The sequence below is a fragment of the Bos indicus genome, chromosome 10, assembly GCF_029378745.1.
Source record: "Bos indicus isolate NIAB-ARS_2022 breed Sahiwal x Tharparkar chromosome 10, NIAB-ARS_B.indTharparkar_mat_pri_1.0, whole genome shotgun sequence".
Lineage (NCBI taxonomy): Eukaryota > Metazoa > Chordata > Mammalia > Artiodactyla > Bovidae > Bos > Bos indicus.
The window spans coordinates 84723179-84866406 of record NC_091769.1 but is presented as its reverse complement, the minus strand read 5'-3'; the positions used below and the strand labels follow the sequence as shown (position 1 = coordinate 84866406).

The window sequence follows — 143228 nt, the reverse complement described above, 5'->3', positions numbered from 1 at the left end:
GACTTTTTCTTTCTTATCAGGAGGACAAATGCTTTTAGAAGTAATTTTATCCAGGATCATTAGTTGTTTACAGTGGGAAAATTAATTCAGATACCTCACATGGAAAAAAAAAAGCCCACACATTTTAATCTATCAGTATTTAATGTAGTCTGTTACGTCAAAATTCATGGTGGATTTTAATGTAAAGTCAGCATTTATTCTGTTACATCCCAGTTTTTTGTTATCACTCATCTTTTAGTTTCCTGATTGTCGATTCTCACATTTATATTTCCAGCTCTCATGTCTCCTCTGAGATTCAAGCTTGTTGGTCTAATTTCGTATTTGGCATCTTCAGTTGGATGTCCAATAGGAAAAGATAACAGAAATAGAAATCTTGGCTTTTTTCTCCAGACTGTTCTTTCCTCAGGGTTCTGTTTCAGTAAATGGCATCAGTGTTCATCCATTGGCTTCCCAGATGGCTCAGTGGTAAAGGATCTGCCTGCAATGCAGGAGATATGGGTTCGACCCCTGGGTTGGAAAGATCTTCTGGAGAAGGGAGTAATCCCACTCCAGTTTTCTTGCCTGGGAAACAGAAGAGCCTGGAGGGCTACAGTCCATGGGGTTGCAAAAGACTCAGACAGGATTTAGCAACTCAATAACAAACAAACAACAATTCATCCATTAGTTTAAGGAATCCAAAAAAAAAAAAAAAGACAGCTTGGAGTCATTCTTGTGTTCTCTTTTTCCATCCCATCATCAAACTCTGTTGCTGTACTTTGGAATGTATCCTGCATCTGACCACTTTTCATCACCTGCATTGTTAGCACCCTACTCTGAGGTGATATCTCACTGTGGTTTTGATTTGCATTGATGAGCAGTGTTGAGTATCTTTTCATATGCCTGTTAGCCATCTATACACCATCTTTGGAAAAATACCTATTCAGGTCTTCTGCCCATTTTTTAATTGTTCTGTTCTTTTTGATATTTAGTTGTATGAGTTGTTATTTTGGATATAATCCCCTTGTTGGTCATATCATTTGCAAATATTTTACCCAGTTCAGTAGGTTGTCTTTTTGTTTTGTTGATGGTTTCCTTTGTGCAAAATCTGTTAAGTTTACTTAGGTGCCATTTGCTTTTTTTTTGCTCATATTTCTTTTGCCTTACGGGACTGATAAAAAAAAATGTTGCTATGATTCATGTCAAAGAGTGTTTTGCCTATATTTTCTTGTAGGAGTTTTATGGCTTTAAGTCCTACATTTAGGTCTTTAATCTATCTTTGGTTTATTTTTGTATATGGTATGAGAAAATATTCTAATTCCATTGTTTTACATGTAGCTATCCAGTTTTTCCAGCACAGCTTGTTGAAGAGACTATGATTTTGCCATTGCATATTCTTTGTCATAGGTTAACTGACCAAAGGTGTATGGATTTATTTCTGGGCTCCCTATTCAGTTCCGTTGACCTATGTACTTGTTTTGGTGCCAGTACCATGCTGCTTTGATGACTATAACTTGGTAATATAGTCTGAAGATAGAGTACATAATACCTCCAACTTTGTTCTCTCTCTTTTTTTTTTTTTTTCTCAAGATTGTTTTGGCAGTTTAGGACCTGTTGTATTTCCATATAAATTTTAGGATTTATTTTACTTCTGTGAAAAATGTCATGGGTATTTTAATAGGGATTGCAGTACATCTCTAGATTGCTTTGGGTTCTATGGCCATTTTAACTATTAATTCTTTCAATCCAAGAACTCAAGGTATCTTTCCTTTTTTTTGTAGTCTTCAGTTTTCTTCATCAATGTTTTTACAGTTTTTAGAGTACAGGTGCTTCATTTCCTTGGTTAAATGTTAAAGGATCCTCTCTAAGTGGAAAAGAAGATTCATTAGGAAAGGGAAAATTGCACTAAGAAAGGAAAATGTGTAGTAAGGGTTGAAGATTAATCACTTAAAGAAGCTAGTAAGAAGATTCAAAGACAAAAAAGCAACTATAACAACAATAAACAGTTAAGGGTAAACATGAAAATGTAAAATCTGACATCGAAAACACAAAATGTAGGTGAGGGGAATAAAAAATGCAGATCTTTTAGAATGTGTTTGAACTTAAACGACTAAATGATTACTAGTTCAAAACAAGTAGATATAGATATAGGTCATCATATATGAAACCTGTGGTAACCAGAAATAAAAAACCTACAATAGACACACAAAAACTAAAAGCAACACAGGCACACTACTAAAGAACATCATCAGCTATGCTTCTCCTTGCTAACTATGACAAAATGGAAGAGGAAGAGGTGAGCTAAAGAACGAACTGCTAAATAGGAAGCAACCAGGGCTTGCCAGATATAACAGTAATACTGTTTCTTCTTACAAGTTCTCCAGATGGTAAATTACTCCATAACTAAGACAGGAATTCAGAACAAACTCAAACCCAGGGTGGATCTGTGTGAGAGACTTTGTGAAGAAAAGATTCAAGGTAGTGCTTCATAAAACATTTCAGAATGGCAAAAGGTCCTCTAAAGATTTTAAGGTGTACCTAGCATATCCTGTCTATTAAATAATAGAATTTATGGGAACCTTAAGGATGCTTGCCTGCAGCATCATTCCAAGGACCCCCAGATAGAGAAGTTACTATCTCAAACAGATTTGCAGTGGTGTATTATCTAAGAAAGTGAAACCCACTAATAATTTTCAGAAAACCTGCATAATTCTTAAGAGAATTGTTCTGGTGGAAGCAGAGTCTGAACTAAAAAAGAGAGTATATGAAGTATACTAAAAGAGAGAATATAAGAAGAGCCGAATCATTGGAAGAGACCCTGAGTAGGGAAAGATTGAGGGCAGGAGGAGAAGGGGGCAACAGAGGATGAGATGGTTGGATGGCATCACCAACTCAATGGACATGAATTTGAGCACACTCTGGGAGATGGTGAAGGACAGGGAAAACTGGTGTGTGCAGTCCATGGCTTCACCAAAAGTCAGACATGACTTAGCAACTGAACAAAAGACAGAGCGAAATAAAAAGAGACGGATGTCTCATCCATTTTGTCCAGGAAACAGATCCAGGAGGGTTTTTTCGCTCATTTAGGAGCTACAGAGAACAATTCAGAGTATAAACTGAGCAGCAATGGAAGAATTGGCAACATGTTCTCAGCTGGATTTCAGGGCTGCCGTCTTTGGGGTCGCACAGAGTCGGACACGACTGAAGCGACTTAGCAGCAGCAGCAGGGGCTGTTATGTGCCTCCCACATTCCCCATTTTTGAACAGGAATGTCTAAGAATTATACTACCACCACCATATCCTGATGTATGTGTACGTACAGTTAACTTCCTTATTTAGTTCACAGGTCTTAAGATTGAGAAGATGCCTAAGGAGCTATACCCAAGGAACTATACCTGAGGAGCTTCATCTGTACCTGAACTTGATATAATTGATGCAGTCTTGGACTTGGAGCCTGAGCATTGCTATTCTAGAATGAAACTCTGGTGGGGAGAAAGAAAGTGAAAGAAAGAAGGAAAGTGAAGTCGCTCAGTCGTGCCCGACTCTTTGCGACCGCATGGATAGTAGCCTGCACCAAGCTCCTCCGTCCATGGGATTTTCAAGGCAAGAGTACTGGAGTGGGTTGCCATTTCCTTCTCCAGGGAATCTTCCCAACCCAGGGATCGAACCCAGGTCTCTCACATTGTAGACAGACACTTTACCATCTGAGCCACCAGGGAAGTCCAGGCTGGCTTGTCAGGAGTGGGGAGGGGGGCCTCAAAGGAGGGATGGGTGTATTTTACATGTGGGAGGAATATGAATAGTGTGGCTTAGAAGGCAGATTTTAAAAGGTGATTACAGGGTTTCCCATTCCACATGCTTTTCTAGAGACTCTGCACTCTCCTTTTGAGAGGTAGACTACTATGTTCTCCTTAAAGTCTGTGGGTCTTTGTGATTGTCTTGATCAGTGAAAGTGTTAGTCACTCAGTCGTGTCTGACTCTTTGTGACCCCATGGACAGTAGCCCGCCAGGCTCCTCTGTCCATAGAATTCTCCAGGCAAGAATACTGGAGTGGGTAGCCATTCCCTTTTCCAGGGGATCTTCCCAACCCAGAGATTGAACCCGGGTCTACTCCATTGCAGGCAGATACTTTACCATCTGAGCCACCAGGGAAGCCCAGCTTGACCAATAGTGTATGGCAGGAGTGATACACTATGTAGCTTCCAAGACTATGTCAAAGATAAGGCCATGCAATTCGGCCTTGATATGCTGGGATGCTCACTCTTGGAAGCCAGCCAAATTAGCCACTGTAAAGGCCCACATGGAGAGAACTGAGACCCTGTGAACCCACAGCCCTGCCCGAGATCTTAGCTGATAGCCAATACCAACTTCCCTGCTCGGTGAGTGACAAAAATAGAATGGTCAATGTTTTAAGCTACTATGTTTTAGGGTAGTTTGTTACATAGCAATAGATAACTGAAATACACCCCAAATATAGTCACATAAAACAATATTTTGTTCATAGATCCACAGTTTGGACAGCGCTTGACTGGGACAACTCTTTTCTGTTTCAGGATATCTAAGACCTTCACTGGGAAGATTCAATGGCTAGGGCTAGGATCATCTAGAGGTTTGTTCACTCATGTATCTAGTACCTGAGCTGAGATGACTCACAGGCTGAGTTCATTTGGGACGATCACAGGAAGTGCTTACAGTTGGCTTCTCCGTGTATTTGGGGCTTCCTCACAGCATCACAGCCTCAAGTTTGTCAAGCTTCATCAGGTGGCTCAGCCCTCCAAGAGCAAGTGTTCCCAGCAAACAAGGCAGAATCATCATGGCCTTTATGACCAAAGTCACAAAGCATCAGTTCAGCCCTCCTGTACTAACTGAAGCAGTCAGAAATCCATCCATATTGAGGGGAGAGGGCATAGACCTCGTGCCTCTTGGTGCCAGAAGTATTAATGTTACGAACAATTTTTCTGGGACTTCCCTGGTGATCCAGTCCTTAAGAGAATACCTTCCAGTGCAGGGAATGCAGGTTTGATCCCTGGTCAGGGAACTAGGATCCCATACGCCATGGGGCCTCTAAGCCCATGTACTGCAACTTACTGAGCCTACACGCCACAACTAGAGAGAAGCCCACATGGTACAAGAAAGAGCCTGCACGCTGCAACTAAGACCCAACATAGCCAAATAAATAAATGTTTTTTAAGAACCAACTTTTCTCTGATATGTTAAATATGATTTTCTTTGTTTTAACTGACTTGAAGTTTATGGGTGTTAAGTCCCCTCAAAACTCAAATGTTGACATCTGAAACCTCAGTGTAATGGTATTTGCAGGTAGGGCTTTTAGGAGTTTGTCAGGTTCAAATGAGGCCCCCATGAAGGGATTAGTGTCCTTATGAACCCAGGAAGAGAAACCAGAGGTGGTTTCTCCTCTCCCTGCCAGGTGAGGAGACAGGGAGAAGGCAGCTGTCTCTAGGCCAGAAAATGCCCCCACCAGGAACTGAATCTGCCAGAACCTTGATCTTGGACTTCTCTGACTCCACAACTGTGAGAAATGTGTGTTGTTTAAGCCACTCTATCTGTGGTATTTTGTTAGAGAAGCCTGAGCTAAGACATAGTCCTTCCGGACTATGTGGTTGATGTCTTTGTCAGTTTTCTTCAAATATACCTACATAATGCTTTGTAGCTTTGCTGTTAGGGAAGAAGATGATGCCTCTAGGAATGTCCCAATATGAGTTTCCAAAGTTTGTTCTTAGAACCAGGAAGCAAGAAGGAAAATAGGTCATAGTCACGCTCCTTTGTATCAGTTTTGACTAAACTGTTCTAGAGCCAGACGCTCCCCTTCTTACCATCACTCCTCCTCCCAGGGGATTCTTCTCTAATCTCTATGAGAAAAAGGTCAGTCTGGCTATCCTTCTATCAACACCTCTGTATATTTTAGCCAATGAGAATTCTTCTGTCAGTAGTAGTTGAACCAGTAGCAAATGCTGAATGGTCATTCTCTCCCAATGATGGAAAAAGTAACCTAGTATTTGTTCAGCTTTAAATTTCATCTGTGCCTCCAAGTGTTAAGTAAAAACACCTAGATGAAAACACAAATTTTAACAGTGGGGATACTTTTTACTATTTTGTATTGTATACTTTTAATCCAATCTTCTACAAGAGGTATATGTTACATTAGAAAAATTCATTACAAAATAAAACTCCAAAAAGTTTCCTACAATAAATCATTAATAACAATGACATGAATTTAATGTTACCCAGGGTACAAATGATTCACATAAGATTATTAAACACTAAAATCCAACCTTGAATCTCTCTCTCCTGTCAGTAGCAGAGCAGTGCATTACAATTTGGGGGAAGGTCCAAGGTGTTTGGTGAAGAAGGTTAGAATTTTCTTCCACGCATCTACCTGGGCCTTAGAATGAGCCCTGGGCTCCCCACCCCACATCACGGGTTTGTCCAATAATTTGTGCAAAGAAGCTGGGCACATGGGAAAATAAGGGGGCTCAATGTAGTGCCCGGTCCCAGGATAAGAGATGATCTGGGGTTTTTCCTTTCCATGGGCCTGTAACCGTTCAGAGGCTATCTGGGCACAAAACTCACTCCTCCAGTTATGGTCATCCTGACCAACAATGAAGAGGATGGGCCCCTGGGCCTTCTCTATTGGAATCATGCAGGGGTTCTCACATCCCCCTATAATATCATTCCTTACATCCACAATGTCTACGAGGCCAGAGAAAGCTACCTTCACTCGCCTCAGGTCATGGCCCAGTGGTGGAATGCAGTTCTCTTTGTAGTACATAGCTTTGTTTCCATTGAATCCAGATCCATTGATGGTCACTGTGGCTGATACATTCTTCAAAAATGAGGCCATGGAGAGACAAATATCAGCCCCTAAAGAAATGCCCAGAAGGCCAATGCCTGGGCCTTTTATCTGCAAGAAAAGAAGAGACAAAAGTCAAAAACCTACTCCAGAGAAAAGCATTTTTCTAAATGCAACTAGAGATGCTGCTAGCTTTGACTTGTGAACTGCTCACAAGACATTCAACCTCAGCTGACAGGAGATTCTTTCCTTGTAAAGATTATCTTCCTGGACACGTGGCAAACAAATCTTAAAAACTCACCTCACTGGTAAATTTGGGAACTGGTTGCAAACTTCCAGAGAGTCATGCACTAGAGAATGCTGAGCCATGGAGCCTGTTGAGTTCAGAGCCTCACTCAGGTGGAATTATAGCATCAATGTTCTTGGTATCTAACTTGTGAAAGGAAAGTCTGTCCCAAGAAGTGAATCATTATCAGACCACATCTAAATATATACTGAAAAATGCTTAGCTTTATAGAAACAAAGTAAGACTTCAGAGTCCAATTAAGTAGTTCTTAGCTTCTGAAATGGGTGGGCAAGTTTCGATCAAGTCTGAGAACATATTCTGCTACAGAAATATAAAGATTAAAAAGCATGCAAAGCTAAAAAAATTTAAAAACTCCACTTGAAGAAATTTTAATATTACTACATAATTCCCTGAAATAAAATCTCACATGAATTTTACAATGAAGTCGGCAATTTTAACCCATCTGACAGAGAAAGTATACCTAAAGGTACCTAAAACCAAGGAAGTCTTCAAAAGAAATGTCTGTGAAGGAAGAGTAGAGCAGCATCAGTGCACTTGGCGTAGGTGAGTGCAAAGTGACACCCTCTCTGCAGGTTCTAGAGAGAATGATAAAGGACATTAGGAGAACCTGGGCGTGTTGAAGCATGTAGCACAGGGCTTCTTCAAAGTAGTCCAGGTCTATGGTATCAAATTTCTTGGGGAGATCTTCAAAGCTATAATAAGCTAGAGCCAATGTGGCAAAGCCATGGCCAGCCAGAAGGCTGGCCCGATATTCCAACAGGCCTCCTCCAATACCGTAGATGTCAATGATCCCTGGGAAAGGTCCAGATCCTAAAGAAGGCAATATTATAAAGAGAATGTATTATATAATTTATTAAAGAATTTTATTTCCTTTTAGAAATCTTTCTAAAGTATTTAGTGGGTGCCTGTGAATCAGAGGAAAGAAAAGAGCTCTCTGAGTCATTATTGAACAAGGGATACAAATTCCAAATTATTTCCAAGGTATACTTGGAGAATCTTTAGTTGTGAAGGAGTCTAATACTATATCATGGAAGGAGGATTTTAGACAGTTGATTTGCAGTGTTCTTTTATAGGACTGGGCACAGAATTGAGAATCAAAACGAAGCTTTCAAAAGCAAATCAAAATCCTTGGTGATACCTTTGGTTCAGATGTCTGCTTAGAGGGAAAAAAAGAGAGATCCTGTGAGGCTTTAGGTGAGGAAGGCCGTGAAGTCTGAAAAGTGATCTGTGGTAGAGAGGAGCATGAAAAAGTAGGTAAGGGGCCCAGTGTACGCAGGACACTCGAGAAGAGTGACGAGGCACTAGATTCCTCTGCTGTCATCATATTGTGTAAGGCCATCATACTGTGTCGCAATGGCACCCCACTCTAGTACTCTTGCCTGGAAAATCCCATGGATGGAGGAGCCTGGTAGGCTGCAGTCCATGGGGTCGCTAAGAGTCGGACACGACTGAGCGACTTCACTTTCACTTTTCACTTTCATGCATTGGAGAAGGAAATGGCAACCCACTCCAGTGTTCTTGCCTGGAGAATCCCAGGGACGCGGAAGCCTGGTGGGCTGCCGTCTCTGGGGTCGCACAGAGTCAGACACGACTGAAGCGACTTAGCAGCATCATACTGTGTCAGAGCTGAAGTTATTCATAGCAAAGTGAACCTACAGACCCCATCCAGTCCTTTTTTTTTTTTTTTTTTAATATTCATAACAACAGTATCCACCTCTTTGGGATACAGAGGTTAAATGAGATAATGCAAGCAAACCGCGTAACAGAGTGCAGAACAAATCAAAAGCCTCCATTGTGGCTGTGAGGTCACTGATTTAGTCAACATCCTCTTCTCTGACTCTGATCCCAAGCCACCCTTCCCGGGAAGCGGTATCACAAACCGAGACGGCCTAGAGAACACGCTCGCCAGGCCCCAGCACCCCGGGCTCACCTGGCGGCAGGAAGAGCGTGGCGCGCACCCGGCCCGCGCGCACCGGCTCGCGCCGCACCCCGGGCGCCAGGAAGTCGCGCTCGTGCACCGCCCGGCCCAGGAGCCGCTGGGTTTCGGGCTCGTGACCGTCGAGCACCTCCAGCTCCACGGCGAAGGGCGTCTGTACATCCCGCTTCAGAAATCGCCAAAAAGGCTTCTCGGGCTCCAGAGCCCAAAAGAGCCCCATGGGCTCGAGCCCTGCGAAGCTCCCGCCCAGCGCGAGCGCGCGCTCCAGGTCCAGCAGGCCGGTGGCGTCCGCGCAGTAGCGCGCGTGGGCCCTGAAGAGCGCGCCCTTCTCGTCGCGCAGGGACGCGCGCAGCGTGACCGGCTGCCCCGGCGCCAGGCCGCGCACAGTGATGCGCATGGGCTCGTCCCAGCGGCAGCGGCCCGCGGGCTCCAGCGTCACTGTCGCCACCATCCCGGGCCCACAGCCGCAGTCTGGACCCTGAGCGTGAAAGCGCGGGCGGCTACTGGAGTTTTCGCCTCAGGCCGGGTGGAGGGCGCTCGGACGTCCGAGGGTGTCAGGCGTCGCCTGGAGCCGAGAGAGATCTGTAGCTGAGCCGCCTCTGGAGGCGTCCCTTTAGGTCTCGGACCCCTGCTCGTTGGAGGTTAAAGCACCGGGTCTTTCTTCTGGCCCAGGGTGGGGCGCACAGGGATTTTCTGCTGTCTATAATGTGGAGCGGAACCCGCCCCGCCCACGCCTCTTTTCTGCCTCAAACATCCCTCGCTAGTTGGGAGTGAAGCGTGTTGGATATGGATTCGTGGTGAAACCGGAGCTGAATGCCTTTAGGCAGAATTCCGAGAATTCTAGCCTCTCCCAACTTTTTTTTCTGAAACGTTAAATGAGTTATAGATAAATACGCACACACACACAAGTTCAGTCGCTCAGTCGTGTCCGACTCTTCGCGACTCCATGAATCGCAGCACGCCAGGCCTCCCTGTCCATCACCAACTCCCGGAGTTCACTCAGACTCAACGTCCATCGAGTCGGTGTTGCTATCCGGCCATCTCATCCTCTGTCGTCCCCTTCTCCTGCCCCCAATCCCTCCCAGCATGAGTCTTTTCCAATGAGTCAGCTCTTCGCATGAGGTGGCCAAAGTACTCTGGAGTTTCAGCTTTAGCATAATTCCTTCCAAAGAAATCCCAGGGCTGATCTTCAGAATGGACTAGTTGGATCTCCTTGCAGTCCAAGGGACTCTCAAGAGTCTTCTCCAACACCACACACAACACACACAAAACCCTGCCCTAAGTGTGTATTTCGTAACCCGAACGTACTTGGGCATCCGAGCTCTAGGGTCTAGAAACATCATTGCCAGCACCCCAGTAGCACGTTCCCTTGCCCAACGTACTCTATCCTGAGTCCAACAAAACGGGTTCAGTTCAGTTCAGTCGCTCAGTCGTGTCCGACTTTTTGCGACCCCATGGACTGCACCACGCCAGTCCTCCCTGTCCATCACCGACTCCCGGAGTTTACCCAAACTCATGTCCATTGAGTCGATGATGCCATCCAGCCATCTCATCCTCTGTCGTCCCCTTCTCCTCCTCCCCTCAATCCCTCTCAGCATCAGGGTCTTTTCCAGTGAATCAACTCTTCGCATGAGGTGGCCAAAGTATTGGAGTTTCAGCTTTAGCATCAGTCCTTCCAATGAACAAAACAGGTTAGCTTTTCCCAACTCTGTATTTTACGGTGATGAATCCTCCAATGTGCCGTTTTTATTGTCTACTTTGGCTCAACATTACACTTGTGAGCTTCATTGCTGTTTTTAGTGTAGTTGTAGATTGTTCTTTATCTCTGCCAAATAGTATTTTATTCTGTGATCATTAAAGTATTGGTCGAATATTACTGACTATAGGCTTTTGTTAGTTCCCAGTTTGGGACTCCTAGGTATAGTGCTCTGAATATTCAAGACTATATCTTTTGACTGACATATATGTGCCTTTCAGTGAAGTGAATACCTGGGAGTGGAATTGCTGTATCATAGAGAATGAGACTTCCCTCGTGGCTCAGATGGTAAAGCGTCTGTCTACAATGCGGGAGACCTGGGTTCGATCCCTGGGTCTGGAAGATCCGCTGGACAAGGAAATGGCAATCCACTCCAGTACTATTGCCTGGAAAATCCCATGGACAGAGGAACCTGGTAGGCTACAGTCCATGGGGCCACAAAGAGTCGGACACGACTGAGCGACTTCACTTCACTTAGAGAATGAGAATGTTCAGCCTTTGTAGATACTAAATGTCAGCCTTTTGAATGTGATCCTAGAAGCAATGTAGGTATAATGTTTAAGGATACCCAGCATTTTGCATATAGTATAGTAATAGCTACTCTTTAGCGATGTCCCATCTATTATACATACACAATTTAACAAGTCCATAAAACACTGGGAATAATTTTCAAATATTGGAAAGGAGAAACGTGAGGCTTGGCAAATATAAAACTGCTAAGGATTAGCCTCTAATAACTGTCAGAGCCTTGACCAGCTCCAATGTGGAACTCAACAGTGAGCCGCAGCATTGCAGTGAAATGTAATTAAAGTTCTAGCTCTGGCTCCATCACTGACTAGTTCTGTAGGCTCAAATAAGTTTATATCTTTTGAGGTTTAAGAGTTCTTGTGTGTAGCGTGATGGAAGTCTGCTATAAGGGGATCCAAGGTGACAGTGTGTGTGAAACTCTTAGAAGACTAGGAAGCAAAATTCATGCTTCATTTTGTAATAGAGATTGAGCCTGTGTGTGTGTGTGTGTTTTTTTCTCATGGTCTCCAGATATTTGCTATAGGTTTGCATACTGCTTTTCAAATTCTTCTTAAAGGAAAAAAAAATTTTTTTCCAAAGCATACATAAGCAAGGGCTTCCCCAGTGGCTCAGCTGGTAAAGAATCTGCCTGCAATGCAGGAGACCCCGATTGGATTCCTGGGTCGGGAAGTAACCCTGGAGAAGGGATAGACTACTCACTCCAGTATTCTTCAGCTTCCCTGCTGGCTCAGACCTTAAAGAATCCACCAGCAATGCAGGAGACATGGGTTAGATCTCTGGTTTGGGTAGCTTCCCTGGAGGAAGGCATGACAACCCACTCCAGTATTCTTGCCTGGAGAATCCCCATGGACAGAGAAGCCTGGCGGGCTACAGTCCATGGGGTTGCAAAGAGTTGGACATGAGTCAGTGACTAAGCACATACATAAGCAATAATGACAAGTTTACAGTGGTAAATTATGAGTCTCTTCTCTGTCCTTTTGCCACTTTCTCTCAAAGATGAATACATCCGTCTAGATTTTGATTAATATGTAAAGTAGTAAACACACTATGGTACTAGTCTTTTTTGTTCTTTGGTTTTTAAAATTAAAAACATGTTACATATTTTTTGTATTATTTTCTCTCTTCAACCACTTTGTTTAATATAAATTTTAATTTTTAAAATATTTGTAGGCTTTATTTTTAAATATATTTGATACATTTATTTTTGCTTCAGTTTTCTTTTATTTTCTATTTGTATGGCATGCCTTTTTCATCTCCTCACTTTCAGTCTGTGTGTCTCTTTAGATCTGAGGTTGACCTCTTGTCGGCAACCTCTAGATGGGTCTTATTTATTGACCCATTCAGCTACTCTGTGTCTTCTGATTGAAGTATTTAATCTGCTTACATTTAAAGTAATTATTGAGGGAATTCCCTGGCAGTGCTGTGGTTAGGATTTGGGGCTTTTTAACCCGTGTGGCCCCGGGTTTGATCCGTGATAAGGAAAGTAAGGTCCTGCAAATCTCATAGTGCTGCCAGGAAAACAAAAGTGAAGTAATGTTGATAGGTGTGTACTTATTGCCATTTTTTTGGCCATATTCTGGTTGTCTTTGTAGTTCTTTTCTGTTTCTTCTTTGTTTCTTTCTTCCCTTGTGACTTGATGACTATATTTAGTCTAATATTTAGATTCCTTTCTTTCCTGTTTGTCTGTTATGTAATTCTGTTTGTGCTGGCCAGGAGGTTTATTTATGGATATATATTTGATTATTTTAAGTTTCTGATCTCTTAATGTCAGACACATTTTAACCACCCTGCATTTCTACCCTCACCACCCCACCCCACCATTTACTGTTTGTGGTGTTTTACGTACATACATCCTTTTATGTATATCTTAACCTATTTATTGTGGATATAGATGATTTGATTACTTTGTCTTTTAACCTTGCTTTGTAAATGGTTGAACTATACTACCTTTTTTGTGCCTTTAACCAATGAGATTTTTTTTCATACTTTTAATATTTCTAGTTGTGGCCTATTCTTTTCTACTTAGAGAATTTTTTAAAGCGTTTCTTCTCAGGTAGTTTAGTGATACTGAACTTTTTTCAGTTTTTGCTTATCTTTAAAATTCTTTATTTGTCCTTCAAATCTGAGTGATAGCCTTCCTGAGTACAGTGTTGTTGGTCGTAGATTTTTTCCTTTCATCATTTAAAATATATCATGCTGTTCCCCTCTTATCTGCTGTGCTTAGTCATTCAGTCCTGTTGGCTCTTTGCAACTTTGTAGCCCACCAGGCTCCTCTGCCCATGGGATTTCCCAGATAATAATACTGGAATGCGTTGTTGCCATTCCCTTCTCCAGGAGATCTTCACAACCCAGGGATCAAACCCACATCTACCTGGGTCTCCTGCATTTCGGGTGTTCTTTACTGTCTGAGCTACCAGGTAAGCCATTTCTGCTGCAAGTCAGCTGGCAGTTAAAAAAAATAATTTTTGTATCTTTATTTTTGTCTGCTCCGGATCTTCTGTTGCTGCTTGTGTGGGCTTTTTCAGTTGTGGTGTGCAGGCTTCTTATTGTGGTGGCTTCTCTTGTTGGGGAGCACAGGTTCTAGGGAACATAGGCTTCAGTAGCTGTGCCTCAGGGGCTTAATTACCCCTTGGCATGTGACATCTTCCTGAACCAGGGATCCAAGTCATGTCCCCTGCATTGGTAGGTGGATTCTTTACCACTGGACCACCAGGGAAGTTCCTCAGCTGAAATTTTTAGGGAATTCTTATGTATGTTTCTAGTTGCTTTTCTCTTGCTGCTTTTTACCATTGAATTGAAAGAGTTCTTTATATGTTCTTGGCCCAAGTCTCTAACATATATGTGATTTGGAAATATTTCTTACCACTGTGTGAGATGTCTTTACAGTTTTTTAATGGTATTGTCAGGGGAGTGTGTCATTTCCTCGGTGCTGTCTCGTCACAACAAAAATTTGAAGTGACGGACGTTAAAGCCCTCGGACAGAACATATCTCAGCTCTCGGACAGACTGTGTCACAGCTCTCAGACAGATCATTGTTACAGTTCTGTGTTACAGGTCAGTTTTATTTAGAAAATAAAAGGAAAATACATCCTCGAGGCGTGAGGGCATGCCGACCCAAAAGACGTGAAGAGAGAGAGAGAGTGCGTGCACGCGGGAGAGAGAGCCCCGGCACTTTGGCTCCTCTTTTTATGTGTTTTTCCCTCCCCCTGGCCTGCCCTATGTAAATTGGGCTAGCCAGGAGTGCTGTTTGTTCTACCTGAGGTCCTCACTCTGGTCCTCTCCTCGGACCTCCCTTTATTTTATTTTCGTGGGCTTTTCCCTCCCTTGTCTTTTAGCCACCATCATTCTGGACTCCTTTTTCATATTCTCACTACCTAACAGTATCCTTTGGTGCATAAATTTGATGTCCAATTCATTTATTTTTTCTGTTTTTGCTTATGCTTTGATGTCAAACCATTATCTAATCCAGAGTTACAAAGATTTGCATCTATATCTCTTACATTTACACTTGTAATCAATTTTGAGTTCATTCTTGTGTTTGCTGTGAGGTAGGATTGAAATTCATTCTTTTCATATGGATATTCTATTGTGTCAACACAATTTGTTGAAAAGACCATTCTTTCTCCCTTGAATTTTCTTGTCAAAAATCAATTGACTGTAAGTGTGGTAAATGTCAGGATTTATTTCTGGAATCTCATTTCTATTCCATTGATCTTTTTGTCTATTCTTTTGCATGTACTGCATTGTTTTAATTAGTGTTGCTTTCTAGCAAGTTTTAAAATTGGTCATTGTGAGTTTTCCAGTTTTATTATTCTTTGTCAAGATTATGGGTTTCTTGAGTTTCCATAGGAATTTTAAGATCAACATACCAGTCTCTGCAAAGAAACTTGCTGGAATTTTGATGGAGGTTAGATTGAATCTGTAGATCAATTTGCTCTATGTTAGTTTGCCAGGGCTGCTCAGTCGTGCCTGACTCTTTGCGACCCCATGGACTCTAACCTGCCAGGATCCTCTGTCCCTGGGTTTTCCCAGCAAGAACACTGGAGTGAGTTGCTATGCCTTCCTCCAGGAGATCTTCCTGATCCACTATTGAACCGGAGTCTCCTACACTGACGGGCAGATTCTTTACCATTGAGCCATCGGGAAGCCTTCTGGTGGCCAAGGGTAAAAGCCAGGCTCTTGTTTGTTAGTATTAATTCTTCAGTACACCGTTGGAAATTTTTAACGACTTTCTATTCACTTCTGTATAGAGCCTTTTAATCTGAAGCCAAAAGTTGTCTACACAATATTCAGCCTCATCTTGTGTGAGCACATGCTTCCTGAGAGCATGATGACTTTATACTGTGGTTGTGTTTTCTCTTGTCCTGAATTTTTAAATCTAAGTAAACTTGGTGCTTGGTGAAGCCTATTCTGTTATTTGTTAATTCAAAACCAAGACCATTGCTGCTAGTAGAACAGATTGTGGTTTACAGTCTTCTATGCCTTAATTTTTTTCTCATACATATCCTACCTCTTATTTCTGGAAATTGTGAGAGATTTCTTAAGTCTTCTTATGAATCCTAATTTGACTGCTAGCCATGTCTGTTTTGTTTCTGAGCTCATCAACTGAATTGTGTATCTCAGCAATCATTTCCACTTCCTAAAATGTCTTGTGTATATTAGGGAAAACCTACTGTTCTCCTCCTGTGTCTCTTTTCTGTGTGACTCCTTTACTACTCAGAACACTGCATTTCTGACACTTCCGGTCACCATATGTGTGGTGTAAATCTTTGAGACAACCATCTGATGTCCTAGAATTTAATTCAGTTCTAACACTGTCTACCTGGAGATGGTGTCAGTTCCCTGAGGTTAAGGTCTCAGTCCCACATCACTGCTCTCACCCCACCCTAGGTGCCAATTGCAAGTAGTAGGTCCTCAGGGTACCCACAATCTCTGTGTAATTAGGCTATAAATCTGAGGTCTCTACAACCCCTTCTTCAGGTTCTACTGATTTGCCAGAGCAGCTTGCCAAACTCAGGGAAACCCATACATCAACTACCTTATTGAAGAATATGATAAAGGATACAGAGGAACAGCCAGATGAAGAGTTCCATTGGGCGAGGTCTGAGAGAGTCCCAGTGCAGGAGCTTTTGTCCCTGTGGAGCTGAGGTATGTCTCCCTAGCAGTGTGGATGTGTTCACCAAACTGAAAGCTCTCCAAACCCTGTACTATTGGGATTTTTGTGGAGGCTTCCTCACATATGCTTAGTTGCTAAATCATGTCCAACTCTTTGCGACCCCATGGACTGTGGCTTGCCAGGCCCCTCTGTCCATGGAGATTCTTCAGGCAAGAATACTGAACTGGGTTGCCATGCCCTTTTCCAGGGGATCTTCCCAAACCAGGGATCTTACTCAGGTCTCCCACATTGGGGTCAGATTATTTATTGTCTGAGCCACCTTGGAAATCCAAGAATACTGGAGTGGGTAGCCTATCCCTTCTCCAGGAGCACTTCTCGACCCAGGAATCAAACCAGGGTCTCCTGCATTGCAGGAGGATTCTTTTTTTTTTTTTTTTTTTTTAAGAATGAATATTTTTGATTTATTCAAAGTTTCAATCTAAAACCTCAATGAAATCTACCACCTTTATTACAAGGGAACTGATGGTTCCTGAACAGAAAGAAATAAAGGTCAAGAAAGATGGCACCGGACATTGGAGAGTGACCCAAACAGGCCAAGGGTGCAGAAGGTTTGGTCCGATAGATCATGGACAGGCTAAAAGCCACATTTTGTTGAGAAATGATGTCAGAACTGGCTAAAGAGTATAAACCTCTGTAAGAAAATTAAACATGGCAAACTCGATTGGGACTCTGTTTACTTCAAGTCAATCATGTCTTCATCCGAGAAAGCGGTGAGCTGAAAGGGGCAGCTGCCCCAGACAGGGCTGCCTTCTTGCTCGGCCACAGGGTCTGGGTCGGAGCTGGTCGACTGGTAACGCCCATTGGGATTAGCTTCGGAAGTGGAAGGACTTTCTAGGGAGCTCGATGTGATCCTGTCACTGCTAGTGGACCGCACCGTCCCTGGCTTGGGGCCTCCTTGGTTTTCTTCCAGCCGCTTCCGGGCCTTTGACTTGGGCTTTGGTGCTCCTTCTGACCTGGATCCACCGTCATCAGAGAGGCCCAGCAGCTCCCTGCGGGTCCTGCTTGCTATTTCTTTGATCTCCATGCGGGACAGGGACAAGGAGTGAGTGACAGGAATGGCCGCGATGCCAATGCCGATGGAGGTGGGTGGGGTGATGACCTTGGAGACTAAGGGTGATTTCAGAGGCCGCTCGATGCTTCTGCCCACCAGGTTTCTGAGTGGAATCTTGTACAGATTTTTGGACTGAATTTCACCTTCCCCCAGGGAAGAAGGAAACACTGGAGTATCGCGGCTTGGGGGTGTCTGAGGAGAATTGTGGGCACTGGCCCCCTTGGAGCTGCCTCCGGATGAGACCTCCTTCGCTGATGCAGTTGCTGTGAAGTAGATATCCGACCTGGAGGCCACGAGCTGTAGCTGAGGCACGACGGCCGTGTGGACCAGGTTCCCGTTCACCACCAGGCGGATCTCCATGGAGTCGGTGGTGAAGGCCAGCAGGTAGGGGAACGCACAGACTGCAAGGCAGCGGGGTGTCAGCGCCCAGCCCGGGCTGCGGCTGGGGAGCTGCTGGGGCCCTCTCACACCCAGCTTGCTTCTCTGGCGGCGCCCAGCTCTCCCCTTCCTCCTCTGTGTCTGTTCCTTCGGGGGCGCGTGTCCCCTTGTTCTAGGAGAGCCTCCCTCAGCCACTGAGCACCTGCCCGTGGAGGAGTGCACTGTCCCGGCTTCCCCCACTGCAGTTCTCCACCTCATCTTCTGGGCATACTGCCCATCCGGGTCCCCAGGACCTTCCCTCTGTGGTCCAGACATGCCCTCTGCCCACGTGCCTTCTGTCCAGGAACCTGGCCTTTACTCCTTCATTCCCTGTCCCTGAGTCACCCTCCCCTACGCGCTCCTCCTGTGTGTGTCTGGGCGGGGGCTGCGTCTTGTTCCTGCTCGCCTGGTTTCATCTGTGACTCTTCCTACTGCTCCCACGCCTCTAGCCTTGATCTGTCCAGTGGGTCCCCAGTGCTGTCGCAGGAGGATTCTTTACTAGCTGAGCTACCAGGGAAGCCCTTTCCTCACATAGGCATGCTCAATTATTAACTCAGTTTCTGGCCCCTTGTCTCTCTGGAAAATTGGGAGAGACAGCTGAAAATTCCAAGCTTCTAATCATGGATTGGTCTTTCTGGTTACTAGTGCCCATGCAGTCCCCCTCCAGGAGCCCACTTAGAGTCACCTCAATAGAACAGAAGATGCGACTAGTGCTGCTATCACTTAGGTATTTATAAGAGTTTTAGGAACTCTGTGCTGGAAGTTGGGAGAAAGGTGCAGGCAGGTACATATTTCTTATCATTTCCACCTTCCATCATCAACTCATCTTGCAAAATTTAACACATACATATATTAACACACGCACACATAATTTAAATGGCAGCTAACAAGATGATGTATGTGGTCAACATATATGAGAATTATTTACTTCTGTAATACATAATCAAATGCTGCTGTAGGTCATAAAGAAATAGGAGAACATTCTGAAGGAATGGGAAATGTAGTTTAAAAGGAATACAGATATTTTCCCAATAAGAGGGGGAGATATTCAACTTTACTAATAGCAACAACAAAAAAAGTACAGTAATACGAGATTATCTTTTCAAACCATAAAATTAATAAAGTTATAAAGGATTAGACACAAAGGCACACATACACACATATTGCACCAATGTTGGCAACACGGCTGTTTCATACAGTGTCCTTGATGGTGCAGTTGGTCATTTCTGGTATGCATAATAATTTCCTTTCAAAGAATCTCTCTTAAAGAAATACTCAGTGACACACAAAGACTTATACATGTGTATGTCCCTTCACCTCAGAACAGACTGTATAAAGAAAAACTATCAACAATGTCAAGGGCTAACAACAGAGGATTGATTAAATGAAGGGTAGTAGCACCAATCAGTAGAATACACATCACTGTTTTTAAAAAGTCATGTGTTTGAAGAATATAATACTAACATGGTAAAATAATCACCATATGATATTAAAGTAAAAAGGATGCACACTTGAGTAAAAACTCAATACATACAACAAAAAGCCTAGAGGAAAATGGAAATATTCTGACATGTTAAGTATGTTAGTTTCTAGCGAATGGATTATATGCAATTCCTTTTCTGCTGAATAATTTTCTCTATTTTCCAAGTTTTCTATGAATTTTTATTACTTTAGATTTAGAAAAAGAGAGATCCTATCTGTTAAGACCCATATCAAAGGCCACTATCTGAATTCTTTTCTAATCTTCACATCATAGTATTTCACATCTCCCTCCAGAACATAAGCCTATGGCATCTCTAGTCCCCTTTTGTTAGATTCTCCTACTAACAAGAATTTAAAGAGGAAATCATCTTTGTGTCTTTTGAAACATATGGTTTGCATTTTCACTTGGTCATTTATTGGCCCCCAAATTTCTGCTGCTGCTGCCTTTTATCCCTCAAGATCAGCCCCAGAATCTCTAGAGAAGCCTGACTCTCCAGCTTGATTAATGGGAGATTCCTTCAACTATTTACAGAAAGTGGTGGAAAGAGAAACATGGAAAGAGGAAGGGAGGAGGGCAAATCACATACACATTGTTAATAATCAAGGGAAGGGGGTGTAGGCATTTTAAGTTGCCTGTCAGCTCCAGCAAAACCATACTACTAGGTAAAGGCAAGGATTTAAACAAGGTTCCAGAACTATACTTTTAACATTAGTGCCCTGAAACCACCCCTACCCTCACACTACAAGTTCAGGAAATCCACTGAAAACTTAGGTAGAAGAAGAGCCACTTCCTTTCCCTGTGGCTGGGGCTGTTACCCTGCAGAGAGCATGGATGAGCTTAACAAAGAGAGAAGAAACTGGATGTGGGGAGACTGAGCCCCTGCTCTACAGGTACCATGCAAAAATTTTTCTGAGTCTTGGTTTCTTCATCTGTAAAATGGAGATGACACCTGCCTCACAGTGGGACCGAAGAAAAATCTGACTAAGCAAAAGGAGCACTGTTTTTGAGTTTCAAGAGAAAACATCTGTCAGAAGATGCTTTATTGAAAAAGAAAGTTGAGAAACCAAAATACCATGATCATAAATTAAAGTATCTTTTATTTTAAACACATTCAGCTTTAGAAAAGTTTAGTAAGTTTAATGTGTATTTATATCAAGTAATACAAAACTAAATCATTCATTTGTATGCTAATCAATATTAAAGTCACTTATGAAATTCATCTAAATGATGTTATACCAGCTTTCAAAACAACTAAATCACAAAGTCCATATGTGAAAATGAAAAAAGTAATTAAAATACATTTGCACTAGGAGACTTCTTCCTCATTCAAGAAGATTCAAGAACTAAAAACATATTTGCTTTGAAAATTTTTAGTAGTTTTCATCTAAGTAGTTATCTAACTAGTATACTAATTTACAGCTATGATGTTCACTTCCATTCTTAAATTAGAAACTCAAATCTGATAACGTTTTTGATATTTGTATTCTTTTTTCCACAATAGGTAATCATTTATTAATTAAAAACTAAATTATAATAATAAATAATTCAAATAATTATGGAGCACTAATTGTGTACTAGGTACTATTAACTGGGTATTATAGCTTTTCCTTTCAGAGTTAAAGCCTTGTCAATTATGTTTTTTTGGCCATTTGTTTCATTTTCTGTAGAATCACTCTCCACTCAAACAACTGAAAATGTATGTAATTTATAAAAATCTAAAAAGCTTCTTGGTAACTTCACTTTAACACTGAAGAGGAAAAACTCTAGTAATTATTGAACAGAAGAAACCTACACTGGTATACACTAACTGTGGCAGCTGTTCCTAGCTGTTCTGTCCTTCCCTTGATCACAGCTTGGCTGGAATTGTCCCCTTTTCCCCACTCAGGTGTTTATGGAAGAAAGTCTGGAGCTGCTGCCACGCATCTACCTGGGCCCTGGCATGAGCCATGGGCTCCCCTCCCCAGATGACAGGAGTGCCCACGAAGGTGTGCAGGGAAGCCGGGCACAGGGGGAAGTAAGGAGGCTCAATGTAGTGCCCCGTGCCTGGGTAACAGATGACCCGGGGTTTTGCCTTCCCATGGGCCTGCAAGCGTTTAGAGGCCTCGTTAGCATAGAATTCACTCTTCCAGTTGTGGTCATCCTGACCCACAAGAAACAGGAAGGGGCACTCAGCCCTTTCCACAGGAATGAAGCTCTTCTGGTCAGGTCCTTCCAAAGAGCTGTTCAGGACTTCCACAATGTCTACAAAGCCATCTTTAGTCATCTTGATTCGATTTTGGTTGAAACCCGCAGGCGGCAGAGTCTCACCTTTGTAGTGTAAGGTTCCCCAGACATTGTGCACAGAGCCGTTGATTATGACGGCTGCAGAGATGCCCTTCAGGAAGGAAGCCATGGAGAGGCAGAGCTCGCCTCCTTTTGAAATCCCAAGCAGCCCAACTCCTGGACCCTTCACCTGAGAAAAGGTCAAAGGGAAAAGGAGAATGAGTCCATGAACAGTGCAGTGTGGCCAGTAGTGTCTGGACTTGAGAGTCGGGGAACTGTGCCTGAATCTGGGCTCTCCCAGTTATCAAGGTCTGCAGCCTTGGGATATTGACTTAACCTTTCGTTGTACCTTGCTTTCCACAATTGCTCCATCACCATTCCTAGTGTCTTCAACAGCCAAGTGGAGGACAACGAAATACTCTAGCCTTGAAGTTCCTTGACCACCAAACCTCCAATGGTCTTTTCCTCTCTCCCTGTCCATGGGACTCTCCAGCCAAGAATACTGGAGTGGGTAGCCATGTCCTCCTCCAGGGGATCTTCCCGACCCAGGAACTGAGCCCCCCCCCCCCACCCCCGCCCCGTCTCGTATCTCCTGCATTGGCAGGCAGGTTCTTTACCAAAAGCACCACCTGGGAAGCCCTTAATAACAATCCCTTGACCTCAAATCCACTCTGCCCTAGTTTGTACTCCTTTTCACAGCAAAACTTGTGGGAAATTTTGTCTGTAGTTATTCACTTTCTTGTCTTAATTCTCTGCTCAGTCCCCTCCAGTGTAGTTTGAGTTTGCCCTATTCCAGAAAGATTGTTCTCATCAATTACCAAATTTTTCTGCTATAAATGGCCTTTTGATTGACCTATCAACAGCTATTTTTTTTGGATCATGGTTTCTACAATAGCACTTTTGACTGATTTCAACTATTTATTCCTTATAAAGGTACTAGGAATGGGATATTATAGTGATCCCAATTTTGGAGAGTATGATACAGAAGCCCCAAGGTCAAGAAGCTAGCAACTGGCAAAATCAAACCTCAAATTTAACTTTTCTCTATCAAATACACTATTATACTGGTTCCACTACACCCCATCACCTTCTCTAGGAGCTCCAAGGCTTTCATCTACCTTGAGCTCTGATTGAATTATAAAATAAACAATCCTATTAATCCTCTAATATCCTGAGCAAGGTATGTGTTCTAATCCTCTGATATACTGAACCCTTAAACATTTCTTACTACCCAGGTCCTTTACCACTAGGTGATTTGTTAAAAGTGAGTACTCTGCTCTCAGATGGTCACATGGAAGAGAGGATTGTAAAACACAAACATTTAAATGAGACAGCCTTCTGGAGAGAGTGATCACTTCCCCTTCCCCTCTTACTTCCTGGGTCAAACCGAGGGTTCTCAATGTGTTGAGCTCTTAATGAAATATGATAAAATACTGGAGTTTAAAATTCCATAATTTCAACTAGGACACTTTTACCAGCAGGAAATCTAACAATAACATCTAATTGCATGGAAACTGTCTGGGAGAAGTGACTATGAAAGGTAGTGTGTGTTGGGGGCAAATAGTGGCTGTCATGAATTTGTCAAGTTCTGTGAAAACCAAGAGCCTTTCAGAGAAGGAGAACTGATATGTAGAACATGAAACTAGAGAAGTTCCAACCTGAGGGTGATTAAGCAGGTAGTTCACAGCTTCTTCAAAGTACTCCAGGTGGACATGTCGTAGGCTTTTGGGGAGGTCTTCATAGTTATAATAAGCCAGCGCCAACACAGCAAAACCCTTCCCAGCCAGCAGACTAGCTCGATATTCCAGAAATCCACCTCCAGCTGCAGAAATGTCCACAATCCCAGGAAAGGGCGCAGGTTCTTGGGAAGAAAAAACAGAGTTAAACTATACTTGAAACTCTTTGCTGTGGTGTCAAAAGCCATTTTTGCCTCTTTGGTGATGTCACAGTTTTCTGTTGATGATCAGAAATGCTAAACAACTCTGGTCTTCAAAGGTCCAGACTGTGGCATAGTTTAAACCCACATTCCCCTCTACACCCAGGGCCTCAAAGCCCCACAGATTTTTGCAAAGAATATGTACTACTTTTATGAGTACCACTCCACATCAATTATAGGAAGAATTTTCAATTACAAATCACAACAGAAGAATCAACAGGAAAGAATCATCAATCACAGGCCTCAACAACAACAACAAAAAGGATGTACATTGCATCCCTTCCAAGAAATTGACTACCCCAGGAATTCAGCCAATGAGAAACCATCATCGCCCTAAACTGTCACTTACCTCCTATAGACTTCTACTGGAAGCAACCCCTCCCACCTTCCTCCTTTTTCTCTATAAAGTAACATTCCCTTCTTTGATTTGTTGAACTTGCCTATGGTTTTTGCCATGGCTTGCTTGTCCTGAATTGCACTTCTCTGGTGTTCTAGAAATAACCCATTTTTGCTGGTGAAACAACCGTTTTAAGGTCAACATTACTTGGTGCTCGGAAGTGGGATCCTAAGAGATCTCCCCCAAACTCCCAGGTTGGTGAGGACACAGGTGCTCATCCCCACAGAGTCCATGTGCTCACTGCCTTCTAGCCAAGCCTGGAGTTTGAGGGTAAGTCTGTCCTGGATTTCAAGCTCCACTGTCTGCATTTTGAGTTCTCCAATCTTTATTTGCGATCTATTTAAAGGCTTTGTCCTTTCTGAGAGTATTCCTTTGGTCTTTGGTCTGATTTCTTTAGGTACTGGGCTGTGCCTGTTGGAACTCTGCTGTCTAGGAATTTTTCTTTTTGCTCTAGAGAAAAATCTTTAAGAAATGGGATCCCTGTCATCAAAATGCTTTGACAATGCCCCCCTCCTTTCTGGGACCCCGGCTGGTTTTACATCTAAAAACTTTGGTCCCTCCTCATGTGCATTTCTTTTTTTTTTCCCTCATGTGCATTTCTAATTAAATGGACTGAAAAATATTTGAGAACACCAATCAACATTATGAGGAACATTTGAGCTCCCCAAACTTACTTTTCTTAAAATTGAATTAGACATCTGTTTAATTGGCATTCTGAGGCTTCCAGTCATTACTGGCAATCTTGAATTACTTCTCTGCAAATTACAATTTCAAAATTAACTGAGGTAAACGAACAATGAAGGAGTCAAAATGCTTCTGAGGCCTCTCTTTCCCGCTCCCTTCAGCCACTTGCTGTACTCGGGCACCCCGTCCAGTGCCACCGCCTCCTCCCTTGCTGCACTGCCTCGGTCTCCTCTATACCCTCAGTTTCCCCAGTCCAATGCTCTCACTGACTTTCTGTTTCTCTTGGCACTTCTCTCCACTCCCTCCTCCTCTGAACTTGTCAGAACCTGCCTTTCTAAAATTATGTCTTCTGAGCACCCAGATAAACCTGTTCTTTCTTATGTTCCCTAGACTAAGGCTGAATTGGGAGTCATAGTTGAAGAGTTTCCTAAAGTACCCGAGAACCCTCACAGGTTTGCTGAAGAGTCTAACATTTTATTCAAACTTCCCAACCTGGTTGCTTAGATTTTTATCAGTTAGCCCACCTGCTTATTGGTGAGGGTCAACCCAAATATGTGATTAAGGCTGTCTGATGGGAACAGCCCAAACAGAATTTAGAAAAACCCCTAACTTTTGGCCAAATGCTAGAATATTTTCTGGAAACCTCTACTGAGCAGTTACAGTAGCTTTTCCTAAAACTACTGATTGAAACAAAATTCAAACTTGTACACAAAAATCTGATGAACCTGTTCATGACAATTAGAATTGTTCTCGGAATGTTTGCAAAGCAGACAAATTCTCATTTGTTTGCAAAGGAAGTTCCTGTTTTCCCTCAGGTGGTGAATCCACTCAGGTAACCTTTAACTCTGTTTTTGTGCTGAGCCAGGAGGTTCCTCTTTATTTGAAATAAGAAGGGTGGAATGAGAAAACTGTATCCACTCCAGATTTAATTTGGCACATCAGTTCACTTGCAAGGTAGATGAGTCAACTGATAAGAAAGATCACTAGATTTCTTAACTTCCAATTCTGGCAAATGAAGGTATAGAGCCCCAAACCCTCTAGTTGCTCCTATTATTGGGAAGACACGGGACACTGAAGAATTTTAGCACTCAAGGTGCCTTCAGCCTTCTAGCCAGCCTTTCCAGTGTCCTCTTAATTTCGAATGATGGAGCTTCAAGGAACTACAGGGGCTCTTCCCAATCCTCCATCTTGATCCACCTGCGGAAACATTTCTCCAGATTAAGGATGAAGCTCTTTCTATCCTTAATGACACCAGAGCTACACTCCTAGTACTTCTGTAAAGCAGCCCCTGCTTTGGAGTTCTAAAATAGTTCAATTAGTTGGAATCTCTAATGAATCTCAAGAAGTTCCTGTCTCTGAACCTATTTCCTTTTGTTTCCTTGACAGAATACACCCTTTTCTCCTGAGTTCCTCTGCCCCTATTCATTTATTAGACTGAGACTTAGAAAAATATCATGCTGGAATTTTTCTCTCCCCAAACAGAGAGATAATTCTGGAATCTGACAGTAGCAATCAGAATAGCCAACCAAGTAAATTAAGTGACCCTTTGACATCTTTTACTGACTCCATTTCTGATGGTTTTCCTGGTGGCTCTGACAGTAAAGAATCTGCCTGCAATGCGGGTTTGACCCCTGGGTTGGGAAGATCCCCTAGAGAAGGGAATGGCAACCCACTCCAGTATTCTTGCCTGAAGAAGTCCATGGACAGAGGAGCCTGGTGAGCTATAGTCCATGAAGTCACAAAGAGTTGGACATGACTGAGCAACTAATAGTTTCACTTTGACATATTTTATTAGCTCCATTTTTGATGGCACTGTAGCTGAATCTGGAGAACACTGATAATTGTCCCTGTTTGATAGCTACCATCATCCTCTTTACAGGTAAAATCTGCAGCTGATATTAGAGGAATCCACAATGCAACTTCTATCAACATTCAAACAGATGTTGAATGTTGAATTCAAACAACGTTCAAACTTCTCCCTGAGTCAATCAGTATCCTAGAAATAAAGAATTCCTGCAAGGCATCAAACCTATAATAGAGGATTAAAATTCTCAGGGCCTCATTATCCCCTGTGCTAGTCCCTGGAACACTGCTATTTAGATTGTGTGTGCTCAGTTGCTTCTGACTCTTTGCAGCCTCATGGACTGCAGCCTGCCAGGCTCCTCTGTCCATGGGATTTCCCAGGCAAGAACACTGGAGTGGGTTGCCATCTCCTTCTCCAGGGGATCTTCCTGACCCAGGGATTGAACTCAGGTCTCCTGCATTGGCAGGCAGGTTCCTTACCACTGTGCCACCTGAGAAGCCCATTTACGCTATAAGAAAACCCAATACATCGGGCGAGAAGTTGGTCCAAGAGTTATGAGCAAAAAAACATGGTTATCCCTTGTCGCCTTGTTGTTCCTAAGCCCCAAACACTACTGATATCTAGTCCCAATGAAAGCAACTTTTTCACCATAACTGATTTATACAGTGTGTTCTTTAGTGTTTTAATTGATGAGGTGAGTGAATGCATGTTTGCTTTCATGTAGGAAAAAAGGCAATTCACCTGGACAGCAATGTCCCAGGCTTTCACAGACAGTTCCTCTTACTTTTTACAAGTCTTAAAAGCTGATTTGGGTGATATAAACCTTTCTGCAGGCTTTACTTTGTCACAGTAGATGAATGATTTGCTTCTCTGCTCTCTGTAAAACTCTTCATGGCAACAGAGCATCCACCTTTTTCAGTCTTCAAAGGACAGAAAGTCTCTAAAAAAAACTACAGGTTCCTCCAATGCAAGTTGGATATTTAGGGCACCTGATTATGGAAAACAGATTCCTTTTGGTTCTAGGTAGATCTGGGGCATCCTGTACATCTGGAAATCTACAATTAAGTGCCAATTATGAGGTTTTCTTGAGCTAGCTGCCCACTGTCAAAAATGGATTCCAAATACTTCTCTTATGGCCCAGTCCCTACATACTTTACTTTAAAAAAAGCCAACAATCTGGTCTTACCAGAAATTCAAAAATTCCCACTACTTACCTCTGTGCACACATTAAACCATTAGTCTACTGACAAAATGATAGCATTCACAAGCAAATATCAGTGGGGAAAAATAAGGCCACAAAAAGTGCCTGCACCTCACTTGTCCAACCTGTTCAAGCTAGAATCCAGGAAAACCTGTTTGCACAACTCCTGGCCACTGAATTATCTGATGGAACATGGGAGTTTTGCAAATGGATTTCATTCAGCTTCCTCTGTCTCACAAAACTAAATATGTTTTAGTCATGGTTTCTATTTTTCTCACTGGAGTGAAACCTTCCCCTGTAGACAGGTCACTGTTTCTTCTATAGCTAAAATTCTGTTCAGTTCAGTCATTCAGTCATGTCCAACTGTTTGCGACCCCATGGACTGCAGCACGCCAGGCTTCCCTACCCATCACCAACTCCCAGAATTTGCTCAAACTCATGTCCATCGAGTCAGTGATGCCATCCAACCATCTCATCCTCTGTTGTCCCTTCTCCTGCCTTCAATCTTTCCCAGCATCAAGGTCTTTTCTAATGAGTCAGTTCTTCCCATCAGGTGGCCAAAGTATTGGAGTTTCAGCTTTAGCATCAGTCCTTCTAATGAATATTCCAGATTGGTTTCCTTTAGAATTGACTGGTTTGATCTCCTTGCAGCCCAAGGGACTCTCAAGACTCTTCTCCAACACCACGGTTCAAAGGCATCAATTCTTCGGTGCTCAGCTTTCTTTATAGTCCAACTCTCACATCCATACATGACTACTGGAAAAACCATAGCTTTGACTAGATGGACCTTTGTTGGAAAATTCCTAAAATTCTGTTAGTAAAAGATTATCCCTTCCTGAGGAAGCCCTCTTGAACTGCCTAGAGATCAGGGCAACCAGTTAACCTGTTTAACCAGTTAACCTGTTTAACTGGTCAAGTACTTCAATAAGTCTGTGCTGTTTGGCTGGTTTCACAACACTTTCACTGTGCTTATTCTCAATCCTCAGGGTAAGTCAAACAAACTAAGGGCACTTTAAGACTCAATTGGCAAAATTTGTAAAACCCTCCAAATACCTTGGCCAAAGCATTGCTGTTGGTCCTTCTAAATCTCAGTTCCATCCCCTTTGGAACTCAAAAACTCTCACCCTTTGAGAAAGTCACAAGACATCCAATATACCTGACCCCTGCATCTTTTGATTCACAGCTGATAAAAAAAGTATACATCGTAGTGTAAAGGCCTAGTTGCTTCCATTAAAAATAAACATGCTTTGATAGAGCAGTCTTGTCACAGAACCCTCCCAGGAGATGAAGACCTTAAGCATCATATCTTGTACTTTAGAGATTTCATTTGCTGGAAAAGATACCTCCAAAAAGTCTCATTTAATCTCACTGGAAAGGGCACTTTCAGGTTCTGCTAACCAACTCTTGTGCTGCCAAACTCCGGGGAACAGGCTCTTCATTTCACATGACACGTCTCAAGAGGGCACCAAACCCTGACTGAACCTCACACCAGAGGATGACCTGAAAGCAAAGACTTCCCAGAACCAAAGCAGATACCATCTGACCAGACATCTTTGCCAAAATGTCAGGGACAAGACTATTAGAAAGTTCAAGATTCACATGTCTTTTTTTTTATTTGGACTGATAACTGACTGGATTCTTATCCGAATTCAGGATAACTGAACTTGCAACCTTACATACCATGCTACTTACTGATAACATATTTGTTTCCAAAGAGTTCTTTTGAGATTACACTACTGTTTTTAAAATATCTTTGAAGTTTTGCTGTCTTCATGAAGAGTTCATTAGCTATTGCTTTGTGTTTATACCTGCAGTATATCTTCCCAAATGCACTGGATTAATTCTTTTCGATTTTGTGTGCTCTTATTGTATTCACTATTCTATTTTGCTCTCATGGCTGTTTTAAATGGGGACTTCCAGGAGACATCTGTGATTCTAGGTTTAAATGGGGACTTCCAGGAGACATCTGTGATTCTAGGTTCACTTCCATAGGGAGAACTTTACGCCTCGAAATCAGAATAAGTGCCTGGGGCTTCCCTAGCGGCTCAGTGGTAAAGAACCCACTTGCGAATCAATGCAAGAGACCCGGGTGTGATCCCTGGGTTGGAAGATTCCCCTGGAGAAAGAAATGGCAACTGACTCCAGTACTCTTGCCTGAGAAATCCCATAAATGGAGGAGCCTATCAGGCTATAGTTCATGGGGTTGCAAAAGAGTCAGACATGATTTAGTAACTGAACAAAGACAAGTATTTGTTCAGCTGGCTACCTTCAGCCTACAGTTTGGAATTGTCCTGTTATTTTTGATTCTGTACTTGTTGCCCACTAGACCTTTGTAAAAACAATGTACCCCAAATGGTGTATGTACCCTATTACTTAGGGTCTTGATAAATATGGACTATAGATGCAAAGTGCTGGAAAGTTCTCCCTCCTACCCCTCCTTGTTACTCAAATGTGACCTCAGTAAGTTTCTAATTTGTGCAGTTTCTAACAAGGGACATGACAGCTAGGAAAGGTTCTTCCAGACATTGAAGGACAAAAGACCACTGACTCTTGATTGGTGGTGTTTTGGGAGAAAAATCTTAATTAAAAGGGAGAAATGTGAAAATTAATAAAAGGAAACCTCACCAAAATGGAGTCAGGAGGACAGAACTGGAGAACTGCCATGCAGTACCACTCCACATCAATTGTAGGAATAATTGTCCCTTATAGATCACAACAGAAGGATCATCAACAGGAAAGAATCATCAATTACAGGCCCCAACAGAAAAAGATGTATATTGCCTCCCCTCCAAGAAATTGACTACCCCAGCAATTCAGCAATGAAAAATTGTCGACACCCCAAACTCTTTTCTTTGATGGATTTTTGTTCAAAACAACAGCTCCCGACTTCCTTCTTTTTCTCTGTAAAATAGCATTCCTCTCCTTGTTCTGTTGGACTTGCCTACAGTTTTTGCCATAGCATGCTTCTGCCAAATTACAATTCTCTGTTATTCCCAAGTTAACCCAGTTTTTGCTAGTCCAGTAACTAACTTTTATTTTTAAGGGCAACAGTGAGGATGCAAAATGAAACAATCACCCTGGAAAACAACTGACCAAGTTCTTATAAATTTAAACATACACTTAGGTTATGACCCAGTATAACCTCACTTCCAGGTATTTACCCCAAAAAATGAAAGCTTATGTTCACACAGAAACATGGATTCAAGTGTTTGCAGTGACTTTATTCATAATCTCCAAAGACTCAAAACTCAAATGTCCTGCACCTGGCTAATGAATTAACAAACTGTGGCACATCCATATAATGGAAACGTGTAAGATACAAGAAGGAACTAGCAAACGCATGGAGCAACACAAACGAATCTCAAGTGTGTTATGCTAGACTCAAAAAGCTACCTACGTGTATGCTTCTAGTTATTTCACATTTTAATTATTTACATAAAAGTTTGTATGTAATGTGCAATTTTTAAGGAATAATTATAAAGCAAGTAGTTTATACCCAGAACTTTAAGAAATAATTCAGTTCTAACCATCAAAGCCCTGTGAGTTCCCATTTCTCTTCCCTCACTTTCCACTATTCTAAATTTATCAGTCTCTTGATTTTTTTACATTCTTACCACTTGGAAGCACATTTTAAGTGGCAGTTTGTTTGGTTTGCCCTTTTAAAAAATTGTATCTGAATGTAATGCTACTGAATGTGTTCTTCAGGAACTTGACATTTCATTCAGCACTGTTTTTGAGGTTCATCCTGTTGGTTCCTGTGACTCTAGTTCAGTCACTTTTGTGCTGTAAATATATCTCAATTTATGCATCAGTTTTATTATTGTTGGACATTTGGGCTGTTTCTGTTGAATTTGCTCTTAGAAACATAAATCCCTACTGGTGTACCAAGAGTAGAATGACATAGTCAACTTACTAAGTAAAAGCAATTTTTTTCCAGAGTAGATGAGTAACTGTATTTCTCTTACCACTACATGGAAGTTCCTTTTCCTCCACATACTGGTCAAATATTGGCAATGTTAGACTTCTAAATTATGAGGGTGTGAAATGTAGTGTGTAGTTCTGAGGAAGGAGACAGAGGGTCTCTGGACTGGACACCTGGTGTTTGTCAAGTGGAGTAAAATTTGAGCTTTGTTCTCACCAGACACTCCACAGACAAAGCAAGTGGCAGAAGCTGAGCTCTACTAAAGCGAAGAGACAATTGACCAAAGGGAAACAACGAACAGGAAGGACTGTCTTACGTAAGTGATTTACATCAGCTCTATCCTATGCTCCTCACTCAGGATGCCCATACCCTTTTTTCTTTGGGTGTACATCTCTACCTGAATTCTAACTTACCGTGCTTCTCCTTACTCAGGACGTCTACATTCCTCTCCTGGTGTGTATCTCTGCTGAGCTTCTGACTTCTGACTCACTGCGTGCTTCCTCTTTAGAGAGGACGCCTATACGGATTCCCTCCAGGTGTACATTTCTGCCTAGTTTTTGACTTCGTGTGCACCTCACTCAGGATGCCCACACTCCTCTTCGAGTGTGCATTTCTGCCTTGATTCTGTCTTAAATAAACAATCTGTTTCTGCCTATGCTCTCCCATACTTTGGGCTGTGTCTCTAATAACCTTTATACCCGTTTTTACAGTTTTTGTCTCCTTGAAACATTCTTGCTTTCAAACAGTGGCAAGAGCCAGGGAGGGCCACTTTGCCTCTAGCCCCTGGTGGTCTAGTGGTTAGGACTCTTGGTTTTCATCCAAGTTACCCAGGTTCAGCTCCTGGACAGGGAACTAAGATCTCTCTTCAGGAAAGCTCACTGCCCTCCCATTGAGATCAGTTTTATTTTGCATTTGCCTGATTCTTAATGAAGATAACCATCTTTTAACAGTTTCACTGGTTGTTTTTATGTAATGGTCAAATTAAACAATATCAAAAGATCTCCAGTGGATAACAAGAGGCTTTCCTCCTTCATGCTAATTTTCTTAAATTTTTTTTTTTTTGGACTGTGCTGGGTCCTTGTTGCTGGGTGGGTTTTTCTTTAGTTGTGGTGAGTGGGGTCTAATCTCTCTAGTACGCTGGCCCCTCATTGCGGTAGCCTCTCTTGTGAAACACAGGCTCAATAGATGTAGTACACAGAACCAGCTGCTCTGGAGGCATATGGAATCTTCCCCCATCAGGGATCGAACTTGTGCCCCAGGTGGATTCTTTACCACTGAGCCACCAGGAAAGGCCCCTAATTTTCTTAAATCTTTTAATATATGGTGGGAGTTAAGAAGCAAAGTTGTAAAATTGAGAGATTTGGAAAGAAAACTTTAAAAACTGGGAATTACGTATAAAAAAAATTTTTTTTTTCATCACAACTATCTTTTCTCCCTTTCCTTGTGATCTCTTTCCTGACCTCTGTTCCGTAACAGAGTAATCACCTCCACAGCGAACGAACGGTCCAGTCCTGTCTCCTGCAAAGTTTCAAGCCCCACGTACTTTTGGAATGCTGGGAGCTACCTACTTATTGCCTTCCTCTCGCACAGGGACAGATCAACAGTTAGGGATACTGACGGCTCACCTGGCGGCAGGAAGAGCGTGGCGCGCACCCGGCCCGCGCTCACCGGCTCGCGCCGCACTCCGGGCGCCAGGAAGTCACGCTCGTGCACCACCCGGCCCAGGAGCCTTCCGACCCGGGGTTCGTGGTTGTCGAGCACCTCCAGCTCCACGGCGAAGGGCGTCTGCACGTCCCGCTTCACCAGGCGCAGCAAAGGCTTCTCGGGCTCCATAGCCCAGAAGAGCCCCATGGGCTCGAGCCCCGTGAAGCTGCCGCCCAGCGCGGGCGCGCGCTCCAGGTCCAGCAGGCCGGCGGCGTCGGCGCAGTAGCGCGCGTGGGCCCTGAAGAGCGCGCCCTTCTCGTCGCGCAGGGACGAGCGCAGCGTGACCGGCTGCTGCGGCGCCAGGCCGCTCACGGTGATATGCACGCGCTCGTCCCAGCGGCAGCGGCCGGCCGGCTCCAGCATCACGGTCACTGTCATTCCAGACGCACAGCCTCCGTCCGTACTCTAAATGAGGAAGCGCGGACGGCTGCTGGAGTTTTGTCTCAGGGCGACTGGGGCGCGCCCGGAGACACGACGAGATCAGGCGTGGTCTGGAGCCAAGATAAGTTTCGTGACTGAGCCGCCTTTGGAACGTCCCGGGGCTTCAGGTCTGTGGACCTTGTGCGCCCAAGTCGTCTGAGGTTAAAACCACCAGATTGTTCACCCGGGCCAGGACAGGACGCACAGGAATGTCTTGCTGTCCAGAACACGAATCTGCCCGCCCACCGACGCCTCTTCTCTGCCTTAAACTGGTTCCTTTGTGAAATCAGAGATTAGTGGATTTAGGCAAAATTCCAACAAAAGGGAAAGGACAGCTTTAAAAAACAATCAGTCATTGAATTAAATTGAAGAAAGTAGGGAAAACCACTAGACCATTCAGGTATGACCTAAATCAAATCTTTTACAAATAGATTCCAGGGATTAGAGCTGACTTTAGTTCATAGTTCTGCCTAAAGAACTATGGATGGAGGTTCCTGACATTGTACAGGAGGCAGTGATCAAGACCATCCCCAAGAAAAGAAATGCAAAAAGGCAAAATAGTTGTCTGAGAAGGCCTTACAAATAGCTGAGAAAAGAAGATAAGCTAAAGGCAAAAGAGAAAAGGAAAAATATACCCATTTGAACACAGAGTTCCAAAGAATAGCAAGAAGAGCTAAGAAAGTCTTCCTCAGTGATCAATGCAAAGAAATAGAGGAAAACAATAGGATGGGAAAGACTAGAGATCTCTTCAAGAAAATTAGAGATACCAAGGGAACATTTCATGCAAAGATGGGCACAATAAAGGACAGAAATGGTATGGACCTAATAGAAGCAGAATATATTAAGAAGAGGTGGCAAGAATACAGAGAAGAACTGTACAAAAAAGATCTTCATGACCCAGATAATCACGATGCTGTGATCACTCACCTAAAGCCAGACATCCTGGAATGGAAAGTCAAGTGGGCCTTAGGAAGCATCACTACGAACAAAGCTAGTGGAGGTGATGGAATTCCAGTTGAGCTATTTTAAATCCTAAAAGATGATGCTGTTAAGGTGCTGTACTCAATATGCCAGCAAATTTGGAAAACTCAGCAGTGGCCACAGGACTGAAAAAGGTCAGTTTTCATTCTAATCCCAAAGAAAGACAATGCCAAAGAATGCTCAAACTACCGCACAATTGCACTCATCTCACACACTAGCAAAGTAATGCTCAAAATTCTCCTAGCCAGACTTCAGTAGTACAAGAACTGTGAAATTCCAGATGTTCAAGTTGGATTTAGAAAAGCCAGTGCAACCAGAGATCAAATTGCCAACATCTGTTGGATCATCAAAAAAGCAAGAGAGTTCCAGAAAAACATCTACTTCTGCTTTATTGACTACGCCAAAGTCTTTGACTATGTTCAGTTCAGTCTCTCAGTCGTGTCTGACTCTTTGCGACCCCATGAATCGCAGCACACCAGGCCTCCCTGTCCATCACCAACTCCCGGAGTTTACCCAGACTTATGTCCATCAAGTCGGTGATGCCATCCAGCCATCTCATCCTCTGCCATCCCCTTCTCCTCCTGCCCCCAATCCCTCCCAGCATCAGGGTCTTTTCCAATGAGTCAACTCTTCACATGAGGTGGCCAAAGTATTAGAGTTTCAGCTTCAGCATCAGTCCTTCCATTGAACACCCAGGACTGATCTCCTTTAGGATGGACTGGTTGGATCTTCTTGCAGTCCAAGGGACTCTCAAGTCTTCTCCAACACCACAGTTTAAAAGCATCAATTCTTCGGCGCTCAGCTTTCTTCACAGTCCAACTCTCACATCCATACATGACCACTGGAAAAACCATAGCCTTGACTAGACGGACCTTTGTTGGCAAAGTAATGTCTCTACTTTTGAATATGCTGTCTAGGTTGGTCATAACTTTCCTTCCAAGGAGTAAGCGTCATTTAATTTCATAGCTGCAATCCCCATCTGCAGTGATTTTTGAGCCCCCAAAAATAAAGTCTGACATTGTTTCCACTGTTTCCCCATCTATTTCCCATGAAGTGATGGGACGAGATGCCATGATCTTCGTTTTCTGAATGTTGAACTTTAAGCCCACTTTTTCACTCTCCTCTTTCACTTTCATCAAGAGGCTTTTTCGTTCCTCTTCACTTTCTGCCATAAGGGTGGTGTCATCTTTATATCTGAGGTTATTGATATTTCTCCCAGCAATCTTGATTCCAGCTTGTGCTTCTTCCAGCCCAGCGTTTCTCATGATATACTCTGCATATAAGTTAAATAAACTGGATCACAACAAACTGTGGAAAATTCTTCAAGAGATGGGAAAACCAGACCACCTCACCTGCTTCCTGAGAAATCTGTATTCAGGTCAGGAAGCAACAGCTAGAACTGGACATGAAACAACAGACTGGTTCCAAATCAGAAAAGGAGTATATCAAGGGTGTATATTGTTACCCTGCTTATTTAACTTCTATGAAGAGTAAGTCATGAGAAACACTGGGCTGGATGAAGCACAAACTGGAATCAAGATTGCCAGGAGAAATATCAATAACCTCAGATACGCAGGTGACACCACCCTTATGGGAGAAAGTGAAGAACTAAAGAGCCTTTGAATGAAAGTGAAAGAGGAGAGTGAAAAAGTTGGCTTAAAGTTCCAACATTCAGAAAACTAAGATAATGGCATCCGGTCCCATCACTTCATTACAAATAGATAGGGAAACATTGGAAACAGTGAGAGACTTTATTTTTGGGGAGCTTCAAAATCACTGCAGATGGTAACTGCGGCCATGGAATTAAAAGACATTTGCTCCTTGGAAAAAAAGCTATGACCAACCTAGATGGCATATTAAAAAGAAGAGATATTACTTTGCCAACAAAGGCCCATCTAGTCAAAGCTGCAATCTCCATCTGCAGTGATTTTGGTTTTTCCAGTTGGGGGCCAGAGTGAGGTACTCCGCCCATGGCAAAGGTCATGAGGAAGGAGGCTCGACATACGCAAAGGCGGGATCGAGCCTCAGGAGTCCCCCTGGAAATCCTCGAGCGTCTACCCCCATAACCAGAGCCTGCCTACTTTACTACTTTGTGCTCTCACCTACATCTCTGACTTTACGGGGGGCTGTCCCCCACCACCTCTTTCGGAGAAGGAGTTAACCTAGAGCTCCAGTTAATAATAATTCTTGGGCGTGATAAGAGTGTTTTAACCTACAAACTCCTCTGAAGGTTCTCTAGCCTGCCTGACAGGCTCGTCCAGCCACATGTGATTGCTCACAGCCTCCCAACCGTGAGAGGAACAAGATGCTTTAAACCCTCTAAAAACAGGTTCTTTAGAGAAGTTAGAAAACTATTAGTATAAGTATAATGGGCTAATTAGAAATTGTGTTGGTGAAGGGTTTTTCATTTGTTGAGCCAATGTTTGTTGCTAAGTCTCCATATCCCCTGCCCTTATACACATTAATGAATATATAGAATTAACCTTTGATATTAATCACGTTAGACCTTAGGCTAAGTAAATTCTTTCCTTAACTAAAACCCACTACACCCTCACCCTGTAGGAATGTAACTTTATTTGGGTGGCGTCTGTTTTGAGAATAATCAGCCCTGGAGAAATAAGTGTCCTGATTGACTGACCGCTGTCACAAGGAGAGGGTCGTAAATTGTCAGCAGGCCCCCCTGGCCAGAAGATGATGTAACACCCCTAAGACCTCTGTATACATTTGTGTGAAGCACCTGACTTTAATAAAAGTCAGGACTGCTGTCCCCACGTGACTTTTGTATAACATCTCAGTGTATAAAAACAGACTCTGGAAAATAAAGAATTGGGATCAGTTTCTCGAAATACTGGTCTCCCCATGTCGCTCTCTCTCTCACTCTGGCTGAGTCTCCATCTGGAGCGCGGAACCCACCATGCTTACTAATTATGCCTGGGCTTCTAAGATCCGACCGGGGAGGCCTCAGTGTCTCCTCTCCTTCGGGAGAACGGAAGGACGCCTGCGGCCTACGTAAGTGGTGCAAACTTCTTGTCTTGAAGTTTTATTGGTCTCCCGCGTAAACCAAGCTACTCAGCCTCTTTTCTCCACTGAATTTTCCTACTGAGCTATCCTTATTCTATTACTCTTTATATCTTTAATTAATATCTAATTGAAGCTATTGTATCCTGATCCTCGCCTATGCCGTCTCTCCTTCGAATACCCTGGATCAGCTGGGGCTGGTCCCCGGCAACGTATGGATTTTAGAGTTGGACCAATCCAAAGCTGAGTGCCGAAGAATGATGCTTTTGAACTGTGGTGTTGGAGGAGACTCTTGAAAGTCCCTTGGACAGCAAGGAGATCCAACCAGTCCATCCTAAAGGAAATCAGTCCTGAATATTCATTGGAAGGACTGATGCTGAAGCTGAAACTCCAATACTTTGACCACCTGATGCACAGAACTGACTCATTGGAAAAGACCCTGATGCTGAAAGATTGAAGGTGGGAGGAGAAGGGGATGACAGAGGGATAAGATGGTTGGCATCACTGACTCATTGGACATGAGTTTGAGTAAGCTCCAGAAGTCGGTGATGGACAGGGAGCCTGGCATGCTGCAGTCCATGGGGTCACCAAGAGTCAGACATGACTGAGCAATTGAGCTGAACTGAATGTGTATACAAAAAAGTGGCTTCTCTGGTGGTCCAATATTAAGACTTTACCTTCTAATGAGGGGGGTGCAGGTTTGATCCCTTATTGGGAGAGGTAAGATCCCATATGCCTTGGGGCCAAAAAAACCAAAAACATAAAAAGAGAAACTATATTGTAATGGATTCAATAAAGACTTTAAAAATGGTCCACACTAAAAAAAATCTTCTTAAAATATTGCATACATCTTATGTATATATAGTTTGATGAATTTCACAGCCAGAACATACAGGTTGGAAATTCATCTAAGTATACACTTGAGCAGAGGAATGCAGAAACATCATTACTAGCATTCTGGAAGCCGTGCTCATTCCAGTTCCAAATGAATGAAGTGAAGCAGTGGCCCAATAGTATTAACAGAATGTGATGGCTAGCAGGAGTTCTTGAGTTTATCTCATAGAGCAAGAGATTGGGGAACAGCTTGTTAAAACCAGTGTACTTGTAAACTGCCTTCACTAATTAAGCTGCTCTAGTTGTTTTTTCTTTTTTCTGCCACTCTAATTGCATATCTTCCCAGGTCTAGTTGTTTCATAGGAACTTGAAGGCAGCTTTTGTCCAGTGGGGGATGGCTCAGGCTGGTTGGGACCATCACCCCTAAAACTGAGCCTGCACAGGTGTCTGATGAATAGATGTTTGAGGTCAGTTCAGTTCAGTTCAGTCACTCATATCGACTCTTTGGGAACCCATGGACTGCAGCAGGCCAGCCTCCCTATCCATCACCAATTCCCGGAGTTTACACAAGCTCATGTCCATTGAGTCAGTGATGCCATCCAACCATCTCTTCCTCTGTTGTCCCCTTCTCCTCCCGCCTTCAATCTTTTCCAGCATCAGGGTTTTTTCAAATGAATCAGTTCTTCATATCAGGTCGTCAAAGTATTGGAGTTTCAACTTCAACATCAGTCCTTCCAATAAATATTCAGGACTGATTTCCTTTAGGATGGACTGCTTGGATCCTTGCTGTCCAAGCGACTCTCAAGAGTCTTCTCCAACACCACAGTTTAAAAGCATCAATTGTTTGGTGCTCAGCTTTGGATTGGTCCAACTCTCACATCCATACATGACTACTGGAAAAACCATAGCCTTGACTAGACGGACCTTTGTCGGCAAAGTAACATCTCTGCTTTTGAATCTGCTATCTAGGTTGGTCATAACTTTCCTTCCAAGGAGTAATCGTCTTTTAATTTCATGGCTGCAATCACCATCTGCAGTGATTTTGGAGCCCCCAAAAATAAAATCTGACACTGTTTCCACTGTTTCTCCATCTATTTGCCATGAAGTGATGGAACCAGATGCCATGATCTTAGCTTTCTGAATGTTGAGCTTTAAGCCAACTTTTTCACTCTCCTCTTTCACTTTCATCAAGAGGCTGTGTAGTTCTTTGCTTTCTAGCATAAGAATGGTGTCATCTGCATATCTGAGGTTATTGATATTTCTCCTGGCAATCTTGATTCCAGCTTGTGCTTCTTCCAGCCCAGCGTTTCTCATGATTTACCCTGCATATAAGTTAAATAAGCAGGGTGACAATATGCAGCCTTGACGTACTCCTTTTCCTATTTGGAAGCAGTCTGTTGTTCCATGTCCAGTTCTAACTGTTGCTTCCTGACCTGCATATAGGTTTCTCAAGAGGCAGGTCAGGTGGTCTGGTATTCCCATCTCTTTCAGAATTTTCCACAGTTTGTGGTGATCCACACAGTCAAAGGATTTGGCATAATCAATACAGCAGAAATAGATGTTTTTCTGGAAGTCTCTTGCTTTTTCGATGATCCAACAGATGTTGACAATTTGATGTCTGGTTCCTCTGCCTTTTCTAAAACCAGCTCGAACATCTGGAAGTTCACGGTTCATGTACTGTTGAAGCCTGGCTTGGAGAATTTTAAGCATTACTTTGCTAGCATGTGAAATGAGTGCAATTGTGCGGTAGTTTGAGCATTTTTTGGCATTGCCTTTCTTTGGGATTGGAATGAAAACTGACCTTTTCCAGTCCTTTTTGATGTCAGAGGGCCAGGAAAATCCAAACTCAGCTTATCCTAAGGGCCTCCACTTTTGAATATGCAGAAGCATGTAATCCAGGTATGGTTGCAGAGAGCATCCATTACCTCACCTTTTCCCTGTCTCCAATCACCTTGCACCACTGCTATCCCAATGCCCTCATCTATGGGAAGACCGATCTGAGACTTGCTCTCCAGTCTCCTCATTTGGTTGCTTTGTTAATGAACAATTTCTCAGCCGCAAACCTAGGTCTCTCAGTGATTGGGTGGCTGCCCACAGGGCAAACAACCTTTGTTTGGTTTCACAGGCACTTTTCCCTTCCTTAAGATACTCCATTCTTATTCCATTAAAATGAGTTAGTTTTTCCCAACTCTGCATTTTATGGTGATGAATCATCGCTGTGCCTTCTAAAGAAGGCAAACTAAAGTGTCTGTTTGATTTTTCTCATTGCTATTGTTGGGAGTAGTTGTAGAGTTCTCATTATCACTGCCAAATAGTATTCCATTTTGTGATCATAGAAGTATTTGTCAAATTTTACTGAGTCTGGGCATTTTGTAGTTCCCAGTTTGGGACTCTTAGGTTTAGTGCTCTGAAAATTCAATAAACTAATGTCCATTTTGATGGATATATATGTGTGTTTCGGTGGAGTGAATGCCTGGGAGTGGAATTGCTGTGTCATAAGGAATCGGTAAAGAATCTGCCTGCAATGCAGGAGACCCAGGTTCCATCCCTGGGTTGAGAAGAAGGGACCTCTCATCCCTGGAGAAGGGAATGGCAACACACTCCGGTATTCTTGCCTGGAGAATTCCGTGGACAGAGCAGCCTGGCGGGTTACACAGTTCATAGGGTCGCAAAGAGTTGGACACGACTGAGCAATTAACCCTTTCACCTCACTTTCAGGAAATGAGAATGTTCAGCCTTAGTAGATACTAAATGTCAACCTTTTGAATGTGATCCTGAGAGCAATGTTAATGTATAATGTCAGGGATGTCTAGCATTTTATTAGATATATAGTATAGTAACAGCTACTGTTTAGCAATGTCCCATCTGTGTTACATACACTATTTAACAAGTTCATAAAACACTGGCAATATTTTTCAAATATTGAAAAGGAGAATCCTGAGATGTTGTAAATGGTAAGCTGCTGAAGATCAACCCCTACCTGTCAGAACCCTGACTAACTCCAAATGTGGAACTCAACCGTGAGCAGCCACACTGTGGTGAACCATAATTAGAGTTCTAGTTCTGGCCTCAGCGCTAAGTAGTTCTATAGCCTTAAGAAAGTTAATTCCCTGGCTATAAACAGTTCTTGTGCATAACATGACAGAAGACCCCCATATAGGGATCAAATATGATAGTGTATCTGGAAGTCTTAGAAAAATACTGGAAAGCAAAATGTAATGATTGATTTCATAATAGAGAGTGAGCTGATATGTTTTGTTTCTCATGGTCTCCAGGTATGCATATTGCTTTTTAGATTTCTTTATAAGGAAAAATCATAGGTTCCTTAAAGGAAAAATAGGTATTTTCCAAAAACAGATGTAAGCAATACTTAAAAGTTTACGATGTGATGTGATAGAATTTATATTCCCTCCAGTGACCACTTTCCCCCAAGGATGGGAGCATCCAACTAAATTTTTCTTTTGAATGTTTACAGTAGGTAAGTATATACCAGTATGAACGAGCTATACTGCTAATCTTTGATTTTCTTAAGTTTAAAAACATGTCATATGTTTTTGTACTGTTTTCAGTTTCAACCACTTAAAACTTTTTAACTTTTTTAAATGAATTTTTAAGATCCATCTGTGTTCTCACAAGTGGCAATATTTCACTTTTTTTATATATGAGTAACACTCCATTGTAGGGCTTCCCTCGTAGCTCAGTTGGTAAGGACTCTGCCTGCAATTCAGGAGACCTGAATTCAATCCCTGGGCCAGGAAGATCTCCTGGAGAAGGAAATGGCAACCCACTCCAATATTCTTACCTGGAGAATCCCATGGACAGAGGAGGCTGGCAGGCTACAGTTCATGGGGTCGCGAGAGTCGGACATGACTGAGTGACTAAGCACACAATACTCTACTGTACATATGTAACACATCTTCTTTAGCCATTCACTTATTAATGGACATTTAGGTTGCTTCCATATTTTGGCTGTTGTAAATAATGCTGCTATGAATGTTGGGGTGCATATATCTTTTTGAATTAGTGTTTTTGTTTTCTTTGGAAAAGTACCCAGAAGTAGAATTACTGGATCATATGAGTGTTCTATATTTAAGTTTTTGAAAAACCTCCGCATGGTTTTCCAAGAGTGGCTACACCAATTTACATTCACACCAGCAGTACAAGAGGGTTTCCTTTTCTCCACATTTTCCCAAACACTTGTTATTTGTTGTCTTTTTGATAATAGCCATTCTGACAAATGTGAGATGCTATCTCATTGTGGCTTCGACTTTTGTTTCCCTAATGATTAGTAATGTTAAGCATCTTTTCATGTGCCGGTTAGCCATCTATTATGTCTTCTTTGGGAAAATATCTATTCAGTTCCTCTGCCTAATTTTTATTCTGTTGTTTATTTATTTTTTTGATGTTGAGTTTTATGTTGTTCAGTCAACAAGTCCTGTCCAACTCTATCTGACCCCATGGACAGCAGCATGCCAGGCTCCTCTGTCCTCCACTATCTCCTGGAACTTGCTCAAATTCATGTGCATTGAGTTGGTGATGTCATCTAACCATCTCATCCTCTATTGCACCCTTCTCCTTTTGCCTTCAATCTTTCCCAGCATCAGGGTCTTTTCTAATGAGTCCGCTCTTTGCCTCAGGTGGCCAAAGTATTGGAGCTTCAGCTTCAGTCCTTCCAATGAATATTCAGGGTTGATCCATTAGGATTGATGGGCTTGATCTACTTGCAGTCCATGGGACTCTCAGGAGCCTTTTCCAACACCACAGTTTGAAGGCATCAATTCTTCAGCACTCAGCCTTCTTTATGATCCAACTCTCACATCCATATATGACTACTGGAAAAATTGTAGCTTTGAGTAGACAGACCTTTGTTGGCAAAGTGATGTTTCTGCTTTTTAATACACTGTTTAGGTTTGTCATAGCTTTCCTTCCAAGGAGCAAGCATCTTTTAATTTCATGGCTGCAGTCACCATTTGCAGTGATTTGGGAGGCCAAGAAAATAAAATCTGTCACTGCTTCCACTTTTCCCCCTTCTGTTCACCATGAAGTGATGGGACTGGATGCCATGATCTTAGTTTTTTGAATGTTGAGTTTTAAGCCAGCTATTTCACTCTTCTCTTTCACCCTCATCTAGAGGCTCTTTAGGTCCTCTTCACTTTCTGCCATTCAGTTCAGTTCAGTCGCTCAGTCGTGTCTGACTCTTTGAGACCCCATGAATCACAGCACGCCAGGCCTCCCTGTCCATCACCAACTCCCGGAGTTCACTCAGACTCACGTCCATCGAGTCAGTGATGCCATCCAGCCATCTCATCCTCTGTCATCCCCTTCTCCTCCTGCCCCCAATCCCTCCCAGCATCAGAGTCTTTTCCAATGAGTCAACTCTTCGTGTGAGGTGGCCAAAATACTGGAGTTTCAGCTTTAGCATCATTCCCTCCAAAGAAACCCCAGGGCAGATCTCCTTCAGAATGGACTGGTTGGATCTCCTTGCAGTCCAAGGGACTCTCAAGAGTCTTCTCCAACACCACAGTTCAAAAGCATCAATTCTTTGGCGCTCAGCCTTCTTCACAGTCCAACTCTCACATCCATACATGACCACAGGAAAAATCATAGCCTTGACTAGACGCACCTCTGTTGGCAAAGTGATGTCTCTGCTTTTGAATATGCTATCTAGGTTGGTCATAACTTTCCTTCCAAGGAGTAAGCATCTTTTAATTTCATGGCTGCACTCACCATCTGCAGTGATTCTGGAGCTCCCAAAAATAAAGTCTGACACTGTTTCCACTGTTTCCCCATCTATTTCCCATGAAGTGATGGGACCGGATGCCATGATCTTCGTTTTCTGAAGGTTGAGCTTTAAGCCAACTTTTTCACTCTCCACTTTCACTTTCATCAAGAGGCTTTTTAGTTCCTCTTCACTTTCTGCCATAAGGGTGGTGTCATCTGCATATCTGAGGTTATTGATGTTTCTCCCGGAAATCTTGATTCCAGCTTGTGTTTCTTCCAGTCCAGCGTTTCTCATGATGTACTTTGCATATATGTTGAATAAGCAGGGTGATGCATATCTGAAGTTTGATATTTTTCCTGACAGTCTTGATTCCAGCTTGTGATTCATCCAGTCTAGCATTTCACATGATATACTTTGCATGTACGCTAAATAAGCAGAGTGATAATATACAGCCTTGACATATCCCTTTCCCAATTTTGAACCAGTTGTTCCATGTCTGGTTCTAAGCGTTGCTTCTTGACTCAAATACAGGTTTCTCAGGAGACAGGTAAGGTGGTCTGGTACTCCTATCTCTTTAAGAGTTTTCCACAGTTTGTTGTGATACACACAGTCAAAGGCTTTAGCATAGTCAGTGAAGTAAATGTTTTATTCTGGAATTTCCTTGCTTTCTCTATGATTCAACAAATGTTGGCAATTTGATCTCTGGTTCCTCTACCTTTTCTAAGCCCAGCTTGTACGTCTGAAGTCTCCATTCATATACCACTGAAGTCTAGCCTGAAGGACTTTGAACATAACCTTACTAGCATGTGAAATGAGTGCAATTGTATGGTAGTTTGAACATTCTTGGGCATCGCCCTTCTTTGGGACTGGAATGAAAACTGACCTTTTCTAGTCCTATGGCCACTGCTGAGTTTTCCAGAATGGCTGACCTTGCACTTTAACAGCATCATCTTTTAGGATTTAACAGCATCATCTTTTAGGATTTGAAATAGCTCAGCTGGAATTTCATCACCTCTTCTGGCTTTGTTCGTAGTAATGCTTCCTAAGGCCCACTTGACTTCATACTCCAGGATGTCTGGCTCTAAGTGAGTGACCACGCCATCATTGTTATCTGGGTCATAAGACCTTTTTTGTATAGTTCTTCTGTGTATTCTTGCTACCTCTTCTAAGTCTCTCCTGCTCTATTAGGTCCTTACCGTTTATATCCTTTATTTCTATCCTTTATTCTATCTTGTGCTTATCCTTGCATGAAATGTTCTCTGGTATCTCCAGTTTTCTTGAAGAGATCTCTAGTCTTTCCCATTCTATTGTTTTCCTCTATTTCTTTGCATTGTTCGTTTAAGAAGACCTTGTTATCTCTCCTTGCTACTCTGTGGAACTCTGTATTGAGTTGGGTATATCTTACTCTTTCTCCCTTGTCTTCTTTTCTTCTTTCCTCAGGTATTTGTAAAGCCTCATTAGACAACCACTTTATACCTCCTTGCGTTTCTTTTTCTTGAGGATGGTTTTGGCCACTGCCTCCTGTACAATGTTACAAACTTCCATCCAGAGTTCTTCAGGTACTCTGTCTACCAGATCTAATCCCTTGAATCTATTTGTCACCTCCACTGTATAATCATAAGGGAGTTTTGAGTTCTTTGTATATATTGGATGTTAACCACTATCAGACATACGGATTGCAGATATCTTCTCCATTCAATAGGCTGCCTTTTCATTTTGTCGATAGTTTCCTTTATCATTAATAAGCTTTTTAGTTTGATGTACTTAGACTTTTTTATTTTTGGTTTTGTTTTCCCTTGCCTGATGAGTCATATCCAAAAATACATTGCTCAGACCATGTCAAAGAGCATACTATCTAGGTTTTCTTCCAGGAGTTTTATGGTTTCAGGTCTTTTAGTTAAGTCTTTACTCCATTTTGAGTTTATTTTTGTATATGGTGTGAGAAAGTAACCCATTTTGATTCTTTTGCATGTTGCTGACCAGTTTTCTCAACACCATTTATTGAGGAGACTATCTTTTCCTCCTTGCATATTTTTGCATCTTTTATCATAAATCAGTAGACCACATAAGCATGGGATTATTCCTGGACTGTATGTTATGTTCCATTGATCTATATATCTGTTTTTATACTAGTACCATACTGTTTTAATGACTGCAGCTTTGTAGTATAGTTTGAAATCAGGGAGCGTGATACCTCCAGTTTTGTTCTACTTGTTCAGGAATGCTATGGATATATAAGGTCCTTTGGGCTTCCATATAAACTTCAGGATTATTTATTCTAGTTATGTGAACATGCAATTGGATTTTGACAGGGATTGTACCAAATCAGTAGATTTCCTTTGGTTGTACATTCATTTTAATAATATTAAATATTCTAACCCATGAGCATGGCATATCGTTTCATTTGTTTTTTTGTCTTTAGTTTCTTTCACCAATGGTTTATAGTTTTCAGAGTGCAGATATTGACCTCCTTAGTTATATTTATTCCTAGATATTTTATTCTATTTGATGCATTGTAAATGGAATTGTTTTCTTCATTTCTCTTTCTGATAGTTTGTATGTAGAGAAGAAGCAGATTTCTCTGTATTACTTTTGTATCCTGAAACTTTACTGAATTCATTTATTAGTTCTAATAATTTCTTGGCAGAGTCATTCAGTTCAGTTGAGTGACTCAGTCATGTCTGACTCTTTGCAACCCCATGGACTGTAGCATGCCAGTCCATCACCAACTCCCAGAGCTTTTATGGGAGTCATTCAGTTCAGTTCAGTTCAGTTCAGTCGCTCAGTTGTGTCTGACTCTTTGCGACCCCATGAATACCTATATATAGTATCATGTCACCTACACTGAGTTGTATTTCTACCTTTCCAGTTTGGATGCATTTTTAAATTTTTCTTGTCTGATTGCTATGGCTAGGACTTCCAATACGTGGTTGAATAAAAGTGGAGAGAGTGGGAATCCTTGTCTTATTCCTGATCTTAAAGGAAATGCACACAGCTTTTGACCATTGAGTATGATGCTAGCTATAGGCTTGTTATATGTGCTTGTTAGTATGTTGAGGTCTATTTCTTCTCTTCTCACTTCGTTGAGAGTACTTATTATAAATGGATGTCAAATTTGTTAAAAGTTTTTTGTGCATCTGTTGAGATGATCATGTTTTTATTCTTCAGTTAATTAATCACATTGATTTCTGAATATTGAACTATCCTTGCATCCTGGGGATAAACCCTTCTTAATCATGGTGTATTTTCCTTTTAATGTATTATTAAACTGAGTTTGTTAGTATTTTGTTGAGGATTTTTATATCTACTTTCATCAATGAAGTTGGTTTTATGTATTTTTTGTTTGTTTGGTATTTTTGTAGCGTCTTTGCCAGATTTTGGTATTAGGGTGATGCTGTTCTTATAGAATGAGTTCACAAGCCTTCACTTTGTACTTCTCAAATTTTGGGGATAGTTTGAAAAGGTGAGGTGTTAACTCTTTAAATGTTTGGTAGAATTTTTACTACTGATTCATTTCATTATGGTAATCTGTTTTCCTATTTCTATTTCTTCTTGATTCAGCCTTGGTAGATTGTATGTTTCTAATAATTTACCAGTTCTTCTAGGTTGTACATTTTATTGACATTAATTATTTGTAGTAGTTGCTTATGATCTTTGTATTTTTGTGGTGCCAGTATAACTTCTTTATTTTTTATTTTCTGATTTTTTGGGGTCATTTAAATTATTTTTCTTGAAAAGTCTGACTTATCAATTTTATTTATTTTTCAAAGAAGCAGCTCTGAGTTTCACTGACCCCCCCCCCCCCTTTTTTTTTCTGGTCTCTTTTAAATTTATTTCTGTTGTGATCTTTATTATGTCTTTCCTTCTACTAACTTTCAGTTTTGTTTCGCCTTTAAAAAAAATTTCCTTTAGGTGAAAGGTTTAGGTTATTTATTTAGATTTTTCTTGTTTCTTGAGGTAGGCTTATATCCAGCTGAACCTGCCTCATAAAACTGCTTTTGCTGCGTTCTATAGATTTTGGGTTGTTGTTTCCATTTTTACTTGTATCCAGGTATTTATTTTTATATCGCCTTTGATTTTTTTCCATGACCCATTGGTTGCTTAGTAGCATATTGTTTAGATTTCATGTGTTTGTGTTTTTTTTGTAAATTTTTTTCCTTGTAATTGAATTCTAGTCTCACAACATTGTAGTAAAAAAATGCTTGGTATGATTTCAGTAATCTTAAATTAACAAACTTGTTTTGTGACCTTCTAACCTGAAAGCTCTACAAACCCCATTCTATTGGGATTTTTATGGAGGCTTCCTCACATAGGCATGATGAATTATTCACTAGTTTCTGGCCCCTCTCTCCTCTGGAGAATAGTGCAAGCAGGCTGACAATTCCAAGCTTCTACTCATGGATTGGTCTTTCTGGTTACTAGTCCCCATCCAAGGAGCCCACTCAGAGTCACCTCAATAGAACAAAAGATGCTACTAGTGCTTGTATATTAGGAATGTATAAACTTAGGAATTTAGGGTTTTAGGAGCTCTGCGCTGGAAGTTAGGAGAAAGATACAGGCAGAGATCAATATACATATTTCTTATCATTTCCACCATCCATCATCACCTCATCTTGCAAAACTAACACATACATATATTCACACACATACACATAGTTTACATGGCAAATAACAAGCTGATATAATGTGGTCAAAATATATTAGAATTATTTACTTCTTTAATACATAATCAAATGCTGCTATAGGTCATGAAGACATAGATGAACATTCTGAAAGAATGGGAAATGTAGTTTAAAAGGAAACAAATATTTTCCTGATAAGAGAGGAAAATATTCAACCTCAGTAACAAGAACAGAAAAGCACAATATGAGATTCTCTTTTCAAACCATAAAATTTATAAAATTATAAAAATTAGATACACGGGCACACATGCATGCCCACATTGCACCAGTGTTAGCGATGCAGCATGGCTGGCTGGCTCACAGCGTCCTTGATGGTGTAATTGACAGTTTCTGGTATGTATAGTAAAGAATCCTGTTTACAAGTTTGACCCCATAATTTCTTTTCAAAGAATCTCTCTTAAAGACATAACCAGGGAACTTTTCTGGTGGTCCAGTGGTTAAGACTCTGTGCTCCCAATGCAGGGAGCCTGGGTTTGATCCTTGTTTAGGTAACTAGACCCTGCATGCGACAATAAAAATCTCTTATGCGACACTGAAGATCCCATTGCCTCAGCTAAGACCTAGCACAGCCAAATTTAAAAATTAAGAAGAAAATCAGTGACACACAGACTTAATACATGTACATGTCCCATTACCCCAGCACCAGACTTCATAATGAAAAATCATCAGGGATTGTTTAGATGAAGGATAGTAGCACCAATAGAGTATAAGCTACTGTTTTTAAAAATCATGCATTTGAAGAATGTAAATATGGTAAAATAATCATCATATAATGTTAAGGTAAAAAGGATGTACACTTAATTGATTAAAATCTCAGTACACACAAAAATCCCAGTTTCCTAAAATAGTCATACGTAAATAGAATATCAAAGCCTGAAGGAAAAGAGATATATACTAAAATGTTAAGAGTGCTAGTTTCTGGACTTCCCTAGTGGTAGAGTGGATAAGAAGCCACCTGCCAATTCAGAGTTGATGAGTTCAATCCCTGGTCCAGGAAGATTCCACATGCCATGGGTCAACTAAGCCCATATACAACAACTACTAAGCCCTTACTCTGGCTGGGACCCACATCTACTGAGCTCACGTGCTACCACTACTGAAGCCCTTGTGCCTTGAGCCTGTGCTGCACAATAAGAGAAACACCACAGTCAGAAGCCTGTGCGCCACAACACAGAGTAGTCCCCAGTTGTAGCAACAAAGACCCAGCACAATCAAAACTAAAATAAATAATTTTTTTTAAATCATGTTAAAAAAGTGAATGGATTATATGAAACTCATTTTTAATGAATAATTTTCTGTTTTCCAAATTTTCTATGAATTTATATTATTTTAGATTCATAAAAAAGAAATCCTATCAGTTAAGACACATATCAAAAAAAAGACACATATCAAAAGCCACTACCTCTCTGAATTCGGTCTTTAGAATTAATTTTGACATACACATATATTTTCTTTATTGAGGTACAGTTGATTTACAATATTATGAATTTCAAGTACATAATACACTGATACAAAATTTGAAAAGACTATATTCCATATGAAATTATTATAGTATATTGGAGGGACTTTCTGGTAGTCCAGTGGTTAAGACTCCATGCTTCCACTGCAGGGGGCATGGGTTTGATCCCTGGTCCAAGGGAACTAAGATACCGTATGCTGCACAGCACAGCCAAAAAAAGAAAAGAAAATACTGCATGTATTTCTCTGGCTGTAAATAAATTCTTATACTTTATTCATAGTACTTTATACCTCTTAATCTCCTACCTCTATCTTGCCCCTCTCCCATACCCTTTCCCCACTGGTAACCACTAGTTTGTTCTCGGCATCTGTGAGTCTGTTTTTGTTTTGTTATATTTATTTTTTTGTATTCCACAGATAAGTGGTAACATATAGTATTTGTCTTTCTGTCTGACTTATTTTACTAAGTGTAATATCCTCCAGGTTCATCCATGGTGTTGCAAATGGCAAAATTTGATTCTTTTTAGAATCGAGTAGTATTCCTTTATAAATATATACCACCCTCTTCTTTATCCATTTGTCTATTGATGGAAAACTGAGTTGCTTCAGTATCTTGGCTATTGTAAATAATACTGCTGTGGACATTAGGGTGCATGTATCTTTTCAAATCAGTGTTTTTGTTTTTTCAGATATGTATCCCAGAGAGTAATTGCTGAATCATCTAGTAGAACTAGTTTTAATTTTTTGATGAGCCTCCATACTGTTTTCTATAGAGGCTACACCAATTTACATTCCCACCAACATTGGACAAGGGTTAAAATCCACAAATTCAGTATATCTTTTGGTCTGTTTGTATCATCTTCAATTTCTCTCATCAGCTTTCTGTTGTTGTTTTTTAAGATTCCACAACTAAGCAATATATTTGTCTTTCTCTGTCTGACTTACTTCAGTCAGTATGACAATTTCTAGGTCCATCCACGTTGCTGCAAATGGCATTATTTCGTTTTTCTTTTATGGCTGAGTGAGGAGGAACTCAAAAGCCTCTTGATGAAAGTGAAAGTGGAGAGTGAAAAAGTTGGCTTAAAGCTCAACATTCAGAAAACTAAGATATCCAGTCCCATCACTTCATGGCAAATAGATGGGGAAACAGTGGAAACAGTGTCAGACTTTATTTTGGGGGGCTCCAAAATCACTGCAGATGGTGACTGCAGCCATGAAGTTAAAAGACGCTTACTCCTTGGAAGGAAAGTTATGTCCAACCTTGATAGCATATTCAAAAGCAGAGACATTTCTTTGCCAACAAAGGTCTGTCTAGTCAAGGTTATGGTTTTTCCTGTGGTCATGTATGGATGTGAGTTGGACTGTGAAGAAGGCTGAGCGCCGAAGAATTGATGCTTTTGAACTGTGGTGTTGGAGAAGACTCTTGAGAGTCCCTTGGACTGCAAGGAGATCCAACCAGTCCATTCTGAAGGAGATCAGCCCTGGGATTTCTTTGAAAGGACTGATGCTAAAGCTGAAACTCCAATACTTTGGCCACCTCACACGAAGAGTTGACACATTGGAAAAGACTCTGATGCTGGGAGGGATTGGGGGCAGGAGGAGAAGGGGACGACAGAGGATGAGATGGCTGGATGGCATCACTGACTCGATGGACATGAGTCTGAGTGAACTCCGGGAGTTGGTGATGGACAGGGAGGCCTGGCGTGCTGTGATTCATGGGGTGGCAAAGAGTCAGACGCGACTGAGTGACTGAATTGAACTCACTATGGTGACGGAATTCCAGCTGAGCTATTTAAAATCCTAAAAGATGAAGCTATTAAAGTGCTGCACTCAACACGTCAGCAGATTTGGAAAACTCAGCAGTGGCCACAGGACTGGAAAAGGTCAGTTTTCATTCCAATCCCAAAGAAGGGCAATGCCAAAGGACGTTGAAACTACCATATAATTGCACTCATTTCACATGCTAGCAAGGTTATGCTCAAAATCCTTCAAGCTAGGCTTCAGCAGTACATGAACAAAGAACTTCCAGATGTACAAGCTGTGTTTTGAAGAGGTACAGGAACCACAGACCAAATTGTCAACATTTGTTGGGTCATGGAGAAGGCAAGGGAGTTCCAGAAAAACATCTACTTCTGCATCACTGACTACACTAAAGCCTTTGACTGTGTGGATCACAACAAACTGTGGAAGATTATTAAAAAGATGGGGATATCAGACCACTTTTCCTGCCTCCTGGGAAACCTATATGTAGGTCAAGAAGCAACAGTTAGAACTGGACATGGAAAAATGGACTGGTTCCAAATCGGGAAAGGAGTATGTCAAGGCTGTATATTGTCACCTTGCCAGAGTACATCATGCAAAATGCTGTGCCAGATGACTCACAAACTAGAATCAAGATTGCCTGGCGAAATATGAACAACCTCAGATTTGTAGATGATGCCACTCTAATGGCAGAAAGTGAAGAGGAACTAAAGAGCCTCTAGATGAGGGTGAAAGAGCAGAGTGAAAAAGTTGGCTTGAAACTCAACATTAAAAAAAAATCAAAACTATGATCATAGCATCCGGTCCCATCACTTCATGGCAAATAGAAGAGGAAAAAGTGGAAGCAGCAGCAGATTTTATTTTCCTGGGCTCCAAACTCACTGCAAACTGTGCCTGCAGCCATGAAATTAAAAGATGCTTGCTCCCTGGAAGGAAAGCTATGACAAACATAGACAGCATATTAAAAAGTAGACACATCACTTTGCCAACAAAGGTCTGTGTAGTCAAAGCTACGGTTTTTCCAGTAGTCATGTATGGATGTGAGAGTTGGATCATAAAGAAGGCTGAGTGCTGAAGAATTGGTGCCTTCAAACCGTGGTGTTGGATAAGACTCCTGAGAGTCCCGTGGACTGCAATTAGATCAAGCCAATCAATCCTAAAGGAAATCGACTCTGAAATTTCATTGGAAGGAGTGTTGGCTGAAGCTGAAGCTCCAATACTTTGGCCATCTGATGTGAAGAGCAGACTTATTGGAAGAGACCCTGATGCTGGGAAAGGCTGTAGGAAATAGGAGAAGGGGGCAACAGAGGATGAGATGGTAACTCAGTAGACATGAATTTGAGCAAAATTCGGGAGACAGTGGACAGAGGAGCCTGGCATGCTACAGTCCATAGGGTTGCAAAGAGTTGGACAGAACTTAGTAACTGAACAACAGCAATATTTCATTATGTGTACGTACCACATCTTTATCCATTCTTCTGTTGATAGACATTTAGTTCGCTTCCGTGTCCTGGCTATTGTAAACAGTGGTGCAAGGAATATTGGGGTGCATGTATCTTTTTAAATTTTGGTTTTTCTCCAGATATATGCCCAGGAGTGGGATTGCTGGATTATATGGTAACTCTATTTTCAGTTCTCTTAGGAACCTCTCCATACCAATTTACATTCTCATCAACCGTGTAGGAAGGTTCCCTTCTCCAGTATTTATTATCTGTGGGTTTCTCTTTTCTGGCTGTGCTAGATCTTCATTGTCGCTTGAGCTTTTTTCTAGTTGTAATGAGTAGGAACTACTCTCCACTTACGGTGTGAGGCTTATTTTTGCAGTGGCCTCTCTGGTTGCAGAATACATGCTCTAGGTGGGCTTCAGTAGCTGTAGCATATAGGCTCAGTAGTTGCAGCTCCTGGACTATAGAGGCCAGGTTCAATAGTTGTGGTGAACAGTCTTAGTTGCTCCATGGCTCATGGAATCTGCCTGGATCAGGGGTCAAACCTGTGTCTCCTGCATTGGCAAGTGGATTCTTTACCACTGAGCGACAAAGGAAGCCCATCTGTGGATTTTCTGATGATAGGAATTCTGACTGATATGATATTTCATTGTAGTTTTGATTTGCATTTCTCTATTAGCAATACTGAACATCTTTTTATGTGCCTCTGGGCCATATTGGAATTCCCTGATAGATCAGTTGGTAAAGAATCTGCCTGCAATGCAGGAGACCAATTCAATTCCTGGATTGGGAAGATCTGCTGGAGAAGGGATAGGCTACCCACTCAAATATTCTTGGGCTTCCCACGTGGCTCAACTGGTAATGAATCCACCTGCAGTGCAGGAGACCTGGGTTCAATCCCTGGTTGGGAAGATACCCTGGAGAAGGGAACAGCTACCCACTCCAGTATTCTTGCCTAGAGAATTCACTATACAGTCCATGCGGTCACAAAGAGTTGGGCATGACTGAGCGACTTTCACTTTTTCACTCACTGGCCATGTGTTTGTCATCTTTAGAGAAATGTCTATTGAGGTTTTCTGCCTGTTTACTTATTGGGTTGTTTGTTTGATGATATTAAGCCATACAAGCTGTTGGTACATTTTGGAGCCCAATCTTTGCCAGTCACATCATTTGCAAATATTTTCTCCCATTCAATGGGTTGTCTTTTTGTTTTGTTTATGGTTTCCTCTGCTGTGCAAAAGCTTTTGAGTTTAATTAGGTCTCATTTGTTTATTTTTGTTTTTATTTCCATTACTCTGGAAGACAGATTGAAAAGGTTAATGCTGTGATTTATGTCAGAGAGTGTTCTGCCTATGTTTTCCTCTAATAGTTTTGTAGGGTCTGGTCTCACATTTTTGAAATCCATATATCACACTGTGAGGAAGCTCAGCAGTCCATGCAGAAATTCACGTGCATGAGAATCACAACTGGCTTTAGGACTGAATGGCAGGTGGAAGCTGGAAGGGCTCTGGGGAGACCATTAGTGAAAGTCAAAGAGACTTATGAAGGCCTAAAGGAAAGCAAAATAAATTCACTGGAAGCCAGAGGAAACACTGACATCTGTAATAATGTGAAAAGGGGAAAATATACCTAATTAATTCAATCCTCTAGCTAAAATGATTTCCCGGCAGAGTACTGATAGTGCCATCTGGCTTCTTCTTGCTGCCTATTATAAAACATACAAGAAGAGAAGGTCAACTAAAGAATCAGCTGTTTCAACAAGGACCTACTGAGCAGTACAGAGAACCTACTCAATATTCTGTGATAACCTGTATGGGAAAGAATATGAAAAAGAATAGATGTGTGTATAACTGAACTGCTTTGCTGTACACCTGAAATAACACAACTGTACTCCAATATAAAATAATTTTTAAATGAACTTCTAAATAGAAAGCAACCAGGACTTGCCAAGTTTGACAGTAATACTGTTTCTCCTTTCCACGTTCTCCAGATGGTAAATTATTCTATAAGTAAGATAGAATCTCAGAGCAAAGTCAAGCCCAGAGTGAGTCTATGGAAGATCCTTTGTAAAGACCTCAAAGATTCAAGGTAGTGCTTCACAGAATATTTCAGGATGACAAAAGTCCCTCTAAACATTTTAAGGTGTGCCTAATAAATCCTATTAAATAAGAGAATTTATGAGAATCTTAAGGATGTTTTCCTGCAGCATTCTCCCAGAAAGCCCCAGATAGAGACATTCTTATCTCAAACAGGTTTATAGTGGTGTATTGCCTAATACAGTGAACTCCACTAATATTTTTAGAAAACCCACATAGTTTTTAAAATGGTTCTGGTGGAAGCACAGTAAGTTTAAAAGAGAAAGAGTGCAAAACAAAAAAAGACCTTTATTTATTTATTTATTTTTTAAAGTGCATCTCTATGTATTTTCACAGTGAACACACCAATATCATAAAACAAAAACAAAACTCCTGCCTTGTAGACCATCCACTACACTACTCTGACTTCTATTTCCATATATTACTTTTGCCTGTTTTTATTTTTTTTAACTAATTTATTTTAATTGGAGGCTAATTACAATATTATAGTGGTTTTTGCCATAGATTCGCATGAATCAGCCATGGTTATACATGTGTTCCCCATCCTGAACCCTCCTCCTACCTCCCTCCCCACCCTATCCCTCAGGGTCATCCAAGTGCACTGGCCCTGAGCACCCTGTCTCATGCATCAAGCCTGGACTGCTGATCTGTTTCACATATGGTAATATACATGTTTCAGTGCTATTCTCTCAAATCATTCACCCTCACCTTTTCCCCCTCAGAGTCCAAAAGTCTGTTCTTTACATTTGTGTCTAAAAACAGACCTTTCAGTTCAGTTCAGTCGCTCAGTCCTATCCGACTCTTTGCGACCCCATGAACCGCAGCACGCCAGGCCTCCTTGTCCATCACCAACTCCCGGAGTCCACCCAAACCCATGTCCATTGTGTCGGTGATGCCATCCAACCATCTCATTTTCCGTCATCCCCTTCTCCTCCTGCCCTCAATCTTTCCCAGCATCAGGGTCTTTTCAAATGAGTCAGCTCTCTGCATCAGGTGGCCAAAGTATTGCAGTTTCAGCTTCAACATCAGTCCCTCCAATGAACACCCAGGACTGATCTCCTTTAGAATGGACTGGTTGGATCTCCTTGCAGTCCAAGGGGCTCTCAAGAGTCTTCTCCAACACCACAGTTCAAAAGCATCAATTCTTCCGTGCTCAGCTTTCTTTATAGTCCAACTCTCCCAGAGACCTTTAGATGTTTCATATATTTTGCCCAGAAAACAGACCGTGGAGGCTTTTTTCCTAATTTAATTATTTTTATGGGAAACACAGGTTTCAACTCAGAGGATAGAACCAAGAGATACAGAGAACAACTCAGAGGGTAAACTGAGCAGCAATGAAAGAATTGGCAACACATTCTCAGTTGGATTTCAGAAGAGGTAGGTGGGGCCAGCAATTGTTGTGTGTCTCAGACGCCACGTTTTGAACGGGAATGTCTAAGAATTGGGGCTTCACAAGTGGCACTAGTGGTAAAGAAACTGCTTGCCAATGCAGGAGACCTAAGAGACAAGGGTTTGATCCCTGGTTCAGGAAGATCGCTGGAGAAGGGCATGGTAACCCACTCCAGTAGGCTTGCCTGAAGAATCCCCTGGATAGAGAAAATCGGTGACTACAGTCCATAGGAAGGCAGAGGAACCAGAGATCAAATTGCCAACATCCGCTGGATCATGGAAAAAGGAAGAGAGAGTTCCAGAAAAACATCTATTTCTGCTTTATTGACTATGCCATAGCCTTTGACTGTGTGGATCACAATAAGCTGTGGAAAATTCTGAAAGAGATGGGAATACCAGACCACCTGACCTGCCTATTGAGAAACCTATATGCAGGTCAGGAAGCAACAGTTAGAACTGAACATGAAACAACAGACTGGTTCCAAATAGGAAAAGGAGTACGTCAAGGCCGTATATTGTCACCCTGCTTATTTAACTTCTTTGCAGAGTACATCATGAGAAACACTGGGCTGGAAGAAGCACAGGCTGGAATCAAGATTGCCAGGAAAAATATCAATAACCTCAGATATGCAGATGACAACACCATCCTTATGGCAGAAAGTGAAGAGGAGCTAAGAAGCCTCTTGATGAAAGTGAAAGAGGAGAGTGAAAAAGTTGGCTTAAAGCTCAACATTCAGAAAACTAAGATCATGGCATCTGGTCCCATCACTTCATGGCAAATAGATGGGGAAACAGTGGAAACAGTGTCAGACTTTATTTTGGGGGGCTCAAAAATCACTGCAGATGGAGATTGCAGCTATGAAATTAAATGACGCTTACTCCTTGGAAGGAAAGTTATGACCAACCTAGATAGCATATTCAAAAGCAGAGACATTACTTTGCCAACAAAGGTCTGTCTAGTCAAGGCTATGGTTTTTCCTGTGGTCATGTATGGATGTGAGAGTTGGACTGTGAAGAAAGTTGAGTGCCGAAGAATTGATGCTTTTGAACTGTGGTGTTGGAGAAGACTCTTGAGAGTCCCTTGGACTGCAAGGAGATCCAACCAGTCCATTCTGAAGGAGATCAGTCCTGGGTATCCTTTGGAAGGAATGATGCTAAAGCTGAAACTCCAGTACTTTGGCTACCTCATGCGAAGAGTTGACTCATTGGAAAAGACTGATTGGGGAGGGATTGGGGGCAGAGGAGAAGGGGACGACAGAGAATGAGATGGCTGGATGGCATCATTGACTCAATGGACATGAGTTTGGGTGAACTCCGGGAGTTGGTGATGGACAGGGAGGCCTGGTGTGCTGTGATTCATCGGGTCGCAAAGAGTCGGACACGACTGAGCGACTGAACTGAACCGAACAGTCCATAGGTCGCAAAGAGTTGGAAATGACTGAAGCAACTTAGCATATACACACGATAGCATCACAGCCTCAAGTTTGTCAAGCTTCATAGGGGGCTCAGCACTTTAAGAGCAAGTGTTCCCAGCAAACAAGGTGGATACTTCATGGCCTTTATGACCTACGTTCTGAAGTCACAAAGCATCAGTTCAGTACTAACTGAAGCAGTCAGAAATCCATAAGTATTGAGGGGAGCGGGCAAGATCTCCCGCCTCTTTGTGCCAGAAGTGGCAATGAATTTTGTTATAAATTCTATGCTATAAATTCTACCTGCACAGGGTAGTTTTTTTTTTAAACCTGCACAGGGCTTCCCTGGTGGCTTAGTGGTAAAGAAACCGACTGCCAATGCAGGAGACATGGGTTCGATCCTTGGTCTGGGCAGATCACACATGCCTCAGAGTGGCTAAGCCTGTGTTCCACAGCTATTTAGCCTGTGCTCTAGAGCCTGGGAGCAGCAACTACTGAGCCCACATGCTGCAACTACTGACGCCCATGTGCCCAAGAGCCCATGCTCTTCAATGAGAGAAGCCACCACAGTGAGAAGCCATGTAGCACAACTAGAGCATATAGAACCCCAGTTTGCTGCAACTAGAGAAAAGCCACAGCCATGGAGACCCAGCACAGCCAAGAATAATGATATATAAACAAACAAATTATTTAAAACCTGCTCAAACAATTTTTCTATCATGTGTTAAATACAGCTTTCTTTGTATTTAACTAGCTTGAGGTTTATAGGTGTCATGAACTGAATGTGTGCCCTCAGAACTCAGTGTTGCAATCTGAAACTCCAGTGTGATGGTATTGGAAGGTGGGCCTTTGCAAAGTTGTTAGGTTTAAATAGGGTCAGGAGAGTGAGGCCTCCATGATGGGATTAGTGTCCTTACGAAATGAGGAAGTGAAACTGGAGCTCCACCTTTCTCTCCCCGCCAGTTGAAGACACAGGGAGAAGGCAGCTGTCTCTCGGCCAGAAGAGGCCCCCACCAGGAACTGAATCTGCCAGAACCTTGATCTTGGACTTCCCAGCCTCCAGAACTGTGAGAAATGTCTGTTGTTTAAGCCATTCCATCTATGGTATTTTGTTAGAGAAGGCTGAACCAAGATATAGTGCTTCTGGACTATGTGGTTGATGTCTTCAATTTTTGAAAATTCTCAACCATTGTCTCTTCAAATAAACCTACATAACACTTTGTAGCTTTGTTGTCAGGGAAAGTGATGATGCCTCTAGGAATGTCACAATATGAGTTTCCAAAGTTTGTTCTTAGAACCAGGAAGCAAGAAGGAAAATAGGTTATAGTCACTCACCTTTGGACTGATGACTTTGGAAAGATTGATGCTGAAGCTGAAGCTCCAATACTCTGTCCACCTGATGCAAAGAGCTGACTTACTGGAAAAGACCCTGATGCTAGGAGAGACTGAAGGCAGGAGGAGAAGGGGATGACAGAGGATGAGATGGTTGGATGGCATCACTGACTCGATAGACATGAATCTGAGCATCCTTCAGGAGTTGGTGATGGACAGGGAAGCATGGCATGCTGCAGTCCATGGGGTCGCAAAGATTCGGACACAACTGAGCAACTGAACTGAACTGAATGACTCACCTTTGGAACAGAGTTTGACTAAACTATTCTAGAGTCAGATATTCCCCTTATTTTTTTATTTTTATTATTTTTTGGTTGCGCTGGGTCTTTGCTGCTGGGCATGGGCTTTCTATAGTTGGGGTGAGCGAGGGCTACTCTCTGTTTGCAGTATGTGGACTTCTCATTGCAGTAGCCTCTCCTGTTATGGATCAAGAGCTCTAGGTTTGCAGGCTTCAGTAGTTGTGGCACATGGACTAGCTGCCCCAGGCATGTGGGATCTTCCTGGACCAGGGATCAAAATGGTGTTCCTTCCATTGAAAGGTGGATTCTTAACCACTGACCACGAAGGAAGCCCCTGGTGCTCCTTCTTACCGTAACTCCCCCTCCCAGGGAATTCCTCTTTAATCTCCATGAGGAAAAAGTCAGGTCAGTCTGGCTTTCCTTCTATCAACACCTCTGTGTATACTTTAGCCAATGAAAATTCTACTGTTATCAGTAATTGAACCACTGGCAAACACTGAATGGCCATTCTCTCCCAGTGATGGAAAAAGTAACCCAGTAGTTCTGTGACTAAAAATGTTAAGTAAAAAAAAATTTAGATGGAAACACAAATCTTAAAAGTACAGATACTTTTTACTATTTTGTATTATATACCTCTATTGAATCTTCAACAATAGGCATGCATTACATTAGAAAAATTTATAATGAAATAAAAATCCACAAAGTTACCTAAAATATCTCATTAATACCAATGACATGAATTTAGTGTTGTTCAGGGGACAGATAAGATTATTAAACACTAAAATCCAACCTTGAATCTCTCTCTCCTATCAGTAACAGAGCAGTACATTACAATTTGGGGGAAGGTCCAAGGTGTTTGGTGAAGAAGGTTAGAATTTCCTTCCACGCATCTACCTGGGCCTTAGAATGAGCCCTGGGCTCCCCACCCCACATCACGGGTTTGTCCAATAATTTGTGCAAAGAAGCTGGGCACATGGGAAAATAAGGAGGCTCAATGTAGTGCCCGGTCCCAGGATAAGAGATGATCTGGGGTTTTTCCTTTCCATGGGCCTGTAACCGTTCAGAGGCTATCTGGGCATAAAGCTCACTCCTCCAGTTATGGTCATCCTGACCAACAATGAAGAGGATGGGCCCCTGGGCCTTCTCTATTGGAATCATGCAGGGGTTCTCACATCCCCGTATAATATCATTCCTTATATCCACAATGTCTAGGAGGCCTGAGAAAGCTACCTTCACTCGCCTCAGGTCATGGCCCAGTGGTGGAATGTTGCTGTCCTTGTAGTGTATGACTCTGTGTCCACTGAACCCAGATCCATTGATGGAAACTGTGGCTGAGATGTTCTTCAAAAATGAGGCCATGGAGAGACAAATATCAGCCCCTAAAGAAATGCCCAGAAGCCCAATGCGTGTGCCCTTTATCTGGAAGAAAAGAAGAGACAAGAGTCAAGAACTTACCCAAGGGAAAAATGTTTTTCTAAATGCAACTAGAGATGCTGCTAGCTTTAATTTGTAAACTGGCCACAAGACACTCAACCTCAGTTTACAGAGGAGTTTCTTCCCATATAAAGACTATCTTGCTGGACACATGGCAAACAAATTCAATGGTAAATTTGGGATGATGGCTTAGTTGCTAAGAACTGTAGCCTGCCAGGCTCCTCTGTCCATTGGACTCTCCAGGCAAGAATACTGGAGAGGGTGGCCACTTCCAGGGAATTTCCCCCACTCAGGGGTCAAATCTGCATTCCAGACAGATTCTTTACTTGACTGAGCCATGAGGATGGTTTGCAAACTTCCAGAGAGTCAGACACTAGAGAATGCTGAGTCATGGAGCCTGGCAAGTTCAGAGCCTTATGTTCTTCGGTATCTAAGTCTGTTACAAGAAGTGAATCATTATCAGACCACTTCTAAATATATACTAAAAAATGGTTAACTTAACAGAAGCAAAGTACGACTGCAGAGTCCAATTAAGGAGTTCCTATCTTCTGAAATGGGTGGACAAGTTTCAATCATCTGAGAACATACCCTCCTATCAGAAAAATATTAAAAAGCATTCAAAGTGAAAAAATTAGAAACTCCACTTTCTCTCAAAAGAAATTTTCGTATCACTACCTAATATGTTGAAATAAAACTTCACATGAATTTTACAATGAATTCTGCACTATTAACCCATCTGACAAAGAAAGGGAATGGTACTTTAGGCGCTAAAACCAAGGAAGTCTCTGAAAGAAATCTCTGTGAAAGAAGCGAAGAGCAGCACCAGTGCACTCAGCAGGTGAGTGCAAAGGGACAGCTCTCTGGGGGTGGTCCTGAAGAGAATGATGAAGGACATCAGGAGAACCTGGCTGTGTTGAAGCATGTAGCACAGGGCTTCTTCAAAATACTCCAGGTGTATCATGTCAAATTTCTTGGGAAGATCATCAAAGTCATAATAAGCTAGAGCCAATGTGGCAAAGCCGTGGCCAGCCAAAAGACTGGCCCGATATTCCAATAGGCCTCCTCCAATACCGAAGATGTCAATGATCCCTGGGAAAGGTCCAGATCCTAGAGACAATAATATTACAAAGGGAAAATATTATATAATTTAATGAATTTGCTTTCCATGCTAAACATCACTAATTATTAGAGAAATGCACATCAAAACTACAATGAGATACTCACCTCACACGAGTCAGAATGACCATCATTAGAAAGTCTACAGATAAGTGCTGGAGACGGTGTGGACAAAAGGGAACCCTCCTACACTGTTGGTGGGAATATAAGTTGGTGTAGCCACTATAGAAAATAGTATGCTGCTGCTGCTGCTGCTGCTAAGTCGCTTCAGTCATGTCCGACTCTGTGCGACCCCAGAGATGGCAGCCCACCAGGCTCCCCCGTCCCTGGGATTCTTCAGGCAAGAACACTGGAGTGGGTTGCCATTTCCTTCTCCAATGCATGACAGTGAAAAGTGAAAGTGAAATCTCTCAGTCATGTCTGACCCCTAGCGACCCCATGGACTGCAGCCTACCAGGCTCCTCCATCCATGGGATTTTCCAGGCAAGAGTACTGGAGTGGGGTGCCATCGCCTTCTCCGATGGAAAATAGTATGGAGGTTCTCAAAAAACTAAAAATAGAGTTGCCATATGATCCAACAAGGAGAAGGCAATGGCAGCCCACTCCAGTACTCTTGCCTGGCCACCACAAGTCTGTTCTCTGCATCTGTGAGTCTGTTTCTGTTTTGTTGATAAGTTCATTTGTGTCGTATTTTAGATTCTACATATAAGTGTATCATAAGAGGGAGGGTGTGTTGCAAAGCAAAGAAGTGGGAGTTTGGGGTTAGCAAACTAGTATATAGAAAATGTATAAATAACAAGGTCTTACCATAGAGCACAGGGAACTATATTCAATACCCTGTGAAAAACTATAATGGAAAAGTATATATATATATATGTATAACTGAATCACTTTGCAGTACAGCAGAAATGAATACATTGTAAATCAACTACACTTCAATTTTTTAAAAAGAGCCTGCTTTGCTTTTAGAGATCTTTCTAAACTATTAGTTCCTGTGAATCAAAGGAAAGATAACAGTTCCCTGAGTCATTATTGAATACAAGTTCCTTTTAGGGAAGGGAGTCCAAGGAAAATATATACGGTAACTTATCGATGCGTTTACCCCCCATATTATTATACAACAAATTATCTCAAAGGTTCTAAGAATCTGTAGTTGTAGGCAAGAATAACCAAGTTAATAATCTTGCAAGAAAACTTTCGTATTGTGTTGCATCAACACGACTCTGTGTGTATGTGTACTTATATTTCAAATGTCACTTGACCAGAGGAAAGAAAAAGAGATACCCAGTGAGGCTTTAGGTAGGGAAGGCAGTGAAGTCTGAAAAGTGATCTGTGGTAGAGAGGAGCATGAAAAAGTAGGTAAGGGGCCCAGTGTACGCAGGACACTAGAGAAGAGTGTCCTGGCAATAGGTTCCATCATATTGTGTAAGATCTAGATCTGTAGATTAATTATTAATGGCAAAATGAACCTACGGACCCCATCCAGTCCTTTTTTTTTTTTTTTTAAATTTTCATAACAGTATCCACCTCTTTGGGATACAGAGGTTAAATGAGATAATGCAAGCAAACCGCGTAACAGAGTGCAGAACAAACCAAAAGCCTCCATTGTGGCTGTGAGGTCACTGATTTAGTCAACATTCTCTTCTCTGACCCTGATCCCAAGCCACCCTTCCCGGGAAGCGGTATCACAAACCGAGACGGCCTAGAGAACACGATCGCCAGGCCCCAGCACCCCAGGCCCACCTGGCGGCAGGAAGAGCGTGGCGCGCACCCGGCCCGCGCGCACAGGCTCGCGCCGCACCCCGGGCGCCAGGAAGTCGCGCTCGTGCACCGCCCGGCCCAGAAGCCGCTGGGCCTTGGGCTCGTGACCGTCGAGCACCTCCAGCTCCACGACGAAGGGCGTCTGCACATCCCTCTTCAGAAATCGCCAAAAAGGCTTCTCGGGCTCCAGAGCCCAAAAGAGCCCCATGGGCTCGAGCCCCGCGAAGCTGCCGCCCAGCGCGGGCGCGCGCTCCAGGTCCAGCAGGCCGGTGGCGTCGGCGCAGTAGCGCGCGTGGGCCCTGAAGAGCGCGCCCTTCTCGTCGCGCAGGGACGCGCGCAGCGTGACCGGCTGCCCCGGGGCCAGGCCGCGCACAGCGATGCGCACGGGCTCGTCCCAGCGGCAGCGGCCCGCGGGCTCCAGCGTCACTGTCACTGTCATTCCAGACGCACAGTCGCAGCCCATACCCTGAATGTGAAAGCTTAGGTCGCTTCCGGTGTCCCTTCCCAGGCCGGGTGTGCGCTCCCAGTGGACCGACGAGGTCAGGCGTCGCCTTGGCGCCGGGGAGCGGTCAAAGGCTGAGGCGCCTCCGGAGGCGTCCTGGCGCTTCCGGTCCGTGTACCTCCTCTAGCCGGCAACTTGCCTGACTAAAAGTCGTTTTCCTGGCGGGACGCGCAGGGATGTCCTGGTGTCCTGTGGGGTGCCAAACCCGCCCGCGGAAGCCTCTTTTCAGCCTCAAACCTCCCGCACTCGTGGGGGTAATTGATTCATGGTGAAACCAGAGCTGAGTGACTTTAGACAGAATTCCAAGACTTGTAGCCCCTCCATAGAAAAGGACAACTTAAAACTTTCCATGAATTATAACGTACATACCAAAAACGTGCATAAATCTTAAGCGTACAGTTCAATGAATTCCCAAAACCCGGACGTACTTAGTTGGGTATCCAAGCACAGGGATTCAGAAACATCACTACCAGCATTCCAGAAGCCACGCTCCTTTCTACTCCAGTCGCTTTCCCATCCCCAAGGTACTCTGAGTCCAATAAAACGGGTTGGTTTTTCCCAACTCTATTTTATGGTGATGAATCCTTCAGTTTGCCTTCTTTAGCGTCTGATTTTATTCTCACATTATGTATTTGAGATTCATCAATACTGTTGGGAGCAGTTGTAGATTTTCCATGATCACTGCCAAATAGTATTGCATTTTGTAATCATAAAAGTATTTGTCAAATTTTACTGACTATAGACATTTGATAATTCCCAACTTGGGATTCTTAGATATAGTGCTTCATTTTGGTGAAGTGAATACCAAAGATTGAAATTGCTGTATCATAGAGATTGAGAACATTCAGTCTTCGTAGACACTAAACATCAACGTTTTGAATGTGACCCTGGCAGCAATACAGATATGATGTCCAAGGATGTATTTTATATTTACTACAATTTATATATAGTATAGTAATGACTGTGTGCGCTGTGTGTGTGCTCAGTTGCTTCAGTCACGTCTGATTCCTTGCAACTGTACAGACTGTCCTTGGGATTCTCCAGGCAAGAATCTTGGAGTAGGTTGCCCTTTCCTTCTCCAGGGTACTCCATTGCTAAGGAGTAATGGCTACTCTTGTTAAATTGATCCATCTTGTTAAATTGTGTGTTTTACATTCACAATTTAACAAGTCTGTAAAACACTGGGAGTATTTTTCACATATTCGAGAGGAGGAACCTGAGGCTTGGAGAATGTTAAGCTACTGAGGATTAACGTCTAACTGTCAGAGCCTTGACAGACTCCAAATGTGGAACTCAACAGTGAGCAGCAGCATTGGGGTGAAATATATTAGAATTCTAGCCCTGACTTCATCACTGACTAGTTCTATAATCTCAAGTAAGTTTATATCTTTTGGGGTTTAAGAGTTCTTGTATTTAACATGATGAAATTCTCCTATATGGGGATCAAAGATGACAGTGTATGTGAAAGGCTTTGAAGAATACTAGGAAGCAAAATATCATGTTTAATTTCATAGTACCCAGAGATTGAGCACATCTGTGTTTTGTTTCTCATGCTCAGTCACTCAGTCATGTCGGACTCTTTGTGACCCCATGAACTGTAGCCTGCCAGGCTCCTCTGTCCTTCGAATTTTCCAGGCAAGAATACTGGAGTGGGTTGCCATTTCCTTCTCCAACTGTTTCTCACGGTCTCCGGATAATTGTCATAGGTTTGCACAGTGCTTCTAAATTGCTCTGTAAGGAAAAATCAATTTTTTATGAAGGACAAAAATATGTACTTTGAAAAACAGATGTAAGCAATGTTGAAAAGATTACAATGTGAAATGATAGTCTACTGTCCCTCCAGCTGCCACTTTCCCCCAAATCTGAGTGCTTCCAACTAGGTTTTATTTCCAGATGTTGAAGAATGTATGTAAGTGGGCATGTGAACCTATTCATTTTTAAAATATTTCTTTTCGGCTGTGCTGAGTCTTTACTGCTGCTTGCTGGCTTCCTCTAGTTGTCGCAAGCGGCGGCTACTCTCTCGTTGCAGTGTGCAGGCTTCTCCTTGTGGTGGCTTCTCTTATTGTGGAACCTGGGCTGTAGATGCACGTGCTTGAGCAGTTGTTGTGCACAGGCTTAGATCCCCACCAAGGATCAGAGCTGTGTCCCCAGCACTGGAAAGGTTAAGCACCGGACCACCAGGGAAGTCCCTTGCCTCCTCTTCTGGATTTAGTAAGTTTTTCCTTTTTTTCTTGTGTTCTCTTCATTTGTGAATTACATATTATTTATTTTAGTAGTTACTCTTGAATTTTTGAAAAGAATCGTTACTCTTGAAATGTTAACAGTGTGGACAATTTCTTTACCTTTCTCTCAATATGAAAGACACCTTAGAATACAGTTTTACCTCACTATCCGATTTGTTTTAGGACCCCAGACAATACCAAAATCTACAGATACTTAAGTCCCTTATATAAAATGGAGCAGTGTTTGCATCAGATCAGATCAGATCAGTCGCTCAGTCGTGTCCGACTCTTCGCGACCCCATGAATCGCAGAACGCCAGGCCTCCTGTCCATCACCAACTCCTGGAGTTCACTGAGACTCACGTCCATCAAGTCAGTGATGCCATCCAGCCATCTCATCCTCTGTCGTCCCCTTCTCCTCCTGCCCCCAATCCCTCCCAGCTATCTCTAGATTACTTATAATACCTAGTATTATGTGAAAGAAAGTGTTAGTTGCTCAGTCGTGTCCGACTCTTTGCGACCCCATGTGGAGAACTATTGACCTTGAACACTTCAGGGGCCGGGGCACTGACTCTGCATGCAGTTAAAGTCCAAGTATAACTATAGTTATCCCTTTGTACCTGTGTTCCCTTCCATGTATTCAAGCAACAGCAGCTGGTGAAGTACTGTAGTACATGTTTTTTTTTATTTTTTTTTTTAAGTTCAAAAAAAGCAAAAAAAGAAAGAAAAAAGTTCACATGTAGGCAGACCTGTGCAGTTCACACTGTGTTGCTCAAGGGTCAGATGTGTTTTCCATATTATTTCATCATAACCTCTTAATAGTTTTTAATTTCTATGACTCCTTTTTAATCTAAGTTGTTTGGAAACAACTTTTGTATAAATTGAAAATTTTCACTTTTTCCCCAGATAGGCCTTCTTGGTGGTGCTAGTGGTTAACAACCTACCTGCCAATGCAGGAGACATAAGATGCAGGTTCGATCTCTGGGGTCAGGAAGATCCTCAATAGGAGGGCATGGCAACCCACCCAAGTATTCATGCCTGGAGAATCCCATGAACAGAGGAGCCAAGCAGGTTACGGTCCATAGTGTCACAGACTCAGACATGACTGAAGCAATTTAGCATGCAATTTCTGCACAGTAATAAGTATCAGTTCAGTTCAGTTCAGTCACTCAGTCGTGTCCGACTCTTTGCGACCCCATGAATCGCAGCACACCAGGCCTCTCTGTCCATCACCATCTCCCAGAGTTCACTCAAACTCACGTCCATTGAGTCAGTGATGCCACCCAGCCATCTCATCCTCTGTCGTCCCCTTCTCCTCCTGCCCCCAATCCCTCCCAGCATCAGAGTCTTTTCCAATGAGTCAACTCTTTGCATGAGGTGGCCAAAGTACTGGAGTTTCAGCTTTAGCATCATTCCTTCCAAAGAACACCCAGGGCTGATCTCCTTTAGAATGGACTGGTTGGATCTCCTTGCAGTCCAATAAGGGTGGGAAAAAACTTAAAATGCAAATCAGCAGTCCTGTTTTTCACCACTGCCCTATAAAAAAGTCCCATGTTCTTCAAGCAGCCTCTTTTAACTATCTCTATTTTCACTTGTTTTTATGGTTACCTTCATTGTATTAAATATTATGCATGTTTCTCTATTTCATAATTTTTGCATTTTATAGTTATTTACTGACTCATGAACATTCAACCTACTCTTTCTTCTTCCTCCAGGTGTTTGATAGATGTAGTATTATTTTTTGTTATTCTGTTGGTTAATTTTGTAATTTTAAATACCATATTTGTGTTTATTTCTTGCCCCATCAAATTTCAACTAAATCTATGACTTTGAAAGATAGAGATATTATTAACCCTATGTTTTCCAATGTGTTTAAATTCCACTTTTACTCTCTCTGGTAAACCTCTTATTAATTCCCATTTTTCTCCAACTGTATTTAAAAAATATAGTCTGAATCATTTCTACTGTGAATGAAAAATATTGCCTGCCATATCAGTAAACAAAGGATGTTCCAGGCATCAGGCCAGTACAGCCACCCCTAAAAGTGACACTGAGGGAACTCAGAATGGAGACAGACAGGCTTCCCCTGAGGTGCATCCTGGGGAGACAGACTGGGAAAAAAACAGGATACTGGCCCTACATTGCTTACATCTCTTTTATACTTTAATAAAACTAAGATATATATCAAAGGAATTATTTCAATACGCCCAGACTCATGTATCTTCCTAAACATAAAATAGAACTTAATTTATTAACTTGAGACACCTAGTTTTCTTTAACAGTAATCTTTTGATGTTCCCAACTGCCCAGTCACTGTTGCAAAAACCCTACATAACCTGAAAGAAAGAAAGTGAAAATGTTAGTTGATCAGTCGTGTCCAGCTCTTTGTGACCCCCATGGACTGTAGCCCACCAGGCTCTGCTGTCCATGGAATTCTCCAGACAAGAATACTAGAATGGGTTGCCATTCCGTTCTCCAGGGGATCTTCCCAACCCAGGAATTAAACCCACGTCTCCTTCATTGCAGGCAGATTCTTTACCAACTGAGCCACTAGGGAAACCCTATATAACCTGGCTCCTCCCTTACCTCTTTGGAACAGTCTCAGAGTTGAGAGGCTGTGTCCCAGGCTGAAGTCCTCAGTTTTGTCCACCAAATAAAACATAATTCTCAACTTTCAGGTTTGGATTTTTCAGTCAACACTACTCTTGGTACTTTATTACTTCTTAATGTTCTGAACATTGTCAACTTTTGTAAATATTTAAGAGTACTTGAAAAGGAGATGGAAACAGTGGAAACAGTGTCAGATTTTATTTTGGGGGGCTCCAAAATCACTGCAGATGGTGACTGCAGCCATGAAATTAAAAGACACTTACTCCTTGGAAGGAAAGTTATGACCAACCTAGACAGCATATTAAAAAGCAGAGACATTACTTTGCCAGCAAAGGTCCATCTAGTCAAGGCTATGGTTTTTCCAGTAGTCATGTATGGATGTGAGAGTTGGACTATAAAGAAAGCTGAGTGCTGAAGAATTAATGCTTTTAAACAGTGGTGTTGGAGAAGAGTCTTGAGAGTCCCTTGGACTGCAAGGAGATCCAACCAGTCCATCCTAAAGGAGATCAGTCCTGGGTGTTCATTGGAAGGACTAATGCTGAAGCTGAAATTCTAATACTTTGGCCACCTGATATGAAGAGCTGACTCATTGGAAAAGACCCTGATGCTGGGAAAGATTGAGGGCAGGAGGAGAAGGGGACAACAGAGGATGAGATAGTTGGATGGCATCACTGACTCAATGGACATGAGTTTGAGTAAACTCTGGGAGTTGGCAATGGACAGGGAGGCCTGGCGTGCTGCAGTCCATGGGATCACAAAGAGTCAGACATGACTGAGTGACTGAACTGAACTGAAAAAAAGATGTACTATCTGTCTATTGGAAACAAAGCTTCCTACTCTCTTTCTCTCTCTGACTCTATCTAATCAAGTTAATTATATAGTTCATATCTTCTATATCTTCACTTATTGTTTATCTTACTTCTGTCAGTTTCTGAGTAGTTTAAATACATACATCATTGTAGGAAATCTCTAAGTTATTTCTTCAGTTCAGTTCAGTCACTCAGTCATGTCTGACTCTTTGTAACCCCATGGACTGCAGCACTCCAGGCCTCCCTGTCCATCACCAATTCCCGTAGCTTGCCCAAACTCATGTCCATTGAGTCAGTGATGCCATCCAACCATCTCATTCTCTGTTGTCCCCTTCTCCTCCTTAGAGGGTAACAGGCAGGAAGGCCAGGGGTCTCTAAATGGAGGAGATAGGCTGCAAGTGTCAGAATTTTTTCTCTCTCTTAAGCAGCAGGAGGAAACAAACTAGTGTTATATTTTTCCCCCTCTCTATACAAATTTAAAAAGAGGTTTCTCTTAAAATTCTGTGTTGCCATAATGACACCTGGTTCCACCTGAACTTTTCTCAAACCTTGAGCTAACCAATGCATTTTTCTTATGGAAATGTTTGTCTTGAGCTATGTTAATGTACTCTGCATTTACTCTAGACTCTATCTTCAAGTTGGTTCCACCTAAAGGCTCAGATTTAGGCTCAGAACCGACTTGACAAACCAGTATGTTATACTCATACATTGCTCTCCCAGTCTGTGTTAATGAAACTATATATTTGTATGGTAATCTGCCTTTCTTCAAGATTCATGTCAATCATTTTATGGCCCGGGATGACTCACCTGGTGCCATTCTCTGAGTTTTGATTTCTTTAATTAGCAGACTGCTAGTAGCTATATAACATCCAGCTAAAGACTAGCAAGAGGGTACTCTTTCTGCCCTCTTCTGATGTCCACGTCAGAAGCTTTCTCTATCTCTTTTATACTTTAATAAAACTTTATTACACAAAAGCTCTGAGAGATCAAGCCTCATCTCTGGTCCCAGATTGAATTCTTCTCTGGAGGCCAAGAATCCCGGCATCTTTTGTGGTTCAGCAACAACCTTTCATTCCTGCCTTCAATCTTTCCCAGCATCAGGGTCTTTTCAAATGAGTCAGCTTTTTGCATGAAGTGGCCAAAGTATTGGAGTTTCAGCTTCAGCATCAGTCATTCCAATGAATATTCAGGACTAATTTCCTTTAGGATGGACTGATTGGATCTCCTTGCAGTCCATGGGACTCTCAAGAGTCTTCTCCAGGAGCACAGTTCAAAAGCATCAATTCTTCGGTGCTCAGCTTTCTCTTTGGTCCAACACTCACATCCATACATGACTACTGGAAAAACCATGGCTTTGACTAGAGGGACCTTTGTTGTCAAAGTAATGTCTCTGATTTTTAATATGCTGTCTAGGTTTGTCATAGCTTTTCTTCCAAAGAGCAAGCATCTTTTATTTCATGGCTGCAGTCACCATCTGCAGTGATTTTGGAGCCTAAAATAAAGTCTCTCACTGTTTCCATTGCTCCCCACTATTTGCCATGAAGTTATGGGACCAGATGCCGTGATCTTAGTTTTCTGAATGTTGAGTTTTAAGCCAACTTTTTCACTCTCCTCTTTCACTTTCATCAAGAAACTCTTCAGTTCCTCTTCACTTTCTGCCATAAGGGTGGTGTCATCTGCATATCTGAGGTTATTGATATTTCTCCCAGCAATCTTGATTCCAGGTTGTGCTTCATCCAGCCCAGCATTTCACATGATGTACTCTGCATAGAAGTTAAATAAGCAGGGTAACAGTATACAGCTTTGATGTACTCCTTTCCCAATTTGGAACCAGTCTGTTGTTCCATGTCTGGTTGTTGCTTCTTGACCTGCACACAGGTTTCTCAGGAGGCAGGTAAGGTGGTCTGGTATTCCTATCTCTTTAAGAATTTTCCACAGTTTGTTGTGATCCACACAGTCAAAGGCTTTAGCACATTCAATAAAGCAGATGTTTTTCTGGAATTCTACTTGCTTTATCTATGATCCAGTGGATGTTGGCAATTTGATCTCTGGTTCCTCTGCCTTTTCTAAATCCAGCTTGAACATCTGGAATTTCTTGGTTCACATACAGTTGAAGCCTAGCTTGGAGAATTTTGAGCATTACTTTGCCAGCATGTGAGATAAGTGCAATTGTGTGGTAGTCTGAACATTCTTTGGCATTGCCTTTCTTTGGGATTGGAAGGAAAACTGACCTTTTCAAGTTCTGTGGCCACTACTGAGTTTTCCAAAGTGCACTGCTGCTGCTAAGTCACTTCAGTCATGTCCGACTCTGTGCCACCCCATAGACGGCAGTCCACCAGGCTCCACCATCCCTGGGATTCTCCAGACAAGAACACTGGAGTGGGTTGCCATTTCCTTCTCCAATGCATGAAAGTGAAAAGTGAAAGTGAAGTCTCTCAGTTGTGTCTGACTCTTAGCGACCCCGTGGTCTGCAGCCTACCAGGCTCCTCCGTCCATGGGATTTTCCAGGCAAGAGTACTGGAGTGGGGTGCCACTGCCTTCTCCCCAAAGTGCACTATCTGCTAGTAAACAGATTATATGGAACTCCTTTTCTACTGAATAACCGTCTCTATTTTCCAAGTTTCCTAGGAATTTTTATTACTTTAGATTCAGAAAAACTAAAGAAATCCTATCAGTTAAGACACATATCAGAAGCCATATCTCTCTGAATTCTTTTCTAATTTTCTACTCAATAGTTGGTAGTTTCACTGGTCCCCTACATAAGACATGCCTGTGGCATCTCTATTCCCCCTTTTCTTACCTCCTCCATTGCAAAATAATTTGAAGAGGAAGCCATCTTTGTGTCATTTGAAACACATGGTCTACAGATTTGACTTGGTCATTCATTAGCTGCCAAGTCTCTGATGCTTTTGCTTTTCATCACTCATGTCAGCCCCAGAATTTCTAGAGAAGCTGGATTCTCCAGCTTGGTTAACTAGAGATTTCTTCAATTGTCATGGAACATGCTATTTACAGAAAGTGGTGGAAAGAGAGATATAAAGATAGGAAAGAGGAAGGGGGAGAGCAAATCACACACATATTGTTAACAAACAAGGGAAGGGGTGTAGGCATTTTGAGTTGCCTGTCAGCTCCTGCAAATCTATACCACTATGTTAAAGCCACAGTTTAAACATGGTTCCAGATCTACACTTTCAACATTAGTGCCCTGAAACCACCCCTACCCTCACACTACAAGTTCATGAAATCCACTGAAAACTTAGGTAGAAGAAAGAAGAGCCACTTCCTTTCCCTGTGGCTGGGGTTGTTACCCTGCAGAAAGCATGGATGAGCTTAACAAAGAGAGAAGAAACTGGATGTGGGGAGACTGAGTCCCAGCTCTACAAGTACCATGCAAAAATTTTTCTGAGTCTTGGTTTCTTCATCTGTAAAATGGAGATGACACCTGCCTCACAGTGGGACAGAAGAAAAACTACTACTAAGTAGTAATCTAGCTAGTAATTTACAGCTAAAATGTTCACTTTCATTCTTAAAGGAGACAGTCTGATAATATTTTTGATATTTTATATGATTTATAAACATATATAGCAAAAGCACTTATTAACAAATTATACAAATTCAAGTATAACTGATTCAAGAAACTACTGAGCAGCAATTGTACACCAGGTATTATTCTTCGTTTCAGAACTAAAGCCTTGTCAGTTATGTGTTGTTAGGTATTAAAGGGCATGCTTTCTCCACCTGCTGTGGTGTCTCTGTAGAATCATTCTCTTCCCAAACAAGTGAAAAAGTATGGAATTTATAAAAATCTTGAAAAATTCTCAATGAGTTCACTTTAATATTGAAGGGGGAAAATGTAATTATAGAAAAAAAACTACACATATACACTCATTGTGGCAGCTGTTCCCAGGATAGATTAGCATAAAAGATCACAGCTTTGCTGGAATTCTCCCCTTTTCCCCACCCAGGTGTTTATGGAAGAAAGTCTGGAGCTGCTGCCAAGCATCTACCTGGGCCCTGGCATGAGCCCTGGGCTCCCCTCCCCAGATGACAGGAGCGCCCACTATGGTGTGCAGGGAAGCCGGGCACAGGGGGAAGTAAGGAGGCTCAATGTAGTGCCCCGTGCCTGGGTAACAGATGACCTGGGGTTTTGCCTTCCCATGGGCCTGCAAGCGTTTAGAGGCCTCGTTAGCATAGAATTCACTCTTCCAGTTGTGGTCATCCTGACCCACAAGAAACAGGAAGGGGCACTCAGCCCTTTCCACAGGAATGAAGCTCTTCTGGTCAGGTCCTTCCAAAGGGCTGTTCAGGACTTCCACAATGTCTACAAAGCCATCTTTGGTCATCTTGATTCGATTTTGGTTGAAACCCACAGGCGGCATAATCTCACCTTTGTAGTGTAAGTTTCCACCTACATAGGCCACAGAGCCGTTGATTATGACGGCTGCAGAGATGCCCTTCAGGAAGGAAGCCATGGAGAGGCAGAGCTCGCCTCCTTTTGAAATCCCAAGCAGCCCAACTCCTGGACCCTTCACCTGAGAAAAGGTCAAAGGGAAAAGGAGAATGAGTCCATGAACAGTGCAGTGTGGCCAATAGTGTCTGGACTTGAGAGTCAGGGGAACTGAGCCTGAATCTGGGCTCTCCCAGTTATCAAGGTCTGCAGCCTTAGGATACTGGCCTATCCTTCCTCTGTACTTGCTTTCCACAATTTCTCCATCACCAATCCTGGTGTCTTCAACAACCAAGTGGAGGACAACTGAATACTTTGGCCTCATAGTCCCTTGACCTCCAAACTTCCAGTGATCTTTTTCTCTCTCCCACCGAAGATACATACTCTCATTGTCATAACCTAAACTGAGTCATCAGTAAGTATATCATCTCCAAGATCTCAGCTTCAAGCATTCTACTCTCTAATCACCCTCCTATTTACCTCCAGTTTAGCCATTCTAGTAGTGCCCACTGCTATCTCTTTGAGACCCTGACCACCATTTCTTCACCATCAGTACCTCTCTCATGTTCTCACTTCCCACCTCATCCAGCTTAGATTTCAAGCTTCATCATTATTTTTACTCTCCTGCAAACACTGTTAACTACTTTAATTGGTCATACTTGCTTGAAAAAGTTCTAACCTCAGTTAAGTGCACTTATAATTCACATCCTCAGGGCCTGCATTTGTGCAAATGAACACTGCTACAGAAAAAAAACACCGCTTGTGGTGACACAACTTATGTTCATGTCATGACCACAAATTTCCAATAAACATCCATGCTGCCCCTTAGTCCTGCCACGCATCACTGATGTTTGCTTTCCACTTCTCTTAAAGACTGTTTCACCTTGTCTCTTCCCTTTGTAAGCCCCTTTAACCCTTATTCCCCATCACTTTCATCCCATCCTACTTTATGGAGAAAATAGAAGCTATCAGGTAGGAACTTGTCCTCATTTCCCCTTCCAAGTGTGCTTAGTTCCACATGAAGCAAGCTCACTGCTTCCCTCCTGTTTCCTAAGTAGCTCTCTTCTTCTCCAAGGCCATCCCTCTGCTTGTCCTTGGGATCTCATCTACTCTCATCCTCAGTGACTTTGCTCCTGCAATGACTTCCTCTCTTTCCTTTGTAACTTTCTTCTCTACTGGCTCATCCCCATCAGTGTACCTCTTACATTTTAACTCTAGGTAAATTTTAGCTCTAGTACCTCTTGCATTTTAACAGTCCCTTGACCTCAAATCCACTCTGACCTAGTTTCTACTCCCTTCACAGCAAAACTTGTGGGAATCTTTGTAGTTATTTTATTTCTTCATTCACTACTCAGTCCTCTCCAGGGTAATTTGCCCTATTCCATAAGCACTACTCTTGTCAATCACCAAACACTTCTATTATAAATGGCCTTTTGATTAGCCTTTGAACAGCAGTCTTTTTTTTTTTTTGTCATGGTTTCTACAAGAGCACCCTTAACTGATTTCAACCATTCATTTCTCATAAAAACACTGGAAATGAGATATTATTGTCATCTCAGTTTTTGAGAGGAAGAAACAGGCCCCAAGGTCATAAAGCTAGTTAAGTGGCAAAATTAAATCTCAAATTTAACTTTTCTCTATCAAACATATTGTGCGGGTTCCACTACACCCCGCCACCTTTTCTAAGAGCTCCAGTGGTTCTATTCATCTTGAAGATGGATTGAATTATAAAATAAGCAAGGTTCATCTTCTATTCCTCTGATATCCTAAACCTCTATTTCCTACTAGCCAGGTTCTTTGCCACCAGGTACCTCTTTAAAACTGAATACTGTGCTCTCAGATGGGCACATTAAGGAGAGGTTTGTTAAACACAAATATTTAAACTGGAGACAGTGATTTCCTTCCCCTTTTCCTCAACTTCCTGGGTCAAACCCAGGGTTCTCAATGTGTCTGGGCTTGTAATGAAATACTACAAAATACTGGAATACAAAATTCCATAATTTCAACCAGGACAACTTTACCAGCAGGAAATCTAGCAGTAATATCTAATCGCATGGAAACTCTCTGGGGAAAGTGACTATGAAAGGTAGTGTGGGTTGGGGGCAGGGAATGGTTGTCAAGAATTTGGTCAAGTTCTATGAAAACCAAGAGCCTTTCAGAGAAGGAGAACTGGTATGTAGAACATGAAACTAGAGAAGTTCCAACCTGAGGGTGATTAAGCAGGTAGTTCACAGCTTCTTCAAAGTACTCCAGGTGGAGGTTCTCCAGGCCCTTGGGGAGGTCTTCATAGTTATAATAAGCCAGCGCCATCACAGCAAAACCCTTCCCAGCCAGCAGACTAGCTCGATATTCCAGAAGGCCACCTCCAGCTCCCAAAATGTCCACAATCCCAGGAAAGGGCCCAGGTTCTTGGAAAGAAACAAAACACAAAACTAAACGATACTTGAAACTCTTTTCAGTGGTGGCAAAAGCCATTTTTGCCTATTTGGAGTTGTCAGAGTTTTCTGTTGACAATCAGAAATGCTAAACAACTCAGGTCTTCAAAGGTCCAGACTGTGGCACAGAATGTGGCTAAACCCACATTCCCCTCTATACCCAGTGCCTCAAAGCCGCACAGAGCTTTTCAAAGAGCATGTACTATTTTTGTGAGTAAAAATCAGTTACAGGACTTCCCTGGTGGTATAGTGGATAAGAATCCGCCTGCCAGTGCCAATGCTGGTTCCATCCCTGGTCCAGGAAGATCTCACAGGCTGCAGAGCAGCTAAGCCCCTGTGCTACAGCTACTAAGCCTGCCCCCTAGGGCCCGAGTGCTGCAACTACCGAAGTCTTCCTACCCTAAAGCCTGCATGCCGCTACAACTACTAAGCCCGAGTGCTGCAACTACTGAAGCCCAAGCACCCTCGAGCTCGTGCTCCACAAGAGAAGCCTCCACAAGGAGAAGTCCGAGCACCTCAACGAAGGGTAGCCCCCGCTGAACGCAACTAGAGAAAGCAACAAACCAGCAGGGAAGACCCAGTACAACCAATAAAACAAAAACAAAAATAATTAAAAAATAAGTTACAGATGGGACTTCCCTGGTGGTGCAGTGGCGAAGAATCTGCCTTGCATGCAGGGGACAGGGTTCCATCATGGGTCGAGGAACTATGATCACACATGCTGAGGAGCAAGTAAGCCCCTGCACCACAACTACTGAGCCCATGTGCTGCAAGTACTGAGCCCAAGAGCCACAACTAGAGAGTCCACGCACCTTAAGGAAAGATCCCGAATGATGCAATGAAGATCCCATGTGCTGCAACTAAGATCTAATGTAGTGAAATAAATATTTTTAAAAACTAGTTACAGACAATGGAAACAGCAAAATCACTGCCCTCTCCTGCACCCCCTCCCAAACTGACAATGCCAAATGCTAGTGAGGATGTGGAACAACTGGATGCTTTACACATTGCTGGTAGTGTGAAAATTAGTGAAGGGGAACCTCACAATGGATCTGGAGGACAGAAAGGGAGCTCTCAGCAGTACCACTCCACATCAATTTTAGGAAGGATTGTCGATTACAAATCACAACAGAAGAATCATTAACAGGAAAGAATCATCAGTCACAGGTCCCAACAAAAAAAGATGTACATTGCATCCCTTCCAAGAAACTGACTACCCCAAGAACTCAGCCAGTGAGAAACCACTATCACCCTAAACTGTCACTTTTTGCCAATGGACTTTTGTTCAAAACAACTCCTCCCACCTTCCTCCTTTTTCTCTATTAAATAACTTTCCTCTTCTTGGCTTGTTGGGTTTGCCTATGGTTTTTGTCCTGTCTTGCTTATCTCAAATTGTAATTCTCTGTTATTTCCAAATTAACCCATTTTTTACTAGCCAAGTAACTACCTTTTATTTTTAAGGGCAACAGTGGGGATACACATTGATACATCACTTTGGGGAAAAACTGAGCAATTTCTTATAGAGTTAAACATACTTTATATAGTCAAACATAACTTAGGTTATAACCCAGCAATCTCACTTCCAGGTATTTGCCCAGGAAAAATGAAAATTTGTGGTCACACAAAAACTTAGATGCGTGTTTGCAGTGACTCCAAAGTCTTGGAACTCAAATATCCTCCAAAAGGCAAATGAAATAACAAACTGGCACATCTATTTAATGGGAAACTTCTAAGACACAAGAAGAAGGAGCTACCAACATCTGGAGCAAGAAGAATGAATCTCAAATGTATTGTGCTGGGCCCAAAAAGCTACCTACTGTGTATAATTCTAGTTATTTCACCTTTTCACTATTTACATAAAAAATTTGTAATTACAAATTTTAAGAAATAATTATAAGGCAAGTACTTTATTTTTTATATATATAATTTTATTTATTGACTAGGCTGGGCCTTTGTTTCTGCTCCAACTTTTCTCTAGTTGTGGCGAGCCAGGGCTCCTCTCTGGCTGTGGTGCGAGGGCTTCTCATTTCAGCGCCTTCTCGTTGCTGAGCATGACTCTACAGTGTGTGGGCTTCAGTAGTAGTAGTTCCCAGTCTCTACAGCACAGGCTCAATAGTTGTGGTGCACAGGCGCAGTTGCTCTGCAGCACGTGGGATCTTCCCAAACTAGGGGTCAAACCCATGTCTCCTGCATTGGCAGGCAGATTCTTGAACCTTAAACTTTTCTTCCTAATGTTTTTCAGTTTTACAACTTTGCTTCTAACTTTCACAGTATATTAAGATTTAAGAAAGAGTAGATGAATAGCTGTGTTTCTTTTTTAGCAGTATATGCGAGTTCCTTTTCTTCCACATATTGGTCAAACACTGGTAATGTTAGACCTCTAAATTTTGAGAATGTTTAATGTCGTGTGTAGTCTTATTTTGCATTTCCTTCATTCCTAATGAGGATAAGTTTTTTTTTTTTACTTTTTCATTGGCCAGCTGCTTTTTATGAAATGGTAAAATTAACTGATAGTTCAGAAGATCTCCAGTGGATAGCAAGAGACCCTCCTTCATGCTGTTTTTGTTGTTTGGTTGTTAAGCGTGTCTGGCTCTTTGTGACCCCATGGACTGTAGCCCGCCAGGCTCCTCTGTCCATGGGAATTCTCCAGGCAAGATGACTGCCATGACCTCCTCCAGGGGATCTTCCCAACCCAGGAATCAAACCCGCATCTCTCAGGCTCCTGCATTGGCAGGCAAGCTCTTTACCACTAGCGCCACCTGGGAAACCCACCGTATCCCGGAGTTCGCTCAACTTCATATCCATTTAGTTGGTGACGCTATCTAACCATCCCATCCTCTGCTGCCTCCTTCTTTTGCCTTCAATCCTTCACTGCTGGTCTTTTCCATCTGGTCTTTCCAGCTGGTCTTTTTCTTTGCATCCTTCACGCTAATTTTCTTAAATCTTAATATACCATGGAAGTTAGAAGCAACGTTCCAAAATTGAGAAATTTTAGAAAGAAAATGTTAAAAACTGGAAACTGCCTATAGTTGTTGTTTTCTCCCATTACAACTGTCTTCCCTTTCCTTGAGATGTCATTTCCCTGACCTCTGTTTTGGAGCGAATCACCTTCCCAGCCAGCCTTACGGTCCAGTCCTGTCTCGGGTCCGATCCTGTTTCAGGCCCCACGGACCTTCCGAATGTTATGAGCTACCTACTTATTACCTTCCTCTCTCACAAAGATAGATTAACAAGGAAGCTGGAGGCTCACCTGGTGGCAGGAAGAGCGTGGCGCGCACCCGGCCCGCGCGCACCGGCTCGCGCCGCACTCCGGGCGCCAGGAAGTCACGCTCGTGCACCACCCGGCCCAGGAGCCTTCCGACCCGGGGTTCGTGGTTGTCGAGCACCTCCAGCTCCACGGCGAAGGGCGTCTGCACGTCCCGCTTCACCAGGCGCAGCAAAGGCTTCTCGGGCTCCATAGCCCAGAAGAGCCCCATGGGCTCGAGCCCCGTGAAGCTGCCGCCCAGCGCGGGCGCGCGCTCCAGGTCCAGCAGGCCGGCGGCGTCGGCGCAGTAGCGCGCGTGGGCCCTGAAGAGCGCGCCTTTCTCGTCGCGCAGGGACGCGCGCAGCGTGACCGGCTGCCCCGGCGCCAGGCCGCGCACAATGATGCGCACGGGCTCGTCCCAGCGGCAGCGGCCGGCCGGCTCCAGCGTCACGGTCGTCACCAACCGAACAGTGGTCCAAGAGACTGGGTTACCAGTTCTCAGCTTTAGAGATCCTGCCAACTGCACCCAGGGCGTCGGGCCCCATCGGCAGAATCCAAAGTGCCTCAGGAGAGCCTGAGAGGAGGCCACCATTTTGCGCCTTCCTCAGATTTGGAATCAACTGAAGACGGCTGTGAAGAAAGTTAGAAACAGGTTAGAGATTGGAGAAGGCAATGGCACCCCACTCCAGTACTCTTGCCTGGAAAATCCCATGGATGGAGGAGCCTGGTAGGCTGCAGTCCATGGGGTCGCTAAGAGTAGGACACGACCGAGCGACTTCACTTTCACTTTTCACTTTCATGCATTGGAGAAGGAAATGGCAACCCACTCCAGTGTTCTTGCCTGGAGAATCCGAGGGACGCGGGAGCCTGGTGGGCTGCCGGTCTATGGGGTCGCACAGAGTCGGACACGACTGAAGCGACTTAGCAGCAGCAGTAGCAGAGATTCTCTAGCGGAAGCCTGCTTATTGGCAGGCTAAGCGCCCAATGCGGCGGAGCGGCTGCTGTGTCGTTTGGAGGGCCTCGGAGTCGTGCCAATCAGTGGCCTGCATTTGAAAGCAAGACCGAAAACAGACTCACAGGAACTTTATGCCGCGAAAGAATTCCCTAGCTCTGCGTCTCAGGAGCTGTTTGGCTTGGGCTGCGTGGGCTGTACGAGTGTTGCCCTTGCAGGCACCTGGCACTTAACTCAGTCAGACATGAATGAGCGACTGAACAACAACAAATCTATGGTGCAACATAGACTGAACAACAAAAACACTATGGTGTTTTGCTTGTATATTATTTGTGTATATACTTATTTTTCCACACCATTCCACAACTAACGGGCCTGGTGTCTTACTAGCTGTGTGATCTTACTTTCATTCCTTCAGTTCAGTTCAGTCGCTCAGTCATGTCCAACTCTTTGCGACCCCATGGACTGCAGCAGGCCAGGCCTCCCTGTCCATCACCAACTCCCGGACTACTCAAACTCATGTCCATTGAGTCGGTGATGCCATCCAACCATCTCATCCTCTGTCGTCCCCTTCTCCCCCTGCCCTCAATCTTTCCCAGTATCAGGGTCTTTTCAAATGAGATATGAGTGTAAAAATAGCCCAATGAGGTGATAGTTGTTATTTTGTTTTCTTGAGTCTCATGTTGCTCCTTTTAGGGAAGCATTATCTCCCTCTCACCCTGGACTTCTCACCTTTTCCCACTTTTTCTTAAGCTGTCGATTCCATCCAGTGGTGAATTTTTTAGGAAATTTAACTGCAGACCCCTTCTAAGGTCTCCTACCTGATTTTGCATTCATGAATGTACATGCTTTCTATTAGAGAAAACTTGGAAGTTGTATAAGCTTCAAGGTCACAAAACCTGTTTGCCTCTGTTCCTAATAAAAGCCACCTCCATGAACTTCCCAGACAAGACTTTTTGCCTAGTTTCAAATATTCACAACTCCCGTTTGCTCTAATTACTTTTGTAATAGTTCTGTAGGATACTTCGCAGTATATTTTGTGCACAAGAGTCTCAGAAACAAGAAACTTATGAGCAAATTAAGTCCCCAGAGAAATGAACTGATTTGCTGAAGGTCACACAGCTAGAAAGTGGAAATTCTGAGATTTATACCTTTGCAGTCCAATTCCATCTGAACCATCATTCTTTGCTTCTCACATGATGTTCTAGTTGAGAAGATGTGAGAAACAGAGGCTCATATACTGTTGGTGGATGCATATACTGGTATGATCTTTTCAGAGCAACCTAATTAAAAATATTTAAAGGATACATTCTCTGATTCACAATTCCACCTCTGGACATTTCACACATTTATAAATGTAAATATTTGGCTATAACAATACTTACCATATCATTGTTTTAATAGAGGAAAAAGAAAATAACAATATAAATTTGGTTTAGTCAGTTTAATTGTGATGCAGTCATATAACAGAAGAGATGTAGCCATTAAAAATAATATAGAATATGAGGAGAAATTTTTCATGACATTGAAAGCAGGTAGAGAACACTTTGTAGACATTATATATATTAAAACATTAAAAAAAAAAAAGACTAGTAGAAAACTACCCTAAACTGTTAGGCTTTGGGGTATTATGGGTAGTTTTTTTTAGTACTTATTTATTTGGCTGAATTGGGTTTTAGTTGCAGCACATGGGATCTAGTTTCCTGACAAGGGACTGAACGCAGGCACCCTGCATTGGGAGAGGCGAGTCTTACCACTGGACCACCAGAGAAGTCCCATATGGGTAGTTTTAATTTTCTTCTTTGTGCAGAATTTCACACACGGCTTTTATAATTAAACAGGTTTTTTTTTTTTTCCACTGTGGTAATATACAAAGATAAAATTTACCATTTTAAAATGCACAGTTACCTGAGTGTGTTCACATTGTTGTGCAGCCTTAACACTATCTCCTTTTTCATCTCCTAAACTGAAATTCTATACCTATTAACTCATCATTCCTCCTTCTCCACCACAGCCCCTGGAAATCACCATTCCACTTTCTGTAGCTATGGTTTGACTGGTCTAAGCACCTCTTAGATAAGTGGAATCGTAAAGTATTTGTCCTTTTGTGTCTGGCTTATTTCACTTTACATGATGTCTTCCAGGTTCATCCATATATGTAGCGTATTTCTGTATTTTATTCCTTTTGAAGGCTGAATAATATTCTATTATATATGTATACCACATTTTGGTTATCCATCCATCCACTGATGGACGTTTGGGTTGCTTCCACCTTTCGGCTGTTGTGAATATACTATGAACATGGGTGTGCAAACGTCTGTATGAGCCTCTGCTTTCAATTTTTGGGGTATATACTCAAGAGGTGGAATTGCTGGATCACATGGGTATTTTAATTTTTTGAGAAAACTTGACCAGGGTTTTAATACTTAATTTTAAAAATTCTTTCAGTCGTTTCATCTCAGGGAACACATCCATTCACTCTTTTGTGAGGGTGCCAGTGTCTGAGCACAAATTGAGTTGTGGCACTAAAGTCAGTGCTCAGGTTGGTCAGCAAGAGAAGGTGATCACTTGAATAGCACTGCCCCAGGTCAACTGGGCAGAACTTGATGGCCAAAAATTTTCTTTACTCTAAGGACAAATTCTTTTCACAAGGGGAATCCTGAAGACCAGTATTCTATAGGCCTGGAATTTTATTATTAGAAATATAGGACTTGAAGAATCTCCTTGTAAAAACAGTGTTATTGGCTGATAACCCAGCCAGAATTTGGGAAGCAGAGGAGATGGAACTGAACTGTGTGAAGGAAGGAGATTAAACAGGAGCAGAATAGAAAGAGAATGGGAAAGGCCCCCAAAACACTCATTCTGCTTTACCATTTGTTTCATTAGGCTGCTGGTCTGAAGCATGCCAGAGCTGGGTGTTCATGTGTTCCCCTGCTTTGTCTCTTTCTCAGTAGGACTTTTGAACCGATGTGGAGGGGATAATATTGAGCTGCATAGACCTAGACATTATTTTTCAAAGGAGGACCGAGAAATCCATTTTGCCACCGATCAGTGAGTACAGTATAATTTCCCAAAGCTCAATTTACAAAGAAAGAAATTTAATAAATAGCTGAAGATACTCCTGGTTGAACCTGTAGGTTCTGTGTGTAGACTTGTGGAATCCTAAAGAGGTGGTTGCCTAGTAACCAATATAAGCAGCTTTGGAATCTAAAACTAAGTCAGGTTTAAGATGGCAAAACCTTGTTTCCTGTTGAAGATTGTGTGTGGGAAGCCACTTTGAAGGTAATTTCAAAATACTGCTGCTGCTTCGTCAGTATGTGAAAGGAGCTTATTAGCATTAGATAAATTATGAGAAGCAGTCAGAAGTAGTTGAAAAGATTTTGGATTAGGTGTCAAAGTGTCAGTTTTGCTAGGTACTAACTAGTACTGTGATCTTAGTTACATGTCTTCTCTCTGGACCTCAGTTTTGGCACCGATTAATAAAACAGTTGTGACGGATTGGCTCTGTGCCAGAGTTTCCACAATAATCTTATGAGACAACCCTCTTGGTTTAGTCATTAAGACTTGGCACTTTCACTGCCATGGCTGGGGTTCAGTCCCTGGTTGGGGAACTAAGATCCTGTAAGCCATGCAGCACAGCCGAAAAAAAAAAAAAGAAACGGGGGGAAATGTAAGGAACTTTCTGTTAAGAAAGAGGCAGCAGAGAGAGGGTATTTGAAATAAGCCTGGTTAAGTGTTCCCTGATCCCACTCTTCTCACTAACTAAGCTTCTTTCATAAATCCCATTGATACCTCCTGGAGCTATAGTTTCTCTAAATTTAATGTGTATAAAAACCTCTGAGATGTTGTTAAAATGCAGATTTCTAGGCTTCACTTGCAGCCTCCTGAGTCAATATTCTAGAGTGTGGGACACAGGAGTCTGCATTTTAATGAACTCCTCAGGTGATCTTGATGCAGAAAGTCTTTTAGCCATATCTAACAAGCACTGTCCCAGAAGCTGAGTGTCCCCTCTTGGGCCCTACCTCAGAACTTCAGAATCTGGAGGTGGAAATGAGAGTGTACTACTTTTTTAAAACTCTCAGAAGATATGGTGCTACGGCTTATAGCATTTCCTTCTGTCGCAGTTTCTACTGCTTTAGTAACAGAGGTAAAAAACAAGATATTATTCTTTTTGTTGCTGTTTAGTTGCTCAGTCATATCCAACTCTGCGACCCCATGGACTGTCGTCTGCCCAGCTCTGCTTGTCCATGGAATTCTCCAGGCAAGAATACTGGAGTGGGTTGCCATTTCCTTCTCCAGGGGATCTTCCAGATCCGGAATTAAACACGTGTCTCCAGCATCAGCAGTGAGCCACTAGGGAAGCTCAGTTACTCCTTTTAGCTTGCATTAATTAGCCTACTTCAACTATTTCTGCAGAATAAAGGCTAGACCAGGGGGTGAGGGTATAGGACTGGAAAGATGAAAAGAAGAATGGAACTAAATTTGGAACCTCTCAGCACCCATTTTGAGTCTGGATTCTTCTATCAGGTTTTAACTGGAGGCATAAACCTTCTAGCCCCACTCCTGCCTATCCAGTCAGCTTCCTAGAAGTGCAAGAGATGATGATGGTCGTTGCTGTTTACCAGATTACAGGGCCTTGGTCTGCAGTCATGCCAGGTTTGAGTAATTGTATGATGCCATTTATTCAGTTTTTTATGCTGTCCTCGCACAAAAGCACCTGGGACCTGCCACTCTGCTTTTGCTTCTTAAGGTCTATTTGTTGGGAGGGGACCCTGCCTCCGTGTTGGTCCAGGTAACGTTTAAGTTTGGATAATATGGAGCTTCCAAACTCCATTTGTAGGTCTTTTTTTCCCCCTCTTAACTACCTAGAGCCCTAGTATTCCTAAACTTTTCCTTTAATGCCCAGTGCATCTAACTGTGGGGTCCCAGAGACTTGCCTTCTAAAGGATAGTACTCTATGTTCTAAATCAATAATAACAGTTTCTCTCAGTTACGTAATACTTTGCAGCTTGCAAAGAACTTTCATACATGTTCCCCTAATTTTTACCTTCATATCAACACTAAATTAGAACAGGTGTCAGACTCTATTTTCAGATTGGTAAACTCAGGCAAACCTTAGAAGACGAGATAGTTGGATGGCATCACTGACTCAATGGACATGAGTTTGAGCAAGCTCTGGGAGATGGTAAAGGACAGAGAGGCCTGGCGTGCTGCAGTCCATGGGGTCCCAAAAAGGAGGACATGACTGAGCGACTGAACAACAAGGCAAACCAGGGTTATTAAATCATTTGCCACGAGTAACCTGGCTGGGAGTTGCAGAATCTGCCTGACAAACCTCTTTTGACCAAATCTTAGAACATTTTGTCCTGTCCCAATTCCTTTACAAAGACATGTCCACATGTGTTTCCTTCTTTTTCAACAAGCCATCATCTTAGATGATGGTAACTATTCCTTGAGAATTTATAATAACTGATAATGATAATATCGTGTTCTTTCTGGGATGATAACATTGTGACCAAAGACTGTATATGTCACAGGCTAAAGGGCTTATATCTGGGGACACCCCAAATCATTCCATATTGGGGCAAAACCAGTCCTCATTCGGTTTTGCAAGTGTTTGGGCTCAAAATGCCCCCTGACTTAGAAGCAAGATACAAACACATTGATAGGTTAAGAATGATGAGATGTTGTATTAGGCAGTACAAAAGGCAGGAGTGCACTAATACTGTTTTCATCTAAGCAGTTCATTTTCCACCAGGCAGAACAGACACTGTGCAAAGAAAAATACCGCCTTGTGAACACGCTTTAGCCTTGCCCTAATTTTTTTTTAATCTGACTTTAAAAAATACTCAGTGCCCTGTGGCTATGTGGCCTTTGTGATTGTGAAGAGATGAAGCAACTAAATTTAATCTTATGCTCAAACACTCAGGGAGGGACATCACATTAATCATGTGTGACTTAGTTTAAGTTAGGTTATTAATTCTGACCTAGTGACAACTATGTCAAAGCTAGCCCTTCACAAAAAGAAACTCACAAAAAGGTCAGATTTAATACAAAGACAGTGGGATAAATCAAGCCCTAAAAACAGCAGGTACTATTTCTGGGTGTTGTGAAGGGAAGAGAGAGGAGTCAGATCTAGGCTAAAGGGTACCCTGTGCACAGGGCAGGAAAGGCAGGAGTTGGCACTCAGCATGACAGGAAAATGATCTCACTTTCATGATTACATGTTGGGTGGGGAGGCCCTACCTGCCCCTGAAAATGGCAAGGCCAACACAGTGCCATGGTGGGGAGTGGAGTTGAGCATGGGCCAAAGCCAGTGTGGCACAGAGTTAAGTGCTCTGAGGTTGGATCTGTTAGCTGACTGTAAAGTCTGACTCTTCTATTTATGGCCAGTGTGATCTGAAGTAATTTACCAACCCCTCTGAGCCTCAGCTTCTTCCCACAAGCAATAAAGACCATAATATCAACCTGGTGTAAAGCTCTTAGCAAAGTACTCTATAGCTATCAATTATCGTTATTAGGCTAAGGAAGTGCTTCAGAAGGAACATTTCTTTAAAAAAAAAAAAGCACGAGCATCAGGCATTTGTCCTCTATAGAATTTTCCTTGCTAGCTAAAACCCAGAAACAGCTTGCCCAATAGTCAAGAGCTAAGGTGATTTATCTCCTTGATAAAACATTCTGCAGCTGTAAAACATTTTAACAGTGAAGACAGTGTAGCAATATGGAAAAGTACTGGGTGATACTGAAAGAGCAGACTGGAGATACTGTCCTTATGGTGCTGTTAAGGAGTCAAATACTTAATGGCACAAGGTGTCACAGGGTAAAAGTTAAAATAACTGAAATGGACTAGGTGAGGTTTGTAAATTTGTGTGACATGGAGGCCTGGATAGGTCAACAAAGAATTACAGAGTAGGCAGGAACTGAGCTGTCCTGGAAGAATGGACAGAATTTCATGTACAGGACACCAGGATGTATCCTTCTGTGACGGACTTGTGATGGACACTCAGAGAAGAGCTAAAGAGTCAGGAGGAGAGGTTATGTCAGGACAAGGTCATAAACAGGTCATACTCAAGGAGAGCCCTGAATGCCAGGCTATGTTGTCTGAACTTTGCACTGTAAGTTTTTTGAACAGGGATAAAGCCACGTTTGGGGGAAAACTGGAAGCATGAGATACTGTTAAAAGGCAATAATCTCTCAGGAGATGAGGGGCTGAGCTTTGGGACAAATGTGAGAACCAGAAGCAAAGGCCTGACACAAGGAATATTTTGATTGTTGCAGCCACTCTTTCTTTTGTCTTTCTAACTCACAGGGCTTCTCCCTGCTCCCTCATCTCTTCTCCAAGTCTTTTCTTACTGACTGCTATGGGCCACCAACTTCTACTGACCTAGAGCTCTTATCAGTTCCTCCCGTCCCCTTAACAGATGCCTGGTCATGCCCCCAGGCCCTCTTCTGGACCAGACAGCCTGGAAGGAGGCATTTGCTGGGAAACAATGACTAGAACGGAAAAGGGAAAGACCATTCTTCCACACCGTTTCCCTCAGTCACTCCTCCCACGGCTGGGATGGGGCATGATTTTCTCCAATGTAAAACCAAGAAACAAAAAGGAATGTGCCTCCGTTTCCGGTGTGCCTCCAGTCTTCCACTTCAGCCCACAGCACTGTGCACACCTCAAGAACAAATACCTGAACAAGGCCAGTGCAAACCTGACGTTTTCTCAGGAGGTGGTGTGGCAGCGAGGGCTGCCCAGCGTCCCTTACAGCCAGTACAGCTTTGACCATCTCTACGACGCCAGTGGCATCATTCAGCCTCGCCAGGTCAGGAAGGCCCGGCCTGAGAAGAAGCCCATCTGCCTCAAGGTCTCGGATTCTCCAGGTCCCCCAACAAAGGTCACCTCCCAGGCTGTGAAGATGGAAAGCTATGCCAATCTTACAAAACTGAAGAAGTCAAAGCCAGCTAGTGCAGGCCAGGAGGCATCTAGCCCCCTCAGTCTTCATCCAAGTGGGGAGCTGGACATGCTGGACCTGTCACTTGCTCCAGAAGTGAACCTGGAGGAGAGGGAAACCTGGCTTCCGCCTCCTGAGAAGGAGGCCAGAGCCTGGGAGGCCGTGGTGCTGGAAAAGCTGAACAAGCGCACTGCCCGATGGATCCAGAACAAGCGTCCTCCAAGGCCAGGGGTGTCCACCAGTAAGTGGCAGAGCTTCTTGCGCCAACAGTATGACTGGAGCCATATCCGCGACGAGCTCACTTCCTCCAGTGACCTGGACCTCTTGAAACAGCTGGAGGAAGAAGAGACGGCAGAATTTGAGGGTCGAAGTGTCGTCCTGCCCACCCAGGAGGAAAAGAAGCCAGAGCTGCTGCTTCCCGTCTATTATCGGTAGGCTAGCCAGGGCCTCGGGCATGCCTTTGAGAATCCCTGGTTCCCCTTCAAGGACTCCCAGGTGGGCTCGCATTCCGCATTGCAGAACTCTCCCATTAATCTCTTGTGTTTTCCACCACCAATCTACTAAGACTTCCACAAAGTAAGGTTTCTCAACCTCGGCCCTCTTGGTATCCCGGGTTGGATAATTCTGTGTTGGGGGCGGCGGCCCTGTGCACTGTAGGATGTTTGGCAGCATCCTACTGGAAGCCAGTAGCACTCTCTCCCTGTGACGACCAAAGATGTCCCCAGATGTTGACACATGTCCCTCTGAAGGACAAACTGCTCCCAGTTGAGTACCACTGCCTTTAAAGGAAGGAATTCTTAGCCTTTCCCAGCAGAGCCATTCTGCTGTTCCAGGTACTAACCAGGGGCTCCTAGAAATGTGTCCGTGGTGAGAGTGAGGAAGGCAGAGACCTCGTGGTTCTGAGGTTTGGTCCCACCTTACTCTGAATAAGGAGCCAGTGTGTCACTCACTCAAAAACTGACTGGCAGCAGGATGGAGAACTAAACAAGCTGAGAGAAGAGGAGGATTGCTATGCATTTCTCACGTGGCTTCCTTTTCATTTATAACTAGAAGGAAGACTGGAGCTGTAACAGCCCTGATTCCTAGAAGTGAGCTAAAAAATAAGTGGCCAAAAAAAAAAAAATAATAAGTGGCAATATTTATTCCTTCATTTATTGCACAAATACACATTGCACTCCCACTACTTTCCAGGCACTCTGCGAAGTGCTGGGAATACAACGTAAATGAGACAGCTGGGACCTATCCTTTAAAGAGCTTACAGTCTGTCCACTGAACAACCACACATGAGAGATAAAGTGAGGTCATGGAGGAGGTGGGCTCCCTTCCCCAAGTCCAGGCACCCTCTAAGGGCACCGATTTTAAAGCTACCTGTCCTCCCTTTCTCCCCCTCTCAATCCTTCCAAGACTGCCAAATTACTTGCCGCAAGTGCAGATAGCTGAAACCATGCCTGGCATGAATAAGACGGCTGAGGAAATAGATGAAAAGGGGAGCCTCTACAAGCCCCCAAGCCAGAGCCACGTTCGACAGGTGAATCCCCGAGCTGGAAAGTTTGCTTACTCCACAGACAACACCTTTGAACAGGAGATTTATTTCGGTAATGGAGCTGGGGTCCTGTAGTCGGGGCTGAGGGGACATGGAGCAGGGAGGTGGAAGGTAGCAGGGAGCTGGAGGCGTCATGGATGTGGATGAGAGGCCCTGGATGAACCAGGTGTTCATGGGAACATCTCCTGATTAACTAACATGGGAAGGTTTTGGGCAGGGGGTAGGGGGATGGACGGTGGGGATAGGGAGTAGGTATCCAATGGGGACGGGACTTCTTCTTCCCCATCTCTTATGCTTCTTCTTCTTCCCCTCATGCTTACTGAGGAGGTAGTGGAGGGTAGGATGGCAGAGCAAGCAAGATGTGGCTTTGGGAACAACCTACCTCTTCTCTGCACACCCTTATCCCTTCTCTCACTGAGATTATTCCCCCACTGAGGTGCTGTGTTCAAAGAAAAATCCTAGACTTTGGAGATCTGAGTTTAAATCCTGGCTTAGCCCCCTCCTCCTAACCTTCAGCAAATTATAATCCCTGTGAGCCTCATGTACCTTATTTGTAAAACAATATCAACTAAAATGCTCTTCAAAGAGATGGGAACTATATAGTGCTTCTCACGCAGTGCCCACCAGCTTCCCCATCTGTCCCACTAGCTTTTAGATGCCTGGGCTTCCGGGATACACAGTCTAGGCCCACATGCTCCAAGTTGTTTCTTCTTCCCTACCCCCATCTTGTTCCTAAACTGCTTTCAACTGAAAGTCTTCTTAAAGTATTTAACAAAATTATTCAGATGAAGGTATTTATGACTGCTGAGAGATGAATTAGGGAAATCTTCATTAGTGTCTAGCTTTTCACAGGGGACAATACCTGTAAGTTAGGTTCTGACTTGGTTTCTGGGCCATTTTGAGGCCACCAGCTCATACTTCCAAGCAACAGTCACCTTCAAGGGATGTCCCCGGAGCACAGTAGCCATGAGTACCAGAGGCTAGAGTAGGGCAAAAGGAAACTGGGTCTCCTGTGTGCTTCTTGCTGAATCCTTTCTCCATCGTCCCCATTAACCAGGCATACCCACTACCTTGCTTTACTTATAGTTTGCCATCCATGTATATATCAACATGCAATAATTTTTATTTAGCATTTTAAAACTTCATATGAAATTAGATCATTTTGTATTTGATTTGGTTTTTTAAATGGAATTTTTTGGGGGAAATAAAAGGAAATTCGGTCTGATCCTGGTGACCAAAAACCCAGGAAGAGAGGAGGAGGGGGTTCTAAGGACTCATTATTTCTTTATCTGTTCACAGATGAAGTTCAGATCGTCCACCAGATTGGTGCAAAGAGAGACCAAATTCTCCTGGAAAATCTCAATGGATACATCAAGCAGTTATATAAGGTCTTCCCTGAAACCCCAGAAAGGTGGACTTCTCAGCCAGTTCCTGAATCAAGTAAGCAGGAAGCTGGTACTGATAATGGGAGTAAAGATGGAAGTGGGCCTGTTTCTTTAAGGTCCCTTTCCTGCAGGTGGGGACACCATCAGCATCTAGGGGAGTCCCTCCCAACTAACTAAGAATCATCTCATAAGATTATAAGATATTAACTATAACAAGGAAAAGCCTCTGTGGCCCAAACAGCTGAAATTAAGTATAACCAAGCGGTTAACCAAGAACTTAAGTATAACCAAGCAGTTTAGGGCCAGTAATCACTAACAAGACAGATCTGGCCTAATAGTTCCAAAGGAAGTACATTAAACTTCTGATGTAGCGCTCTACCCTCCCACTCCATTCTCAGGCCCATACCTGCTTCAGGCCCTAGGGTCAACTGGTGTTTTAAATTTCTATTTCATGAGTATATCATTCTTCATTCTGTATGTTAGGTGAGGAAGAGGGAAAGGAGTTAATCAAGAAATCAACTTCTGAAACAAAAGTGCCCATCCTCCAAGAGACTATATCTCCATTGCCCATGACTCTTTTCTTGGCAGTGTCTCTTCAGATGGGCCCCCTGTATGCAGGGACTAGCAGTAGTAGTGACCCATTCTTTTTCCCACCAGCCCCTAACCTGTCTCTCGTGTTGCTTGGCTCTACAGGAAACAGCCACAAGAGTAGACAAGGTGCTAATGATGGCAGGTGTAGGCAGTTTCTACCAAACTCACACATACACCCTCCTTCTTGTTGAGGGCTACCATTATAAAGTGGTGATGAAAGCATGTAGCAAAGCCTTGGATTGGATCTTGGCAAGTCACCTTCCAGGGCTACAGCTGCCTCATTAAAACTGAGACACTAGGGACTTTCTTGGTGGTCCAGTGGTTAAGACTCCATGCTTCTATTGCAGGGGGCCAGGTTCCATCCAAGTTTGGGGACCCATGATCCTACATGCTGCCAGGCATGGCCAAAAAAGCAACAACAACAACAAAAAACTGAGACACTAATCAATTATACAGCAAGGCACTTGTAAACCCCTCAGTTCAGTCAGTTCAGTCGTGTCTGACTCTTTGCAACCCCATGGACTGCAGCACACCAGGCTTCCCTGTCCATCACCAACTCCCAGATCTTGCTCAAACTCATATGCATCGAGTCAGTGATGCCATCCAACCATCTCATCCTCTGTCGTCCCCTTCTCTTCCTGCCTTCAGTCTTTCCCAGCATCAGGGTCTTTTCTAATGAGTCAGCCCTTCACATCAAGTACTCAAAGTACCGAAGTTTCAGCTTCAGCTTCAGTCCTTCCAGTGAATATTCAGGACTAATTTCCTTTGGGATTGACTACTTTCCTTTAGGACTGACTGCTTTGATCCCCTTGCAGTCCAAGGGACTCTCAAGAGTCTTCAACACCACAGTTCAAAAGCATCAATTCTTCAGCGCTCAGCTTTCTTTGTAGTCCAACTCTCACATCCATACATGACTATTGGAAAATGTAGCTTTGACTAGATGGACCTTGGTCAGCAAAATAATGTCTCTGCTTTTTAATATAGTGTCTAGGTTGGTCATAGCTTTTTTTCCAAGGAGCAAGCATCTTTTAATTTAATGGCTGCAGTCACCATCTGCAGTGATTTTGGAGCCTAAGAAAATAGTCTCTCACAGTTTCTATTGTTTCCCCATCTATTTGCCATGATGCTATGATCTTAGTTTTCTGAATGTTGAGTTTTAAGCCAACTTTTTACTCTCCTCTTTCACTTTCATCAAGAGACTCTTTAGAGCTTATTTGCTTTCTGCCATAAGGGTGGTGTCATCAGCATACCTGAGGTTATTGATATTTTTCCCAGAAATCTCGGTTCCAGCTTGTGCTTCATCCAGCCCGCCATTTCACATGATGTACTCTGCTGCTGCTGCTGCTGCTAAGTCAGTTCAGTCATGTCCAACTCTGTGTGACCCCATAGACGGCAGCCACCAGGCTCCCCCGTCCCTGGGATTCTCCAGGCAAGAACACTGGAGTGGGTTGCCATTTCCTTCACCAATGCATGAAAGTGAAAAGTGAAAGTGAAGTCACTCAGTCGTGTCCGACTCTTAGCGACCCCATGGACTTCAGCTTACCAGGCTCCTGCATCCATGGGATTTTCCAGGCAAAGTACTAGAGTGGGGTGCCATTGCCTTCTCCAGATGTACTCTGCATAGAAGTTAAATAAGCAGGGTGATAGTATACAGCCTTGATGTACTCTTTTCCCAATTTGGAACCAGTCTGTTGTTCAATGTCCAGTTTTAACTGTTCCTTCTTGACCTGTGTACAGATTTCTCAGGAGGCAGGTCAGGTGGTCTGGTATTCCCATCTCTTGAAGAATTTTCCACAGTTTGTTGGATCCACACAGTCAAAGGCTTTGGCGTAGTCAATAAAGCAGAAATAGATGTTTTTCTGGAACTCTCTTGCTTTTTTGATGATCCAGCAGATGTTGGCAATTTGATCTCTGGTTCCTCTGCCTTTTCTGAGACCAGCTTGAACATCTGGAAGTTCTTGATTCTTGTACTGTTGAAGCCTCACTTGAAGAATTTTGAGCATTACTTTGCTAGCGTGTGAGATGGGTGCAATTGTGCAGTAGTTTGAACATTCTTTGACATTGCTTTTCTTTGGGATTGGAATGAAAATGCCTTTTCCAGTCCTGTGGCCACTGCTGAGTTTTCCAAATTTGCTGGCATGTTGAGTGCAGCACTTTCACAGCATCATATTTTAGAATTTGAAATAGCTCAACTGGAATTCCATCACCTCCACTAGCTTTGTTCGTAATGATGCTTCCTAAGGCCCACTTGACTTCCCATTCCAGAATGTCTGGTTCTAAGTGAGTGATCACATCATCATGTTTATCTGGGTCATGAAGATCTTTTTTGTATAGTTCTTTGTGTATTCTTGCCACCTCTTCTTAATATCTTCTGCTTCTGTTGGGTCCATACCTTTATTGTGCCCATCTTTGCATGAAATTTTCCCTTGGTATCTCTAATTTTCTTGAAGGGATCTCTAGTCTTTCCCATGCTATTGTTTTCCTCTATTTCTTTGCACTGATCAGTGAGGAACGCTTTCTTAGCTGTCCTTGCTATTCTTTGGAATTCTGCATTCAAATGGGTATATCTTTCCTTTTCTCCTTTGCCTTTAGCTTCTCTTCTTTTCTCAGCTATTTGTAAGCCCTCCTCAGACAACCATTTTGCTTTTTTACATTTCTTTTTCTTGGGTATGGTCTTGATCACTGCCTCCTGTACAGTGTTACAAACCTCTGTCCATAGTTCCTCAGGCACTCTATCAGATCTAATCTCTTGAATCTATTTGGCACTTCCACTGTATAATCATAAGGGATTTGATTTAGGTCGTACCTGAATGGTCTAATGGTCTCCCTACTTTCTTCAGTTCTTGAATTTTGCAATAAAGAGTTCATGATCTGAGCCACAGTCAGCTCCCAGTCTTGTTTTTACTGACTGTATAGAGCTTTTCCATCTTTGGCTGTAAAGAATGTAATCAATATGATTTCAGTATTGACCATCTGGTGATGTTCATGTGTAGCGTCATCTCTTGTGTTGTTGGAAGAGGGTGTTTGCTTGTAAACCCTTAGTAGCTTATTATCCCACTCCTCCTCCCAAATTAGGAACACTAAAAAGGAAACAAGACATTAGGAATTAATGGCCAATTATATCCTACTTTTAATGACAATATATCAAATATTGAGTTTTATGAGCAAATCTTATTACATATAAATATATTTATGTTCCTAAAGATTTCTTAAACATATATAAAGGTTTGTATGTACCTTATCTTTTCTTCCCTACATTTCTCCACCCATCATCATGGCTTTATCATGTCTGTAGTCACCACCTGTCATGACTCCCAATGGGACTTGTACCCAGTTTTCTACATAATCACAGGAAAGCTGGCTCTTGACTGTTTTGTTTTGCATTGGTGCTAGCTAGGAATAGGCATGTGATGCTGGCTGGGAACTCAGGCCCAGAGCAATGGGCATAATACCTCATACTGTTGCCCTGCACAGCTTGCAAGCCTGTGAAAGGAGCCATGCGCTGGACAGCTTTGCCCACACCGGCCAAGGATCTGCTGCTGAAGGTGGGTGAGAAGGACATGTCTGTGAAGACCAGGAAACTGAAGAAGCAAGCAGAGTCACTGAAGGAGAATGTGTCTTGGGAACTGGTGGTCCTGCGAAGGATGCTGCAGGAATGGAAGATGGCCTGGGCTCTAAGTGAGTGAAGGAGGGGTGCAGGGGCGGGGGGGTGGGGCTGATTGTCCTGACATAGCAGTGATTTTTGAAGGAAGAAGTTCTCACCTTGGCCAAGTATTTCTCAATCTTTGAAAATCCATCCGTCTCTTATGAAAGAATAAAAATCTGGTTGCCTCATCAAGGCTAGACTAGGTAAGAGCTTTTCATACAATGGCAGTTGCATTTATCTGGATGCTTTTCACATGGGCAGGTTCTACACCAGTAATTTGTGGAAACTCACTACCCAGAGAACTCTTCACAGGCAGAGACCCTGTCTTACTGACCCCTGAAATGTCACACTCAATACATGATGCATGAAAAAAAGGGTAAATATGCTGCCCAAGCAATGGAAAAGCAGTGATCAAAAGAAACTGCAGTTGGCTCTCCAAAATTCATTTGTAAATTTGGAATTAGCACACATTTACTTTGCCTTCACAGATCCCAGAATAATGTGCCTGGAGCAAAGGAAGGGCCCAACAAGGACTGTCGAACACTGCAAGATTTGAGGACTCAAGGGCTGCTGGCTTTCAGAACGTGAAAAACTAGTTTAGTTAGTACAGGAAAGAAGAGGTGATCCATCACGTAAACTGGTTCAGATAAACAAAAAGGTTGAAAAAGAGATTCTGAGTAAAAACTACCAGTAGGGAGCACCTACAGGTGATGGGAGCACTGAAACAAAAGCTCACGCCTATAAAAAGTGTAGCTCTGCTTGTGGCTCAGCTCGTAAAGAATCTCCCCGCAATGCAGGACACCTGGGTTTGATCCCTGGGTTGGGGAGGTCCTCTGGAGAAGGGAAAGGCTACCCAGCCCAGTATTCTGGCCTGGAGAATTCCATGGACTGTATAGTCCATGGGGTGGCAAAGGGTTGGACACGACTCAGTGACTTTCACTTTCACATGCTGTGTTTGGTCATGTCTCTTTGTGACCCCATGAACTCTAGCCCACCAGGCTCCTCTATCCATGGAATTTTCCAAGCAGGAGTACTGGAGTGGGTTGCCAGGCTAGCCTCCGGGACCTTCCCCACCCAGGGATCAAACCCGCGTGTCTCTTGTGCCTCCTGCATTGACAGGCAGATTCTTTACCACTAGCATCACCTGGGAAGCCCCTATAAAGAGGGCAAAGTACCCTTGATCACTGTCTTATTGTTCCATTTTCCAGATGATAACAATGAAGAGTTATTTATGGGAATTCCCTGGTGGTCTAGTGGTTCAGACTCAGGCTTTCACTGCTGTGGACCCAGGTTCGGTCCCTGGTCAGGGAATTAAGATTCCATAAGCCATGCAGTGAGGAAAAAAAAAAAAGAAAGAAAGAAATTATTTAAACAAACAAAAAAGATAGAATACAGGATGGGATTGGGAGGAGTTTTGTTTGAGAGTTATTAATACCTAAGAAGATTCAGCTCAGTTGGTAAAGAATCTGCCTACAGTGCAGGAGACCCGGGTTCGATCCCTGGGTTGGGAAGATGCCCTGGAGAAGGAAATGGCAACCCACTCCAGTATCCTTGCCTGGAAAGTCTCATGGACAGAGGAGTCTGGTGGGCTGCAGTCCATGGGGTCACAAAGAGTCAGGCACGACTGAGTGACTAACACTCCCTTAAGAAGACTCAGGGAGCATCAAAGAAATAACTTCCTCAGGGTGGCATCTGTGGGGCCCTTTATGCTTCTGCGCTGTTGTGCTTGGATTGTCCTAGGGGAAGGGGCCTTCTTGTCACCTGTCTGTAACACAATATCTAACCCTAAGTGGTCCTCTTCTAATTCTCCTCCTGTGGTGTAGTCATCGAGTGGCACCATAAGACCATTGAGGGCCTGCTGCAGAGCTTGGTGGACATCCACGATGACGTCCGGATCCAAGCCATCGTCACTTGTGCCACAGCTGCTTTAGAACGGCCCCGTGCTGCCATCAGTCAAGGGGACTCCGGTAAGAGCCACAGCGGGACTGCTCGAGAATATAAGCAATCCATAGAACCATAGAAGTTTTGAACTGGCGGGGACCTTGGAGCTTATCTGAGATTATATCACAAAATGGAAACAAAGACCCAGAGACTGGCCTGAATATACACAACTTCTCAGCAACAGAGATGAGTTTAAAATGCCTGACTTTTGATCTAGTGCTTTTTTGCACTAATTTCATCACCCTTGGATGCTTAGTAGTTCACAAGCAAGTTCACATTGTTCTGCCTTGAGAGATCCCATTCATAATAACCAAAGAGAATATGTATATATGTATGTGTATGCACACACTTTTCTCCCGACTGCAATTTAGTCCTTCTTTACAGTCTCAAACTCAACATGTCCCAAACTAAACTCATCACTCTTGCCATCAGACCCCTCCTCACATCCCACATAGCAACCAGCAGCCCCATAACCCAGCCAGTTTGAGTCAGAACCCTGGGAGTCAACCTGGACAAAAGTCCTTCCTCTCCCCACAACTAATTGACCAATAGATTCTATGGATTCTGCTTTCATAAACATTTATTTTTATTACAAAAGAAATACAAAGTGTCATTATCAGTCAACACAGAGGAGTTTAAAAAGAGGTTCCTTCCAACCCACCTCCCAGCTCCAGTCCCACCCCATGCCATTTCCAGGGTATACAATGTTTAGTTTGGCATTCTACAACTTTCTGTGCTTTTACAAACACATGACAACATATATGTAGGTTTTTCTATTTATTACAAAAATGAGTGTTGAATTTTACCAGCCATTTTCTAGTTTTTTCTCCTTTAATTTGTGGTTATAACGAATTCTAGTGTTAAAATCTTAGAATAAATCCTAATGGATCATTCTCTTATTACTCCACTGGATTTGATTTGTTCTTATTTTAAAATGTTTTAATATATTTGTAAATGAAATTGGTAATTTTGTGTTTATTTACACTATTTTTGTTAAGTTTTGTTAACTAGTTTTTACTAGTTTTGTAAAATGAATTAAAAACTTGGCCATTTTCCCCAATGGCTGTATAACCTTTTGAAAAAGAAATGTCAATAGCATTTTTCTTTGCTAGCGATAAACAGTTAAAAAAGGAACATTTCCCATCTACAAGAGCTAGAACTATAATCTACCGAGGAGCTGGTTTAACAAGACACAGGACTCAGATGACAGAAACTATAAAATGCTATTAAAAAGACATAAAACCCACTGACTCTTACTAACCCCCAAGTGCCCTCTCAGATACCACCTTTTGTGTATACCCTGGGCTGACATTTTTTCCTTCTCTGCTGCTGGTAGCATCCTAATATTATTCTGTCCTTATATTTATCATTCTGTCATAATTGTCTGTTTACTTTTCTGCTATCTCTACCAGGCAAGGAACTTCTTAGAGGTGGGGACTAATTTTATCTCTACAAAATTGCCAAGTTTTTAAGGTTTCTTTTCACTTATTTCCAGTCTACTGAGTTCCAGGTATGAGCATTTAAACGCCAGCTTTTCAAATCTGTTGCTCCCCCTGCTAGGAAATTTTATCTCTCTCTTGACCTGATCAACTTCTATACATGCCCCTCAACTTTCAGCTAAGATGTCACCTCCTCCAGGGAGTCGTCCCTTGCCCCACCCCCCTGCTATACACTTCCACACACGTGCTCAGTCACATTCGACTCTTTGCGACCCTGTGGACTGTAGCCCACCAGGGTCCTCTGTCCATAATATACTCATGTTTCAACATAGCAGTAATTTTAATTTAATTTTTTTAATTTAAATTTTTAATTTAATTTTTTCAACATAGCAGTAAGGGATTCTCCAGGCAAGAATACTGGAGTGGGTTGCCACTTCCTACTCCAGGGGATCTTCCTGACCCAGGGATTGAACCTGCATCTCCCATACTGGCAAGAGGATTCTTTACCACTGTAGCCCCTGGGAAGCCCATGCTTCCACACATACACATTTTTTAACTGCTTATTTTCTTGAGTATTAAGTGGGGTGATATATATTAGTGCCTGGCATAGAGAAAACCTTCCATAGGTGGGAAGAGATATTACTTTATCTCCAGATCTCCACATACAAAGAACACCTTTGTCTTTCCCTTTCATGTGATCCCTTTCCTGGGTGTTGAGATTTTGATTTGTCTTGTTTCCTCCCCACATCTTCCCAAAGAATATCATCTTACTCATTATTTCTTGAAATACTCAATTGACTTCCATCTGATCCCCTCACAGGCACATATTTCATCTTGCCCTTTCTAAACATATGGCATAGTGGCTTACAGTAGTGGTAAAAAGGACAAATGAGAAATTTTATATAAAATCTTAGCTATACGTCTTGCTCTGCTGCATCTTGGGAAGTCACTTATCCTCTCTGAACTTCATACTAAAAATGGGAGGATAGTTGTGGACAAAAAGTTAACACAACACTTTCCCCTTCTACTTGAGAAATGAGCTTTAGTTAAATGCCTACCTGTTGCCCCGATAACCTGGTAAGGACAGAAATTATCTTCACAGGCCGCATAGCTTATGATGAAAATGAACCCTGACTGCTAAATGACATTTGTACTGGCAAGAACTACACGTTAAACATACATGCCTGAAGGAGATACCATCCTCCAGGCTCCCAGGAATGCTGTGACTTATCAAGGCAGGACCTTTGAGGACCCTGGAATTACATCTATGGAGTTGTTATATAAAAGAGATAATAACTCTGGTGGAACATAAGACTTATGCCTGCATAGATGCTCCTGAGCTGTCCCCAGAGTGCTAGACAAACCATTCTCAAGAACTCTTGCCAAAAGGAACACCTGATGCTTCCCTGTGGGCAAACTATGTTCCCGTCCCATTTCCTTCTGAAGACTAGTGGCATGTATGGCCTATGATAGTCTTGTGAGGCTGTTTGCTGCTGCTGCTAAGTCGCTTCAGTCGTGTCCGACTCTGTGCGACCCCATTGACGGAAGCCCACCAGGCTCCCCCGTCCCTGAGATTCTCCAGGCAAGAGTACTGGAGTGGGGTGCATTGCCTTCTCCAGTGAGGCTATTTAGTTAAACCTAAAAGGATTCCTGAAAAACACGTTTCAGGTGAGCTCCACAGTAATACCTGCCTTGCCTGCTTCAGTGAGGGTTAGAAGACTAAATGAGATAATGAATACGAAGCACTATCAAGTGGCAAAGTACTACCTAAATATATTTGCTATTATTACTAAAATTACAAAAATTGATTTTCATCACTAAAACTCATGGTAATAGTCACCATAGCCTAGCAGGAAACATATTCATTTGGCCTGAATACAGCTCTGCAGAGACCAGATGATAAAGATGTGAGAACAGGAATACCCAGCACAAAAGTTAGCCTTAAAATCCCACCCATTGTAGGGGTTCAGCTAAATTCTAATTAAGTAGCAGTAAGCATCTGCAACTGAGGCTGAAATGGCCCCCATGTGGCTACGGGAAAAGCTGTGTTTTAGAGAAAAGCAAAGGGACTAGCTAGCTAACACCCTCTTACTGGCTCTCTTTTGATCACAGACAAGGAAACTATGAAAGCCTTATCTATTCAGGACTTGCCAGAGGTTCTACAGCCCCCGCTAATGGCTGCTCTTTGTGACAAGAATGCCAATGTGCGGATGGCAGCAGCAGTATGCCAGTATGCCATACAGTCACATAATCCTCTTGCCCAGGAAATCATGCAGACTGTCCTTCTGAAGGGTGAGTAACGACCTGGAAATATGGGGTAAAGAAAGAACATCTCACCATCAGCTTTTCCTGATCCCTTCCTCTCCGCCGTCATACATTTATTTTAGATAAGAGGATTTCTTCCTCCCAGGTACTTTACAAGACAGGTACACTGCCACCGAGTGGTACCTGGGCTAACCGTGTCACAGATGCATTTGACTAAACCATGTCCCCTTTCCTGTTAGATTTTTCAATTGAAAAGATAATGTAACAAGATTAAAGAATACGTTCTAAAAATTAAAAACCCACTTGAACACATCATGGTTCCATTTTTGCACATTCACTTACATTAATGTCCAAATGCATTGTTGGTGTAATACCAGCAAAAGGTTCTCTCTGGTGTTGATAGGCTCTGGTACCTAAGTACTCTGAAAGACGGACTTGCTCCTTGCATGGCGGCAGGGGTGGAGGACAACTGTCTGACCAGTTTGGCCTTCTGCACAGAGACACTCAACAACTTGATCCGTCTGTCTTAAGAAAGCTTCCACTCCAGACTTCCCAGTCTCTAGCGAGAGGAACAACTGTTCACTCAGGCCAGAAGTGACTTACTGCACTGTTACCAAACAAAAACATTTTAGGATTTGACTCTTCAGGTTAAGATTTTCAACCTACATTTAGAACCTTGATATGATCCATTTAAATGTGATTTAAATTAGAGATTGAATATCAGACTGAGGGGGTACAGGGAAGTGAAGCAAGTAGCAGTCTTGTGTACCAACCCAGAAGCTGTTCTCTCTGTGGGGAGAAGAGATGGCTATCTGGCCCTTTTCACCTTACTGGGGCAGGTAATACCGTGGACAGCTGGGCTGCAGCTCAGTGCCTGGCTCTGGAAGGTGCTGCCACTTACCCCGTGATTAAGAGGATCCTCCACCAGCTGTTTCATAAGAAGAATGAGGACACCGAGCAACAGTCTTGTACGCTCCTGCGCCATCTCAGTGGAAAGACAGTATGTGTCCATTACAGGGTCAGAGAAAAAAACCAAGTTTGGGGGGAACAATTGGGTCTCTGAGGTCAGCGCATATAGGGAACTGAAAATGCAGATGGGAACTTGCCTGGTGGTCCAGTGTTAAGATTCTGCGCTTCCACGGCAGGAAGCACTTCAGCCCCTGGTCTGAGAACTAAGAAAGATCCTGCATGTGAAGTGCAGCGACAAAAAAAATGTAAAAAGAAAAAGAAAATGCGGGTGGTTGCATAGGATGATCTCATGCACAGGTAAAACTGGACTAAGTGTGGGTGAAGTGGGGTATAGACAGGGAAAAGTAACAACAGCTCGCTGAGAACGGTGAGGAAAGTAGGCTGCAGATGGTTTCTAACTCTGTGCTAGAAGACTTACAACATGCAGAATCTGCTTGTGCTAGAAGTTTACCCGGAGAAGGCAATGGCACCCCACTCCAGTACTCACTCTTGCCTGGAAAATCCCATGGACGGAGGAGCCTGGAAGGCTGCAGTCCATGGGGTGGCTGAGGGTTGGACACGACTGAGCGACTTCCCTTTCACTTTTCACTTTCAAGCACTGGAGAAGGAAATGGCAACCCACTCCAGTGTTCTTGCCTGGAGAATCCCAGGGACGGGGGAGCCTGGTGGGCTGCTGTCTATGGGGTCACACAGAGTCGGACACGACTGAAGTGACGCAGCAGCAGCAGAAGTTTACCATTGAAAACCACACAGACGTACAATTGCATTTACTTCCAGTAGAAATGTAAAACTCAGACTGAGGCATATACAAACCATTTTAGGGGGAAAGATAGTTAAATCAAGAAGGTCCCAGGGATTTTCTGTTCAGATTACTAATCTGTATTTCTTCTTTGACATCAGTTGGCTTGGATGGAAGAGGGCCCATTGTAAACCCCATCTTTACTTTGCTAGCAACAAGCATCCCATGTGTTTGTGACATTAATCATGCTGGACGCCAGATTAGGGTGTAGCTTCTTTAAGGTCCCAGCATCTCTAAAAGTGACCGTGGATCTCCATACAAGTCTTCTATTTCCTCAGACCCTGATACATACCATGCTTGCTGTGGAGCTGAATAGCCGTCAATGGAAAGACCGCATTGTGGCCTGCCGGGCTCTCTCCCGGATCGGTGGAAATGTCAGTTTGGTAAGCCTTCTCTTTCTGTTTCCAGGACAGAAGGTCTAAGCAAAACTGGGCTCGGGAGCTTTTCCACTTTTTGCTGCTATCTGGTTTCCCATTCTTACCAAAAAGATCTGTTCCCATATTGCTGCCTCTTAGTCCTAACCCAGAATTATCTTCACATGCCAACATATCGTTCTGTTACTTAAGCCACTGCTTCTCAGCCTGGTGGGAGTCCACAAACTGTAACCTATCTACAATGAAATAAGCAAAGAATAAAAATTTTTAAAGTTTAGAAACTTTTTATAGTAATTTGACATTGCCTTCACATCAAGGTACTTTATAAGTATCTGTCACCATAGTCCCCACTTTCAAAGAGCTGACATTAGCGTGGGAGTAACAAGATCAACATATACAAATGATTCAAGAACAAGAGATAAATGTAATGTACTCTCTTAAAACTCTTCAGAGAGACATTAGTATGGGCTGAACTTAGTAAAGTTCTATGAAGGCGTGTGGGACAGCTGAGCAAGACTTAGAATTAAGGAAAGACTTCCAGGAATGGGAAACCCTGACCATCATCTAGGCTTTCAACTGACCTCCTTCTTGCCATTATTTTAAAATCAACTTCAGCTGTCCAAATGGGCTTTTCCCCTTCTTCCTATATGCCATTATCTTTTCCTTGTAACACTAGGCAACTCCACAATGGCCCAGAACACTGCTGTTTTTAACCCTTGAATTTTGACATGGAAAGCACAAAACTTGACCATTCAGTATAGTCAGTATAATTCTGGACTTCCCTGGTGGCTCAGACTGTAAAGAATCTGCCTGCAGTGCAGGAGACCCAGGTTCTATCCCTGGGTCATTCTAGTCTGGGTTAATTCTGCCTGGACCTTGCTGCTAAAGTCCGGGACCAGCAGCACAGATATCACTTGGGAATTTGCTGGAAATGCAAAAATCTCACCCCGGGTCAATTCAGTCAGAATCTGCATTTAACAATATCTTTTTAACAACATCTGATTCATTTGCACATTCACCTTCTCAGCACTTGTCACTCAGGATGGCCTATTGGAAGTAAAAAGCCATGCAGAGCAAGCAGGGGATGGTGTAAAGATGAGACCATCACATCAGATTGATGGGGTTAAACAACATGTCCATCAGTTCTTTCACTTATTCAGTGAGCCTGCAGTTTCTGACCACATCTTACATGTTAGGCAGGTAGCTAGCACTGGGTATGCAAAGATAACATGTCTTCTCTTGCTAAATGTTACACATAAGCAGCTATAACAGATGTAGCTGTAAAGTATTATGGGGATTTCCTAATGCTTACAGAAGGCAGAGGTGAGTTCTCTGAGGACAGCCTTTTGAGGTCAATCCTAAAAGAATAGGAAAACATCAGGTATCAAGGGTGGAAAGGGAGCTATTTCAAGGAGGGAGAATAGCTTAGGGCACGTTACCTAATCACCAAGTCATTTTTATCCCTTCTGCTTTGAGAGATATACTAACACACAGGGTGGCCAAAGGTCCTAGCTGGTCTAGTACATAGGACTTGCCCAGGAAAATTGGGATGAGGTGGTCACCCTACTAATGTATCACCTTCAAATTTTAAGAGTCTCAAGGGCAGCTGACAATATAGTTTGGTTGGTTTAAAGCATGAGCTTCAAAAATAGGGCTGGGTCTGAGTTCTGGCTCCAGGACTCAACATGTTAACCATGAGTAAGAAATCTAAGCCTCCATTTTGTTACCTGTAAGTGGTAGTATCTGCCATATGGGATTATTTGGGAGGATTAAGTGATGGGTAAAACTGCTTATTAGTACAATGCCAATTACAAAATGGGATTCCCAGGTGGTTCAGTGGTTAAAGAATCCACGTGCCAATGCAGGAGACAAGGATTCAATCCCTGGGTCGGGAAGATCCCCTGAAGGAGGAAATGGCAACCCACGCCAGTATTTTTGCCTGGGAAATCCCCTGGACAGAGGAGCCTGGCAGGCTACAGTCCACAGGGTCGAAAAGATTCGGACACAGCTTGGCGACTGAACATGCAAAACTGATGCGGTGATAAATGGAAGCTAACTATTATACCTGTTTATAGGATATGAAACATAAGTTGATCCAGCTGATGTTGAGTGACTGGAATAAGAAAGTGAGACAAGCAGCTGCCCAAGCTCTGGGGCAAATGAACCTTGGAAAAGAGGTGCATGACACAATCAGGTAATACCTTGTCAATATGGAGAAAGAAACGGCATTTATTGAGCTGCTCAGTATGCTCAGCCTTGTACAAGAGCCACTGCAGATTTTTTTTTTTAAATAAAATAAAAAGTTAACTGTCCCTATAGATACTAAGAATGTGGATAAGGGAGGAACCATTAATTGAATGCCCATTATGTGTTCAGGCACTGTTTTAGATGTCTTGAGAGTTCAAACATATGACATGATTCTGATTATATAAGATACACAAATGCCTAGCAAGGTCAAGTTTCATGAAGGATGGATAAGACTACATAAGCAGAGAGAAGGTAAGACATTCCATACTAGAAGCCAAATACTGAAGTGAACATGACACATGTGAAGGCACGAGAAGAGAACTTGACTGAAGCAAGAGGTGTATGTTTCAAGTTTTCTTTATTCAGTCATTCAACAGGGTTTAGCATCTAGCATACGCTAGGTAATAGGGATTCAAGTAAATAAAACAGTGGAGGTCTCTACCTGGTGAAACAAATTAGTGGGGATAAGGCTAACTAGGAAAGGGTGGGAGTGGATAATGGCGAGTCTACAGAAGCTAGATTTCAGCCTGAGGGCACTGGAGGTAGGAGTAGGGGTAAAGAAAGGAATGGAAAAAGTTTGAGGAGGGAAAATAAAAGCACCTGTGCCTTACAGAATCAAGCTGGGTCAAGGAAATTTCCAGGAGCGTGTGGAAGCCCTCTACCTGATTTGTGGGCTCAAGCTTATGACCGTCAAGCTTCTCCCAAGCTTTCTGAACTGCTTCTCTGATGACTTCATGGCAGTTCGGCGGGCAGCTTGTTTGGCAGCTGGTGCCCTGCAGATCCGTGATAATATGGTGAGTCAAGGAGACATGTACCCTTCTTACCTGATTGACCCAAGAGGACATTACCCTGTGCTTCCCTCATACATAGATCACTCACCATTCTGTAGGGACACAGAATGAGAGATCAGAACAGGAAGGTGAGGAGATATATAGGTCACACCAACAGTTAGGACCACACATAGCTCCAAGCCAGCCTAGACTCACTCTAGAGCACACCCCTGAAGCCTGTTCTCACCTCAGTTAACCAGCTTCTCATGACATGTGTGCTCATAGGCTTTGGGATCAATTCCAGCGGATGGAGTTATAATCTCTAGTTATTAGTGGAAAACCTGACGAAGGTATTCAAAAGAAGCCTATACGGCCAGAGATCTGTGAGCTGCGAAAATCAATCTCTAGACAGGAAAGAACACTGTATGTAAGCTAGTACTTCTGGCTCCAGCTCATTTGTCACTAGATTTGATAGCTCACTTTTCCATTTAAAGCACATTTTAGAGAAGAGCAGACCCTGTCCATTCTGCTTATTCTCTCCACTCAAAACTGCCTTTTATCCATCCTAGGTCCTTGAATGCCTTCTGAATCTGATACAGGGAGATCCCTGCTGGAAAATCAAGGCCTTTGCCATTCGAGGTATTATGGCAGTGGCTCCAACTCCTCTACCTCTAATACCTTTCCATGTTTTATATAGAGGATCCCCAGAATCTCTTTAGGAAGAGGGTAGAGGGGAAGGGAGGGGATGATCACAGCTTCTCAGAAGAAATTAAAAATCATTTCCTTCAATTTTTAGTTAAGGATCCCGAGTCTAGGTCTATGTCAAGAGGACTGACAACAGTTAGGTATGAGTTCCAAGGAGGTATCCACTACTGGATATACTTGCTTTCTGTAGAGGTGTCAACCATAGGACTCCGTGAAAGTCAGACCAGATTTAAGACTGCTGCAAACCTAAAATCCTGCCCTCAAATTTCCTGGAGCTTCTTTTTACGGATCTTTGACATTGCTTCTGACAGTCTGGCAGGTCCCTATGAGGATCAGCGCTGGGTAGAACCATGAAGTGTAACTATACCTTCTTTTCCCCTTACTTGACTAGGCTGGTCTTCTGAGTTATCCATCCCATATCTCATCCCTAGGTAAATACGTTAGTGTATTCTCACATCCTAATGGACAAGGATTGAAATATCCCCCTCCTGGGAATTCTCTAGAGAATTCCTAAAATACTGATTGTCATCTAAAAGGGAAGATATCCACTGGAGAAGTGATAGGCTACCCACTCCAGTATTCTTGGGCTTCCTTTGTGGCTCAGCTGGTAAAGAATCCATCTGCAATGTGGGAGACCTGGGTTTGATCCCTGGGTTGGGAAGATACCCTGGAGAAGGGAAAGGCTACCCACTCCAATATTCTGGTCTGGAGAATTCCATGGACTGTATAGTCCATGGGGTTGCAAAGAGTCAGATACGACTGAGCGACTTTCACCACTTTTCAAAGACAATATACTTAGTTTAGTTTTTGTAATATTTAATTTAGCAAGTGGTTGCCTATTCTTTCTTAGTATTTACTAGTAAGGCCACTTCTGGATGCTAGGACACAGCCAACGCAGTCTTAAGTGACAGTGGGACATGCCCTCTAATCTCTGCAGCTTTGGGGCAAATTGGCTGCGTGAGTCCCCAGCTGACAGACCTCCTGCTCTGGGCTGTCCACTATGAAGAATCCCCAGGTGTACGACTAGAGGCTTGCCGGAGCATTCTAGCCCTCAAACTTCAAGGAGACCGGGTCAGGGACACCTTCCTCGACGTGCTGCTCCTAGAGAACCATGAGGCTGTTCTGAAGTAAGCACTAACCTCTGGTTCTTGCCAAGACCTCTTGTACTGCCAATTCTTCCAACCTTGTTAACAGACTGTGTCCCTGACTCTTCAGGCTGCTTAACAGCTGTAAAAACCACAGGCTTACCTGTGCCATTCATCTACTATCCACGTAGGCAACAGAAAAACAGGACTAGATTGAAAGTGAAGCTCAGGTAGTTTACGTATTTGTTCAGCATTCCAGGTGGTTTTTTAATTCAATTAACATTTCTCAAGTGCCTACTTAGTGATGACAGGCTTTGGAGTCCATAAGAGCAGGATTTGAACCCCAGCTCACACATGTGCTAGCTATGTGAGCCTGGGTAAGTTAATTCTCCGAGCCCATTTTTTCATGTATCAGATGCAAACGGTAGTCTACCATATGGGTATGTGGTGGTGATTAAGGAGATAACATGTTAGTACCTGTCATAAAGGTGTTCAATAAACATTATCTATTAGTACCTTCAAATATGTCATCTCAAAAACTACAGAACACCCCTACAAGCTAAGCATCATACCAGTTTTGCAAATAAAGCTCAGCAAAACTGCACAGTTGAGATTGGAACTTGAGATTGGAATTCTTGTCCGATTCCAAGGGCTGTATTTTCCACCTCCATGCTTTCAAGGAAAGGAAGATTTAATCTAAGAAGTTCTTCTTACCTTTCAGAGAAATTCACCATGCAATGAAGATACTCAACTTAGAAAATGAAGGAAACCAAGAAATGCTTCAGGAGATCAGGAACAGGGTAGATAAGTATAAGCTATGTTTTCAAGAAAAAATTCAGGGTTCTCAAGAGTTCCTCCCTGGTGGCTCAGTGATAAAGAATCTGCCTGCCAAAGCAGGAGATGCAGGTTCCATCTCTGGGTAGGAGAGATTCCCTGAAGAAGGAAATGGCAACCCACTCCAGTATTCTTGCCTGAGAAAGTCCATGGGCTGAGGAACCTGGCAGTCCATGGGGTCGCAAAAGAATCAATACAACTTAGCGACTCAACAAGAGTTTCTCAGACTCCCTTCCCCAAGCATGTAGATACATTTTCAATATTTCTAATTGTAGAAATATTTTCTACAATCTCAGAGAAAACAGTATCACTTGAAGATACAAAACACATCTGTGCAAGACAGGATTATAAAATCCTAATAATAAAACTACAAACAGCAGAACCTATTAGTCCCATCAAGTTGCTGTTTCTGAAATACTGTTTCCTTCCTTCCCGTGTTCTCCCCACTATTCTCTAAACCCAAGTTCCTTCTTTTTTGCAGATGGGTATAAAGAAGGAATGAGGGATTGGAGGTGGCCCCCTAGATTTTCTTTTTCCTTCTAAATTTCTCTTAATTCCTAATCTGGGCTCTTTCCCCAAAGGAACACTAGCTAAACAGGTGGTTCTAATTTTTCAAAGCTGCTGGCAGAGATGAGTAGAGGGGAAAAATACTTTTAAAAAGGCAAAAGATTCTTTCTAAATATAATTCACAAAACCAATTTCACATCAGGCATTTCTTAGCAGATTCATCATGCCCAAAAGCTAAATTTTTCATTTACAGGTGGTTTTTTCATTAACGGGTGTAAAAATGTCCAACCAACGTCACAAGAGAACAATGTTCTCAGGCATTTTATGTACCACCTAATATTAATAAGCATGATGCAATATGTTACTTCATTAACACTTTTTGATGATCTGCAGCCTGATAGTTTTTTTTAATCATCATCTGTTCTGTTTCAGATTCAAACACTAAGCCAAAAGGAACTGTTGATACAGAAAGTATTCAAGATTGAGGCAGCCGTAAAAAAAGTGAAGGAGGAAGCAAAACGTGTTTATGTGCAACCCAAAGAAGGGCAAAAACCACTGAAGCTCCATACTTTTCTCCAAGAAATTTTTCAGGGTAGGTTTTCTAGGAATGAGTCCTATGCCTTGATTCCCTTAACAAGCCTTTTTCAGGACTGGATGTCTGGGGACTTAGTTGTGAGCCCTGTAGGATGAGAGCCAGGAAAGGATACTTCTCTTTCTTCTTGGCCACCATCTCAGTCTGTTATCTTTTCCTTGCCCCTTGGGTTTTGATTTTGCTATCTGGTCCCTTTACGAAAATGAATGATGTAGCTCTAACTGAACCAATTTGAAAGTGAGGTCAAAAAAAAGGACACCTTAGAAAAACAAAAAAACTGCTGTATGTCTGGCTAAGCACTCCGAAAAAGCCTTGAAGCTTAACCTTGAATAGGCTGAGATGTACTCTCATGTACATCTAGGCTTTTGCAACTTAAAAAAAGACTTCATCAAGTTCTCAACTTTATATAACTGAAACTTAGCACTCATGGCAAAATGATCTTAAAAGTCCCAGATACAACCTAAATGATGAGGTGGAAACATCAAGCTGTACCAAAACATAAAATCAAGTGCGCCCAGGCATAGCAGCAGCAGCCTCAGGTCATCCAGCCAGCTAGCTGCCCACCAGCCACCACCCCAAACCCAGGTTTTCTGGTTCCAAGTCCAGTGCTCCCTCTGGTACACCAGGCTCTCTTCCACCAACAATGAGAATATTCATTTGCCAGATTTGGGGAAGTTTCTTTCAACTACCAGAAAAAAATAAGAGTGGAAAGTAACTTGGACACCAGCATTCCCTCAGGGCCAGCCTGCTACAAGTTGGCTGACTGTGGCCTCTGACAGCGCAGCTAGTAACATGTTGCCTATTTTAGGAGCAGCGCCAGCCCCTGATGCAAGCAAGCACTGAGGAAAAACATAATACCCTTTAAAAAACATAATATACTTATAATTTTTCTAATAGGATTGTGCTGTTTGGGGTTCAAGGAGCATGATTAAAATGAATCAATTACCCCCAGGGTTGCAAAATTGGCCCCAATCCTACATCCACCCCAAGTTACCTTGTGCCTCAGCCACTGCAGTTTTCCCCTATCTACCCTCCTTCCTCCCACATTTCTTCAGACCATGCCACACAATAATTTAGCCTCAGAAAAGGAAAACTCTCTGGCACTTTAATAATTTTTCTAACATTCACACAAACTCACAGTAACAAACAGGAAACTGACCCCAACCCTCCCCCCAAACTGATGAAAGAGAACTCAAATGAAGGATGCACATTCCAGGTAAAAACTTCTGATGTCTCAAGCAGAGTAACACAGCAAATGCCACACAGTACTCTGAAGCCTGAGGGTGATGATGAAGTTGGTCTCTCAAATGATCAGGAATCAAGTTACTCCTGCAGAAAAGGCTCCTTTTCCATCTCCAACTCCTGCTTTTACTTCTGTGCCTAGGTGAGGTGTCTCCTAGAAGATTGTCTGACTTCTGTGACACTGAGGCAGTCATAAAGGTAAATATAAACACACTGATGGGTATCAAGTAAGAAAATGAGTTTTCTCCCTCAAAAGGTGGTGGGAGAGAATCATTACTGTCTTATTTCTGGCATTTAGTGATTAAGTAGTTCAGGTTAGAGGCATCTTGGTGAGCAGCAGCCCCTTATCATATAACATGGTTGCCAAGGAAAGCTGGTCCTCCACAGTGTCACAGGGCAAGTCCCCTACTCTCACAAACTCTGGGTAGGAGCGAAGCAAGAGTTCCATGGCATCAGCTTGCTGGGGGTATATCTCCAAGCACTTAGGCTCCTCCAGGTGATAAACTCGGGAGTTCTCCACTGTGTAATAAAGAAACAAATGGCCCCCCTCACCCACCAGCCGAGCTATACCATCCTGAAGCATGTGCACTTCAGTTTCTGTTGTCAACTGGGCTCCCACGTTTACAGGTTCTCCAGCCTCCCAGCGAATTGGGAGCCCGTAAACGCTTAGTGCCCTCTCCCTGTCAGTCAACACAGGGGGCAGAGAATCGTGGATGAAGTCTTTGGCTCGCTGGTCAGCCACAGCATCAACTGGGGCAAAGTGTCCCAAGCGGGCAACCAGGACCCGCACCTTCTCCATGAAAGCGGTTCTTCGCGGATCCTTAGAATCCGAATGCTGGGCCCCCATGTAATCCATAAAGTCTCGGGGCAGCCCCCTACGAAACTCCACATTTTCCTCCATTGCGGCCTGCACTGCCAGGGGCAGTACAGCCTCCAGGAAGTCGCCCCAAGTATTACGCTGGAATGTGGACAAGGTCAAGTGCAGAGAGTGCACCCCATCCTGGCATTCGGCTTGGTGAATGAAGCCTCGGGGGAAATAGAGCAAATCTCCAGGTTCCAGCACCGTCTGCAGCACCGGCTCTCCGAGGTCGTCCTGGCTGAAGTTGGGGCTGGACGTCAGGGCCAGTTCCTCGGTCGGCACCCGCGGTCTGTAGACCCGCCAGAGTTTCCTACCTTCCAGCTGCAGCACGAAAGCCTCGATGTCGTCGTAGTGGGGGGCAAAGCCCTGCGAGTTGGGGGGCGTAAGGTAAACGTTGGAGCCTGCCATGCTTCCGAACTGCTCCTGGAGTACGGCCAAAAACTGCCACACGGTGGTGGAGAAAGCCTGCGGGCAGAGGAGGCGCAGGGAGCAGCCGGCCCGGTACAAGGACCACGCGGCGGCGGGCAGGGCGCGGCCGGGCGGGTTCAAGGTCTCGCGCCGCCCATTGATGTAGCGCGCGGCGTCCAGGTGCTGTCCGAATTGCACCTCCTCGTTGCGCAGTATGGAGTCGAGGACGGCGGTAGAGAAAAGACCCTGGTAGTAGCTGTGGTCCTGCCGCCGCACCAGCACTGCCTCGCGCTCCCACAGGCGCCGGTAGAAATGGTCCGGAGGCATGGGCGAGATGAGCCACTCGAAGAGGCGCGCCGCCCGTCGCCGGCTGCTAGGGATGTGATTCAGCTCGGCCAAGATGCGCTGCAGCGGGGAGTCCCAGGGCAGCTCCTCGCCCGTGCTTTCCCCCTGCGGCCCCGAAAGCATGGCAGGAGCCACGGACGGTGGTACGGCCGCCAAGTGCTGGGTAGAGCACAGCAGGGCCGAGGTCTCCACCAGGCGCGCGGGCAGCGCCGACGCCTCCACCAGGCGCGCTGGCGGGGTGTGCGCTTCCACCAAGCGTGCCGCCGGGGTGTGCGCCTCCACCAGGGCGCGGGGAGTCTGCAGGGAGCGGGACGCAGGCGAAGCCTCCAGCAGCTCCACGGGCCCGAGCTGGCCGTGCGGCTCCCGCCCGGTCGCATCCGAGAGGGCCGCCGCCCCTCCCGCCAGCGGGTCCCCGGGTTCACCGACCGTGGACTCCACCCTCGAGTCCTCCGAGTCCTCGCTCTGCAGGGTCTGGGCCCTGAGCGCGGCCATTCGGGACGAGACACTTCTCCTCAGCTGCCGTCGGATCTTCCTGGGCCTCAGGGGCAGGGCCAGGACCGACCCGCTGTGTGGCTGTTGCTGGCGCCGGCGCCTCAACCGCCCGCGTCTCAGCAGCCCGGCGCTAGCCCGGAGCCCGTCCATGGTCCGACCCTCCCGCTGGCACAGCGGGAGACGGCCGGAAGCTGGCTCACGCACTCGGCGGCCGCAGTGTACTCTGGGAAGGGGGCGGGCCTCCAGCTGCCTTCGGGTTGTCCACGGCCACCATTCTTCTTCGGCGCTTCCCGCTTCCCCAGTTAGAAAACGTTAATTAAATGCTCGGGTTCCCTTAGAGCCGCGGAGTCTCTGCCAAAGTAACATGGGTTCCATATTTAGTGGGAAATTTAAAAATCAAGTTGTCAGGGACTCCAGGAAAAAGTTGAGACTTAACTCTTCTTTCCTTCCTGCGTCTGCAGATTGCGGTGTTCACAGGGTTATCCCCGTTTCCGAAAAACACGTTGCCCAGCAGCTTTGCATGAGAAAGCTGACAATTCTTGGTTTAAAGGAATGCACTCAGGCAGAGTTCTAAGTTCAAACTTCTGGTCCATCTGGTCCTCTTTACAGATATTGATTGAAGCCCTAAATTCCGCCGCCTAACTTCCCTTTGTCCTCTCTCCATTACAAATTTTCAGTCATAGCCCTCTCTCCCTGAAAAAAAAAAAAAAAAAAATCCATGGACTTTTCTACTTGTATTTCTTTTTTAATATAACAAATGTTTACTGACTACCTACTAAGTGACAGACATCGCGACAACATGGGGTAACAATCACGAGGAAAACAATGAAACATTATCACCTGCCCTCTTGGGACTTACATTTCCGAGGACACAATCAACATGCGAGATAATGCACAATCCTTTTTCTACCCTTCATCTTTGCGAGTTTGATCCAGCTCAAACTTCAAGGTCATCAAGGCTACTTCTTAATTAAACTGAATGGAATGTTTTCTGACTTAATTCCATATTCAGTAAACATGCTGACTTTACCTGCCCAGGGCTTCTCTGGTGGCTCAGCTGGTAAAGAATTGGCCTGCAATGTGGGAGACCTGGGTTTGATCCCTGGATTGGGAAGATACCCTGGAGAAGGGAACAGCTACCCACTCCAGTATTCTGGCCTGGAGAATTCCATGGACTGTATAGCCCATGAGGTCACAGAGAGTCAGACAAGACTGAGTGATGATCATTGTCATTGTTACCTGCCCAACCCCCCAACCCCCCACTGTCCTGGTCTGTGTGGCAGGTTGGAAAAGAATTTCCAGACATGAGGCAGTAGAGGAGAATAAAGTTTGTTAGAGGGGGACAAGCTGTTAGAACAGTGGGCCAGCTTAAGGGAGAGCCGAACAAACTTTTATGGCCTCAAGACAGAAAATTCCTACTGGAATGGTGGCATTAGGTGATTGGTTAGGATGCTCTAGGGTGGATAGTAGGATGAGTATTTTACATAATACGAAGTCTGGGAACTGGCCAGTTTTGATCCAAAAGCTCATGGCAACAGTTGCTATGGGGCTTGGTCAGGTTCAGAGATTTTTATCCTGTGAACTTTGTACAGGGCTCCACACCTCTGACCTTGGTGTTGGGCTCCACATCCACCCTAGTAGGAAGACACAGAATTTCCTTTGAATGACCATTCTTTGTCTTACACTCAGTTGCTATGGATCAGGTGGGGCTCCACTTGGGCTCCAGAAGTGCTGCAGAGTACAGTGAATGCTCCAAACTGTGGAAGGCCTGGAACATCACTGGAATCCAGTATCCTAAGGCCACAATGATTGGCTTGTGCTTAACCACGTGACCCAAATTTCTCCATTCCAAGTGAATCAAAGGAGCTTTGCTCTACAGACAGGCTGCCAGAGATTCTGGAGTCCACGCGCAGAGGTGAGCAATATCATTATTTTTGGTGGCAGTTGAACATCCATCCAAGAAAATTCCTGTGTCCCCAGACTGCTGTGGGAGACCAACTTTTGAGTTCTGCGTTTTCGCTCCAAGCTACCCCTGGTGTTTAAGAAGAACTGCACGCTGCACCTTGGGCCGGGGTCTCTCATCAATCACCTGCCCTCAGCCCAGCTCTCTTGGGTGGGAGGGGTGGAGAGGGGGCAAAACTGAGATTCATGAAGAGAATCGGGGCTATTCTTGTATTCTTGATATCTGCCCTTCCCACCCTCTCTGGAATTCTGTTTTATTAGCTTCAACTTCTCTGTACAGAATCTTCAATCGCACCTCCTCTGAACCTTAAATCAACTTCTTAAATTTGGGCCTCTCATTTTGTTGGGGCCAGTGTGAGGAAAGCAGGAGAGACTCCATCTTGAAGCCTGTTATCCGTCTTAAAGACAGGATGTGAACTGGGCCTGAACCCTGCCCAAGAGTGAGGAAAACATTGCTAGTGAAAACCAGGTATCCTGGAGACTACCCTCCCTACAGACGACAAACAGAGATTGTAGTTGAAGTTGGGCTGCCCCTGTTAGATTAACCACGGAGACATCCCCCCTTGATGTATAATCATTGTCAGCCAGTTCAGTCAGTTCAGTCGCTCAGTCGTGTCTGACTCTTTGTGACCTCATGGACTGCAGCACGCCAGGCTTCCCTGTCCATCACCAACTCCCAGAGTTCACTCAGACTCACGTGCATTGAGTTTACACCCTTGCAAGCAGTTATGAACATGTTGGACTTACATCACGTTACTCTCTCAGATCTCAGTAATCTCATCTGTAAAGTGGGAATAGTCATTGAATATACTTCTTCATAGTGTTGTTGTGAGGATAAAATAATGGATGCAAGGCACTTAGTGCAGGATCTGGTAAAGGTTACACACTTTAAAAATTATAGCTATAATTTATTATTATGAAGCAAAGCCATGGACGATGGCTTTGGTGCCTCTGGCCCAGTTCGGAGGAACTAGGAGTGCAGGAGGCAGAGAAGTACTTTAGTTGGGCAGGATGACAGCATGAAATGGGCAGATTATTCATGCACATGCCCTGTAGAAGTTTAAGTGTGTCAATGAGACCGTATCAAACAAGGCCATTGTGTGAGCTATCGCTCTGCAGTTACCTGGCCAAGAGCCAAAGGCCAAAGTAAGGGTTGAAACCAACTGATGTTCTCCTGGAAAGTCTTGTGCCCTAATCTAGGGCTGCAGTGTCTGGAGGAAGGGCCAGCAGAGGGGGAGCCCTCTTCCTAATTGACAAACAGGCTGTGTGTGCTCGCCAGACCCTGATAACAAGATTCTCTGGGGAAATACTGCAATGGGCAAGTTAAGGCTGTCACTGGGAGCTTTGTTTTTTCAAAGAGAGCAGTTTTCAAAATAAAGTGGACGCATCCTATAGTGAACTGGGGGGATGACCTATGCTTCTTGGCTGGCAAAGCTGGGGAATACTGTGCTTAGCTGGAGGAGGGCCGTAGATTTGTCTTTACCACATCCTGTACAAGTATCTTCTACTCTAAGTCTTTCCTGTGACCTCATCCACTTCTTTTTTCAACATTTTTGTGATTTCCTCAAATAAAGAATGTTGTTTCTATCTGTCTTCTAAGTTTCCCTTGGGACTGGGAGGCACCTTCTAGGGACTGGCTTACCTTTAATTTCATCTTTTTCCAATGGATCTACTTAGTTCAACAAAAGTAGCTATTAGTAACCATTTTCTAGGACTTCCCTGGTGGTCCGGCAGTGGAGAGTCCATTCTTCCAATGCAGGGGATGCAGGTTTGACCCCAGATTGGAGAACTATGGTTCCACATGTCACAGGCATGGCCAAAAATTTTTTAGAAAACAAAAACAATTTCTAGAAATATAATTTACTGACATGGAATAACTTCTCAATATACCATTGAATAAGGAAAAAGAAACAGACAAAATAAGTGATACAGTAGGTTCCCATTCAGGAATGTGTGTGTGTGTGCCGGGGACCAGCCCCGGCTGATCCAGGGTATTCGAAGGAGAGACGGCGTAGGCGAAGATCAGGAAACAATTGCTTAATTAAACGTTAATTAAGGATATAAAGAGTAATAGAATGAGGATAGCTCAGTAAAACTCAGTGAAGAAAAGAGGCTGAAATAAGGATAGCTCAGTGAGGAAATTCAGTGGAGAAAAGAGGCTAAATAATTCAGCCAGAAGGTAAGAGAAAGAACGACATGGTGAGACCAAGTTTCGGTGAACAAGGCCCGCACTTTATTTTCCAAAGTAGTTTTTATACCTTAAGTTATGCATAGAGGATAATGGGGGAAGGGGTAGAGTCTTGCAGCAAACCAGGCTTTCTTCCTGCAAACTTATCATATGCAAAAGCTTAGGTGATTTGCATCATCTTCTGGCCCGGAGGCCTGTTAACATTTTAAGACCTTTTCTTCAGAAAACTTATTTTTCTCTAAAGGTGATTGGTCAGGAGCCACCCTCCAAAAGCATTAGATAAAGTTGCATTCCTACAGCGCAAATGTGTGGTGGGCTATAACAAGAAAAAGAATTAACTCAAGGGTCCCAGGTTACAAACATTAAAGCTACTACTTACACCAATTATATTAATCAATACACTGCCAGGGACACAGCAGGCAAGGGATATGGAAACTTAGCAGCAAACATTGGCCCAACAAGTGAAAATCCCTTCACCAATACAATTTCTAATCAATCTTTTAGCTACTCAAAAGAATCTGTGTTTAGACAGTTTAGAACATCTCCTGCCTCTCACAGTTGGGAGGCTCTGAACAATCACATGTGGCCGGAAAAACCTATTCAGGCAGGCTAGAGGATTTCCAAAGGAGTTTGTAGGTTAAACACTGTCACACCCAGGAATTATTAACTGGAGCTGTAAGCTAACTTTTTTCAGAGAGGTAGTGGGGGACAGCCCCCCGTAAAGTCAGAGGTGTAGGTGAAAGCACAAAGCAGAAAGTAGGCAGACTCTGGTTTTGGGGGTAGATTGCTCTAGAATTTCCAGGGGGACTCCTGAAGCTCGATCCCGCCTTTGCGTATGCCGAGCCTCCTTCCTCATGACCTTTGTCATGGGCGGAGTTCCTCACGCTGGCTACCGGCAGTGATAGAATTCCAGTTGAGCTATTCCAGATCCTGAAAAGTGCTGCACTCAATATGCAATATGCACTCAATATGCAATATGCCGGCTCCCGGCATGTGTGTGTGTGTGTGTGTGCACACGCATGTGTGTGGTGTGTATGTGTATTTCTATCTATACATCTGCCCATATATACATACTAGTGAAAAAAGTTTGGGAGTCCTTATGCCACAATATTTAACAGTGATTGCCTTTGGATCGTGGGATTTCAGGTGATGTTTACTTTCTTCTTTTTTGTTTATTTGCATGGTCTGGGTTTTCTACATTGTAAATATCATTTATACAATTAAAAATATAGTGTTTTTTAAGCAACAAACTTCACTTCCTCTAATTCTTTCATTTTTCCTGATCTCTAATCATTGTTTGCCTTGCTCTTGTTTTCTTGAATTACCTTTATTAATTAAAGAAATTTGATACTGAGATTATAAATATTAATAATTGTTCATCAGAAAAGCTGCTGTAGAAAAGAGGTTGGATAGAGCCTATCCTATATTTAAAGCTACATAGAATGATTTGAAGCCTCTCAGAAAAGTTATCTCCTCCACCACAACCCATTGTTACTTTTTCCTTTGGATTCAGTTCAGTTCAGTTCAGTTCAGTTGCTCAGTCGTGCCCGACTCTTTGATACCTCATGGACCACAGCACGCCAGGCTTCCCTGTCTATCACCAACTCCCAGAGTTCACTCAAACTCACATCCATCGAGTCGGTGATGCCATCCAACTATCTCATCCTCTGTCGTCCCATTCTCCTCCTGCCCTCAATCTTTCCTAGCATCAGGGTCTTTTCAAATGAGTCAGTTCTTCGCATCAGGTGGCCAGAGTATTGGAGTTTCAGCTTCAGGATCAGTCCTTCCAGTGAACACCCAGGACTGATCTCCTTCAGGATTGACTGCTTTGATCCACTTGCAGTCCAAGGGACTGTCAAGACTCTTCTCCAAAACCACAGTTCAAAAGCATCTTCTGCACTCAGGTCCAACTCTTTATGGTCCAACTTCTTATGGTCCAACTCTCACATCCATACATGACTATTGGAAAAACCATAGCCTTGACTAGATAGACCTTTGTTGACAAAGTAATGTCTCTGCTTCTGAATATGCTATCTAGGTTGGTCATAACTTTCCTTCCAAGGAGTAAGCGTCTTTTAATTTCATGGCTTCAGTCACCATCTGCAGTGATTTTGGAGCCCAGAAAAATAAAGTCAGACACTGTTTCCACTGTTTCCCCATCTATTTGCCATGAAGTGATGGGACCAGAAGCCGTGATCTTAGTTTCCTGAATGTTGAGCTTTAAGCCAACTTTTTCACTCTCCTCTTTCACTTTCATCAAGAGGCTCTTTAGTTCTTCACTTTCTGCCATAAGAGTGGTGTCATCTGCATATCTGACATTATTGATATTTCTCCCAGCAATCTTGATTCCAGCTTGTGCTTCCTCCAGCCCAGCATTTCTCATGATGTACTCTGCATAGAAGTTAAATAAGCAGGGTGACAATATATAGCCTTGACATACTCCTTTTCCTATTTGGAACCAGTCTGTTGTTCCATGTCCAGTTCTAAATGTTGTTATTAGTCATTGCCTTTTTCATTAATTCTTCCCCCCTCCCCACATTGGGAAGATATATTAGATTGCCAGGGCTGCCATAACAAAGTACCACAGACTGGCTGACTTGAACAACAGAAATTTACTTTCTCACAATTCTAGAGGCTGGAAGTCTGAGATCAAGGTTTTGATGGGACTGGTTTCTGGGTCCTCTCTCCTTGGCTTGTGGATGATTGGCTTCTCCCAATCTTCATATGGTCTTTCCTCTGGACAAGACTGTGATCAAATTTCTTCTTTTTATAAGAGCATCAGTCATATTGGATTAGGGTCCATTCTTAAAACCTCACTTTAACTTCATAACCTCTGTAAAGAACTTGTCTCCAAATATAGTCACATTCTGAGTTACTGGTTAGGATTAATGAATGAAGTAACAATGAATGAATTAACACATGAATTTTAAGAGACACATTTTAGCCCATGACAGAGGGGTGATATATACTAAATCACAAATTCCTTGAAGAACTTTTCCTTTTTGAAGGAAGGATAACATGATAAGTTATTGAAAAGGGGATAGGGAGAAAAAGAAATTTAAGGAACATAAAAGAAAACAAATGTCCAGGTAGTGGTTTTCAGCCCAAGATGATTTTGTACCTGCCCCCCGCCACCTCCTTCCCAGGGGACATTTGACAATATCAAGAGACATTTTTGTTTGTCACAACAGGGGAGATATTACTGGCATCTAATGCATAGAGGCCAGAGATGCTGCTAAACATTCTACAGTGTGTGATACAGCGCCACAACAAAAGGTTCTCCAGACCCAGACCTAAATGTACCAAATATACCTAAATATACCAAAAGATGCTTGCTTCTTGGAAGAAAAGCTATGACCAACCTACACAGCATATTAAAAAGCAGAGATATTACTTTGCCGACCAAGGTCCATCCAGTCAAAGCTATGGTTTTTCCAGTAGTCATGTATGGATGTGAGAGTTGGACTATAACGAAAGCTGAGCACCAAAGAATTGATGCTTTTGAACTGTGGTGTTGGAGAAGACTCTTGAGAGTCCCTTGGACTGCAAGGGGATCAAAGCAGTCAATCCTAAAGGAAATCAGTCCTGAATATTTATTGGAAGGAAGGACTGATGCTGAAGCTGGAACTTCAGTACTTTGGCCACTTGATGCAAAGGGCTGACTCATTGAAAAAGACCCTGATGCTGGGAAAGATTGAAGGCAGGATGAGAAGGGGATGACAGAGGATGAGATGGTTGGATGGCATCACTGACTCAATGGACATGAGGTTGAGTAAGCTGCAGGAGTTGGTGATGGACAAGGAAGCCTGGTGTGCTGCAGTCCATGGGGTTGCAAAGAGTCAGACACGACTGAGCAACTGAAGTGAACTGAAATGTACCAAGGTTGAGAAACTCTAGGATAAACTTTTGGATGACTTCATCAATATAAAATTTGAATATCTTTGATCCAGTAATATTAATACTACTTCCAAGAATCTATCCAGCGGAAATATCTACCCATGTGTACAAACATATAGATAGATAGATAGATACTTATGCTCATTGTTTATCAGTTCAAAATTGAAAATGGCTCAAATGTACTAAAGATCAAGAATTCTTGTTAAAAATTATTACTAGGAAAGATGTTGAAAATATATTGTAATTGAAAAATCAAATTGCAGAACAATATGTATGTTGTCCCTTTTTGTTGTTAAAATTGCAACCCATGTACAGTTATATATTGTTTCTTTAAAACTACATGTGTTATATATGTGTCTGTGTGCACAGTTGAATACCTGAAGTCAGAGGTTGTCTCTGGCGAATGGCGTTATTGGCAATAGAAGGACTTTCATGCTTAAATTTATACATTTCTGAATTACTTGGCTTAAAGTCTCAAGGATATAGGACTTTGCTTTGGCAAATGTGAGACAGACTCCAGGCTAACTTTGAGAATATTGACTCTTACTAATTTGGATCACTGTTTTACCAAATTACTGTAAATCAGGGAGCAACGTATTGTAATAATCCTTAAACCAAATCTGGCAGAACTCCTGTGGACTAAGAATGATTTTTATATTTTTAAATGGCTGATTGAAAAAAATCAAAAGAAAAGGAATATTTTGTCGTGTAAAATTTATACAAAACTCAAATTTCAGTGCCAACACATAAACTTGTATTGGAAGTTTGTATTGTACTCGTTCATTGCAGACTCCCTAGGGCTACTTTCATGCTACAACAGCAGAGTGGAGTAGGCTATCTCACAGTCAAAGCATAAAATATATACTATTTGGCCCGTCACAGAAAAGGTCTGCAAAGTCCTGCAGTACAATATGTAAGATGCTGTCTAGGATGTTGAACTTCCAGCTCTTTTGCTACAGTCCCACTAAAAGAATTGTGAAAAACTATGTCACCTCTTCACCTTCTTTCATCGACATCAGAAATGTTTTCAAGGACTTCTGTGGTGGTTCAGTGGTAGAGAATCCACCTGACAACACAGGAGACACAGGCTCCATCCCTGATCCAGAAAGACCCCACCAGCCACAGAGCAGCTCGGCCCCTGTGCCCCAGCCATTGAGCTTGTGCTCTAGAGCCTGGAAGCTGCAACATGAGAAGCCTACTCACTGCAACCAGAGAGTAGAGAAAGCCCATGCACAGCAACAGACGCAGCACAGCCAAAAATAAATAATGCATAAAATGCATAAAAATGTTTTTAAGTTTAAGTAGATACAAAGAGTCTAATTTCTAATATCTACATATTCTGGCATTATATATTGATATTTTAATGAATTGTTATATCACTTCAAAAATGCATCCAACTAAATCTCTAACAGTTTGGTACCTACCATCCATCCCCTGGAGAAGGAAATGACAACCCACTCCAGTATTCTTGCCTGGAGCATCCCATGGACGGCGAAGCCTGGCGGGCTACAGACCATGGGGTTGCAAAAGTCAGAAATGACTTAAGCAACTTAGCACACATATATCATCCATGTTAAAAACTGTAAAATAAGCTCTTCTTTGAAATAGAAAATTTAATCTTTTTTTAAACTTACATTCTATTTTTAAATGAGTTCCACACAGAATTTTATTCTAATATAGTCTATATTTATGCTTGAAAATATTTTTTATCATCATCACACTATCTGTAACAAAAATATGTATTTAAATTGAGGTTACAATTATAGTCTCTTACCATAGTCTGGGTTTCTTCCTGGGACTCCCTGACCTCCTAAATGATTTTTTTTTTAATTTGTATTCATTGAGATTCATTCTTTTGCTGTAAAGTTCTATAGCTTTTAACAAATGCATAATGCCTTGTATTCACCATTTCAAGACTAGTTTCTGTTCAGTTCAGTTCAGTCACTCAGTCGTGTCCAACTCTTTGCGACCCCATGAACTGCAGCATACCAGGCCTCCCTGTCCATCACCAACTCCCAGAATCCACCCAAACCCATGTCCATTGAGTCAGTGATGCCATCCAACCATCTTATCCTCTGTCATCCCCTTCTCCTCCTGCCCTCAATCTTTCCCAGCATCAGGGTCTTGTCAAATGAGTCAGCTCTTCAGATCAGGTGGCTAAAGTATTGGAGTTTCAGCTTCAACATCAGTCCTTCCAATGAACACCCAAGACTGATCTCCTTTAGGATGGACTGGTTGGATCTCCTTGCAGTCCAAGGGACTCTCAAGACTCTTCTCCAACACCACCGTTCAAAACCATCAATTCTTTTGTGCTCAGCTTTCTTTATAGTCCAACTCACATCCATACATGACTACTGGAAAAACCATAGCCTTGACTAGATGGACCTTTGTTGACAAAGTAATGTCTCTGCTTTTGAATATGCATCTAGGTTGGTCATAACTTTCCTTCCAAGGAGTAAGCGTCTTTTAATTTCATGGCTGCAATCACCATCTGCAGTGATTTTGGAGCCCCCCAAAATAAAGTCAGACACTGTTTCCCCATCTATTTGCCATGAAGTGATGGGACCGGAAGCCATGATCTTAGTTTCCTGAATGTTGAGCTTTAAGCCAACTTTTTCACTCTCCTCTTTCACTTTCATCAAGAGGCTCTTTAGTTTTTCACTTTCTGCCATAAGGGTGGTGTCTCTGCATATCTGAGGTCATTGATATTTCTCCTGGCAATCTTGATTCCAGCTTGTGCTTCCTCCAGCCCAGCATTTCTCATGATGTACTCTGCATAGAAGTTAAATAAGCAGGGTGACAATATACAGCCTTGACGTACTCCTTTTCCTATTTGGAACCAGTCTGTTGTTCCATGTCCTGTTCTAACTATTCCTTCCTGACTTGTATACAGGTTTCTCAAGAGGCAGGTCAGGTGGTCTGGTGTTCCCATCTCTTTCAGAATTTTCCACAGTTTATTGTGATCCACACAGTCAAAGGCTTTGGCATAGTCAATAAAGCGGAAATAAATGTTTTTCTGCAACTCTCTTGCTTTTTCGATGATCCAGCGGATTGGCAATTTGATCTCTGGTTCCTCTGCCTTTTCTAAAACCAGCTTGAACATCTGGAAGTTCACAGTTCATGTATTGCTGAAGCCTGGCTTGGAGAATTTTAAGCGTCACTTTACTAGCGTGTGAGTTGAGTGCAATTGTGTGGTAGTTGGAGCATTCTTTGGCATTGCCTTTCTTTGGGATTGGAATGAAAACTGACCTTTTCCAGTCCTGTGGCCACTGCTGAGAATAGTTTAACCACCCTAAAATCTTCTTTGCTTCCTCTTTTCTATCCTCTCTTCCCTCAAACACCCAAAGATCAATGATCTTTTTATTATCTCTGTTGTTTTGCCTTTTCCAGAATGTCATATAATTAAAATCATACATTAGTAGCCTTTTCAGGCTAACTTCTTTCACTCAGCAATATATATTCAAGATTACCCATACTTTTTTGTGGCTTGAGAGCTTCTTTCTTGTCTGTGAATTGTATTTCATCATATGGTGTACCACTGTTAGTTTTTCCATTCACCTATTGAAGGTTGGTTCTAGTTTTTAGTGATTCATAGTGATTATGAATAAAGCTGCTACAAACATTCATGTGCAGGTAAAACTTACTTTTTATCATGATTTCAGTTTTATTTTTTAAAATATTTATTTGTCTGCTTTGAGTCTTAGTTGCAGCATGTGGCGTGTGGGATCTAGTCCCCTGACCAGGAATTAAACCCGGACCCCATCATTGGGAATGTAGTCTCTTAGCCTCTGGACCACCATGAAAGTCCCATCATTTTTCATTTCAAGTATAATATTCAAAAAATATAATAAAAATGATTGACAGAAATACATCTTGAAAGTCAAAATTAAAATGATATAGCCCATCATAATATATTATTCAAATTTTTAAGTAATAAAAAACAAGATAATAAATAATTTGTTGGTTCTTACTACTTAAATAGCAAAAATATAATATAATATGTAGCTGAAATTATAAGTTATTTGTTAAGTAAGAAAAATTATACAAGGCCCAGTGTTCTTTCTGCAAATATGTAAATAGGCATATATAAAACTCTGGGGTTAAACTTTTGAGATTAATTAGAGAATATTTAAGTATATAAAAACCAGAAACAATCTCATTAAATTCATTAGACATCATAACAAAATTGTTCCTATTTATTTAATGAAACAGGAAGATACATGCATACACAAAGGCAAATTCACTGTTTGTAGTACCAATATAGGTTTGTTCCCTGCAAATACACAATTCTGATGTGTACTATTTTACTTGATTCCTATTACAAAAGAAAAACATATGGTGCATTTATTGATAATGCAGTTTTCCTGCATCATCATATTCTGGTTTAAAAAAAAAAAACAGGAAAACTTCAAAGAATGTAAAATTTTCAAATTCAAAACGGTCTTTTTGTCAAGGTAGGTGATAGAATATATTTTATTTAACAATTTGTTAGCTTAATTGATAGCATATATATATTTAGACATTTAGTAAGTGGGATTCCATTTATACTTTGATCCTAAGAATACATTTAGGAATGAGATAGATATCACTCTTTTTGTTCCATAGAGTAATACAGAAACTTAGGTTGATATTAGAACAGCCTAGACTCCTGGGAATGCTTTAACCTAAGTACAAACTTAACCCTGATCATCACTACAATGGTTTATAAAATGAAAAGAGAGCAGTGCTGTGTCCCCAGGTGCTGTTCACTCTGATTGAATCTATCTCAGCACATCTGAAGAATAAAGCTCTTTAATTGTTGCTACTATAGTTCCCATAGCTGCTGCTACTTCTGTGTAACAGTAAAGATAAAGAAAACCCAGTCTCTCCCCAAAGATCACCATGTGAAGGTCCAAGCCTTGGGTGGGCAATTCAGACATATTTTCCCCATTAGGCTGCTAACTGGGATCAAGAGTCAGGTCCCGGGGTCCAGCCCCAGTTGGATCCAGGGATTCCCTCGGGAGGACGGCGTTGTCCATTAAAAGGATAGATGAAAGACACAGAGGCTTGACCTGACTGGTTTACGTGGGAAACTAATAAAGTTCGTGACACCGAACTTGCTCTGACTACGGAGGCCACAGGCGCTCTCTCGAATAGCTGAAGGTGCCCCACCTTAGGCAGCTTCTCGAGTGGGTCTTAGAAGCCCAGGCAAATAAGTAGTCTCAGAGAGCCCCCTCGCGCCAATCATTCATCCTGAAGGAAGAACAGAGAAGAAAAGGAGAGAAAAGGAAACAAGAAAGAACGACACAGGGAGACCAAGCCTGATGAGCAAGGCCCACAACTTTATTTTCCAAAGTAGTTTTTATACCTTAAGTTGTGCATAGAGGATAATAGGGGGGTAGAGTCATGCAAGGTCAGCAGTCCCTGACCCTTATCGAAGCCAGGCTTTCTTTCTGCAAACTTATCATATGCAAAGGCTTTAGGTGATTTACATCATCTTCTGGCCAGGAGGCCTGTTAACATTTTATGAGCCTTTCTTCAGAAAACTTATTTTTCTCTAAAGGTGATTATTCTAAAGTCAGGCGCCACCCTCCGAAAGCATTAGATAAAGTTGCATTCCTAAGGGCAAAAGTGTGGTGGGCTCTAACAAGAAAAGAATTAACTCAAGGGTCCAAGGTTACAAACATTAAAGCTACTACTTACATTTCTATATACCAACTATATTAATCAATACACTCCCAGGGACACAGTAGGTAAGGGATATGGAGACTTGGCAGCAAGCATTAGCTCAACAAAGAAATCCTCTACTAGTTCTATTCTAACAATTTTAACTCTCTGAGAAGCTCTGCATTAGAATATCTTAAGCTTCCCGTGGTTGGGAGGCTGTGAACAATCACATGCGTAGCTGCAGGAGTCGGAACAAACCTGCCAGCCAAGCTAGAAAGTCATCAGAGGGGTTTGAATTGAAACACTCCTATTATGCCCAGGAGACTTATTAACTAGAGCTCTAAGTTGATTTTCTTCAGAGAAAGGTGGTCGGGGATAGCCCCCCGTTAATGTCAGAAGAGTTGGTGAAAGTTGTGAAATAGTAAAACAGATTTTGGTTTGGGGGTAGATGCTCGGGCAGGTCCAGGGGGCCTCTCGAGTCCTGATTCGCCTTTGCCTTCAGGGCCTCTCCGCATGACTTTTGTCATGGGTGGGAACGCCCGTGCTGGCTCCTGGCAGTCAGGTCTTGAACTCATAGATTCAATTCTCTTATTTATGATGGTGGTTCATAGAGCTATGGCTGAAGAGGCTTTGTCTTTCGATCTACGTGTCATGTGAGGACCACATTTGGGCTATGTGTTCACGTGTTAATATTTCTCTGCAGCCTGTGAGGCCCTGCGCACCAAGTCCCTGGTCACAGAGTCCAGTCCTGGGCCTAAACACAAGAAGCAGAGGTCGCTCATCACTTGTCAAAGATCTACGCACTGCCCGGGAAAAAAGGATTGCGATGGGACCATTTGGATATGATGACCAAGATCTCTAGCTAAGTGAAAACTCAGAAGTTTTTCCCAGGGCTTTTTCCCCTTGAAATAAAGGTAATTATTTCTAGGATGAGCCCTTCTCTTGCTCCAAGACACAGGCAGCAGTGGAGTTAGTCACATTCTTTTCTTTACCTGATGTTGTATAATCTCTTTGTCATTATGTTTATAAAGAAAAATCTATTTAATGTTGACCTGGTTTTTTTTTTTTTTTTTTTTGACCTGGCTTTTTAATTTGCACCATATACACAGAGGGTTCAAGAAAACTGACATCACGCTAGATGACAGTGCATATTTTTCCATAACCCAGGAAAGTCATATACTAAATGTAGGTCAGAACTCCACATTTTACTAGAACAGAAATATTCAAAGACCCAGAATCTTTTGCAAGGTATACAAAGAGCCTTTTGAAACCCAAACTAGAATCCCATTAGTCTGGGAAAGAAAGTCATAGGTGATGTTTTCTATCCACAAGTCTAGTCTTATTCTAAAGCAAGCTCTTTAACTGCAGCGCACAAGGCAATGAGCAAATCAGGTCACAGGACTTTCCTAAGAAAACAGAGTCAGTACAGTATTTCCCACCTTGTATTGTGTGTATGGGTGTGAACACTTTTAGATTCCTGTGAAGCATTGCTGCACTTTCACAAGGCTGATCAGCAATTCTTACGAGCCTCAGAGTAGTTAATGCTTAAAAGATTTAGATATCATGGGAGAGTTACAAACTATATCTGTATCCTAAGCTGGGATCCTCTAAGAGCACACAATACCCCTAAACTTGCCATGGAAGAGGAAAGATCCAGAATTCACAGTAGTGTGAATCCAGCTTTCTTTCCAAAATATTGATTGCTATTTATACCCTAAATAGCTTTGGAACATTCAGTGATTATTGTAAAATAAAGGCAATATGAATCTCACTCTGTTTTTCTTCTGATCAGATCCTCCCTTCTGGTGCACTATTATGATCAGAAATATGAAAAGCAATAATTTCCACTATGAATTCCTAGCAGCTATGGAACATGGAGGGAAAAAAGAACCTTGGGGAATATCAGTTAAGTATGAAAAAGAAAATCTTCCCTTTTCCTGTTTCATGTAACCCATTTTTATTTGTTAATTTACACACTTCATCCCAGTGAAACACTAATCCATTAAGTACCACCACATATATCAAAGTCATTTCCACATCTATCAAATCTGAAGATTCTAAGATCTGGCTTCCATGAGACATTTGAGACAATAAATAATTCTGTATGAGTAGTTTTTCTGCCCCTGTATCTCTGACTTTCACTTCATAATGAAAGGACTTTATTGTGCTCTCTGCATCACTGGCAGGAACAAGAGGGCTGAACTGAACTCTTCAGTAGGTCAGCAAGGCCAAATAGAGGGTCTGTTAGGCTATCTGTACTATGGGAAGGGCAGCAGCAGAAATCACCCTTGTCTTTGAGCGATTTTATAAGACACGTTTAAGAACCTTTCACAGACAATATGCTTAGTCTAGTAAGAATTGTTTGGTACACTGCAGATGTGCTATGAGAGGCCAGGGGAGGGGGGTGCTGCCATAGTCTTGGATCTCAGAGACAGCAAGAGCCTTAGAGAGGGGAGAAGACCCTCCAGGCTGGGGAAAGGACAGGAGAAAAGCTGGAGGAAGGAACTTGGCAGGGGTCCTTGAAGGCTCCATTTTCAGCTCCTGCTTCCCAAATCGGTTCACTTGTTACTTCACCGTTAAGAGGCTGGATTCCATCTCCTTACCCTTGTACTTTGTGTACTTTGTGTGTGTTAGTTACTCAGTTGTGTCTGATTCTTTGCGATCCCTTGAGGACTATAGCCCACCAGGCTCCTCTGTCCATGGAATTCTCTAGGCAAGAATACTGGAGTGGGTTGCCATGCCCTTCTCCAGGGGATCTTTCTGACCCAGGGATCGAACCTGGGTCTCCTGTGTTGCAGGCAGATTCTTTACTGTCTGAGCCACCAGGCAAACTGAATCTATTCATATTAATAAAATGTTATGACAAAATACTCCAGAGGTCCCACAAATCCTTGCCTGTCCTTCCAGACTGAGGCTGTTGTAAGAGACTCTCTTCCCACCCAGAATGTCTTGGCTGTCTCCTTTCCATTGCTTCCATTTTCATCTTTCCTCTCCTTTCTTCTGCCACATTCACTAACTCCACAGGTTGAATTAGACAAAGGGCTGCTGCGAATCCTACTATAAAAGCTTCTGATTCTACTGACCAAGCTCCTGCTTGGTCCAGCTTGTTCAAGAAACACCATGCTGGCCTTTTCTCAGCCAAGATCTAGAGAAAATTTCCATTTTTCCTTCAAGATTTATGTCTTTACTAGTTTACACATTCCATCTGTTAGCATTCCTAGTGAACTACATCAACATAAATTTCCTGACCAGCAAAAAGGGGTTGGTGACTCAGAAAGAAAACACCTGTGTTAGAATTTATTCTCTCCCCTCCCACAGCCTCCCACTGGTTATCACTTAATCCTCCCACTCCACCCCATCATTTCTAGAAGAACTATACTGTCAGCAAATAGTTACCAAATGCATGTATTATTGAGGCATCATGGATATTCCAAGAAGTACAAGACAGTTTTTCTGACTCTGAGAAATTTGTTGTCTTGGTTGATAAAATGGGCTCATTTATTGGAGGCAGCATCAGAGCCTCTCAAAAGTCAAGAGTGAGCTGGATACTCCCACTTTTTTGAGACTTCAGCTATATTTTTAAAAATTAAAGTACCAGAATGATATTTTTAAAAATATGGTAGGTTTTAAAAGTATACACTTAAATTATTGTTTTAACACAAAAATTTACAATGACTAACTTTTGAAACAATGTCAAAAATCTAAATTGACATGAATGCTTTAGCAATACTATTCATAATAGCCAAGAAGTGGAAACAACCCAAATGTCCATCAACTGACAGATGGATAAATAAACTTTGATTTATCCATACAATAAAATATTACTTGTCAATAAAATATAAGGAAGTACTAGTGTGATGACAGATGAATGGATAAAGGAGATTGAGATATATATATGTATGTACATACATATACATACAATGGAATATTACTCAGCCATAAAAAGAATGAAATGCTCCATTTGCAGCATGGAGCTAGATGGACCTAGAGATTATCATACTAAGTGAAGTTAGGAAGACGGAGGAAACAAATATCATATATCACTTACATGTGGAACCTAAAAAAAATTATACAAATGAACTTATTTATAAAACAGAAATAGACTAACCAGACATGGAAAACAAACTTATGGTAACCAAAGGGGAAAGGAAGTGGGGAGGAATTAGTTAGGAATCTGGCATTAGCAGATACACACTCCTATATATGAAATGATTCCCTGATAACTCAGTTGGTAAAGAATCTGCCTGCAATGCAGGAGACCCTGGTTCAATTCCTGGTCAGGAAGATCCTCTGGAGAAGGGATAGGCTGCACACTCCAGTATTCTGGCCTAGACTATTCATGGACTATATAGTCCAAGGGATCACAAAGAGTCAGACACATCTGAGAAACTTGCCCTCACTCACTCACATCTATAAAATAGATAAACAATAAAAACTTATATAGCACAGGGAACTATATTCAATATCATTAATAACCTATAATGAAAAAGAATCAGAAAAAGAATATCTATATAATTGATTCACTTAAGCTGTACACTTGAAACAAACACAATATTATAAATCAATATACTTCAGTTTTTAAAAAATGACGAAGTACTGATAAATACTAAAACCTGGCTGAACCTTATGCTAAGTGAAAGAAGCCAGTTAGAAAAGACCATATATTGTATGATTTCATTTATATGAAATTTTCAAAATAGACAAATTTTTGTGTGTGTGTATTCCTTCTTAAACCAGTTGTCTGCTGAAGGGCACTTGGGTTATTTCCATGTCCTGGCTATTGTAAATTGTGCTGCTATGAACATTGGAGTGCATGTATCTTTTTGAATCAGAGTTTTCAACTGTTCCGTTGCATGCCCAGAGGTGGAATTGCCGCATCATGTGGCTGCTTTATTTTGATCTTTTTTAGGAAACTCCATACTGTTTTCTGTAGCAGCTGCACCAATTTACATTCCCACCAGTAGCGCGGGGGGCTTCCCAGGTGGCGCTAGTGGCACTAATGGTAAAGAACCTGCCTGCCCGTGCTGGACACGTAAGAGACGAAGGTTCAGTCCCTGGGTTGGGAAGATCCCCTGGAGGAGGGCAAGGCAACCCACTCCAGTACTCTTGCCTGGGGAATCCCATGGACAGAGGAGCCTAGTGAGTTACAGTCCGCAGGTTTACACAGAGTCAGACATGACTGAAGCGACTTAGCACGCATGCGTGTACAATAGTGTAGGGAGAGATCCCCTTTCTCCAACTCTCTCCAGCATTTGTTTTTTTACAGACTTTTTGATGATAGCCATGCTGGTCAGTATGTGGTTTTTATTTGTATTTCTCTCCATGGGGTGGCAAAGATTTGGACACGACTGAGAGACTTTCAATAATTATCAGCATTGAGCATCTTTTCATGTGCCTGTTGGCCATCTGTATTTCTTCTTTGGAGTAGTGTTTCTTTAGGTCTTCTGCCCATTTTTTGACTGGGTTGTTTATGTGTGTGTTTTTCATGTGTTATATAAGCTGTTTGTAGATAAGGGACTAGATCTGATAGACAGAGTGCCTGATGAACTATGGAATGAGGTTCGTGACTTTGTACAGGAGACAGGGATCAAGACCATCCCCATGGAAAAGAAATGTAAAAATAGCAAAATGGCTGTCTGGGGAGGCCTTACAAATAGCTGTGAAAAGAAGAGAAGCGAAAAGCAAAGGAGAAAAGGAAAGACATAAGCATCTGAATGCAGAGTTCCAAAGAATAGCAAGAAGAGATAAGAAAGCCTTCCTCAGCGATCAATGCAAAGAAAGAGGAAAATAACAGAATGGGAAAGACTAGAGATCTCTTCAAGAAAATTAGAGATACCAAGGAAATATTGCATGCAAAGATGGGCTTGATAAAGGACAGAAATGGTAGGGACCTAACAGAAGCAATTAAGAAGAGGTGGCAAGAATACACAGAAAAACTGTACAAAAAAGATCCTCACGACCCAGATAATCACAATGGTGTGATCACTCACCTAGAGCCAGACATCCTGGAATGTGAAGTCAAGTGGGCCTTAGAAAGCATCACTACGAACAAAGCTAGTGGAGGTGATGGAATTCCAGTTGAGCTATTTCAAATCCTGAAAGATGATGCTGTGAAAGTGCTGCACTCAATATGCCAGCAAATTTGGAACACTCAGCAGTGGCCACAGGACTGGAAAAGGTCAATTTTCATTCCAATCACAAAGAAAGGCAATGCCAAAGAATGCTCAAACTTCCTCACAATTGCACTTATCTCACACACTAGTAAAGTAATGCTCAAAATTCTCCAAGCCAGGCTTCAGCAATATGTGAACCATGAACTTCCAGATGTTCAAGCTGGTTTTAGAAAAGGCAGAGGAACCAGAGATAAATTGCCAACATCCGCTGGATCATGGAAAAAGCAAGAGAGTTGCAGAAAAACATCTATTTCTGCTTTATTGACTATGCCAAAGCCTTTGACTGTGTGGATCACAATAAACTGTGGAAAATTCTGAAAGAGATGGGAACACCAGACCACCTTACCTGCCTCTTGAGAAACCTGTATGCAGGTCAAGAAGCAACAGTTAGAACAGGACATGGAACAACAGACTGGTTTCAAATATGAAAAGGAGTACGTCAAGGCTGTATATTGTCACCGTGCTTATTTAACTTATATGCAGAGTACATTATGAGAAACACTGGGCTGGAAGAAGCACAAGCTGGAATCAAGATTGCCAGGAGAAGTATCAATGACCTCAGATATGCAGATGACACCACCCTTATGGCAGAAAGTGAAGAGGAACTACAGAGCCTCTTGATGAAAGTGAAAGAGGAGACTGAAAAAGTTGGCTTAAAGCTCAACATTCAGAAAACTAAGATCATGGCATCCGGTCCCATCACTTCATGGCAGATAGATGGGGAAACAGTGGAAACAGTGTCAGACTTTATTTTTTTGGGCTCCAAAATCACTGCAGATGGTAATTGCAGCCATGAAATTAAAAGACGCTTACTCCTTGGAAGGAAAATTATGACCAACCTAGATAGCATATTCAAAAGCAGAGACATTACTTTGCCAACAAAGGTCCGTCTAGTTAAGGCTATGGTTTTTCCTGTGGTCATGTATGGATGTGAGAGTTGGACTGTGAAGAAAGCTGAGCACCGAAGAATTGATGCTTTCGAACTGTGGTTCAAAAAGAGTCGAACTCTTGAGAGTCCCTTGGACTGCAAGAAGATCCAACCAGTCCATTCTAAAGGAGATCAGTCCTGGGTGTTCATTGGAAGGATTGATGCTAAAGCTGAAACTCCAGTACTTTGGCCACCTCATGCAAAGTGTTGACTCATTGGAAAAGACTCTGATGCTGGGAGGGATTGGGGGCAGGAGGAGAAGGGGACGACAGAGGATGAGATGGCTGGATGGCATCACCGACTCGATGGACATGAGTTTGAGTGAACTCTGGGAGTTGGTGATGGACAGGGAGGCCAGGTGTGCTGGGATTCATGGGGTCACAAAGAGTCGGACACGACTGAGCAACTGAACTGAATTGAACTGAAGCTGTTTGTGCATTTTGGATGTTAACCTCTTGTCAATTGCATCATTTACAAATATTTTTTTACCAATCCATAGGTTGCCTTGTCATTTCGTCGACAGTTTTCTTTGCTATGCAAAAGCTTATAAGTTTGATTAGGAACCATTTGTTTATTTTTGCTTTTGTTTCCTTTGTCTTAGGAGACAGGTCCAAAAAATATTGCTATGATTTAAGTCAGAGAATGTTTTGCTTATGTTCTCTTCTAGAAGTTTTATAGTATCATGTCTTATATTTAGGTATTTTAACCATTTGAGTTTATTTTTGTATATGGTGAGGGAGTGTTCTAATTTCATTCTTTTACATGTAGCCGTCCAGCTTTCCCAGGACCACTTGCTAAAGAGACTATCTTTTCTCCATTGTATATTCTCCTCTCCTTTGTGGTAGATTACAGAATAAGCAGTTTATAGAAACAGAAAGTAGATTACAGATTATATAGGGCTGGGAGAGGTGGGAATTAGGGAGGGAGGGTTGGAGAGGGGAACAGGAATTGACTGTTAATGGGTGTTTTTTAGGGGGAACAAATACATTCTAAAACTACATTGGGATGATGATTGTGCAACCTTCTGAATATACCAAAAAACATTGTATCATACATTTTTTTTTTGACCACACCTCAAGGCCTGTGGGATCTTAGTTCCCTGACCATGGATCAAATCTGTGCCTCCTGCAGGGGAATCGCATAGAGCCTTAACCACTGGACCACATCATACACTTTAAATGGGTAAATTGTAGTGTGTTAATCGTATCTCAATTAAGCTGTTTTTAAAAGTTTAAACCGAAATGGCTTCATGACTGTGAAAGGCCCACCAATGTAGGATGCTGGGCAGTGTGGAGCAGTTTGAAAGTCGACATGCTACTGCTACTGCTAAGTCACTTCAGTCGTGTCCGACTCTGTGCGACCCCATAGACGGCAGCCTACCAGGCTCTGCCATCCCTGGGATTCTCCAGGCAAGAACACTGGAGTGGGTTGCCATTTCCTTCTCCAATGCATGAAAGTGAAAAGTGAAAGTGAAGTCTCTCAGTCGTGTCCGACTCTTCGAGACCCCATGGACTGCAGCCTACCAGGCTCCTCCATCCATGGGATTTTCCAGGCAAGAGTACTGGAGTGGGGTGCCACTGCCTTCTCTGGAAAGTCAACATGCTTAAGTCCAAATATTTGGCTGCTTATCAATTATGTGACCTTAGGTGAATTACTTAATTCTCTGAGGTTTATTTTATTTATTGTAAAATGGTTGACAATATTTCCTACTTCATAGGGTTTTTTTTTTTTTAAAGAAATATAAATTTAAAAAAATATTAGAGAGTTATTCTGTTCCAGGCACTGTTCTAGATTCTGGGATAATAGTTGTGACCAGGACAGTCAAGGCATGAAACTTCTTCAGTGTAAAATATTGGCCATTAACTTAAAAATATTAGAAACCCTGAAAGCTAACACTGTGCCAAACACATTTATGAGCTAAATTTTGCCCCTGGGCTGACAGTTTGTGATTCCTGGTATAGGCTTTTAAGATGGTGAGTTTCTAGACTATTGCCCACTTGGCTGAACCTCAGCACCCTCAGCCTGCTCCCATATGCTTCCAACACCAACCGAAGAAAATAATCCTCATAAAGTCCAGGGAAACCATCCTAGCAAGTAATTGAGCCAGCTCTATAAGATGCCTCAGGCTTCCTCAATGAGCCCATTCATTTTCCAGGCTTGGACTGAGCTGGTATTTTCTACAGGGTAGGTTTGGAAGGGACATGTGCTTCCCATGCCTTTCAAAACCATCTGTCCTCTGAGAACCATCTTTGGGAGGCCAGTTCAGGACACCGTCTCAGATGTTTGGATTTAACCCTTTCATTCTTCTTCACCTGCTGATGCCTAACACCTCGACTGTTCTTGGCCAGATATGATGAGTTGTGCAGTGGCTGCACAGGAGGCTGTTTCCTGGAACTCTATAACGGATGATTAAACTGTTTCAGTTCTCTAACATATCCCAGACCTCAGAAAAGAAAGAAAGCATTAAATGTATCTTGTAGCTTTTCAATTAAGAATCAAGCAACCTCACATTATTCATTTATCCATCAACAGAGAAGAAGAGTTTAAAGCTCTTGAGAAGAGGAATTTTATAGAAAGTATTTGGGAAGTCAGGGCCTTCATTGGGGTCATATTACCCTTTCAACACCAAACTGCTTTTTGGAGTGCTTCACCCCCGTAGGGTCATGGAATTCTACAGGACCTCTGAGTTTGAGTCTTTCATGGGCAGAAGCTAAGTGGAGCACACCAGACTTCCAAAAGCCTCTGCCAAGTCAATGTGGTGTAGAGAAAAATGGTAGACTCGTGTTCAAATTCCCTTCTGCTACACTAGTAACTATGTGACTCTGTGAAAATTACTTTATCATTCTGAATTTTACTTTCACATTTGTAAAATGGGAAGAATAATAAGATCTCATGGGTCTTTTGCAGTGGTTCTCAACCTAGTTACATATTAACATTGCTTTTTAAAAATGTGACAGCCTGTCCTACAAATCAAGTCAGAATCTCTGAGGGTGAAATCAATAGCAATATATTATAAAAGGTCCACGGATTATTCTAGCATACAGTCAGGATTGAAAAATCGCTGGTGAGGATTAAATGTTACTTGTATGTAAAAAAAAAAAAAAAAGTTACTTGTAAAGCAGTTCTTATTCGTTCCTGCTGCTGCTGCTAAGTCGCTTCAGTCGTGTCCGACTCTGTACGACCCCATAGACAGCAGCCCACCAGGCTCTGCTGTCAAACAAGCAATTGACTATATTTTTGGTATAGGTTCTAAAACTGTACCACCAGGTGTCAGTCTGACCATACAAGTTGGTCCCTAGAAATTTTTATTTCCCTGTTTTCTCAATAACAGCCATGTACCATCCCCATGAGCATTTGTTGAGTACCTGCCTGTCTTATGCCAGCTACAGTGCTACTGACCATGTGATTTCAAGTCATATGACAAGTAGTCAGGGTAGTTATTGCCTCAATTATGAGGAATCAGAGAGTCAGAAAGATTCCTTGTACAGGATGTACAATAAGCAGCAGAACTGAGATTCAAGCTTCATTCATTCATTCACTCATTCAAAAACACTGAATCTTACTAGGCACAAGGTACTGTATGTGGCAATTCGGATCCGAAGGTGAACAAAACATAATTGTTATCTTCTGGAGGTTCATTTTATCCTTTACTTGTAAGTACATTTGGAATAAAGGGGGGCATTTTATTTTATAGTTGTTTTTAACCTCAGGTGAGCTATATCTAGAACTGAAATTCTCTATTCCTAAGAGGGTAAAATTGCCCTCATAGAACTTCCTGGAATGGCTGTTCCACTGTACCCAGCCATTATAATAAAATTTTAAAAGTTGAGAGCTTCTTAGTTACTAATGAAGCTAGAGACCACATTTGTTTTACTACTATCTCGTTAGCTTATTTATATCCTCAGCTTCCCTGGTGGCTCAGATGGTAAAGAATCTGCCTGCAATGTGAGAGACCTGGGTTCTATCCCTGGGTTGGAAAGATCCTCTGGAAGAGGGTATGGCAACCCACTCCAGTATTCATGCCTGGAGAATCCCCACAGACAGAGGAGCCTGGTAGGCTACAGTCCATGGGGTCGCAGAGTCAAACACAACTGAGCTACTAAACACACATTAGCTTACTTATATCCTCAGCAGCAAACTATTAGCATAGATTATATGTCTTAAGTTTTAGTAAATGGATATTTACTGAATGAATGAACGCCTAGTATTCTAAGCACTGTGCATAAAAAACCACAAGGGAAATGTTGAAAGAAGTCTGCATTGTATAGTGGTAAGCAGATTTGACTATTTCCTTCCAAAGTTTGTTCTAAAAGTCTCCAGTTAATTCATCCCTGAGGTGAGAAATTCTCGAAAATCTTGGAAAAGGTTCTAAATGAGCCAGGGACTAGAGGACTACTATATTACTACATTTGATCTGTGGCTCGAGTCTAACAGCTACGCTGAAGCTTGCTCCATGTCACAAAGACACCAGCTGTTATCCATCTCAGAGTTGTCATTCACTAACCAAGCAGTTTGACAATTAGGACCATAATGATTACCAGGTTGGGTCAGAGCTATAGTCCATTTAATAGTCTCTTACCTTGGATGAAAGGTTATTCAAGTAGTGGTTCTTAAACCTGGTTAGGAATCAGAATCACTTGGTGGAGCTTTGCAAAAATAAAGTACACCTACTCCAATCCAATAAAGTAGAATATCTGGAACTAGGAGGGGAACCTGGGGCATTGATATAGGACTGTCTGGTTCATGCATATATGCTTCTGTACTTCTTAAGTTTGCTCTAATTGTTTCTGTATTCTGACTATATTCCTTCCTTGGATATTGAGTTCCATGAGCTTATTGCCTACAGCTTGAAATAGTCTTTTTCTTTTTATCAGTCCTTATCTTAACCTTACTGAAAGTTTGTCAGTTACATTGTAATCCTAGGATTTGGGGATTTGAGAGCAGAGTTCCTGTTGGTCTTACCCATGCTTCTTGTGATACTATAGACTTAGCTTACCCCCTAAAGCATGCCTAGCAGTCACATGCCCATTCCTGAGATTTTTTGGTTTACAAGCAGCTCTAGCTTTATTAAGTAATCCTTCTGCATGAGTAAGACAACCTTTGTCCACTTAGTGCAATAGCAGAAAAATAATATCTGTTTCTGTGATGATTGTGACCTGGGATTGTTGCTTCTTAGGTCATTCAGGGCAAGGAAAGCACTTGTTGAAGGTTTTGGGTTAAAGTCCTGTTATGAGTCTGCCTGTTAGCGTTGGAGACACCAGGAAGGAGAATTATGGTTTCATTTAAGAACTCAATAACTAACATAACCCTTAGTAAAGTATACAAGGGAATGAATAGAGAAGTAGAATACCAGGGTCACAGACCAGCCAAATAGAATGAAAGAGGGTCTGGTTTGACCACTTCTTTTAAAAAGTGTGTGTGGGGGTGCTAAATGGTAAGTGGAGAACCACAATTGGTGTGTTCATTTTGGAATCTCTATAAATATTCTTTGATAAGTCAAAGTTTCCAAGTAGCCTTATGCACTTGTTAAAAAGAACAGGAGGAGAAAGAAGCTTAGGAAAGTGACAGGGAGGGAGAAGAGTTACCACAGCATAGCCTATGCATGCCTCCAGGCAAGTTAGGTCTGGCCAGGATCTGTTTGCCCAGAAAACTTACTGGGGCTTGGTTGGAAATGTGTAACACTCCAATGATGAGATTTTTGGTTGGATTCCTTGTGGACCTCAACAATGAACTTACTCTCAACTGAAGTTCTTAGAAAACAGATCTCCAGAGACTGCTCCACCCAAGATGAAAATACTGTGGCCTCTGATTCCAATACAGGGGCTCAAAGATGAGGTGGCTCCTCTATGAATCAACACTCAAAATAATAATAGCTTTTCTTGCCATTTCTTTTCATCTAGAGATTTCAAAGCGTCTCATAAATATGTGCCCATTCCATGGTTAACTGATTAAGCCACATCTCTGATAGTCATCTTTCATGTGGGATCCTTCCATCAGCTGATGGCTGAGCTGGAAATAGAGTGTGGGCCTCCTGATTCAAGGTCTCATGCTCAACACTCACTCCCTGTCTTCACGACCCAGCCTGCAGCTGTCTGTGGTGCTCCCTTGGGGCACAGTTCTTCATAGGGGCTGGAGTGTCGGATCTGCTCGCTTCTTCGCTGTCATCACCACCCGCTGACTGCATTTCTGGTTCCCTGTGTCCTGGCAACTGGGCTGTGCCTTGGTTATTTGGAATGTGAGAATTGTTGAAGAATCTCTAGGGATTCTTCATGTCTTATAATCCTTCATCCCAAGTCACAGCTCCCTGACAATCTCAGGCCCATCAGAGTGCTGTGTCCTCTGGTATTCTTCCCCCTCTGTCTTCATCCTCACTTCCCCTCTGCAGAACAAGAGGAAGCCACAGACCAAGAGCTTTTGAGGTAGGAAGGAATGAGAAGGAAAAGTCTTGTCCTTCCTTTCAGCTTGTTCTTTTTGTTCCCAAGGAGGGGGCCCAGGCCATGAACCTTGACCCACAATGGGAAGATTAGCAGGATGCGTCCATGTGTCCATCACTCACCCTGAGGGAGATGACTTTTTAATTTTTTTTTATCTGGAGCAGGGATAACTCAGTGCAGACCTTTGATGGGGAAATCCATCTCAGAACCTGAAAGGGAAGTAGCAGAGGGCCACTACTGGCCCAGCATTTTCATTTAATTTTCATACCAGAATGGTTTTGCTCAATCAGAGGAAACTGAGTTCTCCCTCTCCCCACTGTTGGCAACTGAAGGAATGACCCTGTCTCTCTGTGGGGGTCCAATGGAGACAGGAAATGAGATTTCAGATTCATAATGCAGGGAAGGCCCTGTACACACTGGTGGAATGTTTTATTTAGTCATACACGACCAGTGTGCTTTTACCTACGAATTACTACTAACGACTAGTGAGCATTACATGATAATTAGCACATGCTTTTTCTTTTTTACAACTCCCATAGCACCACCCCAAAATAAATGATGGTGTAGGGAAGGAAGGCAGCTCCTAGAGACAACTCCTGACTCATTCGTTCACTGAACATTTAGTGAACTACTTTGGGTCAGGCCCTGTGCTAGGAACTGTGAGCAGGATGGATGGGTTCCTGATATCACAGTGCTATAGGAGGATGTGCTCCACACAGATTTACTCGTGGGATGTGTGTATCCAAAACGCAAGTGCAATATATATAACAGCCCAACCCAGTGGTGCCTGGGAGAGGAGATGTCAGCAGGCCCCGCTGTAGTAATCACTTTGAAAGTGAGATCTGTAGAATGAGTAGGAGCCAGTAAAGGGAACCTAACTCAGGGTGCGTGTATGCTCAGTGTTCGTGCTCAGTCACACCCGACTCTTCATGACCCCATGGACTGCAGCATGCCAGGCTTCCCCATATATCACCATCTCCCGGAGCTTGCTCAAACTGATGTCCGTCAAGTTGGTGATGCCATCCAGCCATCTCATCCTACTTAGAGTAAACCTATACGATTGCTATAATTTCCCCTGTACATAATATTAACCCCACAAAGTAAATCCCAGTTTCCATCAAATACAGTGCCTCTGATTCTGCTTCTGTATAGTGTGATGCTTACCTTGGGAAAGTGTAAAATTCTACGCAAGTGGAAGATGTAATTATTATTATACACTAGAGAGTATTTCAGGGAGGAAGATGGCATGAGGGAAATGGGTGTGAAAATCATGTTCTTCTATTTCCAC

At 42.8% G+C, this 143228-nt stretch overlaps 5 protein-coding genes and 1 long non-coding RNA gene across 13 annotated transcripts in view; 2 read left to right on the top strand and 4 right to left on the bottom strand.

Annotated features, from left to right (window-relative positions):
• LOC139185372 (uncharacterized) overlaps window positions 1–5174 on the top strand; it is a 25262-nt gene extending 20088 nt beyond the window's left edge. The window contains exon 2 of the long non-coding RNA XR_011568998.1: window positions 3316–5174. This is a non-coding gene — a long non-coding RNA (uncharacterized lncRNA). The remainder of the gene's footprint in view (window positions 1–3315) is intronic.
• A 953-nt stretch (window positions 5175–6127) lies between these two features.
• Window positions 6128–9685, bottom strand: LOC109565326 (peroxisomal succinyl-coenzyme A thioesterase-like). Its single transcript, XM_070797843.1, has 3 exons — window positions 9025–9685; window positions 7702–7904; window positions 6128–6898 (listed from the first exon to the last, which is right to left on the bottom strand). Exons 1-3 carry the CDS (start codon window positions 9479–9481, stop codon window positions 6308–6310), a joined length of 1251 nt encoding a protein of 416 aa, XP_070653944.1. The 5' UTR covers window positions 9482–9685; the 3' UTR covers window positions 6128–6307.
• Window positions 9686–18583: 8898 nt separating this feature from the next.
• On the bottom strand, window positions 18584–33752 carry LOC109565325 (acyl-coenzyme A thioesterase 1-like). Its single transcript, XM_019969195.2, has 3 exons — window positions 33273–33752; window positions 23362–23564; window positions 18584–21893 (listed from the first exon to the last, which is right to left on the bottom strand). The coding sequence occupies exons 1-3, from the start codon at window positions 33727–33729 to the stop codon at window positions 21288–21290; spliced, it is 1266 nt and encodes a 421-aa protein (XP_019824754.2). The 5' UTR covers window positions 33730–33752; the 3' UTR covers window positions 18584–21287.
• Window positions 33753–60793: 27041 nt separating this feature from the next.
• On the bottom strand, window positions 60794–81371 carry LOC109565324 (peroxisomal succinyl-coenzyme A thioesterase-like). Of its 3 annotated transcripts, XM_070797840.1 has the most exons (5): window positions 80786–81371; window positions 77306–77508; window positions 75041–75185; window positions 62539–62741; window positions 60794–61619 (listed from the first exon to the last, which is right to left on the bottom strand). In XM_070797840.1, exons 1-5 carry the CDS (start codon window positions 81369–81371, stop codon window positions 61029–61031), a joined length of 1728 nt encoding a protein of 575 aa, XP_070653941.1. In that variant the 3' UTR covers window positions 60794–61028. The 3 variants fall into 3 exon arrangements, with proteins under 3 accessions (XP_070653941.1, XP_070653942.1, XP_070653943.1); XM_070797841.1 differs by lacking the exons at window positions 75041–75185; window positions 77306–77508; window positions 80786–81371 and adding an exon at window positions 64494–65140; XM_070797842.1 differs by lacking the exons at window positions 75041–75185; window positions 77306–77508; window positions 80786–81371 and adding an exon at window positions 64977–65119.
• On the top strand, window positions 81296–129456 carry HEATR4 (HEAT repeat containing 4). Of its 6 annotated transcripts, none has more exons than XM_070797837.1 (17): window positions 81296–81431; window positions 89153–90105; window positions 91079–91269; window positions 92517–92657; window positions 96668–96871; window positions 98663–98806; window positions 102332–102511; window positions 103324–103484; window positions 104531–104635; window positions 106702–106820; window positions 107487–107667; window positions 108213–108282; window positions 109286–109475; window positions 110155–110233; window positions 111207–111366; window positions 112751–112806; window positions 129109–129456. In XM_070797837.1, the coding sequence occupies exons 2-17, from the start codon at window positions 89153–89155 to the stop codon at window positions 129265–129267; spliced, it is 3093 nt and encodes a 1030-aa protein (XP_070653938.1). In that variant the 5' UTR covers window positions 81296–81431; the 3' UTR covers window positions 129268–129456. The 6 variants fall into 6 exon arrangements, 4 of the variants coding, with proteins under 4 accessions (XP_070653938.1, XP_019824749.2, XP_070653939.1 ...); XM_019969190.2 differs by lacking the exon at window positions 81296–81431 and adding an exon at window positions 84949–85013; XR_011568995.1 differs by lacking the exon at window positions 81296–81431 and adding an exon at window positions 116402–116627 and having other exon boundaries at window positions 129109–129239.
• On the bottom strand, window positions 112451–114986 carry RIOX1 (ribosomal oxygenase 1). The gene has a single exon (XM_019969192.2). It carries the CDS (start codon window positions 114860–114862, stop codon window positions 112919–112921), a length of 1944 nt encoding a protein of 647 aa, XP_019824751.2. The 5' UTR covers window positions 114863–114986; the 3' UTR covers window positions 112451–112918.
• Window positions 129457–143228: the final 13772 nt, after the last annotated feature.

Excerpts from the sequence above, each read along its gene's own strand:
- LOC109565326 (XM_070797843.1), bottom strand. The coding sequence starts at position 9,481 with ATGGTGGCGACAGTGACGCTGGAGCCCGCGGGCCGCTGCCGCTGGGAC. Across the intron at positions 7,905-9,024 it reads CACGCTCTTCCTGCCGCCAG|GATCTGGACCTTTCCCAGGG; the intron begins GTGAGCCCGGGG and ends TGCCTTCTTTAG. Across the intron at positions 6,899-7,701 it reads ACATGCTTCAACACGCCCAG|ATAAAAGGCCCAGGCATTGG; the intron begins GTTCTCCTAATG and ends CTTTTCTTGCAG.
- LOC109565325 (XM_019969195.2), bottom strand. The coding sequence starts at position 33,729 with ATGACAGTGACCGTGATGCTGGAGCCGGCCGGCCGCTGCCGCTGGGAC. Across the intron at positions 23,565-33,272 it reads CACGCTCTTCCTGCCGCCAG|AACCTGCGCCCTTTCCTGGG; the intron begins GTGAGCCGTCAG and ends TTTCTTCCCAAG. Across the intron at positions 21,894-23,361 it reads ACCTGCTTAATCACCCTCAG|GTGAAGGGTCCAGGAGTTGG; the intron begins GTTGGAACTTCT and ends ACCTTTTCTCAG.
- RIOX1 (XM_019969192.2), bottom strand. The coding sequence starts at position 114,862 with ATGGACGGGCTCCGGGCTAGCGCCGGGCTGCTGAGACGCGGGCGGTTG.
- LOC109565324 (XM_070797840.1), bottom strand. The coding sequence starts at position 81,371 with ATGGTGGCCTCCTCTCAGGCTCTCCTGAGGCACTTTGGATTCTGCCGA. Across the intron at positions 77,509-80,785 it reads CACGCTCTTCCTGCCACCAG|AACCTGGGCCCTTTCCTGGG; the intron begins GTGAGCCTCCAG and ends TTTCTTTCCAAG. Across the intron at positions 75,186-77,305 it reads ACCTGCTTAATCACCCTCAG|GTGAAGGGTCCAGGAGTTGG; the intron begins GTTGGAACTTCT and ends ACCTTTTCTCAG.
- HEATR4 (XM_070797837.1), top strand. The coding sequence starts at position 89,153 with ATGCCTGGTCATGCCCCCAGGCCCTCTTCTGGACCAGACAGCCTGGAA. Across the intron at positions 91,270-92,516 it reads TGAACAGGAGATTTATTTCG|ATGAAGTTCAGATCGTCCAC; the intron begins GTAATGGAGCTG and ends ATCTGTTCACAG. Across the intron at positions 107,668-108,212 it reads TGCAGATCCGTGATAATATG|GTCCTTGAATGCCTTCTGAA; the intron begins GTGAGTCAAGGA and ends TATCCATCCTAG.